Below are 144179 nucleotides of genomic sequence, written 5' to 3'. Positions count from 1 at the left end.
TATACTGTACTTGTGGTACAGGCAGCTCAACCGCACGCTCCCAAAGCGCTGCTGGCAGCACGAACTGCTGTAAATACTAGTGCTTTTATGCGCGAGGCGCTGAAGACATGGGAGACACGCGCGAACGTTGAAACCGTCCATCTAGCGCAAGTTTACATAGAAAAATGGTGGGAAAGTAGCACCGCGGGATGGAAATTCACGTTGTCTATGAATGGCCAGCCCAGTCACTGCAGCTCACAGAACGGCCACACATTCTTTGTGAATTTATTAGCGTGTTCTGTACAGTAATGAAAACAGGTCACGCCACAACAAAATGTGCACTCACACAAATGCTCCCAAATATATATTTTGAGGTCACGCAGGTTAAATTTAGGGAGCATATGAGACTAAAATGGTAGCAATTTTGAGCCCAGCTCTCCATCACGCCAATTGCGTAAGGAAATTGTGTTCTCGCGAAACACATGACATCTCGTCACACCCCTACTGCACTGCAATATATTCGATGCAATATGCTTAGATTGACTATTGCTGTTAAATGACAGTCCTGTTTCAGAATGATGCGTACCTTGCCGTCCCAGCCGAGTGGCAGATTTTTAGGGTTGTATATAATTTCATTATCTTCATCTTCACTCTCACTCTCGCTGGGCTGTTCTTCATCTTCCTCGTCGCGCTCCTCTCCTGTACGCGCTTGCTTCCTCTGAACGTTCTCATGGGTCAACTGTCTCTGCTCCTGCAACACCAACACGAGAGCGGTCAGATCTGACACATGACATCACCGACAAACACAACGATCATACTGTACACAAGCATGAGACCATGAATTCTAATGCAATAGTCTGAAATCTGCAGAAGAAGTAACTTTAGCTGGCAATTATGCAGTTTTTCTTGTGAAAAGGTCTATTGGGCGATTCTCACGAAACCACTGAAACATCATGGCAGTAAAGATTTGAATTATATAACATACAGTCCGGTAACACAAAAAAGTTCATAATAAAGATAATTGTGTTCTCTACCATGGACAAAACATCATTTTGACATACAGTAGGAATTAATTATTTATGTATTTTATTGCTTTTTCTGCCAAAATTCTCATAACGGTCCCGATTTGTCAGAGTAAAATTAAAATATTGTGAAAAAACACTTGCATGTTCTACTTGATGTTCTAAAATTACAAAAAAAGACCAAAAAAATGACAGAATATTCATGTATAATAAAAATGAAGAAATAGTGGAAGAAAAAAGTGTCCAGGACTGAAATTCTCCTCCTCAAATATATTTACATGAAGTTTGATTTTATGTGACGAAACACATCTACTAGTGCCTTTTAAATGGATAAAAAGTTAACAAATTACTTTATATGTCTCTAGTGAAAATCGTAATATTCTCTCGTCACGCTGTGTACACGACATTTTCCCATCTCATTAGCGATACAGGTAGTTTTCCACATTAAAATTAATTTTACATGTATACTATTGTATTAAAATATACTTCATTAATGTCTTATTATTTATGATTAATAAAAACTTGCTTAGGCATCACGGCTTCGCTTGTTTTTATCAAAACATGCTATAAGATTTTAATGTAATGAGAATTTGATGGCCTTTATTTGTAAAAAAAAAAAAGTTTTAAAATTGTGTTAAGTTGTCAGTAAAAGTTTTGAAATGAATGCCTTTAAACATGTAATTTCTTGTTTTAGATGAATATAAAGGGAAAGCGTTTTTAAGAAAATCCTGTTTGACATCTTAAAACCTAGATTTGATGAGAATCACCCTATTAAAGTAGAAGACACTGAACATTATAATCCTGCTCACCCCCAAGATTTCCACATATTCATATATCTGAGCTTCCAGAAAAGCTGTTTCCTTGTTTCGCTCCGAGTCTCTGTAGATAAAAGCCATACAGACACCACAGTTACATTTTAGAAGTACATGTGACTGAAGCTGCACATAAGTCACACATGTTCTGTCAGCAAAACACTTGAGGAACTGTTCTGTCACACATTTAACCCTTTATCGGGCAAAAAAATATTATATATAATATATATATTCTGTAACTTCATCTTCCATGCCTCTCCGTGAGCTCGAGTAAGCACATGGATTTCTCCCAGCCAATCAATGGATATCAATCTACGTCACAATAAGTGACACCATGGCATCTGACCAATCAGGGGTTGCCGGGGGTGTTTCAAACCGGAATTTGTGAAACACGGATCTGCGCTCCTACCTACTCCCACAAATACGCAAATAGCATTGAAACAAAGTTAATGAAACTCACACATAATATGGTTGAATAGTTGTGTTTTATGTTGTGATAGATGTTGTTCGCGTAGGATTTCTAGAAATAAGTGAACACTGTTGCATGAAAAATGAAAATCATATTTGATCATTGATCAGGTAAGTGACAAAATGGCCACTTTTAGACCTACGCCCGATGCGTCCAGTAAGCCATCCTTAAGGTTTTTAATGCATTATAACGTATTTTATATTGCATTGAATGTTGCCACAGGTTTGTATAACATTATACAGTGATCCAGTGGGAAACTTAAACTTATAACAGTTTTAATTATACTTAAATGGCATATATTTGTGTTTATTTTTACTGTAAGCCTTATTACTGCTAAAATAAGTGGCACCAGCAGCACTTGGTGATATTTTTCTCTTCTTGTATTTACAATTTATATGTCGTCAATATTCTTTGTTTTCAATAGATCTGCTATGGAAGTATTTCAATGCCATTAGTCTTTGAAGCAAAAAGCATGTTGAATTACCACTAATCAAAAATAAAGCTGTTGCATTACCAGTGCTTGCATTTTTAGAGTCTGCAATTCAATATGGTTGTATATTTAAGCTGTGAATATTTCAAATTGAAACATTTCACGCACAATTTCACCGTTAAAAAGTTCAATAATCAAAATTCGCCTTTTAAATTTCACTTAAAAAATTCAACTTGTTATAAAATACAACCTTTAATTTTCGACAGACAATTTTCAGTCCATATTATTTCGGTTTAAAAATTCGCTTCCACAAATTCAGTGGTTCAAATTCGACTTGAAATTCAAAGTTTCACATCCGGGAATCCCAGGAGAAGCAATAGAGCGCCGATTCCGCCAATGCATGATCTCTACCTGCTGCCTGACCGCTTCACCAGCAGGTGGTGCAAGTCGCTTCTGACGAAGACCAAAGCAAGAAATGCAGATACTTTTTATATGTTTGCAGCACAGTCCACTCATCTGCTCGATTAAGTGAATTTATTTGATCTCATAGATCTCTTCTTATGCATCATCAACATCAGAAATTTTAGGTTTCCTGCTCTGGCTCGAAGGAATTAAGTTATTTTTTACTTCAGCACATCGTGTTCACATAAATACTATGCATCATCAGCATTTACAGGACATGTATTGTGTTTGAAGCGGTCAAATAACTGAGATCTCAACTAGGAGCTTATTGACCCGTACTCTCCCATGTGCTTCTGTTTATATGAAGTAGCTGCAATCTCAATAAACATTCTTTTTATTTTCCTTGCGTGATCTTGTTTTAATTTGAGACTCTCAGAACATGCTGGATGTTGTGGAATTGTGGAAACGTTCGTTTGTTAATACGAGACAGAAAAACTGATATTTTAGCCAAGCGAACTTCTTGAGCAGGCCAGATAAAATAGACCAGATAAAAATAGTCAGCACTTTCTTTAGAACCCGACTAGACCCGAAACGTCTTGTGCAGCCTGCAGCCAAGCAAGATACCTCACGGCGTTATGGATCTATACGCGCAAAGATAAAAACTTTTGTTGCATGCTGTGTGCGTTTCCCAATAATGTGCCACACACGAACATGCGAGTATGACTACACGCTAATTGCTTGAGTTGCTGTCTGTTCATTAAATGCTAAAATGTCAATCACTCACGGTATATTAACCTAATTATGTCTTGTAAAGTTTGGCGTAACACATATTTGTTGTTTACCTAACCATAAAATGTAATTAATTTGTGTCTTTCGGGGCGATTGGTAAAAGCACATTCATTATAAATTACCAGAGACCCGATGCCATATCGGACACGACCTGTGCCCAAGGCATATTTTGTCAATGTTTTAGACCCGAAGCCGCTGGGACACACGAGGACCTCTCTAACATACACCTCAACGCAAGTCAGTTTGCATGGCCGAGCAGTGAAAAATATATTTAATTACTGGTCAGAAAACAATATGAGTGCTCCATGGCAATATACACAACTATCTGTAGATGTTGCTGTTTGGCAACATCTACAGATGTTATAATAATTTTTAATCTATATGCTCACATAATAAGTCAACATATTGTTAAATTTATGCATTTTAAATCACAGAAATACACTGAAACCACGTTGGAGAAACACGTAATGTACGTGTCTAAAATGTATGTGTACAGTTCAGTTAAATGATCAAATTTACCCTCTTTAAACTTACGCTAAACATTTAGCTGAATATCCACAACATGTATGGTGGCATGGTGGAACAAAAACGTTATAAGCTTGCAAGATTTGCTAAGGGCCTACTATGCCCCTTTAGCGTCCACGGACCACGCCATCACGGCCGGTGTACCATGCTAAAACGCTTAATGTTGCTTAATCTTCAGACCAGATGATTAGTATAGCCTACACCTTTTTAATAACCGTAGGCTACAGAAATGCGGAAGAGCCCTAAATATGAATGCAAAAAGCACAAAATGACACAATGAGAATTTTAGCATGTCCCGCCGTATTTCTCACATAATACCAGAACTAGGTATAGGTGTCTTTATTGTTGCAGTATTTCAGTTTGTTTTTTTATTCATTCGTTCATACAATAGGTTACAATTGGCTTTATTTTGTTTGCGTTCTCAGATTTCAGATGAAAAGTATAGGCATAATTATTTCCATTGATATTTCTCTTTTAAGTGGTGTAGTTATTCCTTTGTTTAAGTTACATTTATATCCTACATTTACTAAATATTTTACAATTACGTTTTTAAGAAAAGACTGTTATTTATATTGTAGATTATTTTACGTTCTGATGAAAAATTGTTCATGGCTTGTTCTTACATCTGTTTTCATTACTATTTCAGTTAGCCTACTACTATTGTCTGTTTAAAATGTATAATTATTGCTATTTTTCCTATTTAGTTTTAAACCGAAATAAAATGTTTTATTTGAATTTAAATGTTAAGTTTATTGTGATGGTGTTATGTAACTAATGTAATGATTTAAAAACTTGTTGTCTTGTTTTCTGGCACATTTAATCAGATACCATTGCATGTGTCATTCAAATAGCTTCATGCAATTAGCTTATTTTATTCAAACACAGTATGATTCAGTAATTCACTGTAACATACAATTTTCTCATCCTCGAAACTCAAACCATTATTTGATGACTTAAGATCGTGCTTATCAAAAGCACGATTTTATGTTTGCATTTGGCGAGCTACAGAAATTATATTTTGCGTGCATATGATACGCATGTGTTTTGCGTGCACTTTTTATGTACATACCGACTTAACCCACACCATACCAAGGGGTAATCATATGCACGTAAAAAGTAATGAATGCGTATAAATAGCAAGCCAAATACAAACATAAACTCTTACTATAGATAGGCAGTACTAGTAGATCGGGTAGGATATTTAAATAATTAAATTAATATTATAAATGTATGAATAGTCCACTGATTCCAGGCCACCTGGAATTGTCCCCGTGCTCCATGTCCGTTCCAGGGCTGATAGTGGTGAGCTAAGCTGCCAGTACAAGAAACAATTATTTTTTTCTTGATGATGCATAAGAGATCTATGAGATCAAATAAATTCACTTAATCGAGCAGATGAGTGGACTGTGCTGCAAACATATAAAAAGTATCTGCATTTCTTGCTTTGGTCTTCGTCAGAAGCGACTTGCACCACCTGCTGGTGAAGCGGTCAGGCAGCAGGTAGAGATCATGCATTGGCGGAATCGGCGCTCTATTGCTTCTCCTGGGATTCCCGGATGTGAAACTTTGAATTTCAAGTCGAATTTGAACCACTGAATTTGTGGAAGCGAATTTTTAAACCGAAATAATATGGACTGAAAATTGTCTGTCGAAAATTAAAGGTTGTATTTTATAACAAGTTGAATTTTTTAAGTGAAATTTAAAAGGCGAATTTTGATTATTGAACTTTTTAACGGTGAAATTGTGCGTGAAATGTTTCAATTTGAAATATTCACAGCTTAAATATACAACCATATTGAATTGCAGACTCTAAAAATGCAAGCACTGGTAATGCAACAGCTTTATTTTTGATTAGTGGTAATTCAACATGCTTTTTTGCTTCAAAGACTAATGGCATTGAAATACTTCCATAATCTGCACTTCACTGTTACTGTTTTGAGTGTATGTGTTCGTAAATGTTCCTAAAAAAAAGATAGATCTTCCTAAATAAATATTCTATGAAGTTTATATCTGTTTTATGCATTTATTTATATTGTATATATTTGTCTTATATTTTAAATAAATATACTTTTTGGGAAAAAATTACCATAGACTAGCGAGGAACCATATACGGTAACGTCATTGACCTTGATTGGCAACATAAAAATGATCACAGAAGTTCACCTCCAATAACACTCCAGGGTTGAAACGTTGAATTTCCAAGTATTTCAATACGTGCCCTATAAAGGGTTCAATCTGTTCCCACAGGAGAATACACTTACTTCTTCGGTCCCTTGGCTTTGGGGTTTTTGGCAAAGAGCGAGGGGTCGAGAGACTCCAGAGATTTGCCTTTAGTGCTGAACAAACGCTGTGCCCTCTCCTCTAGTGTTCTACAAACACAATTCACACGAAATGACACGCACAGCAAATACATAACACACGCACAGTAAAGAACGACAGCCTGTTGCTTTTAAAACCAGATGGAAAGAGTCTGCAAACTGGTTAACTAGAGCGAAGCCAACCGTGAGCAGGACGGACGGCGTGTTCATACTCACCCTCCACATTTCAGGCCCAAAGCCATCAGAGCAGACTTCAATCTGTCCAAACCCAAAGACGCCAACTCCTACAAACACAAAAACATATCAAGACACCCACTCTGACATCACTCGAACATCTCGGCCATAACAGCATTAGTACAAAGAACCATGTCTGACCTCCCATGAAGAGAAGGCAGACAGATCCAGATGGGCTCCAGCGTGGGTCAGCGCACTGCTCGCCTCTTTCTACACCACACACACAGGAAGAGATTTACTCAAGTCATACGACACAGGGACATGCAGCATGAACGTCGACATCATTATTATTTCAGCTGCGACATTACAGAGATACACCTGGTCAACAAAAACAGTAAACTGCCCAAGCCCGTATTAAATGCATCCTCGAATAAGCCAAAATCTGTGAGTGACTGGCTATTTCTCAGGTGCATTTCAGAAGAACCGTGCTGTTAAAGCGGAACCCACCGGCCAGCCAGGGAACGCTCCGCCCTCCCACTTCTTCTCAAACTCGAGCAGGATCTTCCCGTACAGCTCATTCTGGTCCAGCAGGGGCTTTACCCGGTCTGTGTATTCCTGCAGGTACTCCAGCAACATCTCCAGATACCTGCAGCAGCACACATCACACGTCTTTGAACATTTGAACAACATCACGGTGGAATTTTCGATCACCTGCTTCACTTACTTCTTATACTCTGCATTCTTCTTGTCTTTAGAAATGTCAAAAAGCTGATCAAACGTCGACAGATATGTGACGTATTCCAGTTTCTAGAAGGTAAATACAGATCAGGTCGTAAGGATCTCTTATCTAAATATGCCAAAAATGAATCAAAAGAAAGTCAAACCGTACCTCTACGCCTTTAAGATTAGTGTACTTGAGATAACAGTCGTGGAGATCAAGGTAGCGTCCATAACCCTCTTCATCAGTGAACTCCACCATGTCTGCCAGGTGCACAGATGATGAAAGTTAGACCATGTCAACAACAACAACAACAACAAAAAACATTCACAACCACCTGACTGTACATCACAGAAACAGTGTGTTCAAAGCACTATAGTTTTTAATAAACACTACATACTTTGTGCCTCTTCGCTAGGATTGTCTTTGGCTTTCATGAGCTCTTCAAACTCCACTGACATGGGCACACAGATCTGAAACGCAAAACAAGCGTGAATTCAGCGCCGAGAGATCGAGCACGTGAGTCAGGACAACGTGACCAATCGCGCGTTACCTCATTCGGGTGTTTTCTGTGGAACTCCTTGATATGTTTGAGGCGGTTGTAAAATTCGGCGAACTCGTTTGGTCCTGATATTGCGTTCAGCTCATCCTTTCTCATTCTGACGGTGAAAAACGCAGTCATGTGATCAAACAATTCACCGCACGTGTATTTATGTCAAGGAGGGTCCTTGAGAAGGGTCTTACCCGTCTTTGTCTTCATATAAATCTCTGAGGTTTGCGCTCACTTCCATGTATCTCTGGTTATATTAAAGAACACAATACACATCAATTAAATGAACGCACAATCGGAACTGTGACCGTGGAGGTAAATGAGTGCGTGTCAGATGAATGAAGGTCTCTTACGTCGAGCATCGCTCTGACTCGATGATCCGAGTTAATCTGGTCCCTCAGCTGTTGAAGCACAACAACACAGAATCCAAGAATACGTGGTCAGAAATGCAATACTTTGTACATATTGTCATTTCGAAGGCTTTAACATACAGTAGTTTGGCTAAAGGTTTGTTGGCTCTTAATCTAAAAATGTTCACATTGACATGCAAAAGTAAAGCACTTCTTTAAGATGGACAATAGCGTCTGACATTTAAACAAACAACGCCACTTCATTTCATAACGTTAAGCATGAGGAAAAGATACCGTGAAAACACAACTGGGTCTATTATTGACTAACGTTAGAACTAAACTGCAAGTATTACTGGTTCAGAGATCAATGTGCGTGGGTGGCGTCAGAAGAAAATCTCAACGATACGAACCCTTAAATGTTGTTTAAATAAACAACGTTCAGCGATTTTATGCTCTCTCAGTTCAGATAGCGCTAAGGTTCATGTCGCGTCCAGTGTTTGTGTTTAACTGCTAGCGTGTTAGCAGCGCATTAAATTCATTACCGTGCTTTTCTTTGTCAGCATCTCCTTCACCTCTGCATCCAAAAGTCTCTCTTTCTCCTCATGGTATCGACGTTGCTGCTCTAAAATCGTTTCCATGGTGATTTATTAATTTTCAGACAATTTCACTATATATTCAGCCTCTGTTTAGATTACACTGGATACGCGCGTGTAACGTACAGGAAACAAATCCTTCGTTCACGTCACTCGACCAGAAACAGACGAAAGAACTCGAGTTCCGCCGATATGGTTCCTACCTCACAGCTCCATATCCGACGTTCTCCATTAGGGCTCGCTAACGTTACATGTTAGGGGCCATGTAGGGATTAAAGGGGTCATATGGCGCGAATACGTGTTTTTCTGTGTCTTTTGTGTGTTATAAATTGCCCGTGCATGTATTAGACATGTAAAATTGCAAAAATTAAAGTGTCGGAACAAAAGATGCATTTCTATATGAAAGCGAATGCTCACACAGACCTGCCTGAAACGCCTCGTGTAACCATACCCCCATACCCCCATCACTTGCTGTGCATGTGTTCACTACTCTCTGGATGGGTTAAATGCAGAGGTCACATTTCGGGTATGGGTCACCATATCTGACTAATAGGTCACTTTCACTTCACTTCACTTCACTTTATAAATCTACGTCAGTTTGTGGTATGATTTGACTAAGACCGCCCAAATATATACGCAAGTAAGGTGGGCGTACCTGTCAGTACAATTGAAGAGGAACCTGATGTTCCCAATATGGTAAGAGGCGTTACATTTCCGTCACACGCTTTGCCGTATTCGACCAATCACTACGCACTGGTGAACTGGCCAATCATAGCACACCTCGCTTTTCAGAGCAATGAGCTTTGTCAAAAATCTGCGTGTTTCAGAGAGGCGGAGCAAAGAGGAGATACAAACATTCACGGTATGTGGAAAATACAGCGTTTTTGAACCTTAAATCGTGTATACACATTACATTACATCTAAAACATACGATAATATTCGTTTTAGCCGTTTCATATGACCACTTTAAATCATCGGAAATTTAAATTCCCAAGGTAAAAATGGAAGTATTAATTTGCAAAAACAAAACACTTCGTTTGTATTTTTTTCCAAAAAGCATGTTTTTTATTGGGCATTGCAAGTAATATAAATCCAACTGAAGTTGGGTTGTATTAAGTAATAATAACCAAAAGATACAGCTAACTAAAACAATAAAACACAATTATAACATAATAACAAACAGAGTTATCTGTTTTGCAAATACGATTTCAATTGCAATTTTTTTACCCAAGAAACTCGTATTTTCGATAATTACGAATTTTAGACCGAATTTTGACATCTGCTAGTAAGCAACGAGAACTGATGAAAAAATAATGACAGATTTTACAAATTGAAACAGTTGTGGCTAGAAGGCATACAGGTACGGCCGGAAGTGATGCAAAATCTTGCCATAACATTACAACAAATTACATTAGCTAATGCATACACCTACCCCAACCCTAAACCTAACCTTACAATAATAATAATAATATCAAAAAAGTAATTAAGAGGTTTAACGTTAGTCCTTTGGTTTACATTATCTTTTTCATTCACTCAGTATAAATGATATAACACAAAAAAATAAAGAACAGTTAATTAATCACGATCATGTCAGCCAACTCACACTACTGTGAAAAGTAGGCTACGTTACAAGTTACAACACATTTAATTGATGTAGCAACGACTTGCACTAAGGACTTCCTGTTTACAAATGTGAAGCCCTCTGATTGGCTCAATATATATTGAGACGTCATATTACGCGAGTTGGCTTCTCTTTTTTTCGACTTTTAGGTCTGACGTTTACGAAAGGTTCGTTTAGCTACATTAGCTACTGATTTAGTTACAAATAGTTACTAGCCCTTATGTTTTACTTTAACCCTACCGAATTATCTGACCAATTACAGTTTACGTTTTATTCCATTTTCTTAAAGTGGTTATTCTTATTAAGATGGCAATCAATTATATTCGCTGCTTGAACTCTTGGTACCATAGACTGTAAAATGTTGGTACGTTGCTGTAGTAAACGAGCCAATCAAAAATGGCTTTTGTGTGACGTCAAGTGGCAATCGGATTTCTCATTGGCCAGAGAGCTTCAGTCGCTGCTCGACAGCATTGTTTGAATTCGTGCGTGATAGAGGATTTTACAGCTACGGGATTCAGCGCTGGTAAATCTGCATGCTGCTTCTTTATGTGGTGTACAAATGTTTATATGCAGAAATGTGCGGAATATAGAGCATAAAGATTGTGTTTGTGTAGAGTGAGAGTTTTTAAGCTTTGTGGAGCTATGAAGAGTTTGTGGTTTTGCTTTTAAACTAAATCGTATGTTTCGTCGTATGTTTCGTCATTCAACGTGATGCATTAACTTATTTGCGTTTTTCGAGTCATGTTTTCAGATATTTAAACGCGTTTCTTGTTGTTACAATCATGTTATGTGTATAAACACTTAAGAAAAATAACAATGGTTTAGCTATAGTAAACATTTTTTTGTGGTTAACCCGTAGTGACCAAAAATCGACCACTGTCTCACTATAGTAACCATAGTTTAACCATAATTTGTGTTAGACTATGGTAATACAGAGTGTTCTATAATAAAACCATGGTTAATTTTTCCAAGAAAACTACATCAGTTGCATTATACTTGACTTTGGATGTGTTGCAGACTAATGCTGATATAACCTGATATTGTCTGGACATGCGGCACAATAAATCAGCTCGCAAGCGAAAGCCATCGACCCCCAGGCGTAGATCTCCACCTGCCCCTCCTCCTCCTCCAGCGTCACCATCCACGTCCAGAACCCGCCGCACCAGCGGACCCTCCGGTGAGATCTCTCTCTGTCAGATTTCATTGGTGCACCTGCAATGAAATGGTTTTGGCCATGTAACTAATTATACCAGACATGATATAAAGATGGTGTGCACATTTACAGCTCCTCATACTACATCAACTTTGCATGACCCTATGTTTTCAAAACTGAATTTTAATCACAAATGGCATAAATGGGTTGACCGAAATGGCAATGTCATCAACCTCTATGTGCTGTCTTATCTAGAGGCATCCCCACACAAGAAGCGCAGGTTTCGACCTGGCACGCGCGCTCTCATGGAGATACGCAAATATCAGAAATCCACAGATCTGTTGCTGCGCAAGGGCCCGTTTTCACGACTGGTATGGTTCACTTTCTCATTCTGAGTATTCACTGTAATCTCTCTGACAGGCCTTCAAGAAAAATAACTGAGCAAACACCATCCAGCACGTTACGTTTGAAAGTCTGTTATTATCCTTATTTATTATTTACCGATTAGATGTAAAGCTGGATTGCACTTTGGATAAAGGTCTGCTAGATGCATTTATGTAATATGCAATATGTAAATGAAATAGATGTCAGAGTGATGCAGACATTGTTTATCTGTTCTTTTACTTTACAGGTACGAGAAGTGTGTCAGACATTTAGTCGAGAGAGCTTAATGTGGCAGGGGTATGCTCTAATGGCTTTACAGGAGGTAGGTGACGGTTTTTGTTTGACATTTTGTGACCATTATTTTGGACGAAGCGCTAACTTATTTCCGAATACATCTTTGCACATTGTATCGTGATCCAATACATTCCTAAAAGATGGAATCGTTCGATTCTATATTCATACTATATTCAGAAGTGTTGCCGAAGTAACGTGGGTTTCAATGGCAATTCATGTTGATGTATTTTTTTACCTTTTACTTACTAATGTTATGCATCTGGACGTTTTTAATGAAGCCTGTGCAAAAACAAACACTAACATTATGTAAAAATGCATGAATTTTCTGCTTTAGGCTGCAGAAGCATTTATGGTTCGTCTGTTTGCCGATGCCAATCTCTGTGCGATTCATGCCAAGAGGGTGACATTGTTTCCACGTGATATACAGCTTGCTCGGCGAATCAGAGGCATTGAAAACCTTTAATTTTTCCCGTTTTTCATTTGAAGAACATGGAAGGACACTTTGTATATTTCATGAACTTTCCATATTTCAGTTTTTTTTCAGACCTCAATGTTATAAAAATTGAATAGCCTACATGTGACCAAGAATACAAGATGTTTGTCTTGAATTGAAGCATGTTCATGATGACACGTGAACTAATTTTAAACCGTTTTTATTGTAAAATATTTAAAATGTTGTTAAGTTACAAAGAAGAGGATGCATGTTAAACAGTTGTTTTGTAGTACTGCTGATTATGTTATTGTTGACAGTTGTTTGTACAGGAAACTTCACATTGTTTTTAGTTTGATTGTTTTAACTTCATTTCAATAATAAAATATATGCTAAACCACCACTGTAGACTTGCATTTCATACATGGTAAATTACTCTTTTACTATATTAAAAGTTACTAACATAGACAGCCTGCTATAAAAATTGTAGCATTTAAGAGATTAAAAAACTCAATCATACCCCACTATCAATGATTAAAAAATAACTTTAATTTAACTTCACAGGGCATTTTTATAATACGTTTTCTTATGTCCAAAGAAGAGTTCCTCTATTTCAGTGAATTGTTTGGAATTCATGCCTTTGTTCATGCTATCTATCACTATCTCTTTATGAGCGTTACAGTATCAGATTCCTGTTACTGATGAGCTTTAATATAACATGGGAATGGGGATTAAAATACAATGAAATGATCACAAACCCACTAATTTCCAGTAAATGTAAGGCAGTTCATTTACAAATAAATCTGAGATGGTGTCTTTGTGTGTGTATTAACCTATAATGTATACGCCTTGGTGTTTTTGTAAGATCTGCATATATTGCTATTATGACTATGTAAAGGAGAAAATTGTGTTCTGTCCTCTAGATGGCAGCAAAGCTCCATAATGATGATTTTTTAATGATCTTTACTATCCTAACTGACGCTCATAAATAAGACAATAGCTTTTGTGTTCGTGACCTTTTGACACACCGATGCAGTTAAACTAAGGCCTGAAACTGAAGTAAAAGTCTACTTGGGTCAATGGCATACAAAGTGCAGACAGAGGAATGCAAACATAATGGCATTTTCTTATGGTTTGATAATCTAGGCTTGGGAAACACGCACTAACAATAGGTGGTGTAGTAAAGAAGATTGAATAGGTTGTGTACAGCAAGTGCTGCTGACCAAATCAAAACGTTATTTGCCAAATTGTGTGCATTTTATGCATTGCTATATGCAAATTTTATGCTTTCTGTTTTCCATTATTAATATGTGGTGGTTTTGGTCTATGAGTCTCAGCTGCCTCTGAAAAGCTCCTGTCCGTCAATGCAAAAAATAAAAACTTGAATATGTGTGTTAATAATGTGCTGCAGGGGTGGGGCACTAAAGATGTATACTTAAATGTATACCAAAATAGTAAAACCTGAAATCATCTCCTTAACAAAAATGCGTATAGACAGTGTTTAAAATTACAGTCAAAAATGGTGCTATATAGCACTAAAAGTGGTTCTTGGCTCGTAATCACAAGGGAACCACTTTTAGTGCTATATAGCACCATAGCTTGGTGCTTCAGTGGTTCTTCAGAGGTTCTTTGGGGTGACCGAGGTGCTATATAGCACCATTTCCGATTCCTGAGCCAATCAAGACTTTCCAAACAAACACCTAAGAAATGAACTCTTGAATATTTGTTTGTGCTCAAAGAAAAAAATGGTTCTATTTGAGTGGTAGTACCGGTTTAGATACAACCTATAAAGCCTTAATCACTTGACAGTCACTGGATCCTCCTCAAGCATTGTTCACATTACCAAAAACAGAAAATAAAAGCAAAGATAGAATTCTAGAACAATAGTCAAGTTTAAGACAAACTTTAATATTCAGCCTTGTGCCTGAAAGTAATAATACATAATAATAATAATAAAATGGTAAAACTTGAAAATTGGTCATTAGTAAGTTGTAGGTTGTGATGTCATACAGTATGATGTAAGCAGTGTCAGTGTCAGATACCAGAGAAGTACAAATTGAAACAACATACAATTGAAAATGACTATACTACACTGCTCCAAAACAACAGTCACAACGCTGACATTCAGCATACAGCAACTGTCACAAAGCCTAATGTACTTTCATTTATACACAAAAAGTCTGTGCAGTGATTGCTAATGTTTTCCTATTCAATTTATTATTATTTTATTCTAAATTGTTTTTTTCATTTGTAGTGTATAGACCTGACACTTCCAACAAGTTTAATGTAATCGTATGCAGAGTAATGACATTACATTAATGTTGCAGACAAAAGCATTAAAAGTTGCTTAATTGGTCAATATTAAGAACCCTACATATTTAACATAACATTGCAAAAGCATAAAAAATAAATAAAGGTAGAAATACTGTATTTTGTTGTATTATTTAAATACTATTGCTTGGTTTCTGAATTAATGAATGAATTTCACCTTCAGTTACTCATGAAAGGACACACAGGCCCGGTTTCACAGACAAAGGCTTATTTTAAGACAGGACTATGCCTTAGTAAAATTAAGATATTTAAGTCGCCTTTATTAAAATGCCTTGAATAAAAAAATATTACTGGTGCATCTTGAGACAAAACAATGACATATTTTAAGATATGTCAGGGCAATTCATTTTCAGTTAAGACAGCTCAAACTTTCATTTTAGTCTGGGACTAGTCTCAAGCCTCGTCTGTGAAACCTGGCAACAGAGTTTCTACGCGCCGCTTGGCAACAGCAGGTTTATGAAAGATAAAATGGAGACACAACACACGATCACTGCCTGAAGGAAAAGGGAGGTTTAATAAAACATGGGAGGCGTTTTCAACACTATAGTCAGTGAGTCTCGTATATAGCAGTGTCCACAAAAACATTTTCATCCAGTTGTGAATACGCCATGCTCCTTTAAAAACATCGAGCTTTGGTGCTTGACAGTGCTATTTTTTTAGCCAAGAAATGAAACAAATCTATGCTTGACAAGCCCGATGGGTTTCACAATTCCTTATGACAATTTGTCACGGTATCTTCAGACGAGGATTGACGACGTACACACAACTTGCCAATAACACAAGCTTTAATCTTCTTTCGGGTAGATAATCCATAGGTACAATATAAATCCATCCTGAATTCAGAAAACACGAGAAACTCATAACTTCCAGCTAACAAAAGTGTAACATGAGAAACCATCAAATAAACAGTAGAACCGACCATGAACTAAAACGAAGGCGAAACTTAAATAGTGTCCAAATAATGAGTCCAATAGAAAACAGGTGCAGATGAAATCAACAATGACAGGTGTGGTGCAAAGGATCGTGGGAATTGGAGTCCGATAGTGAACGTGCAGGCGGAGAGTGTTGCACAATTAATCATGTTTCAAGATATCAAGAACATTTTCTTCTCCATGCAGACTGTAGACTAATCGTTTGGGAATTTTTTAAATCCAGAAAACCTTTCTATGCTCCAGCTATGTTGCTTTGATGCTCTATTCCATGTACAGGTCAGGTGAAAATCCAATATTTCAGATTTCTGGGGTAAATAGATTATTTTAATTTCCAAGCAAAAACATTACAGTATACGATAAAAACTATACAGTGAATCAAAACAAATGAACAAATGAACACATTAAACACAAATAAATAAAGAAAAAACATTGTTTTGTTAAAAAACACATTTTCCCCTCACAGTATTAAAATTTACAGCCAGTAAAAAGTGATAGCCCATATTTACCAAAATAATTTACAGGAATTTAAAACGGGATAGATCTAAATTTTATATTAAAAATAACTGTTTAAATATTAAACAATATTTGATGTTTCATTTTAGGGGTAAAATGAATTTCCCGGAAGGGAAATTTGTCTTGGGCAAAGTGCTACAATGTCGCTCTGTACAAAAAATAAAGTAAAAAAACACAGTAAGAACATACATTAAAATACAACAATATATAAATATAAAATGCAAGATATACAGTTAAGTGCTATTGTGCTGTGAGTGCATTGTTCTCAGTCAAATTCAACAGGTTTATGGAGGCAGGAACAAATGAAAACTTCAGTCTATTTGTTTTACACATTATAATGATAATATGTTGTATTTATATAGCGCCTTTCAAGAACGCTTCACAAATAGGAACATTCACACAGTCAAAAAATAAAATAAAAAGTCATCATATCTACAGATAGTTGACAACAACAGATCACAAAAACAGGTAACATTCATACAAACAGAGTCAAGACAAATATCAACAAAAACAAAATCTAAAAGACAATAGATAACACAAATAGATAAGGACATACAATTACATCAAAAAATGGTCAGTTAGCCTATAGGTGAGAAGTTCAGAAAAAATGGAAAGTGTTAGTTTGAGAGAGTATTGAATAGATGAGTTTTAAGTTGAGACTTGAAGGTCTGGAGAGTAGGGACAGCACGAAGATAATGGGGCAGCCTGTTCCATAATTTCGGAGCTAAAATACAGAATGCCATACCGCCCACTGTAGAGAGCCTGTACCTAGGCACAACAAGCAAGTTGTCATTACTAGATCTGAGAGTCCTGGCAGCATTTGGTGGCAATAACTCAGCAAGGTACTGAGGTGCAAGGCCATGACAGGCCTTGTACACTAAAATGAATACTTTAAACTGAATGCGATTTGCCAAAGGAAGCCAGTGCAGTTGATGAAGGATGGGAGTAGCAGCAGAGTTTTGTACCATTTGAAGACGATCAATAACTTTGGCAGGTAAGCCACATACTGTAATAAGGAGGCATATAGCATTGGCATTCTCAGTCTCTTTCCTGATAGCAGCAGCTGGTATTCGCTAAAGAGGGAATCGGTACTGATATTTGTTGCTTTTCTCATCACTGCCCGTTCATATGAAGTCTGAATGATTTTCATGGCTGTTTTGTAGATTTGAAGCAATTCGCTCTTCAGTTGAACAGACAAGTTTCCAAACCAGGCTGTGATTTGACTCTTCAAATAGTTACTATTTTGTTTCATACAGAAAACGTCATTTCTTTTTCTCAGATTTTCATTTATTTAGCTTCTGTTTTATTTGACACTGAAAGTGCACCTTAAAATGTGGGATTTTTATAGCTTTTATCTTCTCACGTCTGCCAATTCCTCTTTTTCAAAGAATCCTCTGTGATTGTTTTAATAAACAGCGAATGTGTCACATCTTCATGGTAAACATGTCCTCTACATTCACCTGTAGTGTCTTGCCTTAATGACTTACATGTGAAAACTGGAGACTATGTTACTGCTAAAACAGCCTAATGGGGCTAATAAAACACATCCCGAGCAAATTCTTGCTGATGTTTGTCACACGTCCTGGTGAGGTGCATACTCGAGACAAACCAGAGGCTCTGTGTGGGAGTTTGGTCGCATGTGTGACCGTTTTTCAGTAATCGTCCACTTGATGTCTGCCTGTTAAGACAACTGTGTATCCCAGGTTAAGGAATTTTGATGACATTGTGAAGATCGTGTGTGCGTCACAAGGACGTTGCAACCAATTAAACAAAGACCCATGTAGTCACTGACAAAGGGCAAATCTGATATGGGAAGAGTATATATAGAGAAAGCCGAGAGTGTATGAGTGAGAGATTCACACAAGTCTTCAAGGTAAGTGGTAGTCTGCACTGAGAAAAGACCAAATGAACTTCCAAGAGTAGGAAAATTGTGTAAGATATAAAGAGATTTTCATATTTTTTCTTCTACATTTCAGATGAAATTCCAGGTTTTCCATCTTTCCTCTCTTAAAACCACAGTCGTCGTCTTGTTGATGTTACTTGTGCAGCCTCCCGAAGGACTGATGCTTCCACACCATCCCATGGTTTACCTCCCTATGCTGGACAACCCCGAGTGGGAAGCTGAGATGCTCCAGCTCCAGGCGTCACTGGGAGCTCCAGCAGCTGAGCTCCATCCCTGGGATCTGGTTCAGGAGCCTGAGGAGCTTTTGGGAAGGATGAGGCCAGAACTGGCCTGGGGACAGATGGGGAAGAGCCAGAAGCGAGAGGAGCTCGGACGGAGACCCATGGGCATGTTCCCAGACAACCATATAGAGGCCGTGCCTTATCCTGAGGGGGGAGAGGTGGAAGAAGAGGGCGGAGAAAAACTGAATGAGGCCCTCACGTCCATCGCGGGAGGTTTGCAGGCTTTTAATAGACAGAAAGGAGGTTTTGGCTTTCGATTTGGCAGAAAATGATGAGAAAGTTGTGTGTTATGTAGGTTGGGGACAAATTTTGTTTACAGAGGTTAGCTCTACAAAACCTCTCTTTATGGACAGTTTGTTAATAAATGATTGGAGATTTTTGTTGTTTATTGTAAATACAGAAAAGGTTTGGTTTAATGAGATGGTAATGGGTTAATGTTCATTCATACACATCAAAATAAGAACCATGGCATCTCTGTGAAAAACCTTTGGTAGCACCTTTATTTTTAAGAGCGTAATTATGAAATTATTATTTTTTTTATTACAGGATGTTTATGGTACGTTCTTAAGCTAAGCAAAGGTTTGTGTGTTTGTGGAGATTATGGGGGAACTACACAACAATTGCAACACAATTTTAATAGAAATAGAAACGCAAGAAACTGTTTGAGGAAAAATGATATTGTGCTGACCAAATGATATTTTGCACTTTTGTTTCTTCAAATAGGAAACCGCTATGTAAATTTAATCAACAGCAAAGTTCAGTACAATCACAGATTGTTATTTATGATCTATTGCTGTAATGATATCATCTGTTTGCCATTCATTAAAAGTTGTTAATGAATAGTTGTCTGTCTTCATTTAATTATCATCAGAATATAATGAACAGAATGTGTCAGCTCATATTGTAAGAAATACAGAACCGAGAAAACTCATTTCCTCTTGATTTTAAAGCAAAGTTCAAACAAGGTGCACGTGCAATCTGGTTAGATGTTTTGTAAATATAATGCCATATGTGTTACTATATTTGTATATAATTCATGTATAATGGTGAATATACCCGAATAACCATGTTAGTTCTGAGTGGTTGTTTGGGGGGGTTAACAGACCTTGGAATGTCACACCTAGCCAATACAGTATTCCAGCATGCCCTGTAATAACAATGTTGTAATAATATCTCCACAACACTGTGAAAATTCGTATTCAAAATGATAAACACATTTGTTGTAATAAGAGGTTTTTGTGTCGTATTAAAAAATATTATCACAACCTTTTCCCAATAATTTTACCATGTTTTCTGTTCGCTGAGAAGTGTAAATTTATGAGATAACGAGCATTTTGATTTCAGTCATTAATTTATAATATAGACCTATATAAGAGCGAAACTAAAGATGTACGTGCTGGACCAACAAATGGCAATAACAAGGAGTTCGTGCAAAAGCTAAAAGTGAAACCTAAACACATGCTAGTTTAAGCAGTTGAAACGTCTGCCTGCGGAGTTCTCCTGTTAACCGTTGACGCGGCGTTAACTCTTCCAGTATTGGTTTATTATCTGAAGGGTGTGGATGAGAACTGGTCTGTGTTGACCTGTCAGACAGGTGTCTCAGTTTACCAGTTGTACGCGGGCGGAGATAACGCGCTCAATGCTCCCTGACTAGAGCTGCCGAACGTTAGCGAAATGGATTTTAATATTGTTTTATGTTCGCTTGTTCTGCTTGGTGCTGTTGTACACATCCAGGGCGGTAAGTCTGATATTATCCTCACAAATTCTGCCAGAAACTGAAAGAAAAAAAGCGTAATCGTTCAATAGTTTGTCTAATGTTACCCAGAAAACATATTATAATATTAAAACGTGTCAGCACGGAATCTTTAGTAATGTTGATGTTTATAAGATCCGTCGAACTCCTCAGATTTCTAAGTAAAATGGCGCTGCTTAACAGGTAAAGATATACTTTCGGTTTTGAAAAAAAACTTTCTGAACATGGCGGACGGTTTATGAGTTTGATCATTCGGTGCCATTGTTTTTATGTATTGTTTAATACTGCAGTTTCGCTATCCTGAGGGACATTCTAAAACGCTTAACGTGAAAAACGCTTAACGTACCTAAACAGCGATCAAGGAAAACCACATTTCTGTCAAACCTTCCTTGTACTAAACACTTGCTGCTGTCAAAAGAACGAGGTCTTGGTCCGCGGATAAAGTGAATAATATCACGTTAAGCGTTTTCTCCCTCATAGAAGTCCATTATAAGTGTGGCGAAGCGGTGGGAGATGGAATAAAGCAAATTTCTGATGAAAAGGATCGACTACGCCACCCTGGGATTCACCCCCAGGGAACAATACACACCCTCACTATTGCTTGAAGGGCACAGGTTCGGTTCTACTAAGATAAAAGAGCAAGAGACGTGGGTACAAAAATATAAAGTTTATTCACACAATAATTTAATAAAAACACGAGCAGTAAAGAGCTTAAAAATTGGAACTCCAATTACTGCTGACCTTCTTACAAAAGCAAAAAACAAGGAAAACAAAAAGACAACCAAACAAAAGTTACAGGGCTGCGGCCGACTGGTCCTGGGTAGGCTGAAACGACACAGGTTTTAGTAGATCACACACCAGTGCACACACTCAATCAATACTCAGTGAGATTGCTATAGGTGAGCAACATGGCACAACACAGCACACAGTGATGAGAAAACACCTCCACCATTAGAGTGGGGAGAATCAGCCTCCCGATATTTAAGACCTACAGCACCTGTAATCAAAACAAAATGCAAAAAAGCTAACTGAAAGAAAGGAACAAAACAACAATTCTAAATAAACAGAACCATGGGGAATCTCAACATATTTTCATACCACCCAGGCCCAGAATAGCCAGCAGAAAAGACTGCTACATGTGGTGGTCAGGGTTTTTCCTGGCTCAAAATGAGGCTGAGGTGGTACCATCCTGATCTTGTACACACACACGTAGGCCTACCGTACCTTTAAGTGGCTTAACCAAAGTGACTTTGAGTTCTAACAAAATTACATAAAAATGACAATTATTAAGTTACAGTATATAAAACATGACTTTTATTCAACCAAACAGAAATGTTTTTTTAATCAAATAAAGCTTTTTTATCATTTCAACTAACTTTTCAGCCCACAATAGCCAACTGAATTAACCTAAATTCTTTCTAAATGAGCAAAGTTCATTCACATCTTGCATTCTCTGTGGTTCACTTTAAATGATTCAAGGATCTCTTATATTCGCGAGTGACTGAAAAGTTCAATAGTTTAAATGAATCGGTTCAAATGAGTCATTCGTGTGCGAGTCGTTCTGAACGCAATGTGCGTTCATACTGGCGAACGCGCTGTGTACAGAATACTCTGATTCAACGATCCAACTGCACAGCTAAATACATTACAATGATGTACGTCATGTTATTTTAATAAATTTCAAGAAATTAAATGTACTTGGATACAAAACAAACAGCCGTGAAACACAGGCTGGCTCTTGTTTTGCAACTCTTTTTAGCGCCTCAGTGTGCTGATAACGAAACAGCGCCTCCACTGTGGCGTAATGTCGCAACTGCAGTTACAAATGACAGTCTGTTAAATGCATGCAGCATTTCTTGTGAAGACTCGCAACATAATTTTGGCGAGAGCCTGAGGCGGCACGATATTTGACGGAGGCGGCTGCCTCCAATTTCTCTATGCAGGAAAAACCCTGGTGGTATGTTAATCCCTCTTTGCCCCAAATAGGACCATTATAAATAGTCCAAAAAGACTCAGGGCAAGAAAGAAAATACAAACAAAAAAGAAACAAAAACAACAGCGTAATTCAGGATAGCAATGTCAACAAGCGCCACAGGAAAACTCCAAAGCCTTATTAAAAAACAGTTGCGATGTTATTAGAGAAACAATTTAAATGTACGAAACCCCAACACCCACAAACATATCTCAGAGGTACATACCAGATACGTAGCCGTCAGCCACCGTAACCCAACAAGGCCGGCGTGGATACCGCATAGACAGCCAAGAGATGATGCTAATGGGAAAATACTGGACAATGCTGCCTTCCGCCACACCAAAGCAGAAGCGATAATCAAGCTGAGAGTAGGACGCACACAAATTTGGAAACAAGAGAATATTGCATCAAAAAGTAAGATAAGCTAACCCATGCTAAATCCTCTTGCTAAACACACAAAAAAACATTAACATACCTGAGAGTAGGCAGCCCTACGGACACAGATCGCACTTGTTAGGACTTGACTCCGCACCTAGCTTACAGGTAGATGCAACAAAACTATCAATGGGAAAACAGGGCAAAATTAACCACCCTGCCAACAGCCATACGCCTCGGTTAACTACCGGCACCAGAAAGTGGGCGGAGACCTGGAAGTGACACACACCTGAATGACACAAGCAAGCCCCTTATAGAGAGAAGTATGTATGGTCGCTAACAGAGGTGGACGAAGTACACAACTTCCTTACTTGAGGATAAGTACAGATACTACTGGTCAAATATTACTCCACTACAAGTAAAAGTTGTAAAGACAGATTCTTACTTGAGTAAAAGTACAGAAGTACGTGCTTTTAAAAGTACTCAAGTATTAAAAGTACATTTCCTTTATGTCAGTTGTGCATTGTTTTATTGTCGTATACCTTATGCCTCTGAAGCAACCTACTGAATACACTGAGTAGCTCACAGTATCAGTTGTATTAAAGGAGTAGTTCACTTCAAAATTTGAATGTCAATGGGGGCAAATTTTGCAGTGAGCAACTCCTTTAAGAGCTTTATATGTTTAGCACATATATGTTTCGTTTAGATATAATCCTGTATGATCATTTAGCCTCATCCTAATTATCCTCATTAGCCCCCTAGTCCTATATGTATTTATGAGCAGTGTTCTTTTATTTTGTATATTCCCTTTACCAGTTTTAGCAGCAATTTACCAGTAAGTAGTAAGGTTCTTGTAAATAGTAAAGTGTAGAAGCCATGTGTTTGTTGGATTTATTACCATTTGTATTACCATAATTTAACTACAAACATAAACTATAGCTAGTATAATTAAACTATGGTATGTTTAGTTGCTGTGGTTTTACTAAAGATTATTAATTGGAGTATGGTTCCTATATATAGAAAATGGTAAATTTGTGGATACTGTGGTTTTACTGCAAATACCATCCCTGCTGAAAAAAAACAATGAATTTTTGAATTAGAATGAGATTTTTTAATTAAATTCCTCTTTGTAGTGTGTTTGGGTTTTATTCCAATAGGATTTACCATCCCACAAATAGAATCCATCACATGCAAGTAGACAACAAGTATCCATAGTACAATTCCCATTATAATCATTAAATCCATTACATTTTCTTTTGTATTTTGGGCAGGGTTCTATTGTTTTTATTTCAACAGGAATACTTCAACTATAGTTACTTCAGTAAAAACATCATTCATTTTCCAAATCGCTTTAAATGATACAGCAGCAGATCAGAAGTTAACACGCACGTGTAGCTCAAGGTGTATGTGATGCTTATTTACCGTTTAGCTGTTATGCCGATCATTTTCATGACAATGTTTCTACGATCTTTGACTGATCGTAACTCACAGATGATTACGCCACACTTTAACATGTGCCTTTTTCCTCTTTTATTGTTCTATTTGCCTTTTTAGAGTGCTATCAATGGTGTAGCAGCGCCTATACGTTTACATTAGTTTAGCGGGGAAGATCCCAGAGTTGCCAGATTTGCGTTAAAAAAAAGCTTGTCGGAAAACCGCGAGCTTAGAAAAACTGAAATACTTGGCAACAGTAAAAGGTCCTGGCAGATCGCAAGCCAGAGAAATTGCGCACACAGGAAACCTCGCTGCATAGAAACCATTTTCTACTTTTGGACCTTTTTATAAATGTAGTGGAGTAAAAAGTATGATATTTGTCTTTCAAATGTAGTGAAGTTAAAGTACAAGTACTCAGAAAAAATAATACTCAAGTAAAGTACAGATACTCAGAAAGTGTACTTAAGTACAGTACTCAGGTAAATTTACTTCGTTACTGTCCACCTCTGGTCGCTAATAGGCTACCTACATGGTGACATCACCACAGGAAAGATCCAACCACCCTGCCACATAAGGAAACAGCTTAACGTGGCGTAACGTACCTAAACAACGATCAAGGAAAACCAAATTTATGTCAAACCTTCCTTGTACTAAACACTTGCTGCTGTCAAAAGAACGACCTCTTGGTCGGCAACCAACGGCAACGCCAATTAGCCTACTGACGCAATAGCCACGCGAGCATTCGTGCCACAAGAACGCGCTGTATCATCTCATTTATATTTCTGTCCCTTTTTATCAGAGCTTTTAGAAACATTTGTGCTGTTTTGTTCTAGTTTGCTCCACTGGCTATTCAGCTCGGTGTAACAACACTGAAGCCAGGAGTTAGCAACTTTATTGCCTTTCAGCCTCATTTCTTAATATTGGTTTCAGACAGGGCATAAAGAGTAGGCTACGCCACTTTTCAACACAATGCACGGTGGCTTTTGAAGTATTAATTACAACTAAAATGACAGAATTTTGTTTAAGCCACGTTAAGCGTTTTTCTCTTATAATGGACTTCTATGGTGAGAACGCTTAATGTGATATTATTCGCTTTATCCGCGGACCAAGAGGTCGTTCTTTTGACAGCAGCAAGTGTTGGTTTGACAGAAACTTGGTTTTCCTTGACCGCTGTTTAGGTACGTTAAGCGTTTTTAAGCGTTTTAGAATGTCCCTATCCTGACAGCACGGCTGCTATCGGTGATTTATTTGAGAAGTATTAATTTATTTCATTCATAAAAAATACTATTTTTTTGTATTTTAGGTTGATAGATGATAGAAATCCCAGTTCAAATCCTGTATTTTTTCCCTTAGTCACCATGCAATCAAACAGGAAAAGTGTTTTACACAGTGTTGCAGTGATTATTATAAATGATTTATCTGTGCACACCATTATTTTTTTTAAATTCGTTTGCACTTGTAATCTTTAATCAAAAACTTAAGCTCCCCTTCACCTCTCAACAACAATTCTTCACCACGTGACGTCGGCAAGAAAAAAGAGGTTGGACTATTAGTGACTGTCCATTTTAGCTCTCCCCTCCAGGCCCAACTTACAACAAACAAATCAAAAAGGGAAGGGCAAAATAAAGCCCCGCCCTACATTTTTTATTATAATTTCAGAAGCCTTTTCACTCAGACTTTGAAGGTTGTACTTTGACTAGGAGTGGTGATCCGTTTTACTTTTATATCAAACATTTGTCTGACAGTTTACTTGTTGGATAATGGTTTGACAATCAAATGTGTGAAACAAGGAACAGAAAGCCAACGCTTGCAACTGGGTTTTAATAGATACAAAGGTTTAAATGTTGTTTTAAAAAAAGTGAAAAAACGTTTTTACATTTTTCATCAGTTCCTAAAATCGTTAAATTGAATAACAGTCCTGATGTGAAAACCTGTAAAATAAAAACAAAAGTTGAATGTTTTCTTTTTGCACTTAGTGACAATTATCACAAATTGATTTTGATGTTAAAATCAAGTTAAAAAGAAATAGAATTCAGTTGTGCATGCCAAAGACATTGACCAGAAACGTATGGCAGATTCTGGCCAGATTGGATCTGATCTGTCAGTCTCCTTTATATGTGGAAATGTTTTTATTAGGGATGCACCGATCAGATTTTTTTATACTGATTTTAACAAACATCTATTGTCTGATTCCGATATTGGTCAATTGCGTAGCACTTTACAATACTAAGCTATTTTTCTGCATTAAATTAATTTTACTGAACATAAATTGGATCCATTTAACATTTTAAGAGAGGCACAAGTTAAGATAAAAATACAATAAGACAACATGACAATCTTCAAAGGAGATTTTTGCTAGTATCCAATATTTCTTAACAACATTAACTCATATTTGGCTCAACGTTGAACATTTCTTTAATAAACTTAAAGTCTGTGCTGTTGCTATTTAATTATTTTGCTTGGAGAAAAACATTTGATTAATCAGACATGCAACTCATTGCCTCCATGCAGTTAATTAATAAACCAGTCTGCCTTTTTCATGCTATTGCCGATATGCCGATGGGGTTCGATTAATCCAATATCGGACAATTAATATCGGTGGGCGATACATCAGTGCATCCCTAGTTTTTATATTCATTAAAAGACTATATGTAAATATAATCTGTAATAACTGCAACCTTTTAAGTTTTACTTTATTTTATTCAGACCAGATGATTTTGCTAGTATTAACATTGTCATATTTTATTTCTGTACATATTCCCCACAGAGACACATTCCCTGTACTACATGTACACAGTTTTGTCCAAACCTGTGAATCTGCCGGGCATCTATGAATTCACTGCTATGGGTTTACTGGATGACAGACAGATTGATTACTACAATAACAAGGAACAGAAAAAGATTCCTAAACAGCAGTGGATGAGAGAGAAAATGCCAGCGGATTACTGGGAAAAAGGCACCCAATCCAGAAAGAGCAAAGAGCAGTGGTTTAATGTGAATGTCAACATTCTGATGGAGCGAATGAAACACAATAATTCCGGTAAGAAAGTTTAATGCTTAAAACTTTAGTTTAAAGTTCAGCATACATGTTATTTATCCTCATTTATGATGCCTGTTATTATTAGCTTAGCAACTTTGTCTGTTTGACTTGGTTTCAGAAGTTCATGTTCTTCAGTGGAGACATGGTTGTGAAATTAAAGATGAAGGAACTGTAGTGACATTTTCCAGAGGCATCGATCAGTACAGCTATGATGGCGACGACTTTCTTTCTTTCGACGATAAGGTTTCACAGTGGGTTGCTCCAGTTGATGCCGCTGTCGCCACCAAAGTGAAATGGGATAATGTGCCCATCCTAAACCAGTACACCAAGGGCTACCTGGAGAAAGAGTGTGTGGACTGGCTCAATAAATTCAGAGAATATGGACAAGAGCAACTTAAAAAAGTTTGTAAGTAAATGGATTTAAAAAAACATGATTTTCAGCTTTCATAGTGCTGGAACTGATTCATAAACTGATTCTTGTGTTCTCAGCTCCACCAGAGGTTCATGTGTTCGCAAGAAGGTGTACCAGTGACAAAAACAAGCTGAAGCTCACCTGTCTGGCCACTGGCTTCTACCCTAAAGATGTGACATTTATGATTAGGAAGTATCGCACATCACTTGCTGATAATGAAACTGAATCCTCAGGAGTCAGACCAAACCATGATGGAACGTACCAGCTGCGGAGGAGTGTAAACATCATGGAGAATGAAAAAGCAGATTATGATTGCTTTGTAACTCACAGTACCCTTAAACAACCAGAAATCAAAATATGGGGTAAGCTAACGGAAAGAATTGATTTTTCATTAAAGAATATGTATTTGTAGGATGATACACAATTGAATCATCATAAAATGCAATGCATTCCAGCAGTGACATGCTTTACAGATAGAAACTTTTTTTTGTAGATGGAAAATGTTTTGACTGCAATGAAGGGGGTGCTCTGGCTACTGGTGTGGGGATTGGAGTTGTGATCACAGCAGCTGCTGCAGCAGTCATAGGCGTCTATCTTTTTAAGAAAAGAAGATTGGGTCAGTATTACATCACATTACTTGGTACTTCCTTTCTTAATAGTTCTCTTTAGAAGAGAAAGTTGTTTCTACTGTAAGAATGCAAAGTAACTAAAGAACCTGCCCTAATGTACAGATATGTGTCAGCACTATTGATGTGCATGGGATGTGTGGTTTGTCTTCACAGCAAACAACACACCGGACAGCACAGCTCAAGTTAATGTTCAACTCTCGACTGCAGCCCCAAACAACAATGCAGCTAATAATAGAGAAGCAGCAGCTTTATTGCCTGACAAATCTGGTAACCTTGTTTTAGACATATCATTGATTAGGTTCGATGTTTAATTGGATGTCCATGAAATGTCAGTTGTACATATTGTCGAAAGAAGAACTAGAAGTGTAATATGTGTCCTGGGTAAAAGAGTTCACTGCATTTTGCCTAGTCTGAGACGAGTCTTCATTGCAATATTATTTCAGTTTCCATAACCCTCCATTTCATACTGTCTGAATTCAGTTAAATCTGTTTTCTTAATGGACAGTGAGCGCCTTTACATGCACAGTCTTACTCCAATTATGCTTAATAAGATGATAACATGTAAGTCATGTAAACGCGTAAAACGTTTTTATTTTATCGGGGAAAGCTCATAAACGGCGTAAGCAAAACCCGCTCGGCAGAGGTAGTTTTTGCCCATTACTCTGATTTCGCGCTGCATGTAAACGCCTTTACCGGTTTTCTCTCAGTTTTGTTTATGTGCACATGTCTGACAGTGTAACGGTTTTGTGGAGGGAACACTCGAGAAACGCAGATAATCCAAAAGGGTTTCATATCATCCAAGGGAAAACAGGCAGAAGCACATCACCACATCATACATAAACATGTATCTACATTCACAATACCGGACAAGGAACCAAACTAAGACGAGAACTTAAATATTCCTAAATATAATAAAATTCCTAAATATAATAAAACCTTGTTATATTAACAGATAAGGAGGGGTAGACAGATGATGGGGATTAACTAATAATGTCCAAATGATGGGGATCAGGTGAGACGGGTGCAAAGGATTATGGGGAGTGTAGTCCGGTGGTGAAAGAGGGCAGACAGTGGATTGTGACAGACAGCGCAATAGCAAGTCACAAGCGGAATTAATAGTAAAATAACGCATAAAAGTCCGCTCTCGAATCACGCAGTTGATGTGGAAACGTCAAAATGAAGAACTATTGTTGCATATGCAGGTACTGCGGACACGAGAAGAGATATAAAAATACAGCTTCTGACATTTTTAATTACCAAACAGACTATCGACGATGGTTTCTTTTTAAGATGATTTTTGATAGATATCGGTTTATTTTGTGCATGTAAACGCACTCGTGATTACAGGTGTGGAAAAAACGTAAACTGAAATGAATAGTTCACCCATAAAAAGAAGACTATTAGAATTAATACAAAACCAATATACAGTATGTACTGTGCTGTTTCTGCACTGATACGGGACATTATTTTTTGTTTTCACAGCAAACAACGACGTAGCTATCACACTGCCTATTGAAGCCCCAGACAACAATGCAGCTAAACCTGGAGAGAATGCAGCTTTGCTGTCGGACAAATCTGGTAAGCATGTTTTAGACGTGTCGTCGATTAGCTCAGATTTCACTTAGATGTACAGGTATCTTATTCACCAATAGTCAGTTGTAGAGAGGCCTACTGATGACAGTGTTACAACTGAAAGGAGAACTAGAAGTGAAATACTGTACGTGTAAGAGAGTTCATCGTCACTTGGCACTGTGGTAAAGAACGAGAGACATGTGACCACTAATGCTACTTATATTCTTCATTCCTAGGTGAAAGAGCCAGTGCGGATGGTGACTCTGGTGAATCTATTTCCTCTTTACACAAAAATGCTAATGAAGATTTTTGGCATTTCATTGATTGAACATTTTAAGGGGCAAAATTTCACTGTATCTCTTTTCGAGTATGGTATTTCACACACAGGGAAGGATCAGGGCACCATAGGCACTACTTGACATTCCTCTGTTTCACCAACAGGAAAAGGGACCTCGAGCGAATCAGGTAACAGTTCGAACAGCTCTCAGGAGAATATGAATAAACCTGGTAAGTATGCTTTAAATGGCTTCCAATAACTTATCACATCCACCATAAAACGATGCACAGGATGAATATCAGGCAGAAATGCTTTTACTTTTAGTACGATAATGATTTACTTGTTGTGCGCCCATGATCCACAGTTCTTTATGATCACCCATTAAGAGCAGAGGAGCACTACAAAGAACGCAAGTTACAGATTTCAGAGTGTCGTTTCAATTAGTCTGCCCAAATATGAAAGGAGGAAAATCTTCAGTCTAGATTGGGGTGTAATAAAATACTGGTATTAACAATATCAGTTAAAATTTAAAGCACGATTATTGGTATCGTAATATCGTATATAATTTATCATCTATATATAGACGGTTTCATCTTAACATAAACAAATGTGCATGTGCACTTTTGTGACCCCACCTTAACTTCCGGTAGACATTCACAAACAATAGAGTGCCTGTAGATTATTTTTGATAACAATCAAAAGAAACCGAGAAGAACCGTTACTTGACGAAACTTGTCTCCACAATCTTTTGAATTTAGACTGCGATACCAAGCTCAACCGCTAGATGTCAGTGTATCATATGGTTTCTTTAAATGCGACCAAAATACAGGACCCATTCAACAAATTGTTTACTTCATGAAATGAACACAACAAAATTCAACAAATCGGTTATTTAATACAATTATTATACAGTAAAATAATCATATTAATTAATGATTAAAAATATATTAAAAATATAAATATTTATATTATTAGTCACTAGCCAAAAACAAACAGGAAGTTAACTTGGGGTCAGGGGCACACGTCCGATGAAACGGTCTATAGTTTGGCTTTAGAAGTCACAATTGTTACAAACTTCCTACACTTGTGTTTTAAGTGTTATTAAATAAATTAAAATAAATAATTGATTGCGTGGATGATTATTAAAATAGATATCACAATAATATTGTTATTGTGAATTGTTTTGGCCACGATAACCGTGCAGTGAAAATATAATATTGTAGTCTGGATTTAGTTGAAACTGATTTCACTGTCTGTTTGGGTTTGAGGACTGCAGCACTGCTAGCCTTGTTATTTAGCAAGGGTTTCTTTAACTTAATCCTAGTAGGGATGAGAACCTTTGTTTGCATGTTTACAGGTGATACATGTGAATATTTGCAAAGGATTAAAAAAGGCTGGAATCAAGAGTAAGGCTGCAAGGACATGAATAGATTGTTAGGTCCATCCAGAGTAAAATAGTGAAGCTGCAGTAGTTATGAGCTGTACAGCATAATATAACAATCAATCTGGTAATTACATTTCAGTGCTATGTCCGACCGAAATACAACGTTTTTGTTTACATGTTTAAATATGGGCATCGTTTGGACCTTTATCATAATTAATGGGGAAAAATAATAGCAAACTCAACTGTAATAATCATTCAAATACAAGAATGACTTGTGTTTGTTTTTCAGTGTGAGACTCCAGTGCTAACAGACTGCTCATAGAAGACGAAGCAGAAGCCATAAAGATGCAGATTAAATCCAACAGATCAACATGTGAAACAAAGAAATAGCATTATGGACGATTCATAATAAACAATTTGGTATTTGTCGACACTACTGAAAATGATCATTTTTTAAAATGCAGTTAAATAAATGTAAATGTTTGACTTATAGTTAACCAACAGGAATGTAATACATAGTTTAATATAATTTTATTTCTATTAACTGAATCCTTTCTGTTCTTTTGCTCTGACGTTTTGAGTCGGTCAGAGCTTTCCTCTACAATATTAAGAAAATTAGACCTTTCCTATCCGAGCATGCTATGCAAGTCCAAGTCCAGGCTCTTGTTCTGTCCAGACTGGACTATTGCAATGCGCTACTGGCTGGACGCCCAGCTTGCACAACCAAACCTCTACAGATGATCCAGAATGCAGCAGCAAGAGTGGTCTTCAATGAACCGAAGAGAGCGCACGTCACTCTTCTCTTCATTAAGTTACATTGGCTCCCTACAGTCGTACAGTACAATCAAATTCAAGATTCTGCTCCTGGCCTACAAGACCATCACTGGTGCGGCACCCCCTTACCTTCACTCACTAATGCAGACTTATGTACCCGCCAGATCCCTACGCTGTGCAAACGAACGATGTCTTGTGGTGCCATCCCAAAAAGGTACAAAATCACTCTCACGCACCTTTTCTGGATCTCTTGCACATTTATGGAATGATCTGCCCGCTGCTACAAGATCAGCAGATTCTGTGGCCATCTTTAAGAATCGGCTGAAAACACATCTCTTCCGTCAACACCTGACCGATTAGCTCGGAGTTCGGGATCTCTTTTCTACTCTTTCTATTAAAAAAAAATCCTTAGCTTTGTATACTTTGGTGGGCTATATGAGACCAGTTCTATTACACTTATGCCTTTTGTTGTCCTTATGTTGTTCCAATGACTTCCATTGTTTACCTCATTTGTAAATCGCTTTTTAATAAAAGTAAATGACTAAATGTAAATGTTCTTTATTGCAACTGAATACTGTTTGGGAACTGCATTTTATTTGTAAGAATACTCTTTCATAGAAACCCAAACATGTTTTGTTTGCCACTGTATTTGGAGCGAACATTAGTGCTTTAAGGTTTGTTTCAAAGCTTGTATTTGAAATGTATTGTAAAAACTGCATACATGATTTCTACCTCTGCTGAAAAAAGTAACATTTTGGTTTTAATGGAAACTATAACACTATAATAGCTTAATGTGATGGTTAATATTTATTGGATGTTATCTGGCAGGCAGGAACTAAAAGAACACCTTTCAGCAATTTGTAGATTACTTGCTGAAAGCATCAAATGCTACTGGAAAGGATTGTAGGCTACTGTTTTGATTAGTGCTGTGAAAAGATGATTATTCACAATTGTATTCAAAATTGAAACCTTTAGATGATGTATTGTTTTTCTTTCAGCTGGGACGCATAACTGTATATTGCTAATGCTATAGAGGTTTGAAATAAAGATGAAATAAGAGTTTTAAACTGAGATTAATAGTTTCAAGTCACTCTTTTGCATACATTGGCATAGAAAATTTACTGACCACCTCTGCCCATATAGAGCAGCCAACCTCAACAGTTTCATACTTTTACAAAGATCTGACAACTGAATACTGCACGAATACAAATAGCCAAGTTATTTAATGTTGCTTTACCGTATTTAGTGTATAGGTTTTAGTATAAACCTCTTTCACATGAGTCGGAAACTACGTCAATTTCCCCTACAGATTAAATCCCATTGTAAAAGAATGCGATTTAATCTGGCGGGAACATTATTTATACGACATGTAATCCAGACACTCTTGTTAGACTTGGATAATGCTGTAACCGGAACATCGTTTACCCTGCGTCGAACGAACATCACTACCTCATGATTTCCCTTATGAATAGTCTCACTAAGCACTCTTTTGGGCGTTCATTTTGTAACATTGACCAGCTGTGCCTGGATACAGGTGATGATGATGAGGTCTCCATTTTCTATTGGTTAAAAAAACACTCATTTTCTCCAGTCAGTTAACGGTACTTGTTTTTGACGTCGAGCAAGACTTCGACGACGGAGCGATATAAACATTAGTAAAGTCACACAGTCTGAAGGCTCATGGACGCAGTTCTGTTCGGAGTGTTTCTTCATGTTGGGACTCTGCTGTCGGTTCAAGCGGGTAAATTGCGTTTAACGTTAGATGTTGCGTTGGTCAGAAAACGAAAGTAAAAGGTTAACGTTACGCGCTTCCTCTAAAACGTGTTTGGACTTGCATTGTGCGAAACGTTGAGTTTTACTATATTATGGCATGTATTGTTACATGTTATCTGAATGAAATGTACATAAATTGTCTACTTTAAAGAATATGTGTTAATAACTGATCAACATGGCAAATTCGGGCCGTAAACTGTAATGTGCGTCATACGGACCGCCTACTAAATTATATTTAACAGGATTATTTTGACAGTAACGTTATCTTATTTAAAAAGTCAAACCTATGAAAAAAGAACAAGTTATTAAAGAAGGGGAAGGTTCTGGATACTGGCTAAACAGACATTGTAAAAATAAGTTTGGCCAGTAGGCTATGACCTTATTTTTGTCCACACCAGTTGTAATTAAAATCCTGTCAGCATTTTTGACTTTTTTAACATTAGTTAAACTTTTTTTAGATGGCGTTTGAACTGATTCTGTTATTAAATGTTGTCTGTCACTCATAGCCTATCTGTATTACATTTTCATTTACCTTTTATTCTGTTTTTACAGAGACACATTCCCTGTACTACATGTACACAGTTTTGTCCAAACCTGTGAATCTGCCGGGCATCTATGAATTCACTGCTATGGGTTTACTGGATGACAGACAGATTGATTACTACAATAACAAGGAACAGAAAAAGATTCCTAAACAGCAGTGGATGAGAGAGAAAATGCCACCGGATTACTGGGAAAAAGGCACCCAATCCAGAAAGAGCAAAGAGCAGTGGTTTAATGTGAATGTCAACATTCTGATGGAGCGAATGAAACACAATAATTCCAGTGAGAAAGTTTAATGCTTAAAACTTTAGTTTAAAGTTTAGCATACATGTTATTTAAACTCATTTATGATGCCTGTTATTATTAGCTTAGCAACTTTGTCTCTTTGACTTGGTTTCAGATGTTCATGTTCTTCAGTGGAGACATGGTTGTGAAATTAAAGATGATGGAACTGTAGTGACATTTTCCAGAGGCATCGATCAGTACAGCTATGATGGCGACGACTTTCTTTCTTTTGACGATAAGGTTTCACAGTGGGTTGCTCCAGTTGATGCCGCTGTCGCCACCAAAGTGAAATGGGATAATGTGGCCATCCTAAACCAGTACACCAAGGGCTACCTGGAGAAAGAGTGTGTGGACTGGCTCAATAAATTCAGAGAATATGGACAAGAGCAACTTAAAAAAGTTTGTAAGTAAATGGATTTAAAAAACATGATTTTCAGCTTTCATAGTGCTGGAACTGATTCATAAACTGATTCTTGTGTTCTCAGCTCCACCAGAGGTTCATGTGTTTGCAAGAAAATCTCCCAGTGACAAAAACAAGCTGAAGCTCACCTGTCTGGCCACTGGCTTCTACCCTAAAGATGTGGAAGTGTTTATTAGGAAGTATCGCATGCGTGAAAAAGAGACGGAATCCTCAGGAGTCAGACCAAACCATGATGGAACATACCAGCTGCGAGAGAGTGTTGAGATCATGGAGAATGAAAAAGCAGATTATGATTGTTGTGTTTCCCACAGCACTCTAAAAGAAGTAATAGTCAAAGAATGGGGTGAGCTTACAGAAAGAAATGATTTAATGATTAAAGAATATGTGTAGAATGTCTCTTGATTCAAACCTAATAATCAAAGGAAAGTGTAATACATTTCAGCAGTTGCATGCTTCACAGACAGAAACTTTCGTTTGGATTTTTTACAGATGGAAAATGTCAAGACTGCAATGAAGGTGCTGCTCTGGCTATTGGTGTTGTGATCGGTATTGTGCTGACAGGAGCTGTTTGTGCGGCAGTAGGCATTGTTCTTTATAAGAAAAGAAAGTCAGGTCAGTAATACAACAGATATTACTTTTCCTGTTAAGAAACGGCTTAAGAATAAAGTGGCAGAGAAACATTATTATGAAAAAAATACTACTTTATTTTTTCGGTTAGGGGTGGGTGGTGGACCAGAATCTCATATGCAGTCATGGTAAAAACAAAGACAGACCATATTGCAAGATGTAAACACTGGTCCAGAAGCACGGTTTCAGTTTAGTTTACATTGATTAAGTCTTAAACTTCTGTTCACTTAAAATTTTAATTCAGTTGGAGATGTTCGGTTGGTTATATTTTAAATAATACTTGTTGTAGTGCATCTGGACCAGCGTTGTTTACATCTTGCAAAATGCCTTTTACAGAAGTAACTTTATTTCGAGTCATTCCTTTGTAGAATTGTTAGTATGCTTTGGAGTATTGTCCCATTGAAAGCATGTTTTGACACGATGCAGAATTCATAATCTGTGCAGTCCCTAAAATTAAGCAACCCCAAACAGGGTTACAGGTCAAATTTGGTCAGTCTCTTTGACCATTCTGAGCCATGATTAAAGGGATTTTTCAGAGACTAAACAAAATGACACCATGTTTTACTCGCCCTCAAGGCATCCTAGGTGTAATGATTTTCTGCTTTCAGATTAATACAGTCGGAGTTATAATACCGTTTATCCTTTTGCTTCCAAGCTTTAGAATGGGAGTGAATTGTGAATGAGATTTTAAAGCTTCACAAAGTGCATCCATCGATCAAAGAACTGCTCGACACCGCTCCATGGGGTTAATAAAGGCCTTTCGAAGTGAATTCATGCGTTTGTTTAAACGAAATACCCATATTTACAACTTTATAAACTGTAATGTTAAACTTTTGTTATCCCACGGCCGCACGTGCACGAGAGGGTGGCGTTCCGGCAAATGATGCAGGCGTGTCGTAAGTTCCGGTGACGAAAGCGGCAGCGTAGAGGAGACTGAAGGCTGGTTTGAGTTGACCCATACTAGCCTGCCACCGACTGGCGAGATCAGCCAATTGCAGGCGGGGGAGGAGTAAAAAGACGGCCGTCAGGTCGGACACTTCGTGCTTCCCGTAGGGAGCTGAACCTACAGCAGACCACGGGATATATTAATTTCTTTATCACTGGTTAAGTGAATGTGATAGGAATACCTATTTTTTCCATTAAAATCAGTACATAAAATGTGATACAAAAATCTAATTTGTGAGTAATCGTAACCGAGTGTGTCAGAATAGACACGCAACACATGTCACATATACACGTGAAGATTCCGGCCAATGAGAATAAAGTGTGTCGTCATCAAGGCTTTCGCAGCCGATTTTGAGCAACACGCCCTTTTCACGTGACGTCACGCATCTTCCGTTCTGCCGCGAAGCAGTGTATCGTTACTTCCGCTAGCACTCCAGTTCATAAGGTGGCCATAATGCACCTATAAGCTGGTTTGCCAACCGCCAGTAAAACTCAAGAAGTTACTTCCGCTAGCGCCTCAGAATGGACTTTACATATGGAAGGCCGTTTTATCAAAAATGTCTTTAGACGTAACTTGTACAGACGTTATACGCGTGGACGCGTTATTGCGCCTAAAGACGTAATTTCGTCTACAGACGTATTGGTTTTAGCCAATGGAAAGTCACAAAACGGAAAGATTTGCATAAAATTGATTAAGCATATAGTCGTGACTTCATTATTAGCGTAACCACGTGTCATTCATGAATTATACATATAAAGGTGATGCTCCCTCATGCGTGGCACTGCATATGGTCCTAGTAATGAATACGTCAGCGTATACGTGATTTTACGACAGGGGAGAAGAGGGCATTTCAAAATACAAGCGGTATAGACAGACCATCGAAAGCATGGCTTTGCGAAATTTTCTTAACAACTGCCGATGCGTTTTTCAAGAATGTGTGCATTTGTAAAATTATATGTATTATGCCGTCAACCCAATGGGCAACATGGGCTGCTGCCGAGAGTCCCGAACACTAAGGGATCCCGAGAGAGTTCTCATTTGCATTTTAACATTACACATATTTACATTAAACATAACACATATTTGTCCAGTATTATGCATATCCGAATCACTACGGACAGTACATGAAGATTAAAATCATGTTAAAAACACGAAAAATGTCAGAAAACCATTAAACGAGGAAGCTGCGTTTTTATTTTTTGTATGAAGCATAAATGATGTTTCATTAACAAAGTTCGGGAGAAGCCGAGCACATAATCATCTCGGCTGGTTCCCTATCAGCAATCCTATCAGCTCAAGCGAGAGTCCTTATAAATAAGACCAGAAATCTCACCTGCGCCATCTCTACAAGTAATTCAACACCCCTCCACCTCCCCGTCTCATCTCCCTGTTTCTGTAATTAAAATACAGCTTTCCTGTAGCTCAGTGGTAAGACCATTGCGTTAACAACGCAAGGTTGTGGGTTCGATCCCAGGGATTGCACATATGTATAGGATAAAGCAATGTAAGTCGCGTTGGATAAAAGCGTCTGCCAAATGCATAAATGTAATAACGTTGATTATATTTTAATGCTTTAATAAACGCGGCCATAAACTATATGTGAACTATATAAGTAATTGTAAGTTACTGGAATAAACTTTTTTAATGCATGGCAACAGCAAGTGGCTTTGTGTGACCCTCCGACCCAAAGTTTGAGATCCTTTGATATGACCATACTGCCAGTTAGTGTAGCTGGTTGATACATTTGGGCATGAGATTGCGGGTTCTCACACTCATTTCAAAATTAAATAATATCGATGGTTGGATTTAGTTTGCAATTTGGTTTATTTTTATCCTATGAGTCCTAATAAATGCAACTTCAACTATTTCTAAAGTGCTTATTTTATAAAGAAAGCCGCTACCTCACATAACGCAGTAAAGCAGTACTTGTATAGAGTGAATAATTGATTGTCGAACATCAATATTTATATATTTAATAGTTAGTTTTACATTATTTGATATAATTAATATTTATGTTTATCATATAAAATAACATGACAGGGATTTTATCATATAAGAGAGATTTATCTTCGTTCTTGGGTTTTTTCCTACATTTTTGCTGTCACACCATAGGACAAATTTGCATATTAATCATTTAATGATTATCGATTTAATCATTAAATTAAGCCTATCATTGCCATGTTTTAATAAAATAAGTATAACAGCCAACAGAAAAGAGTAGCAAAGATAAAATATCAGTAGGGTCTGCATTGCTGGATGTGACTCTTATTTTGACAACGGAGCCGCTAAGGTTTACGCGTCTACGTGCAATTACGCGTCCACGCGTCTAACGTCTGTAACGTGCAGAATTGCACGTAATTGCACGTAGGCTCCGTTGTCAAAATAAGAGTCACATCCAGCAATGCAGACCCTACTGATATTTTATTTTAGCTACACTTTCCTGTTGGCTGTTATAGTTATTAATGATACACTTAATTTAATGATTAAATCAATTATCATTAAACAAAGTATTTTAAGGGGGAAAAATAAAACAGTTGATTAATATGCAAATTTGTCCTATGGTGTGACGGCATAAATTTAGGAAAAAACCTAAGAACGAAGATAAATCTCTCTTATGCTATTTTATATGATAAAATCCCTGTTATGTTATTTTATATGATAAACATAAATATTAATAATATAAAAGAATGTAAATTTAACCAATTTATTCGTCAACTACCCGTATAACCAATATCCTGTGCTGTGATCAAAAAATAAAATGTTAAATATAACAGGGCTGCATTTCCCGACAATGTTGTCTTTTAGCGTGCTACGAAGACTCTAAAGCAGGCCCGGATTAACACAGTGTAGTGCCCTAGGGTGACCATATTTGAAGTGCCCCTCCCCAACTCGCATATTAGTGTAACTAGTGTTGTCACGATACTGGAATTTCTAACTTCGATACAATACCTAAAAAAATATCAATATTCGATACCATTTTCGATACCACGGGAAAAAACTTCCATAACAATAAGGCCCTAAATTTTTTACATTTTATTTAAAGTTAAATTGAACAAGATTAGACAATGAGGTATATTTTTACATTATTTATTAATTGTTAATCTAATGTTCATTTTACTAATACATTTATTATTTAAAATCAAAGTTGTATTTGTCAGTATTAATGGACCAGAGCTTATATAAATAGTTGTATTTTTTAACTAACATTTAAAAGAGATAAAAAAAATTGAACAAATGTCTTGCTCATTCTTTGTTCGTTAATGTTAGTTAATAGCCTACATTTATATGATTACACATTTTTAATTTGGCTTTTATTCACACTTAATCATTGATCAGCGCACATATAGACAGAAACGCAAACTTTAAACGCGAGAACTGTTGCGGAGACTTTACCCGCACCAGCATCATTTAAAACATCAACTTAACCAGAGCGAACGAGACGAGTGGATGAAATCATTGATGAGCGCACATAAAGACAGAAACGCGTGCATTAAACATGAGAACTGTTGCGGACTGTGTACTAACATAAACAACATATAACCAGGGCGAACGAGACGAGTGGATGAAATCATTGATGAGCGCACATAAAGACAGAAACGCGTGCATTAAACATGAGAACTGTTGCGGAGACTCTGTAAAAACATAAACAACATATAACCAGGGCGAATAAAACGAGTGGATGTAATGATTGATCAGCGCACATACATAGAGCGCGATGGTAAACATGGGAAGAGTAAACGAGCGTTCACCAAGCGCCAGATGTGTTACTGAGACTCTGCACTGGCCATCTTTTCTAACATTAACACTTTTTAACTGCCTCAAACAAGTCAAGTCTGTGAGAGGATGCGCTCTGTTGTCACTGTGTTCACGTGCAGTGTGTGTCAACTCACTGTCGGAAAAAAGAGAGTGAGCGGGAACGCGCAGCTGATATCGATACGTGGGACATGCGTATTAGAACCGTTTCAGATTTTTCAGTATCGATACATATCGAAATATCGATATTTTTGACAACACTAAGTGTAACATGAACATATCATACTAAATATGTTTATTTCCATCATAAATGGCATGTATGAGGACTACATGCAAAACCATACGTCTAAAAAACATTGCAAACATACCAACAGCTGAATTCAGCACCACAGAGAGCACATAAACGTAAAGCACACACACACAATGAACTTTACAAGCATCTCTAACTAACTAATTAACAGACAATAACCAATGTACACAAACGGTGATGTACAGAATCCTATCCAGAACAAAATCCACGCTGGAGATTTATATTTGTTGTACAGGACCTTAAATTTAGATTAACTTTCAACAAATTCATTCGGTACAGAGATTTAACTTTAACATATTTTTCTTGTAAACCAGCATCACATATTTGTCCAGAAATAATGGAAATCTTTAGCAGACTTTGTTCATGCAAAATCGTTAATTAAGTCCTCAACGTCTATTCCCTTGAATAATTCGGATTCAATAGCAAGCAGGGAGAGTGCAGACAGCCGCTTCTCTCTCATGGTTGTCCTGAGTTCATTCTTTACTCTTTTAAATTGAGAGAAAGATCTCTCGCCCTCGCAGTTGGTAACGGGAAGGGTTAAGAACAGTCTGAGTGCAACATGTAGTAATTTAGCAGACGCTTAGGGTCACGCAAAGCCACTTGCTGTTGCGATGCATTAAAAAAGTTTATTCCAGTAACTTACAATTACTTGTATAGTTCACACGTTTATTGCTTGGACACTGGATGCGCAAGCGGCGCATTTACAGCGCAAAGCATGTAGCTTATGGCCGTGTTTATTAAAACATTAAAATATAATCAACATTATTAATCACACTTCTTTGCATGAAAACACGTCAACATAATGGTATTTTTAAGTTTAGAAAATTTGTAAAGACTGCGATGTAAAGAAGCTTTTTTCCACATGGCCACTAGCGGGGTGAACTCTTAACAGTGATAAGGTGCTCCTGACCAACCTTTCAAACTATAACTTACGGTTAGGTATACTTAACTAAGGTTTCGGGGAAACACATATTAACGATAAGGTACAACTTAAGGTATAACTTAAGAACGACATAGCGTTAAGAAGGTTTCGGGAAACGCGGCTCAGATAATTCACACTGTAAAACTAATCAGGACACCACACAACACAATTTGTTCATTGTCGATTTATTTCTTGTCGAATATTTTTTGCCCCCCCATCTCTCTCTCTCTCTCTCTCTCTTTCTATCAGTCTCTATTAATTTTGTGCATATTATGTTTTAATGTACTTGAATGCTGTATGTTTCAGGATAAGTTAAGAAGGTTAAGTTAACCACAGGTTAAGTGGGTCAAGGACCAGGCAGACACGCACAGAGAACATCAGACTCAGAATATAAGATGTGCAGAAAATAAAACACAAGTAAAGGCCAAGACTCACAGACCAGAGACTAGGCAATGTATCATTGGAATGGAAACATTGCTTGATTTAGTGTCAATTTTAATGTCAGTTAATGACATTTATTAATGTAGTAAAGTTAGTAAACTATGCAAGTTATTTTACGGACTTATCTTTAAATGGGTTGATGTCAAATGGAGTTTAAGTGACATTTCCAGCAAAATTGTACAGGTCAATTTATACATTGTCATTATATGTTTGACGTAAATTTTACTTGGCCGATAATTGTTTACCTTTAACCAAAATTAAGTAAGGAATAATTGACGATGGGCCGTTCAATTATTGAAAGTTAATGCACACCCCGAGGTGGTAATGCGGCTACGACGCGAAGCGGAGTACACCTCGGGTGTGCATTAACTTTCGATAATTGAACGGACCGGAGTCAATTATTCCGCTTATACCACGGTCACAACACCACAATACGTTGTTCCGATACCACAAGACGTTGTTACGATGTTTTATCAAGACATTTGTATGGTATTTGTCCCGGAATGCACTTGCTGGTAGGACTAATTTCTTACGCATCTCATAAGGCGTTGCTTGAGTCTGCATATGCAGTTTTCCGAGAGCGAGAGGAAGACAGACAGTGCACATGCACACGCGTTTGATTCACTGAGAGTGAAAAGACAAGTATCTATATTAGGGCTGTCACGATTATTAAATAATCGTCTCATCGCGATTGTTTGACCTCATCGCGATGATTTCAGATCATTGCAATTATCGCACATCTCTATAGAAGACACTAGGGGGAGCTGTAGTGCATCTGCATATTGCATATTTTAGTGTATATATTGTTTCTAAAGCATGGTAATACTTGTAAAATGTACCACCACAACACAATCACTTAAAAAAAAACTAAAACATATACAAATTACCTGCAGTACAATTTAATATTATTTAAGCAAATCTCAGTGTGAAAACCAGTCTATCAAAATTTCATTAACACACAAGTAAAATTTTACTGTAGTCTTGCAAGTGAGAAAAAATTTGAAATCAAATTTTAATGGTGGCTTCAATTCACACCTGATCAATTTACTTCATTTACAAGTGTTTGGTGGTTGTATTATTGACAGGTAAAAGCCTAAACCTTAAATATATGATGACCCAATTTTTTCCGATGTATTTCCAAGAAAAAAACATAGTCTTGTATTCAGAACAATATGGTCGTTTCAATCGCTGAATCAAAAATGAATGAGAATTAAATGTCAAAGCTCAAAAATAGACAATTAATTGTCATAATCGCCAAAGCCCTAAAACAGACAATTAATCGCCATAATCGCAATGATTTATTAGACAATTAATCGTCAATCAAATTTCATAATCGTGACAGCCCTAATCTATATTTGATTTGTTTTCGTCGTATTTAACACCCCTGTCATATAAGAAAAGTATTAAGAGAAAAAAGTGACACGGAGGTTTCTGCGCCAGCTGCGGTTCTCGCACGCAGTGGCATAGAAAGCTTCCTGCTGTGTGTTTTAAGTCCCGTTTACCCATTCCACAGACGAATTTAAGATGTTGTTTTTGTTATTTTTGTGCTTCGTGTTTTATCTTTAACCCGCTGATTGTGTCATGTAGTTTGCCGTTACCTTTGATATATGCTTTAGTTTTTCGTCTGAACAGTCCTGTACAGTGCTCTCGCCTTTGTTGTTCAAATGTTCATGCTGTCCATAAATATTAATAGTTATTTCTTCTCAGACAATGGAATTTGCCTGTCACTTTGTCTGTTGTTAGATACGTATTCACTGGTGGACAGTAGGCTACATTTAAGTTAAACTGGGCGCAGTGATATGGAACTGTAATTCGGTCGACAAATCTGGAACTACTTCATAGGTGTGCGTTTAACTACAAAATAATGCACACCCGTCGAACGTTCGTCAGCCAATCAGAATGAAGCATTCAACAGCCCTGTGGTATAATGTAAAATAATTTACAATCACTTCTTTACTTCTTGAAAAGGTCTCCTACAAGTCATACTTTTACAAAGATTTTTTTGGCACTTAAGTCACTATCCTTAAGAACATTTCAGAGACTTTTTATGGGCCCTCACCTGTGTTTATGTTTGGGGAAATACCAGTAGATTCGCGCCATGCAAGTGGGAGCTAGTGTCACTTGGCCATTGCGGTGACTAAAAAATCTAGTTCATTACTTGCAGTAAGTTTCGATATCTTGTGTAGGCCTATTTTGGTAATGGAATTAATCTTACGTTTCATTCATATAATGAAAAATCAAGTTTTAGGCCTAAACTTTACTAGAAAGAATGAATGTGTATTTTCCCCATATTCCATTTAAAAGTATTTTGGTGGCTCTAGAAATAAACCTGTTTAGGTGGTTTCTGGAATGGAATTGTTTGAAATATACTGCATGTAGCCTAATACAATAAACATTTTTTATTAATAATTTTTTATATTTTTAAACATTTTTTAATAAAGTCTAGAGTTTTTTAACTGATTGACATAAGGACTATATTTCAGTAAACCGTGCAATTTAAACATAACTTCTGATGTGCATTCATGTTCATGGCATTTATAATAAATAAAGAGACGACCGTGAGCTTGATCTGCGCTGCATGACACTGGATGCAGCCGTCACGGGTGGGGTTAGGGCCTACTACATCCCTGAAATTAGTTTGCAGGGAGGGATGTCTGGGTTATAACCAGTCCCGCGTTTGGCTTTTGCAGACCTGGGATAACGCATTCTTAGATTGCTAGTGTGCCCGTTATATTTAATTAACTTGTAAATTAAATGCTTAATCAACCACTGTAAAACGAGCCCATTCTCATGAATGAAATGCGTATAAATAACACACGCTGTTGCAATATCGTTTAACTCTCCAAAACAACAGGTGTCAAATTTCCTGTTTATCAAATTAAAAATAACGAGAAATACACAATGCATCCCCTAAATGGCCTAAGATTAATCCTCAATTATAATGATATAATGATTAATCTTACAAATCAGAAACAGTTCAGCATTAAATCCGAACAATAGGTAGCCTATTCAATATTCATGAATAATTATTATTTTCTGTTCTGTTCTTTTTTCCAGAGCGCATCATAAATAAATAACATTTTCTGCGCTACAGGTTTTGCTTCTTGTTCTGGTGGTGTTAAAGTCTAAAGAGTTTTCGGTTTATTTGTTCAACACAACGCGCTTTTCTGCTTTAGTTTTTATTTATATAATAGGCTACAGATCAAAACCAAATAGACATGGAGATGACATAGAAACATCAATGGATTTATATGTGGTGTAGCCTATGGTGGTTAGAAATCATGCTTGAGGTCCCATAGTAAAACAAAAACTTTTTTTGTAATTTTTCATGTTAATAACGTTCCAAATCCGTTATCTTGTTTACACTAAATCCAGAAATGCATCCCCGGCTACTTTGCTGCCCAGGAAAAGCAAAAGCGAGCGAGATAAAACCATAATATTTCAAATTGTGTGTCCTCATACTACATTTACATAAACGAATATTGGAATAGTTTCATGAGCTTAAATCTTCGAAAATAATATGAAAAAATCTGCCAATCCCTATAGCCTAGTAATTATGTTCAAGATTGCAGAAGCCCGCGCATCAGTGTGCCCTTTCTTAAGTTACACTTATTTTCCTCCTGTGTTTTTTTCCTGTAAAGCGGCATTGAAACACTTGGAACATTACAAAAAAGCAATATATAGACCTTAATTGAACAAGTTAAAAAGCAGTAGCAGCAGTTTTTCCTTTACATATTTTAATGTGGGTCTACAATACTATAACCCAATGAAATTGGTTGAGAAATGTAAACGTTATTATGCTTCATACAAAAAATAAAAAACGCAGCTTCCTTGTTTACTGGTTTTCTGACATTTTTCGTGTTTAAACTTTAAACTGTTCGTCGTGATTCGGATATGCATAATACTGGACAAAAATGTGTTATGTGTAATGTTAAAATGCAAATGAGAACTCTCTCGGGATCCCTTAGTGTTCGGGACTCTCGGCAGCAGCCCATGTTGCCCATTGGGTTGACGGCATAATACATATAATTTTACAAATGCACACATTCTTGAAAAACGCGTCGGCAGTTGTTAAGAAAATATCGCAAAGCCATGCATTCGATGGTCTGTCTATACCGCTTGTATTTTGAAATGCCCTCTTCTCCCCTGTCGTAAAATCACGTATACGCTGACGTATTCGGAACTAGGACCATATGCAGTGCCACGCATGAGGGAGCATCACGTTTATATGTATAATTCATGAATGACACGTGGTTACGCTAATGATGACGTCACGACTATGTTTAATCAATTTTATGCAAATCTTTCCGTTTTGTGACTTTCCATTGGCTAAAACCAATACTTCTGTAGATGAAATTACGTCTTTAGGCGCAAAAACGCGTCCACGCGTTATGTCGTCTGTACACGTAACGTCTAAAGACATTTTTGATCAAACGGCCTTCCATAACTTGAGAGCGCGTGCACGCAACAGGAAGTAAGATCGCAAGTCTGTCCCATGTCTTAAAAACGCCAAAGTGCAGTGCCCTTAACGCACACTAATCCCACACTATCTTGAATACCGCTTTGGAGGGGTATTCAGAGCTAAATGTATCCCATCATGCACCACGTTCTGGATATAAATCATGAGACTTTTTGCCCGGGTCTCGCGGAAAGCTTTCTAGTGCAAGTTATACTACTAAGTAGGCTAAGGTTATATCTTTATTTATTCTTTGTTTGGCTAACATGTGTTTTTCTTTTGTTTTTGGGGGGGTACAGCTGCTTTGAAACAATACAAATAAAGCACTATAAAAATAAATCTGACTTGATTTAACTTAACTTGTAGGAAAATGTAAAGTGTTGCACATTTTATTGGTAAAAACTCCGGAGATAGGTTATGTATTTTGTAAAACTGCTTTTTATCACATAATTAGAAACACCACATTAATTACATGTTTGTATTTGCTAAGTGTGTCCCATCGGGTAAGAAATACTACAGTACATGCTGACTTGGGATCTTCACGCCCACTAGAACACTTGGACCAAAAACAGGAAATACATCATGAAAGTAGTCAAGTGGTCAAGTGCAAAGACTGCAAGTGGGAGTATTTGGACGCAGCCAGCAAAGGAAAATGAAAAATGCAGCGTTGTCACTGGGACTTACGCACGGCCGAGGGATAACAAATGTTAGACATTACAGTTTATAACGCACTAAATATGGGTATTTCGTTTAAACAAACGCATCGATTCACTTCTGAAGGCCTTTTTTAACCCCATGGAGCGGTGTCGAGCAGTTCTTTGATCGATGGATGCACTTTGTGAAGCTTCAATATGTCATACCACAATTCACTCCCATTCTAAAGCTTGTAAGAAAAAGCATACTGTAAATGGTATTATAACTCTGACTGTATTCGTTTGAAAGAAGACAGTCAGATACACCTAGGATGCCTTGAGGGTGAGTAAAACCTGGTTTCATTTTGTTTTGCCTGTGAAATATCCCTTAAAATTTTAATTAATGTAACAGTTTTTTTACTGCCTCCAAGTCATCTGTGTGTTTTTGTTGTAAAAGTTACTACATTATGTCAATTGTATGTATTAGGTACATTACCTTTATTATAAGACCATAACGTGTTATTATTTTTCACATGACTGTAATTTGCCTCACATCAAGTAACACAAAATACATGTTAAAAATGGAAGACCCAAAACAGTAAGTCTGTCAGGTCCACTACCAAAAATGATTGACAATTAGCTTAAAGTTTAGATTGGCGGTATGGTTCTGTTCTGGTCAAAAACTCCCTGCCAATCCATGCAGCCAGCATGAATAAGAGCAGGGAGCGTAACGATAACTTCCCTTAGGGTAAACAGAACAGAACAACAGATGTCATTAGTTCTTAGAGACATTCAAGTGTAACACATCACAGTATGTAAAGTAATTGAGACTTATGCAAAGGAAAAACAGAAATCAAGTCCCGATTGTAAATGTGAAGTGGAGCTGGGGATGGAGGAGGGTAATTTGCTCCTGAGCAATGCGATAAGCTGCTGTTAGCTGTGATACGGAAAGCTGTGATAGCGTCATATTTCTATAGGTAGATGAGGATCAGCTGATGCGAGCTTGACTCACTTGACCTACCAGAACTAACGCTATACGCTTGATAAATTAAAATAAATATAGCAAGCAGCAATCATTCAGGTGGGAATTATAAATCCAAAACGAAGGGTACACTAACACAGATGCAGAAATGACATACTTAAAGCCACAATATGGAAGAATTTTGTTATGAAATATCCAAAAATCACTTGCACAGTGTGATATATTGCATGCAGTTGTGTACTTACATTATCCCAAATGTTCCCAAGAATGTGCAAATCCAGAGAAATTCCTATTTAAAATAATGGCCCGTCCCTTGTATTTGTCGCATTTTAGTGACTTAATATCCGCTGCTCCGCACTACCCTCAGTTTCCGGTTGTAGAAACTACGGCAACACGCAAATGCGGAAGTGCTTATACAGCATCTGGGACGCAGCGTCTGTTGTTCTGTTATTATGGATTACGATTACTCTTTGGCGAGTAAAGGAAACCCAAAAAAGTGTAAACGTAGGCCAAACGAGGCAAGCAGGCTTATGGACAAACAAAGAAATAAAACAAGGATTAATATCGGCGTAGCGTTTTCTAAATGGAGAGAGCTTCGTGACCAACTTGGACTCGACAGTTATGAATGCAGTTACCCTATGAAATACAGCATATGTCGCACAAAAATATGTAACCAATAAAGTTACTTGTAAATGGAATCGCTCTTGCGGTACTTCGATGTCATCCGCGTGTCGATTCTAGCGGTGCCACATGTAGTCAAACACACCTATCTACTCAGAAATTGCTATCATCGTAACATTCAAAATTAGAAACATTAGAAATTGCTATCATCGTACACAAGAAATTGCAGTCATCGTAATGAATTAGCTTGCAAGAAACGTGGACTGTAATGCTACGTTAGCCCGCGACTGATATTGGACTTTGTCAATTGATTTGGTAGCGTAATGCTACACAGTTTTACCCGTTTAAAACAGTCATACAGTCGTCGTTTAAAAAGTAAATTGGAACGAACCCACAGCATTTACAAGTAACGTTATTGGCTACATATTTTTGTGCGACATATGCTGTATTTCATAGGGTAACTGCATTCATAACTATTCAAATAATCTGTGCATGAGTATTTCGTGTACAATAAAAAAAACGTGCTTACCTGCCTATTAAAACACACGCGAGAGCGGAGTCTCTGTTGAGTCCAAGTTGGTCGCGAAGCTCTCTCCATTTAGAAAATGCCACGCCGATATTAATCCTTGTTTTATTCCTTGTTTGTCCATAAGCCTGCTTGCCTCGTTTGGCCTACTTCACACTTTTGCTGATGTCCCAGATGCTGTATAAGCACTTCCGCATTTGCGTGTTGCCATAGTTTCTACAAGGGTAGTGCGGAGCAGCGGATATTAAGTCATTGATATGCGACAAATACAAGGGAGACAAGGGACGGGCCATTATTTTAAATAGGAATTTCTCTGGATTTGCACATTCTTGGGAACATTTGGGATAATGTAAGTACACAAATGCATGAAATATATCACACTGTGCAAGTGATTTTTGGATATTTCATAACAAAATTCGTCCATATTGTGACTTTAAAACTAAACCACAACAACGTATCAATTTTTTATATTCTCTAGGTTCACAGGGAAAGGAGAACAATGGAGTACAAGTACCACTCCAGAACACAGGTAATGTGACTTTTTTAATATGAGTTTTCTACTGATGCCTCCAGAAATGATTTTGGTTGGCTGCATTTGACTGATTTTGCATTTTGATTACAATGGCATGTATTAAAAATAACATTTCAATCAAGAAATCACTCGAATGGATCCTGCTGCAGGAGAAAGTGTTGTATACTGGCTCCAAAATAATCTTTTTGCAACACAAATTTAATAAAATTACTTGCTAGAATATGTCTTAACAGCCATATAACTACAACTATACATTTTAATTCACATATACCAAAAAGATTATTTTGCATTTCATCACTCTCCTTCCAAAACCTTGTATCTCCATATTTCCTCATTTTTAAAATTTGTTTATTGTGTCACACATACATGTAAAACGAGCGAGTCTCCCAGAAAAACTTTACCTAAAACTCTGTAAAACTTCACCTGTGACAAAAAGGTAAAGATGTAAATGTTAACGGCTTCTGTCACCACTGAGGCATGGAGTAATGCATACAATGAATGTTTGATTTTACTTCTAGAAACTTGCTGTTTTATTTCAGTATTATGTGCACATTCCATTTATGTTTGTGATTTGCTGAAATGTTATTTCTATTCTTTTTCCTCAGTATGTGCCTAGTGCCGCTTGTGAATGGTAAGATTTCACAAATATTAAGTGTCGGTTTTGGTATTTCAGTGTTTGATCAGTATGATGCCATAGTGACATTTCAATGTGATATTAATCATAGATTCAATATGTCCCACAGGAAGGAAGGAAAAAAGGCACGTTGTGCTCTCTCCTGCTGTTTTGCCATTTCAGAAGACTCACAAAAACATCCTTTGTTGGATCTGTTGCACTTTTTGTTTGAGCTTTTTTTCCCTGAATTAACCCTACAGGCCTGAATGTAATGTCAGTGTTTAAAGCCGTTAAGAGCATTTACCATAGAAGAGCTTCAGCTGGCTATCTTTAACTGTAAAGTAAAAATGAAGTGTTGGAATTACTGAGTGAATTGAAAAACAATCTTACTACATGAGTTGTAAATTAGTGCATCGGAATATACAACCCAGTCTCAAGGCAGTTCGTGGCTTAGGCAGGAAATTTGGAATCTATTGATTGTGTTCATGGACATGAATTCTAATTCACAAACCGTGTGTGTATGTACATTTATATATTTATAACCTGATATCAAAAGAAGTCGTAAATATTTTAGGAGGTTGCTAACCAACATCTTACCTCACCCCAAACCCTAAAATCACATCCGCAAAGGCTAATTTGTTTAAAAACGCAAGTTTCACGAGGTGGCAAATCAATGATAAATGGCTACTCTAAACCCGCCCCTAAATCTAACGTCACAGTGGCAAAGTCAAATCATTACAAAACATCCAAATGAAATCGTAGGAAACAGGAATTCACACGAATGAGCCACCTTGTAAAATAGATATGAATTCCCATCAGATTGCATTGATATATATTTATACATATGAAAGATATGGCGTATTAAAATATGTTAGGCTGAAAGTCGTGCTGACTGACATGAAAAAAGGGGGAAATTCGTGTCACGAACACAAATGAATATATTACAGTTTGTGACACTGTCACGAATTCCCTTGAGACTGTGTTGAAATATAAATTAAACAACTTAATGTATCATTTCAAAATCTGAAGCCCTTTTATCTATCTATACCTCATTCTGATAAGTCTACATCGTTGCAGGACCTGCTAAACCTGCTTGTTAAATTCTTTTAATTTCGCCTGTCAAGAGATCTTGGATAAAGTTGTGCCTGTTAAAGAGTACATATTATGAGATCATGTAAATTACATTTCATGTAGTGTGTAATGTTGCCGTGTGTGAATGTAAGCAGTCTGGCAAGTTGTAAAGCCGAAGGTGAATGAATAACAAAGTTATTGGCTTGTAAAAAATGGAGTCGACTCTGAATCACGCAAACGAGTCGTCCCTAGTCCGATTCGCGATCCGCCGCGGATTTACGTCCCTACATATAGTCCCCGCCTACATTTTGCTAGGACTGCCCGCGAAAACTTCACTCTTCTCAATCGCGGTAGACCAATCATAGCAGACTAGACCAAACTCACCAATCAGATCAGAGTAGGCTAGCGGAAAGGAGGGGATTAGATGGATAATTCGCTGAACGAATCATTTGAGAGTCAGTCAAGAAGTAAGGTAAGAAAAACGGCCTATTATAACAAAATAATAGTGTTTTGCCATATCTGTAAAATCCTCATCAAGCATGGACATTTTTAAAAAGGACTTAGAAATGTACTTGTTTTATCAGGCTTTCGGCATTTGATTGGTCAGGACACATGGCTTTTATTTTATGTTTTGTTCCTATGTTTTATGTTTCTTTTATCTTTATTATACAGTATACTGCTTGTGTACAGCACTTTTTATGGTTTTGAAAGTGCTTTATAAATAAAGGTTGAGTAATGCTCTACAACAGGCAAAATACAAAACTACACTGACACAGAAAAATAGCTTTTCTATGAATTAGAGCACAGTTGAGTCAACTCGGTGTAGTTACTGAATTTTGGGCCATACAAAATGTATTCAGTCAAACCACTATATACAGTAAGAGTGTTTATTTAATTTAGGTCACAGCATTTCATTTGTTATCAAGCAAGTTGTGTTACAGCGTGTTATACTTTTTACCTTTGTGGATGCTTTTAAGCTTTGAAATTATATTTGAAAATGGTTATTTATATATCACCATTAGTGCATAGTTTGTTCTTAATTTGACTTTGAAATAACAAAATACAGTCTCATCGCAATGTATAATGAAACTCTTGTGTGGACAGCAAATTTAACCACAACATTGGACAGTGTTTGACAGTGTCCTATACACAAAAAAAAGGATTTTTGCTACTTGCTAAGAAATTTAAATAATGTGAAATCGCAAAAATGTTCATGTTCAGTCATGTAACTTAATCCATTCATGTTAAAAGTACATGAATGATTTGTGTTGTGTTAAAATATAATTGTTTAAACTGGGCAGAGGATAAATATTTCCAATCATGCTTTGCATAAGGCCGCATTTGGAGAGTATGTTTTGTGTTTTTCAGTAAAGAGAAAGCGTTGAGATTTAGAAGAGTTTATTATATTTTAAAAATTTGTGGTTACCATTGTTTATAAGAGTGTAGGGCCTTTGGTAAGGTAGTGGGCGGATACATTTTCAATTAGAATTTCAATTAAGCTCTGTTAAAAATATTCCAGTTTAGAACTTTAAATCAAAATTTGAAACTTGAATGTAAAAATCATGTTTGTTTAACAAACATAAATTGGGCGACTTGAACATAAATTATGCTAAGCAATCATTATGTGCAAACGATGTGCATATTTTTTTTTGTTAATCCAACAGATTTTGTTTCCGTCTGCCCTGCTCAAATAAATTTCAAGCTGTCATGCTTATGTTGTTGCTGTATTGTTTCTTTTAAATTATGTACTGAATTGTGTTGTTTGGAGTAATGTTTTAACTTCGGATAGAAAACAAGTGGCAGATCACTAATGAACTTCAGATAAAGAAAATCACTAAACATCAAAAATATTTGTTAGGCCTATTTGTTAACACATATAATAGCAAATGTATTTCCTAACGTATTTGAGCAATATGTTTTTACAAAAATGTATTAGTAAATGCTGTAGAAGTATTAAACATTGTTATTAAATGGTAACGTTGACATTAAGTAATGTTAACATATACCATGACTTCAATCGATCATAGGTTTTTACTGTTATTTTATGGCATTTTATTGTATTTCATGACTCTGGTATATAACCATTTTGCTGTTGTAGCACTTTGAGTATAAATGAAATGCATTATAAAAAGTAGTAATATTATTATTATTTAGTAGTTGTCATTCCATCTCTGGGTGAGTTATAAGGTTGGACATTTTTTACATTGGTTAAAATAGCTTCTGCCTCTTCCTCCACCAGTTTCCTGTTATTGACATTTTAGCAGCAAGGCTTTAGAAAAAAAGGACACACCAACATTGCAGTTAAGTCAAACAGTCTGAAGGTTGAAAATTATGCACGAAGCTGTCATCATGAAGCATTTTATCTGGCTCTGTATTTTTCCTCATTTTTTTCCTCAAAATCAAGACTCATAAACGAATTGGATATGTCCAACTCTAAATTCTTAATCACATAAGATAAGCTTTACAAGATAACCACACCAGTGACCTCACATCAATTAAAATCTATATTGAAGTGTGAAGTTGCAACTAACTATATACATACTTTAGTTAGTATATCATACATCGACAGCCAACCCCACCCACATCCAAGTGTGACATCAGATCATTTTGTCATCATTTGCTCATCCTCCAGTTTTTACAAACCTGTATATTTCTTTGTTGTGCTAAACAAAAATGAAGATATTTTAATGAAAGTATGTAAATAAGCAGTTTTGGGTCACCATTGACTCCCATTGTAGGACAAAAGACTACTATGGGAGTCAATGGTGACCCAAAATGGCTTTGTTTAATTCTAAATTAGAAGCTGCAGACGAATTCACAAAAATAAATCAACAGACATAAACACTGTGCAAATTTACACAAACCTACAAATTCAGATTTGCAGTACAAGCTCTCAAATCTGTCACTACAGTCAATGTGCCTTGAGTTGTGTTTCTTCTTTTGCAATATACCTGTTGTAAAACTTGTGCACTTGTCAACATAGGCAAGAGAGAGAGAGTACTGTATGTGTGTTCGACCTCATGTGGCGCATGCACAGACCATTTGCCGAGACTTGCCGCTTGCAGTTGTGTGAGGAGTTAAAAAAAGGAGCAGTCAAATCGGACACCTGCAGCTTTCTGTAGTGAGGTCTGTGGTGTGCTTATTTTTTCAATTTCGAATGAAGTTGATTGGATAATACATTTGTCTAATAAAAAGTAATTATAATAATAATTAAAAAGTAGTAACACTTTATACTTAATGGGTCTCAGTCATGAAACATGCGGAAGTCATTTTCGGATACATGAAATTTGCACCTGCTCCCAATCACGTGTATGGTGCGTATAAAACATTCAAACGTTCTGTATTCTTTTAGACAGACTGGTGAGACTGCATTTTGATGCACTATGTATCATAATGATATTTCACTAGTTTCTTTAACCTTTCTTGTTTAATTTTTTCTTTAACTTGGGGTAAAATGCAGAACTCGTCACTGTCCCTTTTTACACGGCCGTCCAGTCACAGTAGAGGAGAGGCGGGACAAACACTACATTGACCAACCATCATACGTGTACAACACAACAATGGAAAAGTCAATATTATTGGTTACTGCATTTTTATATGCAGTAATATTCTTCAAAGCGAGATACTAGTAACATGTAACTGCCGTGGAAATTCCAAATCACAGCAACCAACGCGTCTATGGAAAAACGAGCAGTGCCTCCAAAGCGTTCTCAAGCGCCACCAGCTGGTCATTTTCAGAAGAGCACCAGGTATTATCTCAGCTTGCTAAAAATGCTTTGGTAGACACAGTTTAATGTATTAATTTGTTGTTAGGCATATAGCCTATATCTCTTGTGCATTTATGCAATGTAATAGCCAAACCTGAGACTGGAGTCCAGAGGATTCTACAGCATTCATAGATACGTAATTTGCGTAGCAGTAATTCATAGGCGGGGATTATGCTAATTGTGAATAAGCGTGCATGTTTACGTCACCCTGTTTACGAGTGATTGGAATTAATTAACATACACACATTTTACTATCAAATCTGACGATTACGAAGTATTTGTGAACCCGGAGGAAAGTTTTCGGGAAGGTCCGTTTTACGCGCAAATTACTCTGATTTTACGAATGTTTCATGAATGAGGCCCAATATGCGTATGTGCTGCTTAATATTGTGTTCCCCCCAAAAAGGTAAATAAGCCTTTACATGCCAAAACCAATAGTTGGGTCTGTATTCTTTTCATTTTTATTTTATTAAATGACACAATATAACATTTTACTATCATATGAACACAGTTTTAGCTCTTTAACAGCATGTGCCATTCTCCATAAAATCTGCATTAAGGATGGTGACATAATGGCCTAGAGGAGAAGCATGAGGAGGAGTTGATGGGATGATGGGCCACGGTGGAGACAAGGGATCCTGGAGCCAAGGTGGAGACGATAGGTCAAAGGGCCGATGTGGAGGCTGAAGGTGGAGACGGAGTATCCTCCAACCATGAGGTAGCTGGCAAGTGGAGATCCCTGAGCTGAGGTGTCTTCATCGGCCAGCCAACCCTGTGCCGATGGACTGGCTGGCGCAGACAGAGGAGGAGGGAGGCTGGGCGGGACCCTCCTTGAGGCTGTTGATGAGGAGCTGGCTGATGAAGGAGGGCTAGGCGGCACCAGCTGGGACGAAGGGGGTTGGGTTTCAGCGGAGAAGGGAGAAGCCAGAATTAACTGTCTTATATCAGACAGTAGCTCACCCTCAGCGGTGGAAGTGTAGTATAGGCTGAGCCTTCCTCCATGCAAGTACTCTCATGGCTATATGGTGTTGTCACCTCACGCACCTGGTCAGACGCATCTTGAGGCTCTGGTGATGATCTGCTCGTGTATGCGATGGCTTGTTGATCGCGGCGGGCCCGGGCTCTCCATCTGTGGTGGGCTCAGACAGACGCTTCCTACTCCGTGATAGTGGCGGCTGGCCAGGCTCTGGATTGGGAATGGGGCTGGAGATGTCTTCTGCAGGGCAGACGGAAAAACAGTCCATTTTTCTCCCGCACCCACTCCACAAATTGAAACAGGACATCTGTATCGATACCAGTGGTGGACAGTAACGAAGTAAATTTACCTGAGTACTGTACTTAAGTACACTTTTTGAGTATCTGTACTTTACTTGAGTATTATTTTTTCTGAGTACTTGTACTTTAACTTCACTACATTTGAAAGACAAATATCATACTTTTTACTCCACTACATTTATAAAAAGGTCCAAAAGTAGAAAATGGTTTCTATGCAGCGGGTTTTCCTGTGTGCGCAATTTATCTGGCTTGCGATCTGCCAGGACCTTTTACTGTTGCCAAGTATTTCAGTATTTCTAAGCTCGCGTTTTTCCGGCAAGCTTTGAATGGCCATTTGGCAGATTTTTTTAACGCAAATCTGGCAACTCTGGGATCTTACCCGCTAAACTAATGTAAACGTACGCGCTGCTACACCATTGATAGCGCTCTAAAAAGGCAAATAGAACAATAAAAGACGAAAAAGGCACATGTTAAAGTGTGGTGTAATCATCTGTGGGTTACGATCAGTCAAAGATCGTAGAAACATTGTCATGAAAATGATCGGCATAACGGCTAAACGATAAATAAGCATCACATACACCTTGTGCTACGCGTGCGTGTTAACTTCTGATCTGCTGCTGTATCATTTAAAGCGATTTGGAAAATGAATGATGTTTTTACTGAAGTAACTATAGTTGAAGTATTCCTGTTGAAATAAAAACAATAGAACCCTGCCCAAAATACAACATAAAATGTAATGGATTTAATGGTTATAATGGGACTTGTACTATGGATACTTGTTGTCTACTTGTATGTGATGGATTCTATTGATGGGATGGTAAATCCTATTGGAATAAAACCCAAAACACACTACAAAGAGGAATTTAATTTAAAAATCTCATTCTAATTAAAAAAATCATTGTTTTTTTCAGCAGGGATGGTATTTGCAGTAAAACCACAGTATCCACAAATTTACCATTTTCTAAATATAGGAACCATACTCCAATTAATAATCTTTAGTAAAACCACAGCAACTAAACATACCATAGTTTCATTATACTAGCTATAGTTTATGTTTGTAGTTAAATTATGGTAATACAAATGGTAATAAATCCAACAAACACATGGCTTCTACACTTTACTATTTACAAGAACCTTACTACATACTGGCAAATTGCTGCTAAAACTGGTAAAGGGAATATACAAAATAAAAGAACACTGCTCATAAATACATATAGGCCTAGGGGGCTAATGAGGATAATTAGGCTAAATGATCATACAGGATTATATCTAAACTAAACATATATGCGCTAAACATATAAAACTCTTAAAGGAGTTGCTCACTGCAAAATTTGCCTCCATTGACTTTCCATAGTAGGAATAAAAACTACTATGGAAAGTCAATGGGGGCAAATGTTGAAGTGAACTACTCCTTTATACCACTGATACTGTGAGCTACTCTGTGTATTCAGTAGGTTGCTTCAGAGGCATAAGGTATACGACAATAAAACAATGCACAACTGACATAAAGGAAATTTACTTTTAATACTTGAGTACTTTTAAAAGCACGTACTTCTGTACTTTTACTTAAGTAAGAATCTGTCTTTACAACTTTTACTTGTAGTGGAGTAATATTTGACCAGTAGTATCTGTACTTTCACTCAAGTAAGGAAGTTGTGTACTTCGTCCACCTCTGATCGATACCCAGCCCTATTATGTATTGTCTACATTGCATTGATATTTGGGATTTAGCCTTTGCCAATGTGTGTGTGTGTGTGTGTGTGTGCTGAAGTCACCGAACATTATATAAGCACAGGTTTAACCGTTTTGTTTCTATTCTTCTGTCTTTAACGTAAGACCTACCGACACACTTCCAGAGCAGCTGTGAATAGTAAATATTTTCTCACAAATATATGAACTTCCAGTTTTCAACAATATGATCCTATAGTGACATCTCAGTGTGGTGTTAATTATAGTTTATTTATTGCACAGTGAGCGGTAAAGAGAAGTATCCTGCACCAAAGAACAAAGCTTCACAAAAGCACTCCCCACAGGATCTGTTATGGACATACAGGCATTTGGTCATTATGCATGCGTTTCAGGCAAAAAAATTGGTTAAAATGACTGGGATTACTCAACAGCACAAAAAAGGTTCATTACATGTGACAAACAACAAATGTGCGACTTTTCACACAATAGTTTGATAGTTTTGTTTTTGAATATTTTGATATTCACCTTATCAGAAGCTTTGCCCACCCTGCCTCCACCCGGAGCCGTTGAGAGAGAGGGATCCGTGAACCGCCATTGCTGTGATAAAACTGTTCCATCGCAGTGAACGGACTTGGGCGTCTCTGCGTCAGAGTTCTGCACGGTACTGTTTGATAAACCGGCACCCGCAGTAATTCAAAGAACACCCGACATCGGACAGTAGCACTAATTCAATTCCGTATCCGACCCTACCCGTTTGACAAAAATGCCGCGACCCGAACCGCACCCACATTACATCTAGGGGAGACCGGGGATGGTTGTAAGATTTTTTGCATTTCTGTCTGCATCTTGGAGTTTTTTTAGCCAGTGCATTCAAAATTCAAATCAAACTAGTTTCAAGTGTCTGCTATTAAATGACATAGCTGTTATCTTTGCAGCACAAACATAAAAAGCATGGTTTAGTTTCAAACACAAGGAGTGAAATGTTACAATTTACCACATAGTCTGGGTTAGTTGTAACATATCCTGGGGTAAGATGTAACATTAGAATATCCACCGGGGTGATATGTAACAAAATGCAATAAGGATTATGACAAAAAATGGATATTAAAGCTTTTTAATCAACACTGACTTTTCAGTATAACGTGTGTGTGTGTGTGTGTGCGTGCGTGCGTGCGTGTTACAAAGCTAAATAAAACGTGCAAATGTGCATTAGCTTCAACAATTGAACACTATTTGTGTCGGTGAGTGCACATGTTACATTAGCATCATCCTCATAAAATTGCTCCCCGGGCGCTGCAGTGATAGCTGCCCACTGCTCCGGGGGTACGTGTGTTCACTACTCTCTGGATGGGTTAAATGCAGAGGTCACATTTCGTTGCCTTGTACCTTCGTACATGTGCAATGACAATAAATTGAATCTAAATCTAAAAAAATCTAAAATCTAAATAAAATGGAATAGCTAACATTCATGTGGGTGTGTCTGTAAGTTTGTTACTCTGTCATAGTAATGACCATATTAAAATTAAACATGCACACTTGAACATTTTTTGTGTTTGTGTGTTGAGTCTTGTTGTTACAACTGACCCAGAGTCTAGTAGCCATGCATTAGTTCACCTTACAGCTAAATGCTAACACATTAGCATCAACAACTTATAAATTTACACAGACACACAAATAACATAATTTAACTTTGATTAGTTTAACTACAAATCAGTAGTGATGGGCACTTTCGAAACAGGCTTCATGAAGCTTCGAAACCCGTATTGAATCTTTTGTATCGAATCAATGCTTCGAAGCGCGTATCAAACTGAAAGTGAAAGTGACCTATTAGTCAGATATGGTGACCCATACTCGAAATGTGACCTCTGCTTTTAACCCATCCAGAGAGTAGTGAACACACGCACAGCAAGTCGTGAACACACGTACACCCGGAGCAGTGGGCAGCCATCACTGCAGCGCTCAGGGAGCAAGTGGGGGAAAGGTGCCTTGCTCAAGGGCACCTCAGTCGTTACCCGCCGGCCCTGGGAATCGAACCGGCAACCTTCTGGTCACGAGTCCGACTCTCTAACCATTAGGCCACGACCGCGAAATTGTAACCTACCACTGGATAGGTAGGGGTCCCAGAGCTTTTCTTGAAAGGTGGGAAGGCCCCTGCCTTCGGCCCTCACAGGCGGCGGCTTTGTTTCTCTAACAGCGAGAAGCCACCCGGTACCGTAAGGCCACTGGGTAAGCGCTACTTCCTCAATGGGGGACGCGCTACAGAGACCACTTCCTACCGTAGGGAGGAGTTTAGTGGAGATATCAACATGGTCTCGCCGTTTAGGGGAGAAGTCATGAGAGAAATGTGCGGACTGAAGGAGTTAACCGCAAGGTGGAGGTCCACCTAGGGAAGCCAAGGTGGGAACCAATCATGAGGATGCATCAGACGGAACCGCCCTGCTGGGGGGTTACAACGTCCGGTAGCACTAGGTCCGGTTAGAGCTATGTTGTGGATAACTCAGTTAGTACCCGGCCTAAGGGGCAGGGCTACTCTGCCCAGCCCGCCCGCAGGAGGCGCTTGCTTAGTGATGGATGGAGTGCCTGTTCTTCACCCAGTGGGGGAAGAAGGGAGGCTAAATTAGCACGCTGACCCACGTATCGAAAAAGGAGGGAAGGTACTGTCACAGGCGTACGCCTATGTTGCCATGCAGGACGCGGGCTAATACCGATTCTACGCGGAGGTTGTAGAACCTCGCGAAGGTGTTGGGCATAGGTCAACCCGCAGCTCTGCAGATGTCTGCCAGAGAGGCGCCCCACGCCAGTGCGGTGTCCACAATCCAGTGCGCCAATCTTTGTTTGGAGACAGCCCTCCCCTTTTGCTGACCTCGGCATCAGGAGATGAGATGTGAAAGACCGGCATCTCCGAGGGGCTCAAAGGGGGGCCTGTTGAGGCCCGCCAGGACCACATCAAGGTCCCAAGAGGTTATGGAGCGCGGACGAGGCGGATTCCGCCTTCTCTCGCCCCTTAGGAACCTGATGACCAGGTCGTGCTGTCCTAGAGACTTTCCAGCAACTGAGTTGTGATGAGCGGCAATGGCGGCTACATACACTTTCAGTGTGGATGGGGAGAGGTTAGTCTCGAGTCTCTCTTGTAGAAAGGACAGCACGTTCCCGATCGAGCAACTCAACTCAACTCAACTTTATTTATATAGCGCTTTTACAATTTTCATTGTTACAAAGCAGCTGCTCATGAGACACATTGACTACAAGGAAAACAATCAAAGTTGTACCTGCAAAAACAAGAAAAGGTTGAAACACAGAAGACAGACACACCCACACACAAAACACTCCACACACACAACACGCACCAACACACACAGACACAGAGACACACACACACACGGATGCGCACGCACACACACACAACACACAACACACACACACACACACACGTACGTACACAGACAAGTACGCACACACACACACGCTCAGTGAGAGCACACATTTAGGATAAAGGAGAGAGAAGCACAGGTCAAATATAACAGATAATAAATTCCTATATGCAATATTAATTAAGTAAAACTTTAAAATTCTAAAGCAGCCCCCCCGGTCAGGCAGATAGTGCAAAAACAGTATGCAAACGGTGGCGAGGAACCCAAAACTCTAATCGAGAAAAAAAACCTCAGGAGAACCCAGGCCCAACCAGGGGATTCCAGTTCCCCTCTGGCAAAAGCTGCTGCCTCTGCACAAGCTCCAGAGAGCTTGCACAACAAGGCTAAATAAAATAAATAAACTTAATAATAAAATAAATTATAGTTTAAGATTATCATTAATAATCTAATAGCATTTGAAATTTTGTGGTGAAGACATGTCAAGAGACCGCGTCCTTCTTTATCCAGCTCTATCATCTCAGCTCTTGTCAGGTCCCCACTTCCCATTCTCCGCTCTACCATCAGGTCAGGCCATGAACTGCATCCTGCTCGCTGTGGTAACCTTGGAACAATGAGACAAGACTGGCTGAGAGTAGAGTACTGTTCTGTACTCTTTGATGCAACAAGTACATCAGTTGTGTTTTTGGTTCCGGTTGATCTAACTAATGCAGCCTAAACCCTCTGAAGATTTATATTATGGAAGAGTAGTGTATGCAAGATTAAAAAGATGCGTCTTTAGTCTAGATTTAAACTGACAGAGTGTGTCTGCCTCCCGGACAGTGCAGGGAAGACTATTCCAAAGTTTAGGCGCTAGATAGGAAAAGGATCTACCACCTGCACTTGATTTTGAAATTCTAGGTATTACCAACTGACAGGACGCCTGAGAGCGTAATGCACGTGAAGGACTGTAATACAAAAGGAGTTCATTCAAGTACTGAGGAGCTAAACCATGTAAGGCTTTATAGGTAATAAGCAAGATTTTAAAGTTAACGCGATGCTTTATAGGTAACCAGTGCAAGGTTGACAGAACCGGGCTAATATGTTCATACTTTTTTGTACGTGTAAGAACTCGAGCTGCCGCGTTTTGGACCAATTGGAGTTTTTGTAATAAGCCTGCAGGGCAACCACCTAACAGTGCATTACAGTAGTCTAGTCTTGATGTCATGAATGCATGAATTAACTTCTCTGCATCTGACATTGACAGCATATGACGTAGTTTAGATATATTCTTAAGATGGAAAAACGCAATTTTACAGGTGTTGGCGACGTGGCTCTCAAATGACAGATTACTATCGAATAGAACGCCAAGATTCTTTGCTGACGACGAGGGTTTTATGGAACATCCGTCAATAGTTAAACAGTATTCTTGGTTGTTACTTATAGCAGTTTTCGGTCCAATAAGTAACACTTCCGTTTTGTCCGAGTTCAGTAATAAAAAGTTGTTACTCATCCAGTTTTTTATATCGACTATGCATTCCATTATTCGATGGAACTGCTGTGTTTCATGAGGCTTCGAGGAAATATAAAGTTGAGTATCATCAGCATAACAGTGAAAGCTAACTCCGTGTCGCTTTATTATATCTCCTAGAGGTAGCATGTATAATGCGAAGAGCAGAGGCCCTAAGACTGAGCCCTGTGGTACACCGTACTGGACTTGCGATTTGCGTGACACCTCATTGTTTATTGCTACAAATTGAAAACGGTCGGATAAATAAGATTTAAACCATTTCAAAGCTATTCCCTTAATGCCGACATAATTTTCGAGTCTATGTATCGAGCAACTCCGCGGGTCTTCTCTTCGAGAAGAACACCAGGATGAGAAGAGGCGCCACTTATAGGCGTATAGCCGCCTAGTGGCCGGGGCCCTAGCCTGACTGATGGGGAAACCAACATTTGGCATTAACAACATCAGCAAGTCAATTTACAGCACCATGTTAAACAGTCCTCATATGTGCACGCAGATTATTTTTCAGGCTTTAAGTTTAGGATATTTTTATTTATCGAAATGAAACATTGGTTAATATCGACCAAAGACGATGCAGGGAGGCCAGCTGAGGAGGGCGGAGAAGCGCCGCAGTCAGAAAGGCCATCGACCTCAGGTACAAAAAGAAACATCCATTTGCATAAAAAGGACATATATCAGCACTCAAATCAGTTTGATGAAATGTGACCTGTAGTAATAGTTCATAGTTTATGTATAGCAACAAGTAAAGTAATGAGCAAATTACTATAAAATAATATTATGTTCGAATGTGTTCTTTTGTGTTGTCATTATACGTGTGTTTGAATAGACCTAATAAGTGCATGTGAGCAGTTACGCGCAAAGTTTGTATACTTTAACCACCTCCGAGGATAGTGAGGGTCTTGAGTCACTGGCACTGTTATTTTGGGGGTCGTGGGCTGAAACGTTTGGGAACCCCTGTCTTAAAGTGGAGGTATCCTGCTATGTCATGCATTCTGAATTCTTTACACCAGCCCTTCTCAAAGTCGTTCCGGACCCATATCCATCCACTTCATATTTCAAGTGCACTCTCATCAGACCTCAGTGTCACACAAACACGTGTGAGGCGCGCGCAAACCAGTGTTGCAGTGTTTACAGACTTATTCCGTCAGACAGCGCGTAGCAACTAGCGACATTTTGGAGAAACCTTATCTTTCATTCAGTAGAAAAATGTCGCTGGGTTCACCCCGCGAGTGTGAGGCTTTGCCTTCCCGACGCAGCTAGTCTTTCTCTACGTCAACTCTGTGCAGCCAACGGTCCTGCAGAGTTAGCAGCGCATTCAACTGATTGAACCGCAGCAGACTGAATGAATGATTACAATATTTACACTGACTACTACTGACTGTTCATCTGTAAATATGCACAAAGTTTGTTGCACAGACAGACGTTTGTGCTGCATGTAGAAAATAATATAATTCACTGATGTATAACAGTGTATTGCAGTTATAAGTCAATTTTTTAGCAATTCAGTTGAAGTGACTACAGGTTACATTAAAGTACAATTTCAGAAACCAAAAATGTGTAAATGAGATCTGTTTTTTGGGCATTTAGTTTTATAAAAATGCAGTACTGTGTATGTAACAGTTCAGAGTGTAAACGCTACACTTGATGAGTCACTTAATGGATGATAATAAGCATATGTAAAGTTGAATTATTATATACAAAAAGTACAAACTTTATGTTGGCTTGACAAAGCCTGTCCTGAAGAGTTGGAAATAGTTTGAAGAGTTTGAAATAGTTTGAAAGGTTTTATCGTTAACCTTTTTCTAACATGATGGAAAAAATAATGTGTCCCCAGTGTGTAAAAACCGGGCTTAGTATGTTGTTAGCATTATTAGCATGTTACTAGCATGATTAGCATGTTTGCTAACATGATTATCATGTTTGATAACATGATGTTACCACGATTAGCATGTTTGCTAGCAAGATGCTAATGCGATAAACATGTTGTTAACATGATGCTAACGCAATTAGCATGTTGCTAGCATGATTCTTAAGCGAATAGCATGTTTGCTAGCACGATGCTAAGGTGATTAGCATGTGTCTAGCATGATGTTAACGAGATTAGCATGTTTACTAACATGATGCTAACGTGATTAGCATGTTGCTAGCATGATGTTAACACTGTAAGCATGTTAACTAGTATGATGCTAAAGAGATTAGCATGTTTGCTAGCATAATTAGTATGTTGCTAGTATGATACTCCAAGCCATGAGTGAAACAAACAAACTCCCGTATCTCTACGATGTTCTGATGCAGAGATATAGGTTTTGCTAAATGGTTGCTAGGCTAACCTGTTTGGTTGCTATGGGCATGGCTTGGTATATGCCATTGATGATGCTCTAAGCTAAGAGTGAAACGAACCAACTCCCATGTCTCTACGATGTTCATATGCAGAGATATAGGTTTTGCTAAACGGTTGTTATTTTCTCTAATACATAATTATTCATACCCTTTTACAACTTACTTTTTGCTGCCAAGATAACAGTTTTTTATAGAGCTCCAGATCCTTCAGATTTCCAGCTCCATGTTGGTGCTTCTCCTCTTCAGTTCTCTCCGCTCATTTTCTATAGGGTTCAGGTCTGGAAAGTGGGATGGCCATGGCAGAAGCTTTGTTTTTTGCTCAGTGACCCATTATTGTTTTGATTTTGATGTTTGTTTTTCATCATCAGTTTGGAATATCCAAACTTAGCCCATTATGTGACTCCTAGCAGGGACAGTCAGGTTTTTATTTTTTTATTCGTTGATATTTGCTAGAATCCACGATGCCATATATCTGAACAAGACAAGGATCTTCAGCAGAGATTTAGGCCCAAAACATTAAAGATACAGAAATTATGTACATAATTTTACACATGGGGTACTTTTTATCTTTAATCATGTGTTTGCTGCTATTTGTTCTTTTTTTTATTCTGGCTAGTGATTTGACATCGTTACCACATCTGCAAAGGATTTCATTCACCACAACCCCATCCAAAGACTCACAGACCCCTCTCACCCCCATTTTCAAAAACTCATTGAATCTAGACAAATCACAATAATTATCCATTTTGGATCCAAAACGCCGAATTTCGCTGAAAGGTGAGAAGTTTGCATCCCTGATGACTTTTCACAAGAATCATTTTTTTATCAACATTTATAAAATATTGCTTAGTTTTTGTGCAGATCTGTAATGGAAACCCGGCTAGGGGAAAGGAAACCAGTAAACACTTCAATGAACTAGATTTTTTTATTTTTTTAGATTTAGATTCAATTTATTGTCATTGCACATGTACAAAGGTACAAGGCAACGAAATGTGACCTCTGCATTTAACCCATCCAGAGAGTAGTGAACACACGTACCACCGGAGCAGTGGGCAGCTATCACTGCAGCGCCTGGGGAGCAAGTAGGGGTAAGGTGCCTTGCTCAAGGGCACCTCAGTTGTTACCCGCCGGCCCTGGGAATCAAACCGGCAACCTTCTGGTCACGAGTCCGACTCTTTAACCATTAGGCCACAACTGTCTGTCTGGTCTGGCTTTTATGTTTTTATTTAATTGATGTTAATATTAATTTGTATAAATAAACGATTTGTTGAATTTTGTTGTTAATTTTAATAATAAACAATGTGTTAAATGGGTCCTGTTACTTTTATTGTAACAGGACCATTTGAGCTTGGTTACGCAGTCTAAACATGATATAGTGTTGCCATAGGACTACAGTGGGCACGTTTGTCAGCAGAATGAATCATAGTGTGTGTCATCTATTTTCAAAACAACAGTCAACCTGAAGATCTAACATAACATATATTTTGTATGATTATTCAAATATCAGTTCCTGTCTGCAGTCATTACGTTCCCCGGGAATCAAACCCAATCTTTTATGCTACTAACCCAATGCTCCAACCACTGAGCCACAGGAACAGAGAAAGAATCAACTGACGAATAGCGGTTCAGTTCAACTTCATAATTGGCCTGAACTGTTTCAGATAATCTGAACATTTTTAAGGTAAAAAAACAAGTGAATGAGGATTCCATGAGGAATTTTATGCTTTAATAGTATTTTAATAATTGGTTGCATAGACATGAATGATAACATATACAACACATGATAAATGAGATTCACAGAGCTCACAAATGGTTAAAACATGTAAAGCAGTGGTTCTCAACCAGGGGGGCGCAGAGGTACTGCAGGTGGGGCGCAACGGTTCCACGAAACCCCAGCCTTTGGAACTCGATTGCGAATGCATGGAGGAACGCAATTGCAAATTGATGGAGGCCAATGTTCCCTCTGAATATCATCTTAAGAAACAGTTAGATCACATAAGTATGTTTGTCTTTCACACTGTAATTTTAGAATAAGCGCAAGTCTCTCTCTCTCCCGATGAGTTGTGAGTGCGCGTGAAGGGAGTGGCGTGTAAATAAAGTGCCTTTTCATATATTTCTGAACTTGGACGGCTGTTTAAAGCTGTTGACAGTTATAAAAGATGTAAAGCAGGCAAATGACACCACACCACGTCTGTATTATAAACTGCGAATAAACTCTCGCTCGTGTTAAAATCAATGAAACGCGCACCGTTCTCGTGATCTGGCAGATTAATCCTTTTGGAATAATGCCCAAAACACTACATTTTTAAAATGGTTTTAATGCAAAAAGCTAATGGTTTACAATGGTATTTTAATGGAAACCATTAATTTCTGTGATGGTTTCTTTTGTTTTTATCAGCAGGGCTGTTACACTTAAAATCTGATCTCTTGAGATCAATCTGTCATATACAGGTATTTTTTGCTTCTTTATAACTAGTTTACATATACTGTATATATATATATAAATATCTAACATATTAGACACGTTATCTTATCTATCTCAATGTAAAGTATGGGGGGGGCCGTTTTTAAATGGGTTTGCAGGGGGGCGCGGCCATGAAAATGTTGAGAACCACTGATCATCCAAGCCATCAAAAAATGAAGCAAAAGTGCTTTTACACTCATTTTTTTTAATAATTTGTGGCAGCCTCTAATACAGATTTATTATCGATTCATAAAATTTTAAATACTGTAACATTAGTCCAATTTACTTACTGTGAATGACGTGTCAACAACATAGCGGTGCTATAAGATCCCACCTTACCATCAGAGCTCTCTCTAAAGCCACGCCTCCTCCAAATCACATGATCGCAATGATGATGGAAGATCACCAGCGTGAACAACAGTATGCTTTCGAAAAAGTGCAAATTCTTGAAAACTAACTGCTACAGAAATGTGAAATCTTTGAAAACAGTGACATTGTTAACAACGAGTATATGTGATTGATCATCCTGTCAATCATTTAACAGGATGTACAGTATATAAGCAGCCTCATACCTTTTTCTCTTTTGGCATCCCTTCACCACCTGACTCACTGCTGACTTCCATTACCTTCTGTTTACGAAGGCATCATCTGTGGTCATCATGAGGTTGAGCATTCAGTCCAACCGGACCTAGCTCTGTCAGACTCAGATGTCCCAAGAATGAGACAAGAAAACAAGACAAACTTATTAGCGTTGTGGCTGCTCACGTTATGCAAAAATGACACAATATGACACATGTTCAGGCCGGCGACTAATGCCGCAATTGTGAATTGTGGGTTTTCAGTAGATTTTTTTTTCTGTGCATTTTATTTCTCTGTGAATTAGCTGTTTGTCGTTGCTTATGAGTCTATGGGCTAATATGGATAAACACCTCCCTGTGAGTAAAGGCCAATCCTATTTTTACCCATTACCCCTACACTTTCTTTCCTCCACCCCTCCGTTTAGGATTCTCTTTTGGTTGGAGGGGCAAACAGATTTTTTCAGGACCTCACTTCAAACGAAGGGGTGAAAATTTCCAGCATGGCTGCTCAAGCGAGTATAATGCAAATCTTTTATCGCATTAATAAAGATTTTAACAACAAATAATATTTTTTTAGTGCCTGTGCCTTTTCTTATTAAATTACTCTGTTAAGTCTGTGTTAAGTATCTAAATCTGCTTAAGATGTTTTTGCGGTTAATGATCTTATTGTGGATATAGTTCTGTCAAGTATTACTTTCACTCATCATTTAGAAGTGTTTTGAGTTTAGGAATATCACACGGGTAGTCTGTTCCTGCTCTGATATGTTGAAGTTATGATGAAGTTATGCAGAAATAACGTTTGATCACCTGAAACCTTCTCTGTCCCCTACGAAGTACACTATGACTGATTTTAAAGAGCATTTAATGTATTCATCTTTTTTTTTAAATGTATTTTCTGCTGCTTCTTTGTTTCAGCCAGTTTGTGTCTACTGGCTGCATCTGAGGCGCATCCCGGCTCTTTAGCTGCAAAAACAACAAATAAACATTTAGTACAATTATAATAAACAACACTTCTTAAATTGTGATTATTAAAGTTTATGGGTCTCATTGCACTGTACCTGTCAGATGAAAGTCTCGGACGTTTGCGGATCAGATGGAGCTTCTTGTCGTCCAGGACAGAGGGCTGAGGGTTAGGGTGGGGAGCTGGTAAATGCCTAGAAATAAAAATAGAAATACAGTTTTAGCAAAACCATCAAATAATAAGTCATTGCTGTCTGTATTTATTTTTACATGGGCAGTGTTAATATCACAATATTTAAAGCTGCAACTGAGAGAACTTACTCAGACGCAGGAGCTGGTGTGCAGGAGGCTTTTTCCATGTCTCTCGTCCAGCCGTATGATGTTGTGAAAAGCCTGTTGAGAACAAATCCAAGTAGATAAATGACACACTTGTTCATTTAAAGTTTAATATCAAAAACGAAGATTTTCAAAACAGTATTAAGAAATAAAAGAGCGTTGAAACTTACCCTGTATTCTGCTGAAGAAAGTAAGTCATCCAGGTTTGAAATGTTATGAGGGTGAGTAAATGATGACAAAATTTTCGTTTTAACTATCCCTTTAATAACATGGTAGTAGTCAGTCATCCATGGAACAGCAGAGAGGTCAGAGTGGTGTGTTCTGCAGGCCAACATCTGTCCAGGCCTCTTGATGTCTTCAGCTGGGTCTCACAGAAAAACAGAAGACCTGCAATAAAGACCATACAATTTATACCCATTACAAATCCATTATTTACAAAGCTGTAACAACGCAACAATTCTCTGTGACAACCACATGAAGAGAAAATCTATTCAGTGTGTACGGAACCAAACTGAACAACTAGCTGTTGTTGATGACATGACCATAATCACATGGAACAATAATTTAGGGGATTCATTCCTGTATTTTGAAGAAATAGTTAGCCCAAAAATGAAACTTTTGCCAGCATTTGCTCACCCTCCAGTTGTTACAAACCTGTATACATTTCTTTGTTGTGTGGAACACAAATAATATTTTAATGAAAGTCTGTAACTAAGCCGTTTTGGGTCACCACTGACTTCAATAGTAGTCTTTTATCCTATGGGAGTCAAGTGACCCAAAATGACTTGAAAACAACCTTTTATTATAGACAGGGTTTCTGCAAGTTTCACCAAGTCAAATTTACAGTTTTTTACGATTGTTTACACACTAAAATAAAAATTTCCACACAATTTGCAAAATTCTACTCCAATGAGCAAAACACCTCCACAGATTTGCACAACATTACACACAATGTCTGCTTCACCCTTTTTGCAAAACATTACACACAGTGATTTGTAAAACTCTACACACATTTTCACACCTTAGACACAGATAAGGATTGTGAGGTTACTTCCTTGTCATTACAAAGCCCCGGATTGCCAATGACCACACTAATGAACGAATTGGATAATCCCATCCACCAGGTGTGGAAGCACACATGTGCTAATTTGAAAACGCAGCACTCAGGTGTGCTATAAAAGGCAGCAGGTGAGTTCACCTGTCTTCAACAAAAATGGAAGGAGCTAGAAGAAGAAGAAGAAGAAGAAGAAGAAGAGGGAGAAATGTAATTGGACACAGGGCAATCACCAATGTGCCAGGGCAGCGAGGGGGTAACATCACCCTTTGCGCTGCTATTACACAAAATGGGGTCCTCCACCACCATGCAAATCTGGGACCCTATAATGCAAATCTAATACTTGCATTTCTTGACAGATTGCACGAGATTGTCACAGCATTAAACCAAGTGGACCAGATGCGGTACATTGTCGTTTGGGACATTGGGCTGCTCTGGTCCACAATTGGTTCCATGAGCACCCAGAATTTGAAGTCTTATACCTTCCCCCATACTCCCCCTTCCTGAATCCAATAGAAGAGTTTTTTTCAGCATGGCGGTGGAAGGTATACGACCTGCGGCCCTATGACCGTTTGCCCCTCATTCAGGCCATGGAGCAGGCCTGTGATCATATCGAAGCAGCTTCTGTGCAGGGGTGGATTCGTCACACGAGGCGATTCTTCCAACAGTGCCTTGCCAATCAAGACATAGCCTGTGATGTGGATGAAATCTTATGGCCTGATCCAGCCAGACGGAGATATGATGAATAGTTACAGTATTCTTGTTGCTTTTACAGTAGTTTTTCTTCAGAGTCAAAGTGTATGTACTTCATGCAGTAATTTTTATTTGTCTACAGATTTTATTTGTTTCATTGATTTCATTGTTGGTTGATTACTGTAACTGATTATGGTAAGAAATACTGTAAGTATTGAAATAAATACTTGAAATATTCAGTCTGCAGCATCAGTGTTGTGCAGTGCTTGGTAAGTTTATAGTAGGCCAATTTGTGTACATTCTCCCTATATCTCAAACTAATCATGAAGAATGTTGTGGGTTTGTCACTTTTTTTCATCTAAATTATCCCTTACATAACAACGTGTGGCCAAAAATCTAGCACATGCTATTTCCTAAAATTAGTTTTGTACAAATGTGTTTTTTATTTATCACAGCAGTGTGAAACTGGCTGCAATAGTGTCTGATCATTGAGGACTGTGTTGGTTAAATGAAAACTAATAGCATTTTCACAAATATGTGTATATGTTTTGACTGAAGGGTGTATGTTTTGACTGAAGGGTGTATGTTTTGACTGAAGTGTGTATGTTTTGACTGAAGCAAACAATCTAGGAATTATGCAAATTGTGTGTGGTGTTTGGATAATTGTGCTTATATTGTGAAAAAAAGAACCTGGTTTTCAAAATTGCGTGTAAACAATTGAAAAAAACTGTAAGACCTTTTTAAGACCATTATGAATTAAATTTAAGACCTGCATCACTACAAAAAACGCACACCCAACATTCCCAGGTTCATTTCTTTCTTACATACATAGCAGAAGGTTGGTTACAATTTATTTTACAATGCCCGTTACACATGTTACATGTATTTACTATAGTATTTACTATAAATTAGGCATAATTACATGTAACTAACCCTAATCTTAAAGTAAGTACATGTAGTTCATTTTTATTACTCAGTACTTGAATGCATAATTACACTGTAACAGTGGCACTAAAACAAAGTGTAACCAAAAATTCTTGATACAGAGAACCTTGTTTTTAAAACATTTATCTTCTAGGTAAATTCATCTATGCATTAATTTAAGACAGACAATATGTATAACTAATTGGTATGGCACAAATGTGCAGTGAGAGTAAATATATGTATCAGACGGACAGATCTTTAGGGATCAGATTGACAGCTATAGCCTAAGGTTTTAGTAGCTTCACCTTTTAGTACACATACGCACACGGATCTTTCTTTTCAAATGTTTAAATGTAAATGTATTATGATTGATAAGTGCATCAAAAGTACCGAAATAAAGTTTTGACGTGCGCGCGCTCATAGAATTATTATGGTTTACAGTGCAGACGTGATCATATTGCGCGTCGACCCGAGTCCAAGAAACGACGTCATCGCAGTCACCATCTTGTATGCTACGGAAGCTGTGACGGCCGCTGCTTAGTATATGAGTAGTTGCTAAAGTTTGTACTGTATTACTATTTGACGTACCTTGGCTTCATTAAGTTTTCCCACTACAAGAGATTTCCCTCGGACTCTCTGTCGCTGCGCACTACAGAAACGTCTCCTTTTGTGCGTAGCATACAAGATGGCGGCCTTTCTAGCGCGATGACGTCACGTTCAGAAACAGATTATATAAAATATGTGGCAATTCGCTTTTAAACTGAACTCACCGACATGGAGCGCACGCCCATAAACGTCTTTTGTCTATGGAAGGCCGAGAGGGCCAAAACGTGTGAAACTAACGTGTTAACACGTACTACGCGTTAACGCGCAATTTACGCGTTAACACGTTAGTTTCACACGTTTTGGCCTTTCTGGCCTTCCATATTTGTCGTTCATTTGTCTTTTATCATTAATCCGCGTCACATGATTTCCGAACCGCGATCTCTCAAGTCTAGGGCTAATATAGGGATACAGCTACATCCAAATCTCGCGAGATTTTAAATCTAGTATTAATGTAACCGAATGGTATTATTCTCTGGCTAGGTTTAGGTAACGACTACGCCACCCTGGGAATTGCACCCAAGGAATTCAATGAACAATGGAACACAGGTTCGGTGGTGCAAGGAGCAGACAGAGACATGTAATTGCATTCAACAAGGGGCACTTTTATTTAAAAAAAGAAAATAGAATGTAACTCTAAATTGTCAGAAGCAAAGGCGCGCAAAGTTTATTACAATCATTTAAAAAAAACTCACAAGATAAAAAAAATGGACATCTTCAAAACATGCATCAGGATCATTCAAATGACCATCAAATGTGGAAGGATAAATTGGACCATACACAAAAGATAAGTTAATTACCAGAAACTAGCAAAGCTAAAGCTTACCTCAGGGGTGGCAAACTAGCTGAAAAGAATTGTGTTCAACCACACACACACGTGCACAGCAAACATTAGTACGAGGTGCTCACAACCTGGTGCTCCAAACTCACAACTGTGTGCTCCACCCACGTGACTAGCCTCCCCTTCAGCACACTCAGCCTTGATTCAAAACTGAAAACAAACAAGTAATTAGTAGGTCCAATACAGATCTTAACCATTCATTCAAATATCAAACGCACCAAAAAGGGCAAAGGAAAACCATTCAATAAGTAGCAACGTTAACGTTAGTGGATAGCGTACTCAGCGTCCTACCTCAGTCTAGCCGTAAACCCAAACACTGTAAATGTCACGGGGATCAGAACACCAACTCTACCAACTCAGCCTGACGGCCCGGAGCCAACGGATTGCACAAGGAAACTCAGAGCAAAAAACAACGAAAATGAAATCATGATATAATTACAACAAAATATAATAAACCAAAACGGGAAAAACAAACAGCAGCACGACCCACGGTTCAGCACGTGAGTTGCGGGAGACTGCAAACAAAACATACCAATGAATAAGAAACTCAACTTAGTCAACAACAAAAAAATAACTAAATCATACATACTCAAATCCACAGGCGAACAAACATCTAGGTGTTAAGATGCCTTCATAACTGTTCCACTAAAAAACACAATAGACGACTTTGAGTCTACGAAACAAAATCTAACAACTACATAATGCGATAGCACTCCTACCTACAAGCGTTCATCTGGCACTCGACGCAACTCCCAAGAAACTTGCCAAGAATGGCTAAGCTAGTCCCTGAAGACCGGAAGAGGGGCGGGCATGACAACACCTACATCCAAATGCTTCCTGCTCACGCACTTAAATACACAAGCCTTTATTACCCTAATTACCCATTTCGACACAGGATCAACAAATAAAAGGGAAGCCCCACCCCATACCGCTACATTCAGATGAAAACAGCGCACATCTGGCGAGATTTGGGGCCGTAGATGTATCTCTTCTAGCCACAACAACACTAACCATCTCTCACGCCAAAAACACGAAGCTGATAGGCCCTTTTCACAATGACGTCACTTAACTTCCGCCTTTTCGCAAAGCAGTGTATCATAACATCCGTCTTGCAACAAACAAGAACTTCCGTTTTGCCTTCGCGCTGGAATTTAACAACAGTGAAAAAAATACGGACAGAACACGTGGTCAAGTACTTATCCTAGCACCTTCGCTAACACAAAAAGAAACCAAAACACGTACCTTCATAATCAAACAGGCACTGTTCAACGAAGAATTTGTATCCTTTCTCTAGCTTTGATCTTGTGGTTAGCGAAAATTTGTCTGCAAGACGTTTGTGACAAGCAGAGCGGGACGAGGGCCGTGAGGAAACTGCGCGAGGCCGGTGACGCGAGTGATAACACGCTAGCGGAAGTAACTTCTTGAGTTTTACTGGCAGTTGGCAAACCAGGTTATAGGAGCATTACCACCACCTTATGAACTGGAGTGCTAGCGGAAGTAACGATACACTGCTTCGCGGAAGAACGGAAGATGCGTGACGTCATGTGAAAAGGGCGTATTGGCTGCAACCTATGTTAGTTTCATTTATAGCTAATGCTCATTAAAAAGAAGGAACTACAACACCACAGATGCGCTTTTACACATGCGCAGTACAAATATATATTTTTATTATTATTTTATTACTATGCTTCAAAAACAATTACACTAAGGCATTTAAATTTTACAATAAATTTTCTAAGGAAAACTGAGTTTGTTAACACAAACAAAACAAAACAAAAAACTGCATTTAGAAATATACCCATCCAATTACAGAGTGGAAGATAAATAAATAAAATAAGATACAAAAAAATCGATTAACCTATAACATCAGGGTCTTCTAAAATAATTTTATAGAATTTTAAAGTTTTACTTAATATTGTATATAGGAATTTATAGTCTGTTATATTTGACCTGTGCTTCGCTCTCCTTTATCTTAAATGTGTGCTCTCACTGTGCGTGTGTGTGTCTTTGTGTGTGCGCGTACTTGTCTGTTTACGTGTGTGTGTGTGTGTGTGCGTGCGTGTCCGTGTGCATATTGTGTGTGTGGAGTGTTTTGTCACTGTTCTCAGGGTGAGACACAGAGACAAGGACAGAGGACCCAAATGCAGACAGCGGATAAGGGGTTAACACAAACTTTAATAATAACTAAAAATACAAAACAAGGACCCACGTGGGGGAACATAACAAAACATAGCAACACGGACAGGAACTAACTAGACTGAAAATAATAACATTTGACATGAACACTGTAAACTAAACTAACTACACAACAAGAACTCACCACAAAGACAAACACGACGCAACAGAACAATGATCCAGCACGAGACAGAAGACACAAGGGCATTATAAAGGGGACAAATCAAGAGGAAGCAGGTGCGGGGCATGAACTAATTAACAAACAATAACGAGGAGACGAAAGGGCGGGAACAGAGACGCCACACCGGAGAGTGGAAGACCAACAGGGACAAAACGTCACTCTCCACATAAAACAAGAGGTTCTATCATGGTTCTGCCACTAGGTCAAGAGAAGCAAGACAAGGTGGGGCAGAACCATGACAGAAGCCCTCCTTAAGGAGCAGCATCCTGATGCTCCTCAAGGAACAAACAAGACTAGACAGACTGTGACAAAAAAACATATACAAAACACGACCAAAAACGTGATAATAGGAAAAAAAAAATCCAAACAAAGACATGGCCGGCCGAAGGCCGGCTGACAGACATGGCACCGGCTGGAGCCGGCTGGATGGCCGGCTGGACGTACATGGCGCCGGCTGGAAGGCCGGCTGGAGGACATGGCCCGGCTGGAAGGCCGGCTGGACAGACATGGGCCGGCTGGATGCCGGCTGGACAGACATGGCCCGGCTGGAGGCCGGCTGGACAGGACATGGCGCCGGCTGGATGGCCGGCTGGACAGGACATGGGCCGGCTGGATGGCCGGCTGGACGGACATGGGCCGGTGGATGGCCGACTGGGAGGCCGGTATCACCGGCTGGGCAGGCCTGGATGTCGACATGACAGGACAGGATGTCGGCGGCTGGGCAGCGCTCTCCGGCAGCTGGGCAGCATCTCCGACGGCTGGGCAGCGCTCTCTGGCAGCTGGGCAGCAAACAAGGACAAACACACACAAACAGTCGACTCGACAGGCCTGGGCACCAGCTGGGAGACCGGCAGTGATCTTCAGCTGGAACAGGACACCGGCGGCCTCAACCCTGGAGGGGAATCCGACGACCTCAACCCTGGAAGGGAGCCCGGAGGTCTCGATCCTGGACGGAGTTCCGGCAGTCTCGACCCCGGAAGGGAGTCCTGCGGTCCCGACTCTGGAATGGAGCCCAGCGGCCTCTACCCTCCAAGGGAGTCCGGCGGATTCAACCCTGGAAGGGAGTCCGGCGGCATCGACCCCTCCCGCTGAGATCCCTTTGTCTGCTGGGTCCAGAATGGCTGGATCATTCTGTCATGAATGATGGGTGGTGAGAGACACGGAGACAAGGACAGAGGACCCAAATGCAGACAGCGGGTAAGGGGTTAACACAAACTTTAATAATAACTAAAAATACAAAACAAGGACCCACGTGGGGGAACATAACAAAACATAGCAACACGGACAGGAACTAACTAGACTGAAAATAATAACATTTGACATGAACACTGTAAACTAAACTAACTACACAACAAGAACTCACCACAAAGACAAACACGACGCAACAGAACAATGATCCAGCACGAGACAGAAGACACAAGGGCATTATAAAGGGGACAAATCAAGAGGAAGCAGGTGCGGGGCATGAACTAATTAACAAACAATAACGAGGAGACGAAAGGGCAGGAACAGAGACGCCACACCGGAGAGTGGAAGACCAACAGGGACAAAACGTCACTCTCCACATAAAACAAGAGGTTCTATCATGGTTCTGCCACTAGGTCAAGAGAAGCAAGACAAGGTGGGGCAGAACCATGACATGTTTTGTATGTGGGTATGTCTGTCTTCTTTGTTTTCACCTTTTTCTTGTTTTTTTGTCTTCAAAATTGGTTTGCTTATAGTCAATATGTCTCATGTACAGCTGCTTTGTAACAATGGAAATTGTAAAAAGCGCTATATAAATAAAGTTGAGTTGAGAGTTAAAAGCTCAAATTCTTCAACCAATTTAAATAGTTTTCTTCCAACTTTCGATTTAAGTTTACTTAAAGATTTACACTAAATCCAAAATTCTTTTTGAAAAATAAAAAACAATGTTTTTTGTTGTGTGTCTCTGATTAAGGCACAATAGTCGTAGACATAGTTACTATAAGTACTTTATTACTAGGTGCTCTAACACGACGTGTGCATTTATTTATAACATATTGACATGATCATTCCCACAATGATCTACATCCTCTTCCTTTAGCTAAATACTCCCTTAACAAAATGAAACTTAAATGATTCATAATAAACAATTCTGTGTAAACACTTTGAATGACCAAACAGTGTGACTGCATAGTTATAACAGTTACAATTATTAACTGAGCAAATAGCACAAATCTTCAGGCATTCTCTTGTTACATGAAAACACAATAACAAAGTGCTCAATACACAATAACAAAGTGCTCAATACAACATACACAGAAAACATAAACATAATGAACAGTATTAAACAGTCAAACCAATATCAATGTTTCTTTTAAATCTGCCAACATGAAAGTCATTTTCCATACCTTGGATTAGGTTTGCACATACGACCTGATCGTGTTATGTAAGGTGCATTACCGACTTTGGCAGCAGACTGTACTGAGTGCTTTGGCAAATCAACAGGTATCAATTGTGGTTGCGGAGGGTGTGTTTGCGGCATACGTGGTGTAGGATTAGAGGAGTCTTTTGCAGGTGTATTTGTACTCTGAGAGTCAATGTCTTCAGGGTTGTGCTGTGATGGAGGAGGCTCTGTAACAGGAAGAATATGGCGACGATTCCTCCTGTATGTTCTCCCTTTTCACTGAACCGTGTAAGAACGAGGCTTTCTCTTCACCTCTTTCACTACTCCAAGACGATCATAGCCTTTGGGAGTCTGCATTCTTACGACTTGACCCATTTTCAGTGGCTGTAATGGGTGACTTGAAGCATCGTAATACCGCTTTTGGGTATTTCTCTTGTTGAGAAGACGTGCAGTGATTTGCTGAGTGTGTTTGGGAGCTGGCTCGAGCAACTTGGAGTGTATAGGGATAGTTGATCGAGTCTGTCGTGACATCAGACGCTCTGCAGGAGAACCTAATGTTGGGTCACGAGGGATGTTTCTCAGGTTCAGAAGGTTGAGATATACATCTGTTCCATCTATGTGTGATTTCTCCATTAGTCCTTTTGCACTACGGACCGCTCTTTCTGCCAGACCGTTTGACTGTGCATATTCAGGACTACTAGTGACATGAGTGAAGTCCCATTGTTTGACAAATTCCTTAAAACGTTGACTTGTGTACTGCCTAGCATTGTCTGAAATGAGCATGTGAGGTGTGCCATGAACTGAGAAATGTTTCTTTAGTTTCTTGATCACAGTGCAAGATGTTGTGTCATGTAGTAAGTCGATTTCATACCAACCAGAGTAAGAGTCCACTAGCACTTGTTAGTGTTGACCGCGCCATTCTAACATATCCTTTGCTACTTTGGACCAGGGAAGATCTGGAACTGGGTACAGCTTGAGTGGCTCCCTCTGCTGGTGAGGCTTTGTGCTGTTGCAAACTGAACATGAAAGTACTTCTGCTGTGATGTCGGCTGTCATTGCTGGCCAGAAAATTATACCTCTAGCTCTTTGTTTAGTAGCTTCCAGACCAGGGTGGCCTCTGTGGACTATGCTGATGTACTCTTTCCGCAAAGAGCGAGGGATGACTGTTTTGTGGCCCTTCATCACTATTCCATTATCCAGAGTTACCTCATCTCTGTAGGGAAAGAATGGACGCACAACAGGCGTAACACTGTGTTCTTTGGCTGGCCATCCGCTTTGAATTACAGAACTGAGAGTCTGTAGTACTTCATCTTCCGCTGTGTGTTTTCTGAGTTCCTCCAGACGAGCAGTAGAAATATAGCTAACACTCATGACTTCGAATGAGTCGTTTTCCACGGCTGGAGGGGTTTCTGCGTTTGGAACTCAAGACAAGGTGTCGGCAATATACATCTGTTTGCCCTTTTTGTACACCAGAGTGATGTCGTAGCGCTGTAATTGAAGCAACATCCTCTGTAATCGCGCAGGTGCTGTATGGATGGGTTTCTTCAAAATTGTCACCAGAGGCTGGTGATCAGTTTCGACGATCGTTGGTTTCCCATACACATAGTCTCTGAACTTAGTACAAGCAAATACAACAGCCAGCAGCTCCTTTTCTATCTGCGTGTACCACATCTCTGTGTCTGTAAGCATGCGAGATGAGTATGCAACTGGTTTGCAATCTTGTAAGCATGCAGCACCGAGGCCATAGCCTGAGGCATCGCAGGTTAAGGTAACTGGCTTCTTCACATCGTAGTATGCCAATACAGGCGGGTTGGACAGGCATGACTTAAGGATGTTGAATGCATGTTGGTGCTGCTGATACCAGCACCATGCTGTCTCTCTGTGCATCAGTTTCCTGAGGGGTGCGGCAATATCACTCAAATTCGGGATAAACTTCCCCAGGTAGTTTGCCATTCCCAAAAACCTCTGTAGTCCAGGGACATCCTTGGGGGCTGGCATCGCTGAGATAGCTTTCGTTTTCGCAGGGTCTGCTTTTAGACCATCACTTGTGAAAATGTGCCCCACATAACTGACCTGGTTCAGACGAAACTTGCACTTTGTAGGGTTTAACTTGAGGTTGATTTCTCGTGCTCGGTTCAGCACCTTCTTTAGGTTGGCGTCGTGTTCAGCAGCATTGCTACCTCCTATAATGATATCATCGACGATGACTGCGCAGGGGTACCCTGAGAACAACTGTTCCATGGTGCGCTGAAACACTTCACTTGCAGCATTTATACCAAAGGGCATACGAAGGAATCTGTAGCGCCCAAATGGTGTTCTGAATGTGGAAAGATTTATGGTCAAGGCATATCTGCCAGAAAGAATTCTTTGCATCCAGGACAGAAAACACTGTCGCTCCTGACATGCCACCTCTTCTACACTACGCATCGGGTGATGAGGTCTTTTTAGAGCAGTGTTGAGATCTTTTGGATTGATGCATAGCCTGATTTCCCGTTTGTCCTTCTTGTGTGTGACCACCATGGACGAAACCCAGTCTGAAGGCTCTGATACTGCAGTTATACCACCAAGACTGTGCATACGATCTAGCTCTGCTTTTACACAATCCTGCATTGCCAGGGGGATACGATGAGCGGGACGAACTACAGGTTGCACGCCGGGGTCCACCGTCATGGAATATGTGACTGGAAGTTCTCCTAGCTCATCTGTGAACAAGTCTTTGTATTCAGCAAGAATTTCTTCAGTGCCGCTCTTCATGTTGACAAGATGTACTTGCGGACTAATTGTGACAATTCCCATGTCCAAACATGCACAAAATCCTAACAACGGCTGGACATCTTGATCCACCAAGTAGAATTGGAGTGAATGATTTTGTCCATTTAAACTACACATCAACGTTGCCAAGCCTTCGGTTTCGATTTTGCTTCCTCCATAAGCTACAAGGTTGGGTGTCTGCGATTGTCTGACTGGTCGCTCACCACTTGAAATTCATTTGAATATCTTTTTAGGCATTACGTTACATTTCGCCCCTGTGTCGACTTTCACCTCTACTGGAATAGCATTTATATGTAAGGTGACAAATCCTTCTTCCAGTGCGGACGCCGGAGGGTTAACAATGTTGACACACTTGTCAGGTTCAATACCATCGACGTAAAAAGTGTCGTCATGGCTGGAGGGTTCTTCCACTTCAAGTTCATGAACTGACTTTCTGTGGTTGTATTTCTTTTGATTGAACTGACAGCTTGCTTTGCAACTTTTGCTGAAATGATTCATTTTCTTACAGTTATGACACTGTTGTCCGAAAGCTGGGCATCTCTCTCTCTTTGCTGCATGCTTCCTTCCACAGTTTCTGCAATTGGTTATGACTTTTAAATCTTGTTGCTCTTTTTGAAGAGTTTGCCTTGTTTGTTGGCGCCTCTTACTGGAAATCGCTTGTACTGTATCTACATTAGTGACTGTCTGTGGTGTGGCCAACATTTTACTGTTTTCCTCCGTCATCTCGTGTATACGACAAATTGAAATGGCTTTAGCGAGCATTAGGTCGCTGTCACTTAACAATGATTTCCTTAAACTTTCTCTGTTAACGCCACATACTATCCTGTCACAGATCAGCTCATCTGTCAGCTCTCCAAAACGACAACTTTTAGCCTTAATCCTGAGATCACTAATAAATGTCTCGATACTCTCACCTTGTCTCTGGTTTCTTGAGTGGAACTTGTGCCTTTCCATTGTTTTATTTTGTTGAGGGTTGCAGATTTCACGAAACTTCTGTTTCAGACATTCGGGATCTTCTCTTGACTCGGCAGGGGACAAGATTCGTCCGTTCTCACCGGGTTCACGTATCTCCGCTGCATAGACGAACGAGCGCTCCAGCTCTATGGCTTCGGATCCTGCGAGATTTAGGAGTATATAAGCCTTTGCCCTTTCGGGTTTATCGTAATGCGCTGCGGCAATGAAAATGTCGTAATCCTGCTTTAAAATCCGCCAATTGTCGGCAATATTTCCATCGAAACTGAGCAGGTCGGGTCTTCGGAAACAATCCGCCATGGTGAAGTTAGCAGCAACACGTGCGTGTATCACCTTTTCGAACAGCCCAGTTCAATTTTCTATGCAAAATGGTTCACGCAGGCGTAAAGTCCATCTTCTGACACCATGTTGTGTGTCTCTGATTAAGGCACAATAGTCGTAGACATAGTTACTATAAGTACTTTATTACTAGGTGCTCTAACACGATGTGTGCATGTTCGTAACCACAAATGGATCCCCAGTACACTGACCCCGGAAGCAGACAACGGGCTCACTTTCTTAAAGGGCCCCGTACATTTATATATAACATATTGACATGATCATTCCCACAATGATCTACAGTTTTGTTTTAAGGCACTTACACTTATGAATATGGAATTTTCCTAAAATAAGGATATTATTTATCAAGAATCCAAAGTGTAACTCTTTCATAATAACTCCAACAAGTATATCACTTTTGGAAAAAACCAACAGATCAATTGAATTCTTTAGCCACTCATACAAATCACAGACCTAAAAGCTCTACTGTATTGACAATCAAAAAACAAATGTGCTGCTGTTTCAATTTCTGAATCACAAAACGTACAAATATTATGATCAATGTTAAACCTATATCTAAGAAATTCTAAGGAAGGATAAATATCATTAAATACATTATAAGGTACTTCCTTGGCTCTGGGAGGTACAGGAAAGGAAAGATACATGGTTCTTAATTTATTAAGAGAGCTCTTTGAAAAAAACTGAATCACATTATTTCGATTACACTGAGCTGAAAATTGATCATGAATTAGTAAAGTTCGTATTACTTTGTTTGGAAAACTATTCCTAATGAATTCCTTCCCATTTATTTGTAAAGATGGTAAATTAATAGCTAAGGATATACGGGGCAACATATTTTTAACCAACATAACAAAAGCATTGGGAATACTATTTAACACCTTATGATATTTCTTATAATCATATTGCAAATCATATTTTTCACAAAATATCTTATGATTCAAAAAGTGACCATTTTCAACTAGAAGATGAACAACAGACCATATACCTCTTTCCCACCAATCTTTAAAGAAGAGTGACTTGTTTCAGAATAAAATATACTGATTATTCCAAATTGGAGTATTATGAGGGGTAAAATTGTGTTTATAAATCAGTTTCCAATATAAAATAAATTGCCTGTGAAAATTTGACAATTTAAGGGGGAGTTTTTGTATTGAAAAATCACAACATAACAAGAATTCAATTCCACCAACATTTTTGAAAAGATTTCTAGGGGCACAAAACCAAAAATCATTATTATTTAATATAAAAGATTTAAGCCAATTAATTTGAAATGTTCCATTCATGCAATCAAAGTCAATGGCCTTTAAGCCTCCCTCTATATAATCTTTCACCAAAATTCCTTTTTTGATATAATGAGCTTTTCTTTTCCAAATGTAGTTAAAATTCAACTGATTAATGTCATGATCCTGCCTCTCCTTGTCTTGGTTTTCAGGTCTTGTGGCAGGATCATGTCAGACCCATGTGTTTTATGTGGAGAGAAGGGCATGGCATTGTTTTGATTTTGTAATGCCATGCTCTCTCTCCGGTGTCGCGTCTTCTAGCCCCGCCCCCTTGTATCTCCGTCAGCTCCCATTAGTGTTATCCCGTTCACCTGTCCCGTCATTTTCCCGCTTGTTTTCCCATTAGTTTTAAGTCTTATCACCTGTCCTTCACCGTCCCTGTGCAATCTCCCCTCGTTAACGTTTCCCTTCTTAAATCCTATTCGCACAGGATTAGTATTATCTGGGGACCTCTGGTCATTTGTAATAATCGCAGAGATTGTCTGTGATCTTAATCCCGTGCGAAACGGCCATGTCTGTAATTTGTCAAGTAAAAATTCCCCCACAAATTACCTACCATATTTTGACAAACACCGAGGTCCTGTGATATATTAGTCCAGTGCGAATGGGCATCTCTGCGATTTGAAATTTTGAACAAGATTTGGCGGGATCGTATCTCATTTTTTTAAGGTTTCTGTGCACCTTTTCAGTCATCTGTTTTCTGACATGCATGGCAGCATGTGGTAAGGAACATTCTTCTGTTTACATACAACTACACCTACAACGACAAGACTTTCAAGTAGGGTTGTCAACGGTAACGCGTTAACGCATGCGATTAATTATTTCAAATTAACGCGTGAAAAATATTTAACGCAATTAACGCAGCATCCGTTTGTTTTGACATCCTTTGTCTAGCGTTACATTATGTAATCACACTTTTATTCGTGTACAGACTTTTAAACCACTTAAGCGCGATTTGAAACAGTTGCTTTGACATGTTCAATGAAGATAGACCGCTTCTAAACTGTGGGACGCGGCAAAACGCAACGCGAGGTCCAGCCTGGTGTTTACAGTAACGGGCTAAAGGCTGCGTCAATGAATGAATCTCTGTCAGACAGCGCATCCGTGTTAAGCTCTCTTTGTGCCATGTTTAGAAAGAGGGAAGCGCCTTCACGTCATTTCTGGGAGATAAGTCAGTAAATTCGAGTAAAATCACAGAGTTCACTTATCCAGTGCGAATGCGCAACATGATCACAGACAATCTCTGCAATTATTACAAATGACCAGAGGTCCCCAGATAATACTAATCCCGTGCGAATAGGGCTTTAGTGTCTCTGTTTCCCTCACACCTTGTCGGTTCATTCCTTCCTGTCTCCCGTATCCTGTGTGTTTTCCTGCCTGTGAGTCAACCGTGGATTTACTGTTTGATTACCCTTGTTTCCCTTTGGATTACCCTGCTCCCCTTCGTGTTTTGGATTACCCTGTTCCCTTCGTGTTTTGGATTACCCTGTTCCCTTCGTGTTTTGGATTACCCTGTTCCCTTCGTGTTTGGACTATTATTTACTATTATAGTTTCCTTGGACCTTGTTTTGTTATTCCCCTCGAGGAAGTTTTTAGTTTTGATTCTTGTTTGGTTTGTAGTGTTTTCCCCCATTGTGGGTTTTTTGTTTGTCTCTTTTAATAAAGAGTTTTCTGTTAACCCTTTGTCTGCCTGCGCCTGGGTTCTGTCAGCACCGTGACAGATTAATCATCTTGGTTTTTCTATCAGAAATAAACATGGAACCTGCAGGGTAAACACATATAGATAAAGACTCAGTTTTTGTCAATAAAATTCTCCCAAATATAGAAACATCTCTTTGCATCCATCTGTCCAATCTGGATTTACATTCTGTAATCCTGTTAGATATATTAGTTGTGTCATTTAATTCTTTGTCTTTGTAATTACAATCTGCAAATTGTTGTGAGAGGAGAATGCTTCAGGGTCATTATTTCAGATTTACTTAAATTAAGAAATAAGCCTGAGGTGTTAGAAAATGTATTAATAATTTGGAGAGTTTTTGGAACTTGTACATAATTTTTTAAAAATAAAACTGTATCATCAGCCAGCTGACTGATTACTACAGAGTTATCAAAAACTTTCAACTGCTCTATATCTGAATTTTTAATTGCAAGAGCAAGCGTTTCAGCAGCTAAAATAAAAAGTAATGGCGAGATGGGGCAGCCCTGTTTAATTCCTCTGCTTATATTAAAGTGTTGAGTAGTCCATTCTGGCAGTGAAACAGAACAATTTGTGTCCCGGTATAAAATACTAATTGAATTTCAAAAATTTTCCCCAAAACCAAAAAGTTCCAAAACCTTAAAAATAAAAGGATGCTCAACTGTATCAAACGCTTTGTAAAAATCAAGAAAAATCAATTCCATTCCATCCAATTCCATTATGTCTCTGTAGTCAATTAAGTCTTGGATCAAGCGTAGATTATTATGAATCGATCTACCCTTCATAAACCCTGACTGTGTATTACTTATAATTTGGGACAGTTCGTATTTCAGACGACTGAAAATTTTCGGGTCGCCACCCCACCTCGGCCCAGGAGCATGGCAGCAAGCTCTCCGTCCCAGCTGACGCATACTTGCTCCAGCACCACCGCCTCGAACTCCTCAGCACCGCGATGCCCCTCGGCGGCGAGGGCTCTTCGACAGCATGTCCCTCCTTCCTCCCGGGTTTCGGCATCAATGTAATACAGTTCAAAGTAGGGAAGGAGGCGGGAACTGGCGAACATTCAATATCTTTTAATAAAATAAACAAACAATACACAACGAAAGTAAAAGGGCCGACAGCCACCTTACGGTAGACTGCCGGCCACACAAACATAAATAAAACTTAACACATGTCCGGGCCCGGTCCTCTCTCATCGTACACTCCTGTCGCTCCTCCTATTATGCTTCCGGAGCTCCTCCGTGAGGGATGCGTGACCGGTGTAACGCACAGCTGACACTCATTATCACTCGCGCCTCCGGCCTCGCGTCACGCCTCCCTCGCCACACACACATTTAATATAAAGGAGAGAGAAACACAGTGTCACGATTCACAGGGGATACACAAGGGAAGAACCCAATCGCAGGCAGCAGTGGGGATGAAGGGGTTAACAAAGACGTTTATTTCAAACAAAAAACAAAACAAGAACCCACGAGGGGGTAGAACAGTACAACAGAATAACCAGGGACAAGACTAACTAACCACTAAAATAACCAACACTAGACAAGAACTAACTAACACTTACTACAGTGAGACTGGGGAATCCATAACAGGAACATAAGCATGAAGACACTGTAAGCACATCATGAGAACACGAAGCAGGCAAGCACAATGACAGACGCACACTTAGTACAAAGCATACCATCGAGTACAATGACCGACACAGGACAATGAAACATGAGGGCATTAAATAGGAAAGACAAACAAAGGATAATTGACGAGGGCAGGTGGGGAACATTAGACACGGCAGGGAAGCAATACAGGAAACGAGAGGGGTGGGGCCAATGACAAGACACGAGAAAGCACATGCGATGTAAAAACGTAAACAACCCATGGCTTTCTCACATATAACCTAAGGGCTCTGTCCCGATCCTGCCACACGACTAGAAATTCAGAAACAAGAAGGCAGGACTGTGACACACAGGTCAAATATTAAACAGACTACAAATTCCTATATGCAATATTAATTAAGTAAAACTTTAAAATTCTAAAGCAGCCCCCCGGCCAGGCAAATAGTGCAAAACAGTATGCAACTGACCCATGTTACAACCATAATGTGTCTCCCCTACTACACGATGTAGACAAAACCATTTATTTTCAAGTAACAAAATATTAGGAATTCCTGGGTAATGCATTTTTAAACATGTAGTAACTCAACAAGGCAGAATTTCAGGAGAGACAACCAGAGTGAATCCACAATTTTTTTTTATTGTTAGCTAACAGTAGCTATTCTATGGACTATTTGATTAGTGATTTATGAAATGTGTTTTGATTCGTGCAAAATTTGTTAAAAATATTGTTCATGTGATATTAACAAGTTTCCCTTACCTTTTTCATGTAAAATTATACCAAAGCCGCTAGCTGCCATCAAGGCTAAATAAAGCTTAATGCAGAAAAGCAGGAGCATGATGAGCTAAAACGTTTATTTAAATTGTGATAAGAATGAGTCATAGCTTTCCATCAGTTGCATGTGATTGGCTACAATGCTCAACGCTGCAATTAGAAATCAGCTCTTCAGTGCTTGAACACAAATAAGCACAGGACCGTGTAAAAGCAGCTTCGCATCAGCTGAGGTGAGTCGAAATAGTCTTGGCTGCTGGATCCACGTTCCGCCCGCGCGTATTATTTCCCGGGCCCCACCCGAATCGCAAATGACACACGAATAGCCTAATTATTCGACCCGTTACATCAAATACTAGCTGTTCACCCGACGGGTGATGGTTCTGACACCATTCCGCCGAATTAACGCTTCATGAAAGGAAAAAAAACATTTATTTGTACTTTTTGCTCATGAAAAAGCAATAACATGGACTGGACATTGATGAGTTTGTGACAGAATTCTCAAAAAGGAGCAGAAAGTCATTGCAGCCACAAATGGCCATGTTCAACATATTGTAATGAAAGATATGTGGTGTATTTTGAGCTGAAACTTTACAGAGACATTCTGGGGATACCACTGACTATTTTTACATTGCAGAAACCACCTGGATTAGCGGCCCTTTAAAGGGTTTACTCACCCTTGAGATGTTCCAAATCTGTATTTCTATTTCATTGTTCCAGACCGCCAGAGACGGTCAAGTACATGGTGGAAGAATCGCGTCTCGCGCATACATAGAGAATCCCGTATTAATTCAGTCACACGTGATCTTGACCGATGACGCGTCAAAGCTATATCAACCCCCCGACTACGTAACCCCCATTACCTCGCAGAGGAGCGTGCATAGCTTTATTGGTTGGCGTTTGCCCCCGTAATAGCTGTGTTTCGAGCATTTAAACTGCATATTAACGGCATTGAGTTGCGTTTGCTATTTATATTGGATATATTGGATTATTCGAATTGGTGAGTATTTCATTGGAATTCATTGGTTAACCAGGGTTTTTTACCTAAATTGGATGTTTTCTTTCATGCCCATTGGTAACAAGGCATTGCTTATTGTGTGCAGTTGCAGTGTTAACTACGTAACAGCACTCTCTTGCTGGGATTCAGTTCATTTGACCCATTGGTTGACCAGGGTTTATTTTTTCTGAAGTTCTGAACATCATGGCTGCTTAATGTCCCACATGTTCAGGCTCTATGGACCTCTGGGATACACATATGGAATGTCCCGCCTGCTTAGGCGTTGAACATCTGAGGAAGGCCTTAACTGATCCTTGCCCTGATTGTAATCTGTTGTGCTTGGATGTTAGGCAATAGAGATTAATGAAGTTTGATCCTGAAGCTATACATTTTTCTGCACCAGCCAGACCCAAGGTTCATGCTGGTAGCAAGCGTCCAGCTAGCAAGACTATAGGACCCCAGAGGAAGAGACGTATTCCTGCTACATCTCTATCCCATCAGGTGGTGGAGTTATCTAATGCTGTACAGCAGTGGTCACCAACTCTGCTCCTGGAGATCGACCGTCCTGAAGATTTTAGCTCTAACCCCAATCAAACACACCTGAAATATCTAATCAAGGTGTTCAGGTTTGCTTGATAATTACAGACAGGTGTGCCGAAGCAGGGTTGGAGCTACAGTCTGCAGGACGGTCGATCTCCAGGAGCAGGGTTGGTGACCACTGCTGTACAGGGTATTCAGGCTTTGCTGACCAAATCATTTCCTTCTGCTAGTAGCAATGTGCATGGGGGAATGGCGACATGTGGCCCCGTTCCCTCGTCGCCTGGGTCTAGGCCAGCAGCTGAGGGTTCTAGGAAGGAACTAGATGTGCGCTCTATAGCGGCATCAGACTCATTACTTGCAGAGGAGCAGGATGATTTTACGCCTACAGAGGCGGCTTCATCATGGCAGTCTCAATATTCTTATAGCGATGAGGGCTCAGGCCTTCACGCCGCTGGCTCTTCAGCTGTATCTTCACTGCAGGAGATGATCAAGATGGCTCTTGCTAAATTGAATTTGGACCTACCCTACCCTGCTCAGAAAGCCCTCGAGAGAAGGGCTCGTGCGGCAGAGTCCAGCTCACAGCATATAGGACGTACTGTGAGTTACCCTGCCCTGGCTGCGCATCGGATGACTGTTCGCCAGGCTGCGCCACAACAGCGTAGACAGGAGCAGGTCTACAGGCCTCCGCAGCGAGATGCTAGACCTGGGCCCCTGGGGTTGAGATGATGCTCTCTCAATGTTCAGCTGGGGTAAGTAACACTGTCTTGGGTGCTAGGGCCCCTTCAACGCATCGCACCTATGTTAGCAAGTGGAACCTATTTGTTTCTTGGTGTGAGAAGCAGGCTATTAGTCCGGTGGATTGTCTTGTTAGCATTATACTGGATTTTATGCAGCATTTATTGGATTCCGGTCGCTCTCCAGCTACTCTTAGAGTGTTTGTGTCAGCCCTGTCAGCCCATCGGGATCCTATGGGGCAGGTGTCAGTGGGCGCAGATAGGTTAGTGGTCGCCTTTCTTAAAGAGGCTATGCATCTTAAACCTCCAGCAAGGGTAACGTGTACCCAGTGGGACTTACGAGTGGTGTTGGATAGTCTCTGTTCAGTCCCCTATGAACCATTGGGGCAAGCGGACATTAGGAGGCTTTCTATGAAGACTGCCTTTCTTTTGGCAATAGTCCATAATGAATGGTTGATATAGCTTTCCAACGCCTCATCGGTCAAGGTCACGTGTAACTGAATTAATATGGGATTCTCAATGTATGCGCGAGACGCGATTCTTCCACCATGTACTACCGTCTCTGCCGGTCTTTCACCAGTCATAGAACCACGGTTACGGGAGTAACCAGCGATATTTCTTTGTTGTGATAACACAGAGAAAGATATTTGGAAGAATGCTTTTAACCAAACAGTTCTTGGCCACCGTTGACTACCATAGTAGGAAAATTGCTTTATAAATTGCTTTGTTCTGTTGAGCACAAAAGAAGATATTTTGAAGAATGTAGGAAAGCAAACAGTGCTGGGGCACTTTGACTACCCTTGTTATTTTTCCTACGAAATTTATACAGATTTGGAACAACTTGAGTTGAGTAAATGAAGACAGAATTTTCATTTTTGGGTAAATTGTTTTTCTAGGAAGATTTCACATTTTAAACGAATTTGATAAGCAATCTTTATAAAAATTAAACTTCAATGGTTTTATTATAGTGAAAGTGCATAACATTGTATTTGTAGGAAAGCCATGGTTATTTTTTGTATGAGCAGTATTGCTTGTGTATTGTTATTCAAGTCTTTAAAATAGCTGAATGCATGGTCACTGCCTAAAACAAATGTAATGATATTAAACACTCAATTAATTGGATTAAAACGTCAAATTCAGATGAGTTTGTACAAATCTGTTCACAGTAATCATCAGAATATCTCTTTGCTTCTTTGCCGAAGGAGATAATGTATTTACATAAACACGCTCTGTAGAGCAGTTTGTCTGTTTAGGGCAACTGTAGAAACAACAAGGTGAATTCTATGGGGACTTGCGGTGGATGTAGACAGAAATAGCTCATTCTAAGACAATAAAAAGGTCTTTATACACCTCTGAAGACAGTTATGTATATTATATTGCATTTCAATACATCCTCAATCTCACACAGTGCACCTTTAAACCCACATACATCTACTCAAGTAAAAGTACAATCTTGCAAAGATAAAATTTATTTTTCTTAGACATCACAAACGAGGGATTTATGCACTTCAGATGTCAACCAAGTTCTTATTCATGGAGACTACAAGAAAATTGAAAAATCACATCAGTTGGTAGTTATACAAAGTTATCACATTGTAATGTTTCTGCATTTGATTAATTAAAAATAAGACGCGCACCTTTCCATCAAAACAGGCTTCTACACAAGGTGATCCAGAGGGCATGCACACTTCAGTAGAGCACATGAAGTAAATCTGTTGGCGAGACAGACCGTAATCTACAAACACGATCTGGAAAGACACTTAAATCAGTTTGTTTTTGTTCTTTTTGTTACCTCCTCATTTAGATACTTATTAGTGGGCAGGTCCATGAACTGGAAAGCTTTAATCTCAAAGCGACGCTGGTGCCGATTCTGAAGCAAATCTTTCATATAGAGGATGGCGGTATTGCCACTATCCAGGGGGTAAGGGCATCTGAAAAATAAGGTTTAATGACAAATATGAATATTTAAAAGCATGAATATATACTTTTATGTTAATAATAATTAAATGTTAATAATATTACATGGTGACATATTGGAAGTAAATTGCAGGAAAATGTAGGATTATTAAAAACAGACACTGGCATGAAAGCAGAATGTACTAAAACATATGACTGACTAAAAGTGGCTGTATTACTTCCAATTGAATTATCAATTACTTCCATAAGAAAAAAAAAACTTTAAAGAAATTAAAAACTACTCCACTTCGTTTTCATCAGGTTAAACTGATGTATATACACTGACCAAAATTATAAACGCAACACTTTTGTTTTTGCCCCCATTTTTCATGAGCTGAACTTAAAGATCTAAGACTTTTTCTACGTACACAAAAGGCCTATTTCTCTCAAATATTGTTCACAAATCTGTCTAAATCTGTGTTAGTGAGCACTTCTCCTTTGCCGAGATAATCCATCCACCTCACAGGTGTGGCATGGCCACTCTAAAATGTGCAGTTTTATCACCCCCCCCCCCCGGACCCCCAATACAGTAAAACTGCACATTTTAGAGTGGCCTTTTATTGTGGCCAGCCTAAGGCACACCTGTGCAATAATCATGCTGTCTAATCAGCATCTTGATATGCCACACCTGTGAGGTGGATGGATTATCTCAGCAAAGGAGAAGTGCTCACTAACACAGATTTAGACAGATTTGTGAACAATATTTGAGAGAAATAGGCCTTTTGTGTACATAGAAAGTCTTAGATCTTTGAGTTCAGCTCATGAAAAATGGGGGCAAAAACAAAAGTGTTGCATTTATAATTTTGGTCAGTGTATTATATTTATATGAATATAATATTGTGCATTTTCAATATTTGATTATATTGGTTCTTACCCCTCAAAAACCAGAACCAAAGCGCTTTTATCAGAGCGCGGATAAGCCACACAGTAGTGAACCACTAAAGTAGCTTGAGGTTTGGGAGAATTCAGACGCAGCTCCAGATAGACAGGTTTTCCCAACAGAACACTGAGAGGCTGATGATGCTGTGAATAAAACTTGGTGAAGGTTTCATCTGCAGGAGAAAGATGGAGTCAGTAAAGTAGCTCCATGATTGGTTAATGAAGGTCTGTACCTCCTACTACATATGGTGGCAGTAAAGGCTCGCGACGATCTGATCAAAAGAGCTAAACTTGACCTAGCTTTAGAGATTTACCCTCAGAAATTAAAAGCTGAACTCCAAACAGTCCTTTAGACAGCAGATGCAGAGGAAGACTTGGACTCATAACCATGTATCCTGCACTGGCAAGCACAGGAGTGGCGGAAACCTTCGGGTAGCGGCATTCAACAATCAGTCTAAAGAGCGCAACAATATTGGCTTTTACAAAGTTATTATTCTTTGAGAAACTAGTGGCTTTTGACTTTGTTGACTTTCAACAACAGGAAAATATAAGAAAACTATTTTCAATTCACAGCACCTGATAGGATTATCCCTGGAGATCATGCCATACTTCAGGTTGCGGGCTCTTACGATGGTGTGTACCTCAACCAGGTAAATCGTTGTGTCACCTATGACCTGATGAAGAATTACAGCATGTGCTCTCAAAAGAGTACACTCGTCGAGTGAATGCACACCCTGCCAGTGTACTTACAAAAGAGTGTGCTCCACACTCTGTGACAGAAAATTTGAAGATGGCAAAGTCCTCGTTGGAAATAACAGGTTTACAACCAGTCTTCCCAGCCACCATCAAGCTCATGGGGTTCACAGGGATGTTTGCGAAATCAGCGTGGACGGCAAACACAAAATTCTTATCGGCTGTGCATTCTTGAAAAACAAGAAAGTAAAACAGACCTTAAATTTAATATTTCACGTCAGAAGAACGAGTCTTGTTTTCTAGCAAATCAAAGCAATAGTCAGTGCGTCCATGTAACAGACAGACCAGCAAGGCAAGTTCACATTGGTGGCATTAACGTCACGTCTCATTGGTCTTGCATCTCACGACATGCATGACAACTAATCATATGACGCATAAGAATGAGATTCAATGTTGACAACACCCCATTTAGACTTACCGCACAGATCTGTATATTGCCATAGATACGGGATGAAGGTTTGGCAAAATAGGCTACTAATATTAATAATTTCTGTCACAAACGTATTTTTAAACTTCAGAAGACATTTATTAATAAACTCAAGTCATTTGAACTATTTTAGTGCATGTGTGTGCTTCCTGCAGCTTTGCTATGTTGACTCCCATAAGAAAATAACAACATTTACAACAACAGCATTTTAATATAGAATTATTTGTTCAGGTTCAGCTGAAGGAGGCAACTGGGGTAAACTGAGAAAAAATATTTATTTCTGAGGTGACACTATAGGTTTCTTAGAGAAAGTGAAATATCGAATATACATGAATATGTTGACCTGTTTAAATGTGTTAAACATACTGTTAAATGCGTTTAAAGGTCCAGTGTATGAAATGTAGCGGCATCTAGTGGTGAGGTTGTGACTTGCAACCCACGGCTCACACCACCCCTCCACCATCCCTTTCGAAGCACTACGCCGGCGGACGCAGAACTAAGATGTCATCATATTTCCGTTTCTTTGCCGAAGGAGATAAAGCACTTATGAAATGCGCTCTGTACAGCAGTTTGTCCGATTGGGAGTAGAAACAACATGGCAAATTTCATGCAAGGGGACCCGCGGTGTATGTAGATAGAAATAGCTCATTCTAATAAAAACATAACGCTTCATTAAGGTGGTAATGGCACTGTGCTCCAAGTACATACCATCCATTGGATAGTAGCAGACAGAGGTCATGGCATCAAAGCAGCATCCTTTAGCCAGGCACTCATCTGAAGTTATTTGGTGGTAGGTGCTACATGTCACCCTCTGATCAGCACAAATACTGCACCCTTAACAGAATCACAATGACAGGCCATTAAAACATACTGTAAACACTAGAGGAATGTGATCATGGGCCGTTACCTCCTGGCTTGATGTTCAGTGGCAGTAGGATTTGTTGGGGTGGTGCTGACTGGGCAGGTGCCGGTTGGGCTGGGGCATGCTGGGGGCTACGAGGAGCAGGACCGGGGGGTAATTTTGCACACTTTGACATCTGATCTGACTGCAAACTGCTTTTTGGAGATGCTTCACAGGACAAAGTAGCAACATCCAGCAGTCCATCTTCATTAGGATAGAGTATTGTGAGAGAATACCAGCCATCCTAAGGACAAACCCAACCCCTTTCATTTCAGATATGTCACAACGAAACGGAAATGAAAACAAATAAAAAATTCATTTGATGTTAAAAGTGGTCTCTATATTACAAGAAATTCAGGGGGATGCTTTCATGTGTAAAAGTGCTTGAAGACATCACTTAAAACAGAAAGGAATTTCAGATGCAGATTAAGTTGTTGTATTGCAATGACCAATTTTGTTTGGAATAACTTCACAAGAGCATGTTTTAAAGGAAAAAAATCCTATTTGAGTTATTGTTCGTAACAACTCCTGCACTAAAATACCTTCAAGGTGACATGACAGCCAGTGTAGTCGACAAGCAGTATATTGTGATCCGAGCCTTGTGTCAGACAGTATCCACAGGACTCTGGAGCTTCAACCACAGATTCAATGACTGAGAAACCTAAAAAACGATTTCTTTTAAATAGGGTTTATACTAAATGAATCATCATCATCGTGAAATGAAATAACTTACCCAAAATTGTCACTTTACTTAATAAACCAGAGGGTAAAATCACTTTAATAGTTTCATTATTACAGTAAATCGGCAGCTTAGACGTCAGAACTTCTGAGGTTTCTTGCGGCGCCTCATCGACCTGCACTTCAGCTTCAACTGAATAATCATCATCTATTCCTGAATAATAATTTAAACTCTGTGAAAACCCCAATTCAACGCAGCATAAAGCCAGAATGACAAGTGCGTTTTCTCGCTGTGCAGCCATATGTGCGTCTATACCTGAACGTAGGACAGAAAGCTTGAGATGAGACTTTATTCATATCACCTGGCGCGCTGTGGGTTTAAAGTAACTGAACTTTAATATTCAATTAGCTCACGATGACTATTAATTACGTTATTTGACGTAAAGCGTTTGCTTTATGCGGCGCCGCGCAAGACCCATCGACTAATGACATCAGAGTATCACGAAAGCGAATCAAGAGATGTGCCTACGCAACCCTCAGTGCTAAACACGCCCATTTATGTTAATTCGCGGTAGTTATGTGGAGTGGGCGGGGTTGTGGGCTGCACGTGCTCGCCTGTACAGTGGGGGCGCTGTTGTGTTTGTTTCTCGCTGTTTCTCTGCAAATGAAGAAAACAATCGCAATGGCGCCTTAGATTTCTAGTTTGGTCATTTCTGTCGGATTATTTACTTGCAAATCCAGAGAACAGGTAAATGCATTGTGTCGTGAAAAAAAATAACTTTCAGTAGGATTGTACAGATTAAAGACAATCAACTCTGAATGAACTGCAGTTTTTTTCGGGAAAAAATATGATTACTGTAAATGCTGTCATCAATTCATTAAATGCTGACTGTGGCAATATGGTTGAGTTACTTTATTGCTTATGTATTCACCAGTATTGTATCAATTTGATTAGATGCTGACCACATCGAGAATGTTATTGTCTCTGATTCTGCACAGTGTATATTGTGCAACTGTCTGCTGTATTAAGAAAAAACAGCCCACATATAATCTTATAGTATACTATTTACCATAATTAACTAGTGAATTGCGATAGACTTTGATAATGTATACTACACTACAGTGAATTGTTGGCAATCAAGAAAGTACTAAGTAGTAGTAGGTAGGACAGGTAATAATAAGTAGTACAAGCAACGTTAGCTTTATATGAAGATTGATGCGTTCTGGAGATACTCTTACAATGCATTTGTTATTCAGGTGTAGGGCTGTGCGATTTGGGGAAAATATCTAATTGCGATTTTTTTGACAGACATTGCGATTGCGATTTGATTTGCGATTTTAACTTTTCTAATTCAAGCTTCAGCTCAATATTGTTGTGTGGAGGAGCACAATATGGGTATAGTTACCCTGCTGAAAGAAAACAACAACAAAAAACATTACAGAAATTTTAATTGTTTCCATTAAAACCATTACAAATTTCATTTTTGTAGTGTGTTTTTGGGCATTATTCAAATATTGGTTCCCAACTTCCAGATTACATCACACCAATAGAATCCAACCAGTGTTCACTATTATAGTTTCCATTAAAACAAATACAACTACCATTGTAACCCTTAAATCCATAACATTTTCTATTGTGTTAGTGAATTATTAAAATAGTTCATAGGTTACATAGGCTGATTTATACTTTTTTAAGTATGTGGGATTTTTTAAAACAAGTTTAAAATGTGCTGAATGTTTTATTTCATCCAAGTGAAATTAGCAAAACAGTTAGATAGAATTTACATTTGTTTGAAACGCGGAGATAGGCGTGAGTTGACACAGGGTGCGCGCGTGCTTCAAGCCTCGTCCATATTGCCAGATGCCCGTGTGGAGCCAGACTCAAGTAGCCTACTATAAACGTCATTACGAAACAGACTGTGTGTGCGCATCAAGTTTAAACGGCTCGTCCGCGAGACGCGCGAGTATGACACAGGCTGTGTGTGCGCATCAAGTTTAAACGGCTCGTCCGCGAGACGCGCGAGTATGACACAGGCTGTGTGTGCGCATCAGGTTTAAACGGCTCGTCCGCGAGACGCGGCGAAGTGTCGAGTGTGTGCAGGCTGTGTGTGCGGTCTTCTGAATTGGACTGTTCTTTAGTATTTATTTGCCTAATATGATCGATCTGACTCTGCAGATGCCATAATAACACACTCTCTCTCTCTCCTGCCTTATGTTTTTTTTTTTTTTAATGTCGGACGTTTACGCAGTTGGCTAGGGCAGTGCTGATAGGCATAACAGAGGTGCGCTCACTCAGTTGGTTAGCAAGAATGCCACTCAAAGCGGGCTTGGAACAGACGCGTTTCTTATTTTTCACATCGCTTCCACATCGCAGCCTCTTGCGATTAGCAAATCGCAACGTCTCACATAGCGATTGCGATTCGATTTCGATTAATCGTTCAGCCCTATTCAGGTGAGCACTGTGTTCTTTGGGACACTTTTTGTGCTACATGCATTGAACATGTCCATGCATGTTTCATGTTTTTGGACAGGTGAGAATGAGTGCTGAGGCTGCAGACCGCGTGGCAGTGACCGGCAGTCGGCCCTCCACGCCACCACAGACGTCCTGGTTTGAGTTTCTGCTGGATCCATCATTACTGGAGCAGCACTTACAGCAGTCCCATCCAGGTATCTGCCGATAGTACAATAATATTCACAGTCACTGTAGACATGCATGTGATGTGGTGCTGTACAGTACAGAGGTTAAAGATGAAAATGTTGCACCATTTCCTTGAAGGGTTGATTTTTGCACTTGATTTGAAGGAATTATTTAATTTGAGCACGCTGTCCATCATCACAAAAAACAATTGTAACTCATATCTTAAGGTTTTCTCGCTTTTGAAGTAATTGGGATTTACGCAGTGTCTATTTTACACGTTCCATTTTCGCTTGCTATCGTGAGAAGACTTTCCGTTAGACGTCAAAAGTGAAAATTCTGTCATCATTTACTTACCCTCAGGTTGTTCCGAACCTGTATACATTTCTTTGTTCTGCTAAACACAAAGGAAGCCATGTGGAAGAGGGGTCAGTAACCAAACTTGACTCCCATAGTATTCATTTTCCCTACTATGGCAGTCAAGGGGGCATGAGATCTGTTTGGGTACTAACATTCTTCCCAATATCTTTCACTTGTGTTCATCAGAGCAAATCAATTCAGGTTTGGAATAATCTGAGCTTGAGTAAATGATGACCGAATTTTCATTTTGGGGCGAACTGTCCCTTTAATTTTCACACACCCGCTTTAGAATGAAACTGACTGGTTTATTCTTTCTAATGGTGTTTTCTCAGACCCGTCTCCTGTCCTGCTGATCATTCAGTTTCTTGAGCAAGCCTCCAAACCGTCTGTAAATGAGCAGAACCAGGTCCAGCCGCCGGTGGATAACCGCAGGAACCGCACACTCAAACTGTTGGCCCTAAAGGTGGCTGCCCACCTCAGATGGGACCTGAACGCTCTAGAGAAAGGGTGTGTGTGATGATAGAATGGGGTTTGATTTGAGTTTTTTCCTTTTGCGAAACTTCCTCAGTCCTAGTTAGACTACTTGATTCAAACGGACCGGCTGAATTGGCAAACAATGAACATTTCGTTTGCTATATATTGGCATGACATTGTGTTACTTCAGAATTCTAACAGTTGTTTTTGTTTTTCTGGTTGAATATGTCTGCAGTCTGAACATCCCTGTGCTGAACATGTTATTAAATGAGTTACTGTGTGTCAGTCGTGTTCCTCCTGGAGTCAAGCATGTAGATCTGGATCTGTCCAGCCTGCCGCCCACCACAGCCATGGCTGTGCTCATCTACAACAGATGGTCAGTGTGACGCTTCATTACATGTGACAGCTCTTATTTGTAATGGCACAATGTAAAGGTTTATGCCATCGATAAAGTAGTCAAATCTTGCATAAGGAGAATGCTCACCGCTGATTGGTCCATTGTTGGTGAACATTTTGAGATATCCAATTAACAGCATCTTGTCTCAACAGGGCTATCCGTACCATTGTGTTGAGCAGCTTTCCTGAAAAACAGACCAAACCTGGACCACATCAGCTAAACATGTAAGTCACGTTTCTCGCTGTCTTAAGACACGTGCGTGCGAAGTGTGTTACGGTGATGATGTGTTTTGTGTGCCGCAGGATGAGTCTGGTCCAGCAGGAGAAGGAACTGACGGAGAACATACTGAGCGTGGTACACTTGCTTTAATGTTTTGTTGCTATTTATACTTGCTATTGTTTAAGTGTGACTCATAGAATATCCAAATATTTTTCAGCTCAGAGAACAGGCTGCAGACTCCGTCACGGTGTTAGAACGAGCTCTGAACATCAAAAAAGATTTCTACATCCACACGCTTCGTACCCTGGACCTGCTTGCAGCTGATCCCAGTTCAGCCAACGGAGAGACGGAGTCCTCGACTGCAGGGCTGCGGATCAGCACTGATGACCTGCACTGTCAGGTGGGTCACGTGACCTAGTGAGAGAAGAGGCGTGTTCGGCCTGATGCGGCGCGGCGCAGACCGATCGCCGTCACTTTTCGAAACATTTTTCTCTGTAATCTATGTAACTAATGTCTGTGTTACAGGTGCATTTTGATTTAGGAGGCATTTGCTTTCAGCAAGGCTGTTCTGATCGTTCATCGTATGAGAAAGCCAGAGAACATTTCAGACTCACACGAGAATTACTGTCGAAGGTGAGACGTTTTCCATTTACAAGACTCGTTATTCCGACTCTCCTGTTCACCTGCACCTGGACGAACCATGGTCCATATATAAACAGCAGCTGTTTCGCATTATATCAATCCTCATTTTCTTGTGTTTGGCAGTTGGGGAGCTCGTCTTTTTGTCATCTGGACCGGCAGCGATTGGCTGGTTACTGGAGCGCCTGCAGGACTCTGATCGGGACCTCTGACTCCAGCGAGGCTCAGCTCAGCCCATATGAACAGATCAGCTGTTTCATGAAGGATCAGAACTACGAGGTATGAGAAACCATGCGCATTCGCATTCGATCATTTCTATATTATTGTGTAACTCTTAAAGACCTACTAGACTTCAATATCACATGAGAATCTCTTCCATTTGACATCTAATAGAATTGCTCTCCGAGTTCTCTGTAGACATTGAGAATGAAATGTGAGAAGATTTAGGGCCGTTCACAACAAGAAGGAAAACTGTGACGATACCTACAGTACAGTATATTAGTGTTCACACCCACAGACAATAATATTATGTTGATTTTAAGCTCGCACAGACAGATGTGTTCAAATAGATTTGAATTGTCTGTCAATGTTGGAAAAAAGTGATCCGAATAATGTCATCCTTCTATATGTTTGTCATTTTAGTTGTGGTGTGGACTCCATTCTTCTCTCACATTAAAACAGTTGTTTGTCTTAAAGGGATAGTTCACCCTAAAATGAAACTTTTGTCATGAATCGCCCGCTCTCTACTTGTTCTATACCTGTATAAGTGTTCTGTTGAACACAAAGGAAGATATTTGGAAGAATGTTGGCAATTTTCACCATTGACTAACAGTAAATGACAATGGTAGTCAAATTTGTCCCAGAACTCTATATTTTTCCAAATCTCTTCTTTTGTGTTCAAGAGAACAAGAACCACACAATCATTTTTCCTACTATGTTAGTCAACGGTGCCTCAGAACTGTGCTAACCTTCTTCCAAATACCTTCCTTTGTGTTCAACCCAACAAAGACATTTATACAGATTAGAGGATTAAATCATGACTGCATTTTGTGTGTGAACTATCCCTTTAAAAAGATTTCTCTTATAAACCGTATTGGTGTGAGCGAGTCTTTATTTTTTTAGTCTTGTATTTCTGTCATGCAGGCTTTAATCGAGGCTTTTATTAGAGACAATGTCACACAGAATCTACCCGACAGCTTCAGACATTCAATTCATCTGGAGCTGCTGCACAAACTGCAACAAGGGTGAGATGCCGCTTTATCATATTCTACCTTTTATTATGGGCTTTTCGTTTTTTTAAAACGTTCTAGAGATTTGTTTTGGATCAAATGTTAAAGAAACTGACCTTTGCAGGGTTGTGAGAGATGATGTTGAAGGTGTTTGTGTTGTGTGTCAGGGACAGAGCTGTGGAGGCGGTGTGTCATAAACTGTGTGTGTGTAACGCCGTGAGAGACGCTCTGGAGGGTCGAGTTCTCAGTGTTTCCTTTCATCAGCTGCTTCTGAAACCCTCTGAAAACACCATCAGATTTCTGATGGAGGTACGCTCATTTTACCATAGTAAAACCTCATTGGATATCGCTGCAGGTGCTTTATTGCTTCTATTAAATCGGTGGCAATGGCAGTTTGATAAGACGAAAATGTTCAATTAAAGAAATATAGTACGATTACGATACAAGAAATGGGCTGTGTCGTAGCGCTATGGTGTTTTATGTCTGTTTACATCTGTTTGTCATCCCATTGGTTGAGCTGCCAACACATGACCTGCTTCAGCATATGTAACGTTTTGGTTTCACTGCTTTAAGAAGTTCTTTGAATCCGATTTTCATCCATTTTATTATAAACATGATCTAGTTTGCAGTGTTTTTCAGTCTTTCTGTCGTCTTGCATGCGCAGGTGTGCGTGCGGTCGTTGCGTAAGGAAAACACGTCGGAAAGGATCAAGAGGAGATTGGCCGTTTTTATCAAGTGAGCACAATCTCAAGGTCTAGTCGGTTTGATATTGTGGTCGATTTTCTGATCTTGGTTTGGATCGCAGGTATGTTTGTGAAAGTCTGGAGGACGTTTCTCTGGCCCTCATGGTGTCGTCTCATGAACTCCTCAAGGAGCTTCTGGAGGACGAGGAGAAGCAGGTCCTGACGGAGCAGATGAGGAAGTGCTCGACCACAGTCAACCTCAATTCCAAACCACTGCCTTCCTTCTACGACATTCCCAGTATGCCCTCTCTGATACAGTCAACACGATCTTCTGGAAGCGATGTCTCTTAACCGTTGTTGTTTATTGTTTGTGTTTTGTTCTTGACAGCAACTGCCAGCGTCAGGATCGGTCAGTTTGAACAACAGCTCATTCTCTCGCTGGACGCTCGACAGATCAGACAGATTGTCATCGAGCTGCACGGGATGGCCGAGCGACCATACTGGAGGGTCAACAGCAAGGTCAGAGTTCACGCGGGTGGTCTTCTGCCTCATTTTAACACTGAGATAGTCTGTTAGGGCTGTCGCCGTTCATTCGTTCGGCGGCCTGTAAATGGCTTATTTAGTGTTGACTAAGCGCATTACACCCGGATAGAAGATATTCCTGCATATGTGATCATGTAATGGCAATGTGTGATGAACAGTACATACTAGGGCTGGGGCGATACGCTTATCTCCCGATTCAATACTGTCCCCATACTTGTGTGCCGATTCAATATATATTGCGATAATTGAGAATTGCGATTGTGTAACTATTGCGATTCGATATCACAGTTTATTGTGACTTTTGTTTTCCACGCTTGGGATTTAAACAGGGCTCTAGACTAACATATGAGAGGGATGGCACTGGTGGCACCAGCCCTTAACTTTATAGCACATTTTTAAGAAATACAATTATGGTGTGCTACTTTTTCTGTATCTGTTGTAAACAACAGGAGAGCCCAATTCCTCTGAGCTGTAAAGATGTTTTGCGGTCAGGACTAATTTGGACTTATTCTGATGAGATCGTATAACATGTTTAGTTTGAGACGAGTCCTTATATCTCACACAGGGCTCAACAATAAGGATTATTTCTACTGGCTTAGTAAAAAGAGAACTCAGTACAGTATTTTGCGTTGTCTGAGATTCGCAATACATTGCCTGCGCAATACAACATTTCTGCGCATTAAAGTTTAAATACTATATTTATTCTTCCGTTTTGCAGTCGCACCGGTGCAAGCATTAAGAAAAATGGCCGCCCAGGGAGGAAAAATGGTTGCAGTCTAGATTTGGGTTTAAAACATAAAGGTATAGGAAGAATTCTGAAAGAGGGTTAATCCCCTGCTTCAACCAATGTTTTGCTTTTTTTATTTTTTTATTGACAGTAATATAGTATCAAAACATAGACATAAACAAACACTAGAGGGGGTTTACAAAATGATATGAAAGAAATTAGTTAAGTTTTAAAGTTTTCAATGCCTTTTGTTTCAAAGAAAAGCAAATAGAATCAACATAAAGTTCCATTTCTTTTTTAAAGGAAATAAAACCGGGTTTTCTTCCAGAAAATATACATCTGTGTATATGACATTTTGCTAACAAAAGGAGCAAATTAATCATATAAATACAATTAATAGTGTGGTAAATTCTTTGATGATTCTCCAAAACACCAAAAAGTATATGTTTCCAAAATTAAACAAAATCTCTATCAACATAAAATCATAAACATGTTCCCAAAAAGGTTTCACAAATGGGCAGTACCAGTATAAATGAACCACAGTTTCTAAGCAATTATTACAAAAAGTGCAATTCGTATCTATATCTTTTTAAAATTTCATAAGGAAATGTTTTGTGGGCCAATGTTTTGCTTTCTCGTACCAGCTTGACACGGATCCAACGTCATCTAATACATTTCGCCCTCTGCTGCAATAATGAGTAACTTCGCTCCAGCACCTCTTAGGTAAAGTACAATCATTAAATATAAATAGATTCTCGGATAAAACAATCGATTCCAAAATCATTTGAAAAGAATCGCGATAGCTAGGTGAATCGACCCCCCCACCCCTTGTACATACAGTCCGGTACATTTCAAACATGCTTTAATAATGCATTTTAGAATTGGTGTAAACTGGTCATTTATCAGATCAGCTTTGTGGAGTTTTTCATGTATGTGCTGTGATGTTGTAGTGGGAGGTTCCAGGTGATTATGTGAAAGTCATACTAGCAATAAAAGACAACCTGACACGAGACCTGCTGTACATTCTGATGGCGAAAGGTCTGCACTGCATCAATATAAAGGTGTGTGTATGAAAACAAGACCAGCATAAGCATCAATAACATACAAACTACAGGTAAAGGCGGGGTAACCGATTTCCGAATTACGCTTTAGACAACTGAGTCGGGCCGAGTACCAAAACAACCTTGTAGCCAATCAGCAGTAAGGTGTACAGTGCACAGGACGGACATTAGCCGAGCGCTGACAAAAGCGAAAGATGGGGGTAGGGGTGTGTCTGTTTTGGTGATCTGAACTTCAACAACGGCTAAGAGAAATCGGACACCCCGCCTTTAATACCGGAAAGTTTTAAAAGGCAAATGTTTTGCCCTGGTGTAGACTTTTCTTTCGAACAAAACTCAATTATTTTATACTAAAAATGTAAATTCAGTAAATAAACTGATCCAGTAATTTATTACCGTCATTTTCATAAATGTGATTATTTCAGTGCATTGTTATAACTGCTGTTTGCATAGCTGTTAATCCATTTGTATTGCTAGACTGTATTGTTCCATCCGACGTAAATAAATATGAAAAACCTTAAATCTTAAATCATGAAAGTTTTGCTGTGATGTCGTTTGATCGAGTCTCTGTTTCTCGCAATATTGCAGGATTTTGTCCACGCTCGGCAGCTGTTCTCAGCGTGTCTGGAGGTGGCGACAGAGTTTTCTCCTAAGCTGCGTCAGGTGATGCTCAATGAGATGCTCTTACTGGACATCAGAGCGCACGAGGCGGGAGCTGCCGATGGCAACATGGAGAGACCGCCACCCGATCTGGTGAGCAGAGTACGAGGATACCTGGAGATGAGAATACACGGTATGTGTTGCTAAAGAAATGTTCTCATGATACTCGTATATAAAGACACTACACGCTGCATCCGTGCATAGAAGTAGAGCTTTAACTTATTTTCTGTTTATTAAAACTCATTTTTTGTTTCTCAGTGCTCTTTGCCATGGGCTAATCATGGGTTACTAGTGACATGAAGTATACTGCGTTTGATTTATTTGAGGAAATGTCTTTTACGTGTTGAATCTCTATACTGCAGATATCCCGCTGCGTCAGATTGTGGGTGAGGAGTGTGTGGTTTTTATGCTCAACTGGCGAGAGAACGACTATCTGACACTACAGGTCCCTCAGTCGCTGGTCAACAACAACCCTTACATAAAGGTGAGCGCCTAAATCAAACGCCCATTATAACCTATATGATCTCAGATCAGATGTCATATGTGCCGTTTTTGGGGTGCAGCTAGGTCAGCTGATAGCCTCCACTTGTAAGGAGCTGCCGGGACCTAAAGAGAGCAGACGCACGGCTAAAGAGCTCTGGGAGGTGGTGGTGCAGATCTGTAGCGTCTCCAGTCAGCACAAACGCAGCAGTGATGGAAGAGTCAGTCTTCTGAAACAGAGAGACTCGTCTCTCGGCATACTGCCCCGGTGAGAGAGAACAATCCGATCATCTATTCATCGTTTGGCTATTCACAGGAGATTCTGAGTGTCAAGACTTGTGCATGTGGCTGAAACACTGGTAGTATACAAGACCTTGTGAGTGAAGATCAAACTGAGTATTGAATATCGACAATAAAATGTTCTTTTTTCTTTTAGAAGCAAATTCATGACCTTTATGAAGAAACTACGGGTAAGTGGGACAGCTCTGCACATTTACAGCAGGCTCCAAAAGTCTGTGAACATGTGACATTTCAATATCATTTTAACCTGAAAAGGGAGAGATGTGATGTAGAGACGTGTCAAACAAATGAGCAATAAACAACCCATGCACGCTTAACCCACGACGGGTGCTTTGGTTCTTTTGTTGCTGTTTTAGGAGCCGCTGGTTCTGACAACACTCATTTCTTTGTTTGTGAGGCTACACAGTATCGTACGGGTATGAGCTTAGACCCCTTTATACGTCACATTATTAGTTATGCTGTTTCATATCACCTTTTAGGTCACTGTGTGCATATAATGTATTTTTCCAGGACGATATAGTGAATGAAGTGACCGCTGAACATCTCTCCATATGGCCTTCTTCTCTGGCTAAGTATGTCACAACTTGTAAGACACAAATAGGAAGAAATGTGTTTTACTGTACTTTGCGTGTATGCTCTAATGAGGAGGATTTTGTTGGATGTGAAGTTTACAATCTGTGGACGTTGAAGCTGTGGTGGTCACATTGAAGGAGTTGGTGAACTACGCTCTCAGTCTCAACCCCAATAATCAGTCGTGGCTCTGCACACAGGCCGACATCTACTTTGGTGAGCAATAGCCACACGTAACTGTAAGAAAAAACACAACCAGCCCCATAGCACTGATCACGTGGATGCATGCAAATGCTTATTCGACAAACAATGAGGGATTTTGTTGTTGTGTGCAAAAAGGTTTGAATGCCTAAATGGGAAACAAACGTTTGGTGTCCGAGAGGTTTTAACAAAATAAATGCAGCGAAGCACCAAAATATTATGATTGAAAGCATTTCCATGTGTGAATGAACAGGTTTATTTTTGTTTTATAGTCACCAACCAGTATTCTGCAGCAATGCATTATTACCTGCAGGCCGGGACTGTGTGCTCAGATTACTTCACTAAACCTGTTCCACCTGATGTCTACACTGACCAGGTACACAAGAACCACTTCAGACTTCGGTTGACATAGTGTATGTGACTGTGATCTAATGTGAGGTGTGAAACATCTGTATAGGTTCTGAAGAGAATGATCAAGTGTTGCTCGCTGTTGAACTGTCACACTCAGGTATTCTACTGTTTTCACGGTCACAAATCCCGTCTGAAATGATTGGTGATAAACTCATGCGCTGTTGTCTGCTCTATACAGGTGGCCGTTCTCTGCCAGTTTCTGAGAGAAGTCGATTACATGACAGCGTTCAAAGCCCTTCAGGAGCAGAGCAGGTAACCTGTAGACCATTGGTAGAGCATTGAGGTTGTAGCGGAAATGTCGCTGGTTCAATTCCCAGGAAACGTACTGATAAAGAATGTATAACTTAAAGGGATAGTTCGCCCAAAAATGAATTCGATCATTATTTACCCTCAAGACCTTCAAGTGTTTGCTGAATGTATAAATGTAAGTTCAAACCCTGTTGAAAAAAACAGCATATGGTATGTTTTGATGCTGGTTTGTGCTGGTCAAACCAGCATTAAAACATACCTAACCCAGCATCAGTGTTGGGTGTAACTAGTTACTGTAATTTAATTACTTTTTTCTTGAAAAAGTAAAGTAAGGGATTACTCTGTATTTTTCTGTAATTTAATTACAGTTACATCTGATGTAATTAAACTAAATACTTTGTGTAATATATGTGCAATAGTGGAATTGACATCAAAATTCAGTCTAACCTTAAAATCTGTGCTTTAATGTATAATTCTCACATTTATAATGCTTTGGTCAGTTAATAAGAGCAAATGTAGTTTTATATTAGTTATTTGAATGAAATAAAAGAGCCGTTTCATGTCTATCCTTGAATCACTTAACTAATCAAGGTTGATATAGGATATAGAAAGTAATTAGTAATAAGTAATTAAATACTTTTTGGAGAGAGTCATTTGTACAGTAATCTAATTACACTATTGAATATGTAATAGTAACTAGTAATTAATGACTTTTTCAGAGTAACTTGCCCAGCATGTGCTGTTTTTTCAACAGGGAAGCAAGCTCTGTTGATACTCTTCGGAGAGAAGAGTTGTAAATATAAATTTTGTTTTTCAATTTAACAGTCATGATTCCATGGACTCACTCTACGACTACATCTGGGATGTGACGATTCTGGAATATCTCACATGTATCTTTTTGAAAAACAGACCCGTCAGGTTGATTTTATTCATGCCTGTTGTCATGATGTTACTGTATGTATTAAGAGATTATGTCACTTTTTCAGCCAGTTATAAATTCAATGATTTGATTGCGATTTGGCTCTAACACAGGTTTAAAATAACATACTTAGTCTGTCCTGTGGTTAGGTAACCTTAATCTTTGCCCTCAGACATTCACTACAAACGCGGAGAGAGCGACAAAAGACAAGTTGCGGTAAGATGTGGTTGAGCTTCACGCTTAAAAAAAAAAAAAATCACACCGTTTAAAAACACATTTATTACACATGTAGAATCACTGCAAAACTCTGTCCAGCAGTCATTGCCACTAAAACACGTGGACAAAAGCTAATATCTCATTTGTTTTCAAATACAAAACAAACTAAAACAGCTAGGTGTTCACTTCATTTGACCTGTACTAATGATATTAAATGCTATTTGAACAGATAAAGGCTATTGGACAGGCAGAGCTCAACTCCAGTAATCCAGAAGAAGTCCTGCAGCTCGCAGCTCAAAAGAGGAAGAAAAGATTCCTGCAGGCTATGGCTAAACTCTTCTTCTAGAGCCACTTCAAGAGTGTGCTTTAAAAAAATAAATGTTTTTTTTTTTACTGAAAATTCAAATAAATATGCTTGTTCTCTAATTTGTTTTTATACAAATTTATACATGCACAATTTTCAGTGGTCAAACAACATTTGTCTTATTTCACAATTGTTTGTGGAATGATCATTAATATACAATTTGATGGCTTTGGCAAATGTGAGAGTTGTAAATATAGTGTACATTTATATACAGTTGAAACATTGACTGTATAAGGAAAACAATATTTGACAGGGCATTCAAACGTTTCAGGAATCACAAAGGGTGAAACAAACAGATGCGACAAACTATACAGACTACAGCAGGCTGCTAGTCCTTTTGTACAATTTATTAATACTAACTAAGAACCTTACATCTTACTAACATAAATTATGAAGCTATTCAAAAATCAAAACAGAATTCATTTTTTTTTTAACTCCATTTTGAAGTCTATATACGCAGTCTCTGCTGTACTACAATTGTACAACTTGAGATGAAGTCTAGCACTGGCCCTGTCGTATGGATCCACAGATGTTAACTAGGTTTCTCAGAGCTGCTGGGTGGTGTTGGTGGAAAGCTGTGGTTCAAACTTTCAGACTGCTTCTGTTGAGTTTCCTTCTGTAAACAAGAGACAGAGAAATGTTCATGATCAACCCTGACCTGCCCACCGCAGAACCAAAGCAGACAAACTGCAGGCATCACGTGAGACTCACCAGCATGGACAGATAGTCCACATGTGTCTGAATGTTGTGTCTGTCCTCACACGACACTTTCACAAAGTCTTTCAGCTGTGCCTTCTCGTAACCCATCACGGTCTCCACAAATGGGGCCATCCAGTTCACGCACGTCTCCATGGCCTCCCACCTTAATCCTGTGTGAACGTTCAATAGATATTTTAATTCAAATAATCACTTTTTTCATGTGAAACTGAATGATCGTAAAGCTCACAATAACACCACAACGAAATAAGTGTTATGGTCCGAACACAGAACACAAGCACAAACCAGTCGAATAAGGAAAGACAGCTGTCCACCACTGCAGGTGGGAGCAACGTTTGGGAAAACCTCTACATTTGACCTGCCTGGCTTAAGTTCTTTAAAAATAGTTTTGGTCTCCCGCAATATTTATGAGTTAAATATACGTATATATAAAGAGCTTGGTGGTTTTGAACTATTTCATCTGAATTTGCCATGTGTACTCGTGTAAAAATGTCTCACCTGATACTTTCTTTACATCATCAACCGAAGTGAAGTGACAAAAGGCAGCCGCCGCTAATACTCCGTATTTAAAGTCCAAAGAATTGACATCAAGGATGCACAAATCCAACAGCTGAGTCCAAAAGAAAAGATAGTGTTAAAATATACATGTCAACTTGCGATGAAAATTTGACATTTAGACGTTTGTTTGTAGCTGATATAGTTTGTGTGGAGAACACTAACCTGTGTAATCTGAATGTAAGTTCCCTGAGCGAACTGCGGCACTAACGGATCAGTGAAGTCGTATACGGATGCCATCTGAATGTAGAGCTTCATCCAGGATACAACCGTCTCTGGATACAGATCCCAGTTTAATGCCTATTTACACAACACACACACAGATAAATATATACATTATTAAGATGAATTTGTTTTTAAGTATACTCATTTGACACGTTCAGCCGTCATGATATCAGAATACAAATTTGTCAGATTAACCCTTTTTTACTATCATAAAAACACGGTTCATTTTCATAAGGGATCGGTTTGGTAAAGACACTCAGGCTCAATCCGTCTAATCTTCTTTTTCAGTGGGTTTGTCAACTAGAACTCTTTTGTTTTTACAAGTCTATTTCGATTTTAGTCATTTTTGCTTGAATTCAGTAACCGCACCATTTGATGTAAAGAACAGAGTAGTCAGATTGCCCCCTCTAGTGGCTGCAGGGCTCTAGACTAACTTTTTGTACTGGTTGCACTGGTGCGCCTAACTTTTTTCTTAGGTGCACCCAATTTTTGACCGCATCACATTAACACCGCCGTTTTACCAGTTCACTTTTTTTTTTAAATCACTGTCCATATAGGCAAAATTGACTTGTAAATGATTAACTAACAATCTGGTCAACATAAAGTTCTTTATTTGAAGCACAATTCTACAAGAAAGGTAACTTACTGAAAAAGTGTTGGTGCTTAAAGTGCTTCACTGAACTGAAACTTAAAACATGTCGAGATAAATGGACCAGGGCTTGACATAACCTGTGAGGTTGATGGCTCCGTGTCAGGGCATTGCTTATGATTTTCGGACGGATCAGGCCATAACTTAACATTATTCACGAAAAAGTTGTCAATCGTTCTTTTCATCTTCTCTCATCATCTGCGCTACATCCACTCTGTTTAACTGACGGGTCTATAGGCTCCTCCCCTCTCTGTTTAACTGACGGGCCTATAGGCTCCTCACCTCTCTGTTTAACTGACGGGCCTATAGGCTCCTCCCCTCTCTGTCTGACTGCAGCACACGCATTTTCACACGTACACACCAGAGGTTGCGCTAGACTTTTTTATTGTCCGTCATTTTGACTGACAGGCTCTCAAAAAATCCGTCATAATCTATTATTACCCGTCACTGTGGTGCAAGGTGGCTTTACGTGGTAATTAGTATGTTCGTGACGTCATCACGCTGTACTTGCTGTGCTTGAGTCTATAAAATTTTTTTTTAAATTCTTTTTAATATTTTTTTATTATTTTTAATGTTTTGTTTATTTTTATTGTATTTTTTTTTTTCTTTTTTTTTTTCTTTATTATTATACTTTTTTTTTATCAATTTTTATGTATTTTATCTATTTTTTTGTTTTTTATTTTTTTCTTTGTTTTTTTTTTTTTTAGTTTCTTTTTTTTTTTTTTTTTTTTTTTTTTTTTTTTTTTGCTGCTTTTTTTTGTTTTTTCTGTTTTCTCACGAAAACATTGTATGAAAAAACTTTGCATGCCGTTGTTTACACAGGACTGGCCGGGAAATGTGCATTGATACTCCTTCAGTCTTCATGTTATGTGGTTTACTTTGATAGGTGTCCCTGCGCGACATCCGACAGGTTTCCCAGATCGCATCAGCGGGTTTCCATCACTCTGGTTTTATTCGCATTTTGAAGTTTCGCATCAGACACGAGTGATGGAAACGCCAAATTTCGAATTAAAAACCCTTAATTCGCAAAAAGTTTTTACGCTCGCTTGAGGTTGTTTTTCAGTTTTGCGAAAAAGGGTTAATGCGAATAATAGGAGATGGAAACGCATTTGCCGAATAAATTCCTCCAAAAAGCCACGTAACTGCACTATGAGACGGTGTAACCTGACTAACCAGAGAACTGATCTTGTTACACAGCATCAGGAATGTTGTTATCATTCTTAAACGCCTGAGCAAAGTCGTCAAGTATTTTTGTAATTGCCTCTTAGAACTGTCACGACTGTGTTTCCCAAACAGCAGACATCCACAAAAGCACCGCATTTATTGTGTTTCGTAATCGTCTGCTTGCGCAAGTATTATTCTATATGGAAATCATTATATTCAGTGGCTTCTCTTACTTTTCTTACTGATATTTAGTGTCAGTTTATTAGGAAGTGACGGTTGACTATTTGGATGGTAACGGTGCTTATTCGAAAATGTTTTATGCGATATTCCAATTTTGCGCATAAGCTAAATTCGCGACTTTGGATGGAAACAGAGAATTTTCGCGACCTCTCTTACACACACGTACAGGAATATCTGGACCACGGCCAATCAGAGGGGGTCCGCCCTTCACTATCTCTGATTGGTTTAGACCACGATATGGGCCTAAAGTGTGTCTGTTGTTGAATCACAGGGAGACTTTTAAACTACGTTCATACAGCACCAGAATACGGTTGTCAATCCTGAAAAGTGACTGAATGTACCTTTAGAGTCGCAGAGACTTTTTTATCCCTCGAACGGCTGGTCGCACCGGTGCGACCTCATATTTTTTTAGTCGCACCATTGTGAAATACGGTCGCACTCTTGAGCCCTGGGATGACTAAAGTTTTTCTGCTTTCACTTGACTGTATGCTTCCTGGCTAATATAAACACTATATGTGTACAAAACCAGCCTTAAGTAGCACAGGAACATTTTTAGTACAAGCCAAAAATACATCGCATGGGTCAAAATGATGGAAAAATCATTAGGATAATAAGTAAACATCGTGTTCCATGAAGATATTTTGTAAATTTCCTACCGTAAATATATGAAAACTATTTTTGTGAGTGGATGGCCTGCTACAGTGCCTCTGATTTACGACTTCAAAGATGATTTTCTCAATCTTTTTTCAGATTCCAGAGTTTTAAACTGTTGTATCTCCGCCAGATATTGTTCTACCCTAACAACCCATCAATAGAAAGCTTAATTATTCAGCTTTCAGATGACGTAATTGACCAGGGTCCCTTATTATCTGAAAGACATACTGTGATCAAACAAATGCCACTTTTCACACCTTCAACATTATCAACTCCATCTGCAGTATGTCCTCCTCCAGACAGGCTCCGTCGGTCACAAACGCCAGCTCTGCGATCTTCGGTGGATAGATTTCCTGCAACAAGAGTCAATGTTGCAAAGTGATCTATTTACCACTTCTACAAAACTCAAATTTGATCAATATTTTCTAAAACAGCATTGGTAGAAAATGATTAAATCAAGACAAAGGAAGAATTTCATATGATGTTAGCTGTCCTTGTTTTGTTACATGTGTTTACCTCCATTTTGGAGGCAACGAAAAGAGCCGTGATTCCTACGAGCTGCAGGCGGTCCTTCTGCACGTCATTCTGAGTCGACATGAACCTGTCAAAGTAATCCTGCGCCAGATAGAACGTCTGTCTGTGAAGCGTGTACGACTCGCACACCTGCCAAACAGTCCGACACGGTCACTGAAGTCTCCACATTTCACACGTTAGTTACTTGATCCGACACGACAACATTGAGAGTGGGTCTGTACCTCCATGAGCCAGTCCAGCACAACGGCTCTCATCTTGGGCTGCACCGACGGATGTCTGCATAAGCTGTTCTTGTTGTGTTTGTACTTCATCTCTTTACTCAGCATTTTCACCCAGACGTCTTCTGAGCTGCCCCAACTTCCCCCAAAACACAAGAACACAGAAACACTCTCATCAGATAAAACCAAGACAACAGCGAAAGGAGACGTCGACCTGAAGTTCAGAGGTACTGTATGTTACTGAATAGAAAGATCCAGAATGTCCACACGAACACACCTGAGCGTTGGCAGCGGAGAAGGACGTACATCTAAAGTTTGATCAGAAGAATCAGAAATCTCCACAATTCCGTCCGTTCTGCGCACATCATTCTGCCTCCACACATCCTAGAAGGTGTTCACATTGAGATGAATGTCAAGACTGGTCAAATATACACCATGAAAATGTGTCACATAAATACAAATTCTGTTTTCATTAACTCACCATCAGATTGTTCCAAACCTGTAGAATTTTTTTTGTTCTGCTAAACACTAAGGAAGATATTTGGAAGAACGACAGTAACCAAACAGATCGCATCCCCCATTTACTGCCGTAATATTTATTTTCCCAGTAAACGGGGGATGAGATCTGTTTGGTTACTGACATTTTTACAAATATTTTCTTTAGTGTGAGTAAATGATGACAGAATTTTCATTTTTGGGTGAACTATCCCTTTAAGGTATTTATGTACAAAATGAAGGCAAACTAAAAGAAGGTCATTCTTATTTTGTTGGTCCTCTGATACCTGAGTGTTGCCGTTACACTTTGTTATCAAGGTTTTTCTTCTGTTGCTCTGTAAAAAAAGAACAGCATGTTTTTTAAAAGGCAGTGATATAAGTGTACAGAAAACATGCTTGCTGACTGAAAACACAGTATACCTGTTTCTTTATGGTTGCTATCCGGCGTGTGTTTCCGTTCTCATATCTGGCTTGCTGGCGTCCACTAGAACAACATTCATATGGGTTAGATTATGCCATCTGTGATGTAAATATCAGAATGCAGAGATGTTCGTGTGTGGATTGGGAAATGTCAACATTACACTATAACACAATTGATCAATAGGTTAGCATAAAAACAACAACAGTCATGACTAAAGTGTGTTTAGCAAAAAGAGCAGTGTGTGTAATAACAGTGCAATATCACTGTTGTTACCTTCTTCTGGTCATGTTTGGTTTTTTAGTCTTCTGCACCAGAGGTCTGTCAAACAATTTCAACTGTTGTTACTTCACGTTCCACAATAAACACACCGCCAAACAGCTCCTTATGCGTGTCAATGACATACATTAATCTACATTACTCTCATTCTTGAGGAATATAGCTTCACTACTAATACATGCGAGTATTATACAGGCTCAGATGCATGTATTGAATTGTATTTGACCAGTATTTTTTTCATGCAAGCGCGCGCCAAATTCCTTTCTGGCGGGTAAGATCGATGTCCTTTTAGTAAACAAACTATAATGCTGTAAGTACAAATTGAATCGATAATGCACGCGCTTGACGAACTTCATGCAATCCATGTGAATGTATTAGACACACGTTTGACATTACAAAAGATAAAGGCACGGTCATTTCTAACGTTATTTCTTTTTAAACCGTCCCTCCAAAACTTTAGCCTGTTAGCATTGTAACTTATTATACCCACAACAAACGTGGTTTAAACGATATGGAAGTGTAACGCGAGTAATTTAGTCGGATCTTGATGAGCCAGGGACAGTTAAGAAAGTTTATAAAAAAAATATGCAAGAATTAACGTTACAGTAGAACAAAGCTGAAAATGTGCGTATGCAATTATTATAAATACAGTGAATAAAAACGGCGAACGCGGGGGCATTAGACAGCCTTTGCTAAATTAAAAGTGAAATACATTATTTATTAAATTAACAAAACTGAACTATAATGTACAACGTTGCACTTCTTACCAGATCTACCGGCGCCAAGTGTTTCAGTTCTCGCGCAGCTGTCAGTGGGAAGTTTGCGCATGCGCTTTCGTCTGTTGCGCGCCAGCTGATATGATACTGTTTTCCTGGCTTACCGTATATCTATTTCAGACATAAACTATATTTGAAAGAACCTTTTACATCATCTTTTGCCATTTATTGGTATTTTTGCAAAGACCATAGGCTAGCTTTCTGTTATGTATATGTATACAGTATATTATAAAATTAATAAAATGTAAAAAGGCATACATGTATTTTTAGTTTTCATATCATGTAAGCGGCTTTAACCCACATCTGCATGTATGCGTTTGTTTTGTAAGGGATAATGTACAGGCAGCCGGTTGTTATCGCAGAAATGTTTTTTTTTCTTATCTTATTTCACGATAACAGCCGGCTGCTTGTACATTATCCCATTTATTACACGGCTACTTGCCACATGAGAAAAAAACTGGACATAAAATGTGAATTTGAAATATTTTATGAGCTCATTTTTACCGAATGCAGATCTTCCGCTAGGAAAAGCCGTTTACTTTCGGTTTTAAGGTAAGAAACGACGTTCAAACATCACGAACAGGCAAATTGGTTTAATAATGTGTAAATATAATGTCATATATGTTATTAACATATTTATAATTATTTTTTGTGTAATATTAAACTAAATAACAACCCTTGGAATGTCGCGACTGGCCAATCAGAATCAAGCATTCAAATAAGCCGTGTAATAAATATGAAGAAGGCTTTCATTGAAATTGCAACGTCTGTGTATTTCCTGAATGGGCGGAGCTCAAGAACTCTTGCTGCCACGTGCGTTCAGTGCAAATGTAAACATACTGTACATGCAAGGACAGATCAAATGCAGAAACCACCCAGAATAAACAAGAATAAACATCTACCAATTAAATTCGGAGCCGTAGAGGGGACCGGATACAAAATTTTGACTGTGTTAAAAAAACCCTACAATAAAAATCATATTTGGGCGTAGAGGTGTAGTCGACTAACAGCTTGTAAAATATTAGGCAAAATTGTAAGACAGACTACACCCCTTGTGGAAATTAACCATATTTTTTTTGTGGTAGAAGTGTAGTAGCATGATTTTTTTGTGTATTGATTACTATTAGCAAATCATTTTGGTTTTAATAGTAGTACCATGGTTCATTTTCGTACGTGACAAACATGCAGATTTCATAATTCTGTCTGAGAATGTCATATTGCTGTGAATAGGCTAGTTCTATTTTGCTACAAAGCAAAAGCGGTCCGTGTACGTTTTATTCATTTGATATCCTATTCGAAATCAAATAACGAGAAATTGAAAAATGACTAGTCTCTCGTTTTTTCGTTTAGTTCACCAAACGGAAATTTCGTTTTTGGCCCGATATTTTATTTTTCGTTTGCCGTTAAAAAAACGGATTTTGGCCTCAATATGGCATTCGTACATGTGGGCGGAGCTTTCACCCGATTGGTCAAATCGCTCACCATTCTGTACGGCCTTAATTCTGCCTGGCAGAATAAGAGTCACCGCCAGTCCTTCAGTTTAATACAAGTTATTGTCGCAACGCGAACCACCGCTTGCTGTGAACTGTGCGTGATATTTAAGCAGAAATATGTGTTGCAATGTACGCCATGCAGTGTGCTGTATACAGTATAACTTCCACATTTAATACCCCTTTCACAGACGTTGATCCCAGAAAATTGCTGCAAAATTGTTAGAGAGTGCTTTCGGATTGATCTAGAAAGGTACCTATTATTATTATTATTAGTAGTAGTAGTATTAATAACGTTGCCTTCACCAGAAAGCGCCTTGTGTGAACAAAAGGCAGGAACATTGCCGTAAGGGGTCCGTATTGTGATGACAAATAAAGTGGCTATAAAAACAAGGGAGTCATTTATGTTCGTCAATTATTCTAAAAAAATAAGAGAATAACGTTGTCTGCGGCTAAAAGCAGTTTTAAAATTTGAAATTACTTTAAAATTAATTAATGCAAAGCGCTTCAAAGCTTGATCGCTTCAACCTTTAAAACATGGCTTTATCACTGCTGTCAAGCCAGCCGCCACTTCGAAAACGACAGTCAAACTAGCCCTCACTCGGTTTTGTTATGTGTTATGTTCCGTCCAGAGTTGCATTAATTTTTCGCCAAGATCTAGTATTGATGATGGGAGAGTCGGACCGCTGCGCAAAGTCATCTCCAGCACATCCCAAAGATTCTCAATGGGGTTACGCGTACGCACTCTTCATTTTTAATTAAGTAAAAAAAGGATTTTATACTAGGCTATAGTATTGCTTTGGTGCTAATAAATAAATGTTTGTTTAAGGATTGGCTGTTTCTTATTTCCGAGGCAATTTTTATAATTATTGTCATATGACATACTGTCTTTTGCACTAGCTGTCTTTTATTTCAACAATTTATACTTAATCCGTTGTTTCAACCAATAAGAAAACATAAAAAATATTATCAACAAAAGCCATCCTAAAACTGCAGCAGCATGACATGGTTTATTCCTGTTTAATGCTGCTCAAATATGCCATAGCTATTTACACCAATACTATATAATGTGATAGATTAATGTAATTTAAATCGTATACAATAAATTAGGGCTGTCAAAAGATTAATCGCGATTAATCGCCTCCAGAATAAAAGTTTGTGTTTACATAATATTTATCTGTTTACTGTGCATAATAATTTTGTATTTATAAATACAAACACATACACAAGTATACATATTTAGGAAATATTTACATGCATTTATTTATATTTACTAGGGCTGTCAACGTTAACGCGTTAAGGCATGCGATTAATTTTTTCAAATTAACGCGTGAAAAATATTTAACGCAATTAACGCAGCATCCGTTTGTTTTGACATTCTTTGTCTACCGTTACATTATGTAATCACGCTCTTATTCGTGTACAGGCTTTTAAACCACTTAAGCCCGATTTTAAACAGTTGTTTTGATGCGATCAATGAAGATAGACAGCTTCTAAACTGTGGGACGCGGCAAAACGCAACGCGAGGTCCAGTCTGGTGTAAACAGTCACGGGCTGAAGCCTGCGTCAGTGAATCTGTCAGACAGCGCATCCGTGTTAAGTTCTCTTTCGTGCTTGAATGGATAAAACCATACAAGATTATGTCAGAAAGCCCGTTTTGTCTAGAATTTTCTTAAGCAAGACTTCAAAGTGTAAAATAAAATCTTAAATGAATGCAAAGAGTTGTGAAAATGATCTGCGTACTGAGACAGCTCTTAAAGGGGCCACGTTCTCAAACGTGCTGCTGTGACTCCTGTCAATAACGTTAATCAAAGAACAAAATAAAAGAAGAAATCAATGTGATTTTGTAGCTTTAATGAGAATTCTTCTGCATTTAATTGATAATTTAGCATTAAAGACTGTAAAGTGTTTGAGAACTTCCTTCAATTTCTGTATATTTCATGATAGCTCTCAATTATATTGTTGAATGGCTATAATTAATGTTAAAATAATCAATTTAATAGAGACATCAGTTACAGTACTAATATCAAAATGTTTTCTTTCATTCATAAAATGACGCTGTTAAAGAAATATTGTCATGGTTCTGTCCCACCTTGTCTTGCTTTTCTTGACCTAGTGGCAGAACCATGATAGAACCTCTTGTTTTATGTGGAGAGAGTCAGTTTTGTCATTCCATATACTCCCTCTCTCTGGTGTGGCGTCTCTGTTCCTGCCCTTTCGTCTCCTCGTTATTGTTTGTTAATTAGTTCATGTCCTGCACCTGTCCCCTCTTGATTTATCCCCTTTATAATGCCCTTGTGTCTTCTGTCTCGTGCTGGTTCATTGTACTGTGTCGTGTTTGTGTAATGTGGTGAGTTCCTGTCTTTGAGTTAGTTTAGTTTATTTTGTAGTTGTGATGTGTTTTAGTCTAGTCCTGTTAGTCTTGTTCCTGTTTCCATGTTTGTTACTTTACCCCCACGTGGGTCTTTGTTTTGTTGCTTATTATTTATTAAAGTTTGTGTTAACCCCTTACCCGCTGTCTGCACTTGGGTCCTCTGTCCTTGTCTCCGTGTCTCTCACCACCCACCATTCATGACAAATATGTTGTTTCTACATCAATTTGAAGATTAAATGTGAAATTATTAAAATGTAAAAGTATATTTTAAAATATTATTGTTGTGTGATTAATCGTGATTAATCACAGAAAATGACAGCACTAGTTTGTACACGTATTAGAATAAGAAAAAAAATTCAATGTCACTCTTGAGCATTGTTTTTGTTAGAATTCAAATTATGACTGCAATACATGCAGGATTTAAATGATTTATGATGTTATAAATATAATAAACAGGCATTCATTACAGAAGACTGTGAGTTTAAAACAAAAAATTATTATTGTTGAATATTGCCTTTTATATGTGTGCATTTAATTTGATTGATGTTTTACACCTTAAATAAAGCGGTTATGTAAACTGGACATTAATAGAAGCCTACAAAAGAAAGCGGGCTAAGAACATTCCCCATCACTGAACGCTGATTTCTGTTTAATTTCATTTAATGAATTAATCTGATTACACTGCACAATGAACTTTACGTCGTGTCTGCTGTTTTTTATAGGGTATCCTGAGCGCGCATCGCGCCAAAACTGAACTCTTTGGCACAGTGTTTCGCTACCACCTGCAGCGTGAATTGGGGTGTTTGAGATGTAGAGACACAGATTTATTTCTGAAGCGGGAGCTTCGGAAGATGGAGATTTCAGTCATTACTGAAAGTCGATAGGTTAAAATCTAGCCTATATATTGCAAGCAAATAATACAACCGTCAGTTACTAATAAACTGGCACTAAATATCAGTAAGAAAAGTAAGAGATGGCACTGAATATAATGACTTTCATATATAATAATACTTGCGCAAGCAGATGATTACGAAACACAATAAATGCGGTGCTTTTGTGGAGGCCTGCTGTTTGGGAAACACTATGGCGCGAAAATTGTGCCAAAACTTAACAAACAAATCCAGCGTTTTGCAAAGAAACGCAACCTTTTTTGCAAAAGAAACTCACCTCTGAAACAAACAGCGTTTTACAAATACATAATGCAATTCGAGAGAAAATGCAAAGGTGTAACATATAAATGTAGCCTACTGTGTTTAAGTCTCGCCTTTTTATGAGATTTTCTCAGCTTGATTTTCTCACAAATGAGATCATGCAAATTTTCTCACAAATGCATGTGCAACTTCCTCTTACAAAACAGCAGGTGGTGCTATTGGGAATTTGACACTAGTTTCTATAGGAAGAAGCCTTGAACATTACCTTGCAACCCACCCTTGCCAGTGCCAGAAACTGAATTAAGACAAATTTCATTTCTCAAGTTTCATTCATTTAGTCTCATTAAATTTATTGAAACTGTTAATAATAATCAGTTGCTGTTCTTAATAATAAACAATAAATTTTGCATTGGTTTTAATATACAAATAACGTACAAGAAACCTGGATGCATTTGCAATGTTGTCACCCCTTCCACCCCATCTCATTCTCTTGTTCTTGTTTCACGTTCACAAAACAGACTACTTTTACAAGGATAGTTTCTTATGTGGGAATTTTGACATAATTTTGTGTTTATATCAGGGCTGGCTCTAGGCATGGGCAAGGCTGGGCTGAACCCACCTAAACGTTGGTCTTGCCCACCCCATGAGAAAAAACTAACACTAAAAATTGCTGTATTTTCTATTGGCTGAAAACAACGTCATTGTTCAATTCACTGCTCTGGCTTTATTTCGTAACAGAGAAGCATGCTACAGGTGAAAGCAAAATACTGTACAAAGGAATTTTAGGTGCACTGCACATATGTAAAATTAATTGTGCAGTAAAATCAGAAACCTTTATTCATTTTTGCGGTCTTATTTTGTGCTGTTAACAAGTTGGATGGAAACGGTGCTTATTTGCAAATGTTTTAAGTGATATTCCATTTTTGCGCATAAGCTAAATTCGCAACTTTGGATGGAAACTAATGTCTGCACAGAAACACACGGGCTTCTCCGCAGCTGAGCACGAGCACAGCAGGTGCACACATGTTTTAAAGGTTGGTAAACGATCAAGTTTATTGAAGCGCTGTGTTTTTCGTGTTAATAGTTTTGATAAAAGTAATTTCAAGTTTAAACTGCGTTTAGAAGCAGACAATGCTATTCTCACATCTGACCTTAAGTTTGGTGATTAGGACTCTTGCATTCATCCACGATTTAGGTAATGACAAATAGTGTCATGGTTCTGCCTCTTCTTGTCATGTCTTTCTTGGTCTTGTGGCAGAACCATGGCAGAGCCTCTTGTTCTGTGTGGAGAGAAATATATTATTGTTGGCCTCGACATAATGTGTGTTCTCTCCGGTCTCGTCTCTGGCCCCGCCCCTCTCATTCCCCGTTTAGCTTCCCGCTTGTTGTCTCATTACCCACACCTGCCTATTGTTACCTCCCTTGTTAGTTCCCCCATATAATGCCCTTGTGTTTGCTGTCCTGTGCTCGTTCGTTTTGCGTCAATTGTACCTTGTACCATTTACTGTTTACTGCATACGAGTCGTGTTTTTGAAGACGTTGCGTCTGTTCCTGTCTGTAATCCAATCAAGTCTAGCCTAGTGTAAGTTTGTCTAGTGTTTGTTTAGCCCAGTGTTAGTTAGTTTACGTTCCTAAGTTCTGTGTATTATTCCCTTGTTACAGTTGTCCCCCCCATTCCGCATCCCCCCCCGTGGGTCCTTGTTTTGTGTTTATTAAATAAATTCCTTTTGTTAACCCCTTACTCGCCGCCTGCATCTGGGTTCTTCCCGGGAGATTCCTGACATAACGAACGAGCCAGTACAGAACCTAGCAGGCGGCATCATGGACAATGCCGATTCCCAGCAGTCTCGCCAGGCTCGTCTCCTTTGTGGCCTGTGCCAGGGGGACTTAGAATTGGTTAAATACCTTGACCAGTTCCTGGAGGCTGCAGAGGAGATGGTCTTTGGGGAGGCGGAGCTTGCGGTGCTGTTCAATGGCAGCCTCAACGACCCTCTGTCGTGGGCAGAGATGAGAATGCTGAGACCGCTGGGCTTTGATGGCACAGTAAAGTATGCCTTAAACCGGCCGGAGCCCAGGGTCTCAGCTCATTCCAACTCCTCATCTCCATTGGCTGCAATCCCAGAGGATCGCACCTTGCAGGTCGGGGCCGTGGGCAGTGCCGCACCATCCGCCTTACCCCCTGGAGCCTCTCCGCCTCCTACCAGTCTTCGTGGCAGGCGAGGTCGAAGGGAGTCGTGGGACGCCCCGTCCGACTCGTCCGGCACGGAGCTAATCGGGCTCCCCTCTGCTTCTCCGCAGCCGGCCACACATTCAGTTGGCTGGTCTAAGAAGAAGAAACCGAGGAGGGGATTGCGGAGTCCTGACCAGTTGCTAGCATCCAGTCCTACCCAGCCGTAGGTGTCCAGTCCTGCCCAGCAGTCGGTAGTTCAGCCGACATCCAGTCCTGCCCAGCCGCAGGAGTCCAGTCCTGCCCAGCAGTCGGCAGTCCATCTGACGTCCAGTCCTGTCCCGTCCCGCAGTCGGCAGTCCAGCCGACGTCCAGTCCTGCCCAGCCACAGATGTCCAGTCCTGCCCAGCAGCCGGAGTCCCAGCCGGCATTCCAGCCGGTGTTCCGGCCGGTCACTCAGCTGGCTCTCAGCCCTGCCTTCTGTCCGGTCCTGCCGACACTCCAGCCGGCAGCTAAGCCAGACCCTGTCAGGTCCCCAAGGACTCGGTGCTCCCGAGCGCCCCCACAAACTAAGACTCCCCCACCTTGCCCGAATCCCTCTGGACTCCCCCCAAGGACTTTGTTGTTCCCCCACCGCCCCTCCCATTTTTATTATTTTTATTGTGTCACCCCAACCCCTTTATTGTTATTTAATGTTTGCCCTTGTTAGTCATTACAATGTTTTCCTGGATGTTATCTGTTACCCAGTCGGTCTTGTCTCGTTAGTCTGCCCCTTGGTGAACGCCTGGGGGCGTACATTAAGGGGGGGCTTCGTCATGTCTTTCTTGGTCTTGTGGCAGAACCATGGCAGAGCCTCTTGTTCTGTGTGGAGAGAAACATATTATTGTCGGCCTCGACATAATGTGCATTCTCTCCGGTCTCGTCTCTGGACCCGCCCCTCTCGTTCCCCGTTTTTTCATTACCCACACCTGCCTATTGTTATCTCCCTTGTTAGTTCCCCCATATATGCTGTTGTGTTTGCTGTCCTGTGCTCGTTCGTTTTGCACCAATTTGACCTTGTACCATTTACTGTTTACTGCATATGAGTCATGTCTTTGAAGACGTTGCGTCTGTTCCTGTCTGTAATCCATTCAAGTCTAGCCTAGTGTAAGTTTTGTCTAGTGTTTGTTTAGCCCAGTGTTAGTTAGTTTACGTTCCTAAATTCTGTGTATTATTCCCTTGTTACAGTTGTAATCCACCCAACCCCCCTCCACGTTTTGCTGTGTTTGCTAAGTGCAAAAGACTAGCTATACAAAATAAATAACAAAACTAATCTGCCACATGATCTGGAAAAAACATCATACTTACATTTGTTTTTTGAAAAAACGAGGTGATTGTTTTTTGTTTCTTCATTGCCTTATGTGGAAGTTATGCAGTCAATTTATTTCAGTGCACTAACTCACCAAAATCAACAGCTCAGTAGACGATGGCATATGATCACTACATCTACTACAGGCACAATTGAGGCAGCTAACAGCTCGTCATAGGACCTCGGGGGCGGGGTCAGGAGTTGTAGCAGGCTAGCAGCACACAGACAGTGTTGCCAAGTCCACTTATTATAAGCGATTGTAACGTCTGTCAGCCGCAGTGCCCTCGTGCTCCACAAGGGGGCACTCACCTCATCACTTGGACTGTCATATCACACTACTTTTCCCATAACCCTTTGCCCGGACTCGTCAGCCATCATTGCATTCACCTGTGTGTTTGTGTGTGTATATATAGTGCCTGTGTTTCTTGTGTCAGTTGTCCGGTATTGTTTATATTGTAATGTGTTTGTTGTGCCTTGTTCTCTGCCTTTGTTTTCCGCGGATATTACTTTTATATTAAATACTGTTTGCATTTAGATCCTACCTGACCAGCTCATCATTACAGCGACTTTGGGCTTGTTTTCCTGTAAAGTTGCTTACAAATATTGGTAGTCACGGGTCACGGTTTTTTTGGGCTTGTTTCTAAAATGTAGTTGCTTATTTGTTCCCAGCTCTATACTAAGTTGTCAAGCAGATATTTTCTATATGTTATAAACGTAGGAGTTTGTCTTGCCTGTTTCCTATGTCCCTCCACTTTCCCCATACACATAGGAGAAAGCAGAGTTTTTTCCCACCCACATCTTGCTTCTAATTGGCTCTGCTCCAGATGGCAACGAGTATTAGCCAATCAGAGGCAGAGCAGGGCAATCTGTTTTATTCTGGTAACCGGCAGAACCCAAAAATGAAAATACGTGCGATTTACGGTGGACTGTAGGAGAGTTTTTGAAGAACAAATGCCCGGGACAAAGTGGGTGAAATATGGGAAGAAATATAACAAAGATTGGGAGAAAGAGAATGGAGTAAAAGAATGGATTCAACCCATCATGGGGGATGACACAAAAGCACTGTGCAGAGTATGTAAGTGTGAAATACGTGCGCACCATGCGGACCTCGTACAACATGCTAGCACAGAAAAACATTTTAAAAAATGCAGCACCGTTCTCCACAATGAGGCTTACGGACATTGGGTTCACGGTCTCCAAGCAGAACGAATCAAGACAGAGAGCTGAGCTGAAGGTAGCCATCTATGTAGCTTGTCACACATCCATTAAATCAGTCGATCACCTCGGGGAGTTAATTTGCTCAACTTGTGACAAAGACATCAAAATGCACCGGACAAAATGCACAGCATTAATTAACCATGCCATTGCTCTGTGTATGTTCACAGAACTTCAGAGGGATATTGGAGGTGCTGAATACTCCCTTGTTATTGATGAAAGCACAGACGTATCATCTGTCAAGCAACTGTGTGTGGTAATCCGCTACTTCAGGATGACACTGAACAAAGTTGTGTCCACCTTTTTGGGTTTGATAAACTTGGAGGGTGAAACAGCAGAGGCTATTGCCTCCACTCTGACCCGTTTTCTACACTGCGTTCCAAATTATTATGCAAATTGGATTTAAGTGTCGTAAACATTTAATTTTATATTGTTCAATTAAACTTATGGATGGTATTGTGTCTCAGTGCTCTTTGGATCACTGAAATCAATCTCAGACACCTGTGATAAGTAGTTTGCCAGGTGAGCCCAATTAAAGGAAAACTACTTAAGAAGGACGTTCCACATTATTAAGCAGGCCACAGGTTTCAAGCAATATGGGAAAGAAAAAGGATCTGTCTGCTGCCGAAAAGCGTCAAATAGTGCAATGTCTTGGACAAGGTATGAAAACATTAGATATTTCACGAAAACTTAAGCGAGATCATCGTACTGTGAAGAGATTTGTGGCTGATTCAGAGCACAGAAGGGTTCGTGCAGATAAAGGCAGAATGAGGAAGGTTTCTTCCAGACAAATTCATCGGATTAAGAGAGCAGCTGCAAAAATGCCATTGCAAAGCAGCAAACAGGTATTTGAAGCTGCTGGTGCCTCGGGAGTCCCGAAAACCTCAAGGTGTAGGATCCTCCAGATGCTTGCAGTTGTGCATAAACCTACTATTCGGCCACCCCTAACCAATGCTCACAAGCAGAAACGGTTGCAGTGGGCCCACACATACATGAAGACTAATTTTCAAACAGTCTTGTTTACTGATGAGTGCCGTGCAACCCTGGATGGTCCAGATGGATGGAGTAGTGGATGGTTGGTGGATGGCCACCATGTCCCAACAACGCTGCGACGTCAGCAAGGAGGTGGCGGAGTCATGTTTTGGGCTGGAATCATGGGGAGACAGCTGGTGGGCCCCTTTAGGGTCCCTGAAGGTGTGAAAATGAACTCTGCAAGGTATGTAGAGTTTCTGACTGAGCACTTTCTTCCATGGTACAAAAAGAAGAACCATGCCTTCCGTAGCAAAATCATCTTCATGCATGACAATGCACCATCTCATGCTGCAAAGAATACCTCTGTGTCATTGGCTGCTATGGGCATAAAAGGAGAGAAACTCATGGTGTGGCCACCATCCTCCCCTGACCTCAACCCTATTGAGAACCTTTGGAGCATCCTCAAGCGAAAGATCTATGATGGTGGGAGGCAGTTAGCATCAAAACAGCAGCTCTGGGAGGCTATTCTGACATCCTGCAAAGAAATTCAATCAGAAACTATCCAAAAACTCACAAGTTCAATGGATGCAAGAATTGTGAAGGTGATATCAAAGAAGGGGTCCTATGTTAACATGTAACTTGCCCTGTTAGGATGTTTTTGATTGAAATAGCTTTTGATTTCAGTAAATATGACCTCCTAATGCTGCAAATTCAACAAATGACCATTTTCAGTTTTTTACAACCTATGAAATGTTTTCAAACTCTGTTGTGCATAATAATTTGGAACAGTGCATTTTGAGTTTTTCATTTTTTAAATAAATACTGTTGTCAGTGGGAGGTTTGTTCAATAAAATTCCAAATGTACCCTAACTGTTGATTACTTGAAAATTATACTGACTGTCATTTGCATCGACAAATTAGGAAAACCAGAGAAAGATATCATTTGCATAATAATTTGGAACCCAGTGTACTGAGTATTGGACTGGACATCAAAAAGTGCATTGGATTAGGTACAGATGGCTGCAGTGTCATGGTAGGGAAGAGGAATTCAGTGTACACTCACCTTCTCCAGAAAAACCTAAATCTCCAGCTGCTCAAGTACGTGTGCCATTCCATACAGCTGTGTGTATGCAAGGAAGTGGAGACCCTCCCACACAACCTTGAATACTTGGTCTCTTACTACTGGTTTTCCCACAGTGCTTTTCGCCACCGTAAGTATGCAAAGATCTACAGTCTCATCAATACTGGTAAAATCCCTTTGATGCTTGTACACATGTCAGGTACACGGTGGCTTTCCATCCATGATTGCTGTTTGCGCATACTTAATCAGTGGGATGAACTGAAGCTTCACTTTCAGCTAACCAAAGATCACCAGAGATGGCATGATGCTGAAATCCTGCACCAGATGTACAGTGATCCTGTTAACAAACTGCTGTTTTTAATGCCTTTTCTACAAGAATTCAACAGGATCAACAAGCTGTTCCAGCAGGACAGGGGCAATCCATTCAAAATGTTGGAGTGTCTGCTTCTTTTCTTTCACTCCTTCATCTCCAGAGTGGTGAGACCTGGAATGATCCCCACATCAGATGAACAACTGCTTGCAATCGACATAACAGACCCCAGTGTTTTGTTACCTGTGGGTGCAGTCAATTATGGGGTCACCTTCATGATGGCATTGGATGAGGCAAGAATGGAGAGCACGGCTGAGAGAAATATGAAGAGCAGGTGCCATGACTTCTTGGTGGAAGCGGGCAGACAAGTGCAACAGAGACTCCCAGCTAACATCCAGATATGGAAATATATGACTATGTTCAGTCCGACTGTCATCCTGTCACAAACAAAACCACAGCTCAGCTCAGTCTCAATGCTGAAGCTCTACACTGGTGATCTTGCAGCTCTTGAAACACAGTATCAGGCTGTTGCATATCTCCCATGGTCAAACAAGGAGGACAGCCAGGCAGAGGCCTTTTGGGTTGAAGTGCTCAATTACAAAGACAGCAGTGGAGACCACACTTTCAAAAAACTTGCCCTCTTTTCTCTGTCATTGCTTGCGATGCCTTTGAGCAATGCTGACGTAGAACGAGTGTTCTCACAGATGAGCCTGGTCAAGTCCAAACTGAGGAACAGAATGGGACAAGAAACTCTTAGCAGCATACTCCACATAAAATACGGACTGAGAAGACAAGGCATATGCTGCAAGGACTTTGCCCCAAGCCAAGAGATGTTCCAGTGCTTCAATAGTCGCATGTACTCTGTGAGTGGAGCATCAGAGAGCAGGGACACGGATGCAGATGAAGACAGTGAAGATGGATTTTAATTAAGGTAAGCACTGTTACTGTATCTTTTTTATTAGAGCCAGGATATGTTGCTAAGAAGGAAAGTTGTTTTTGATGAATCATGATAATCCTCAAAGTACTGTAATATTTAATGGGATTTAGGGAATCCGTGGTATCCATCTTCTACTGTTATAGCTGAAGTATAATTTGACCGTATCCCTCATTAGAAAATCTTACCTTTTCTTTCTGCAGCACAAGCTCTGTGGAGCCAGCAGTGGAGGTATGAAGATACACCTGAAGAATTCCCCAAAGACATCAGTACAAGGCCATGTTCTACAGAGAGTGAAACTGCCTACTCTGTACCTGTTCTGTGGCGTCTTAAGCTCATATACCACTTTAACATTTGACTTTGATTGGCCCTCTTTGGGTCACCACACTCTCCTCAACTAAACAAGAGGATAGTTACATTCTCATTCCACACAAGTTTTTTTAATGTTTTTTTATTTTATTTATATGGTTTTGTTATGTTCTTGTTTGAATGCGGGCCATCAAGAACGTCTGGATGTAGAACTAAAACATGTTGAATGTTTCAGGATATTTAAAATTTTTCAGATATTTCATTGGTTCAGTTCAGACAAATTGTAATGTTGTTAAATATGTTTAATTTGCACCTTGGTACCTGAAGCAACTTGAAAGATAATGGTGTTATTCTTTATATATATGAGGCCAAAGGGTTATGAGCAGTGTTGCCAGATCTCGTGAGACAAATAAGCTTATGAGTCTTAAGAAAAATGTTTTAGACCAAGCCTCATCCTCAAGAATTTATGAATTCAGGATGATATTTATTTGTGTGTGCAAATTTTAATAATCAGAGGTTTACTGTGTAGCCTATATAATGCGATTGGTACATCAGTAGGATATTTGATATCCCATCAGTTTTCTAATGTTAAATAATGTTAAAAGGTGGTTTAACTCCCTCTTGTGGTCATTGTCCTGAAGCTCAGGGGGGAGAAAAATAAATAAACTTTACAGTGTCTACAGTTTTGCAAAACTGCGCACAGTCCACATGGATGTAAATTGACAATCTGTACCCACAGTTTAAAATCCGTCCCCACGGATTGTAAAACCGTGCACACAGTTTATTTATTTTTCTCTTCCCGGAACCTAGATGGGCTCCGTAGAAAAAGTCGCTTGTTTTGGGCTTGTTTTCACAGGCCTGTGGCCTCATTTATAACCGTTGCGTACGCACAAAACATGCCCTGAAAGAGGCGTATGCAACTTCCCACGCAAAAGATGGGACTTATAAAAACAAATTTGACGGAAAAATGTGCGCACCTGCACGCAAACTCTGACCCATGCGTACGCACATTCTGGAGACAAATGGTGAGTTAGTGAACTTAGATTGCAGAAACTAAGATTGATATAAACGCTTATAAGCATTATGCCTCACACACACTTTATTTGACCTCATATCCGTTAAAGATCCATATTATCACGAAGATTAAATCTGCAGAGTTATTTGCGCTTGAGTGATAATTGTTTCATGCACCTTCTTGTAAAATCCAACTCAAATCTTAAATAAAAATTCAATGTAAATATTTAATCAGCGCTGTCTCACCATCACACTATGAGCGCATGAGGAGGAGATGATCCGATTGAACAGGGACAGCATCAAATATGATAACTGCAGAACACAGGGTAAATAAATACTAAATATATTTTCCTTAAATACTGTGCATAATCATAGAATGTCAAAGTCTGAAATACAGCCATTAAGCTCTCGCACAATCGTTTCTCTTTATGTTCTCGTTATCAGTCCTAACTATCATAACAAAATTGGAATGAAGAAACATTCGTCTTTTACAATGATGTCTTCAAATGTTATCTCAGGTGAAGGACACCACTAATGGGGTGTTAATGATCAGTCTAAATGCTGTAAACATTTAATTGCTGCAGAGACCTTCTTTGGCTTTAATATAATTATAATTATTATTAATAATTATAACAATTATTAAGTTGGAAATCTCAGTGAATCTCATGTGTGGCCATTTGTGATTTCGTTACGGAGATAAAGGATGGGATCGGGGTTTTACATCATTTTTTGTTATATTTCTATGGCATCTGATAGCGGTTTGACCAGGAAACGGTGTACGCCCATTATGGTGCGTGACGTCAGGCTTAACAAGCGGATTGGATGGCAGGTTTATTAATATACGAATCAGTATTCATGAGGTGCTTTACATTGACTATTTATGGGTAAAAACGGGCGTGTACAGGTCGGGATATGAGGCTGATTCACGTATGCACACTTGCAGGTGATCTGTGATTTATAAAGCGAATATTGCTTACAGGTGTGCGTACGCACGGTTTTATAAATCGGATTTTTTTGGGCATACGCTATTTTTGGGCGCACGTGCACTTTTTGTTTTCGGGCGCACGTACACTTTTAGTAAGGATCCTACGCACAGTTTTATAAAACTGTGCGTAGGATCCTTACTAAAAGTGTCCTTATTAAAAGTGTACGTGCGCCCGAAAACCAAAAATAGCGTATGCCAAAAAATATTCAGATTTATAAAACCGTGCGTATACGCACACCTGTAATCAATATTCGTGTTATAAATCACAGATCACCTGCAAGTGTGCGTACATGAATGAGCCTCATATCCCGCCCTGTACACGCCCATTTTTACCCATAAATGTGACCCTGGACAACAAAACGTCTCGGTTACGTTTGTAACCTCGGTTCCCTGATGGAGGAAATGAGACGTTGTGTCGAACCGACAGATGGGGTTCGTCCCTGAGAACCAATCGTTTCCGACTGCTTAGAAAAGGCCAATGAAAATTGGCAAATGAAATTTGCATGCCGGACTCCGCCCCGGACATCCGGGTATAAAAGGGAGACGGCGTGCATCATTCATTCACATTAGTTCTGAGGAGCCTGAGACCTCTCACGACTGCTGCAGAGGACAGCACGTGTTGTGGCAAGAGGACACAACGTTTCGTTCCCTCCATCAGGGAACCGAGGTTACAAATGTAACCGAGACGTTCCCTTTCTGTCGGTCTCTCGACGTTGTGTCGAACCGACAGATGGGGTTCCAATGGAAAACGCCATAACACTGCGCCCTGTCACAACCTCAACGAAGCGACGGTGACTGGCCTGGGCTTGTCAGCCGACGCTACCGCGAATTGCAACCTACCAGTGGGAAGGTAGGGGGTCCCAGAGCTTTCTTGAAAGGTGGGAAGGCCCCTACCTTCGGCCTCACAGGCGGCGGCCTTGTTTCTCTAACAGCGAGAAGCCGCCCGGAACCGTAAGGCACTGGGTAAGCGCTACATCCTCAAGTGGGGGATGCGCTACAGAGACCACTTCCTACCGCAGGGAGGAAGCATGGTCTCACCGATGGGGAAGAACTCATGGGAAGAAAGTGCGGCTAAAGAGAAAACCGCGATGTGAAGGTTCACCCGGGGAGGTCATGGGTTACCAAGGTGGGAACCAGCATGAGGATACATCAGACGGAACCGCCCTACTGGGGAGTTGCAACATCTGGTAGCACTAGGTCCGGTTAGAGCTATGCAGCGAATAACTCAGATGAAACCCGGCCTAAGGGGCAGGGCTGCTCTGCCCAGCCCGCCCCAGGGGGTGCTTGCTTAGTGATGGATAGAGTGCCTGTTCTTCTCCCAGTGGGGAAAGAATGGAGGCTAAATCGGTATACTGACCCACTCGAGAGAGGGGGAAAAGAACCGAACAGGCGTACACCCTACCAGTTGCCGGTCCTACATGTGGCCATGCAGGACGCGGGCTGACACCGGCTCTACGCGGAGGTTGTAAAACCTCGCGAAGGTGTTGGGTGTAGCCCAACCCGCAGCTCTGCAAATGTCTGCGAGAGAGGCCCCCCGTGCCAAGGCCCAAGAGGAGGCAACACCCCGGGTGGAGTGGGCCCTCACTCCTAGGGGGCACGGGAGATTTAGGGATTGGTAAGCTGCCTTGACAGCGTCCACAATCCAGTGGGCCAACCTCTGCTTGGAGACAGCTCTCCCCTGTTGCTGACCTCCGAAACAGACAAAGAGCTGATCCGAGCTCCTGAAACTCTGTGTGCGGTCTAAGTAGAGGCGCAGCGCGCGTACTGGACACAACACGGACGGGGTTGGGTCTTCCTCCCCAGTGGGGAGCGCCTGTAAGTTCACCACCTGGTCCCGAAAGGGAGCGGTGGGAACCTTGGGCACGTAGCCGGGCCGAGGTCTCAGGATAACGTGAGAATCCCTGGGTCCGAATTCTAGGCAGTCAGGGGACACAGAGAAAGCCTGTAGATCCCCTACCCTCTTGATGGAGGCGAGCGCCAAAAGGAGAACCGTCTTCATCGTAAGATGAGGAAGAGAGGCATCCCCTAGGGGCTCGAAGGGGGGCCTGGTGAGACCTGACAGGGCTACATCCAGGTCCCAAGAGGGTATGGAGTGCGGACGAGGCGGGTTACGCCTCCTCGCACCCCTTAGGAATCTAATGACCAGGTCGTGCTGCCCTAGAGACTTTCCAGCAACTGAGTTGTGATGAGCAGCAATGGCGGCTACATACACTTTCAGTGTGGAGGGGGAGAGGTTAGTCTCGAGTCTCTCTTGTAGGAAGGACAGCACGGACCCGATCGCACAACTCCGTGGGTCTTCTCCTCGAGAAGCACACCAGGTCGAGAAGAGGCGCCACTTGTAGGCGTACAGTCGCCTAGTGGCAGGTGCCCTAGCCTGAGAAATGGTAGCTACCACCGCCGGGGGCAGACCACTCAGGATCTCCTCGTCCCGTCCAGGGGCCAGACATGGAGGTTCCAGAGGTCTGGCCTGGGATGCCATAACGTGCCCTTCCCCTGGGAAAGCAGGTCCTTCGTCAGGGGAATCGGCCAGGGGGGAGCTGTCGTCAAGAGCATTAGCTCCGAGAACCAAGTCCGGTTGGGCCAGTGTGGCGCAACGAGTAACACTTGATGCTCCTCTTCCCTGACCTTGCACAGGGTCTGTGCAATGAGGCTCACTGGGGGGAAGGCGTACTTCCGCTTGTCCCGCGGCCAGCTGTGCGCTAGGGCATCCGTGCCGAGGGGTCCCTCGGTCAGAGAGTACCAAAGCGGGCAATGGGTGGTTTCGAGGGAGGCAAACAGGTCCACCTGGGCCTGCCCGAACTGCACCCAAATGAGCTGGACTGCGCGGGGGTGGAGTCGCCACTCTCCGCGAGGCGTAGACTGACGAGAGAGCGCGTCGGCTGTCTGGTTCAGGTCGCCTGGGATATACGTGGCACGCAGGGAGCGGGTCACCTGCTGACTCCACCGGAGGAGGCGTCGGGCAAGTCGTGTTAACTGCAGTGAGCGAACGCCACCCTGACGATTGATATACGCTACTGCAGTAGTGCTGTCCGACCGGACCAGCACGTGCTTGCCCTGCACGAGAGGCTGCAGCCTCTTCAGTGCAAGTAGCACAGCCCACAACTCTAGGCAATTGATATGCCAGCGCAGGCGGGGGCCCGTCCAAAGCCCCGACACTGCGTGCCCGTTGCACACTGCACCCCAACCCTGCAGGGAGGCGTCTGTTGTCACCACGACATGCCTCGTAACCTGCCCTAGGGGTACCCCTGCCCGAAGGAAGGCCATGGAAGACCACGGGGTTAGGGTGCGTCGGCAGCGAGGCGTAATCACCATCTGCCTGCTGCCGGTGTGCCACGCTCTCCAAGGAACTCGACTCAGGAGCCAGTGTTGAAGCGGCCTCATGTGCATCAACCCGAGGGGTATCACCGCCGCCGAGGATGCCATGTGTCCCAGGAGCCTCTGAAATAGTTTCAGGGGAACCGCCGACTGCGTGAAATGATCCAGGCAGTTCAACACCGACTGGGCGCGTACTGCGGACAGTCGCGCTGTCATGGTGACAGAGTTGAGTTCCATACCAAGATAGAGGATGCTCTGCACAGGGGAGAGCATGCTCTTCTCTCGGTTGACCTGTAGTCCCAATCGATCTAGGTGCCGGAGCACCAGGTCCCTGTGTGCACACAACAGATCTCGCGAGTGAGCCAAGATAAGCCAGTCGTCGAGATAGTTGAGTACCCGCACACCTCTCCCCCTGAGGGGAGAGAGGGCGGCCTCCACGATCTTCGTAAAGACTCGTGGAGACAGAGACAGACCGAAGGGGAGGACTCTGTACTGATATGCCCGACCCTCGAAAGCGAACCGTAGGAACGGGCGATGACGAGGGAGAATCGAGACATGAAAGTAAGCGTCCTTCAGGTCGATTGCCATGAACCAATCCTGACATCTGACGGATGCCAGGATGCGCTTCTGCGTGAGCATCCTGAACGGCAGCTTGTGCAGGTGTCTGTTCAGGGTACGCAGATCTAGGATGGGGCGCACCCCCCCGCCTTTTTTGGGGACGATGAAGTAAGGGCTGTAAAACCCCTTGGACATCTCGGCTAAGGGGACGGACTCGATCGCACCCTTCGCCAGAAGGGTGGCGACCTCGCTCCGTAGTACGGGAGCATCCCGGCCTCTGACCGAGGTGACGAGGATGCCCCGAAACTTGGGCGGGTTTCTGGCGAACTGGATCGCGTAGCCGAGACGGATCGTCCTTCTTAGCCACCGTGACGGTGTGGGAAGCTCGAGCCAAGCTCCCAGGGACCGTGACAGGGGGACTAAGGGAACGATCTGCTTCATCGACCCCCCGGGGGGTGGTTCGATGGCTGGCAGTGCGGGTCTCTCGCCGGGGGCCGGCCCCCGGGAAGAAGACTGGCTCTGCTGGTTTGCCTGCCTGGCGATGCAGGTCCCCGCACCGTCGATTTGAGAGTGCTGAGGGCTGCAAAATACATTCGATGTTGCGCCTCGCCAAGACGCAACGTCGAGTGGCCGAACACCGTCTGACAGAGGGTGAGAGCGGCTGTGAAGAACACCCAGGGAGATAGGAAACTCTTTTTGTGAAAAAGTGGGCGCTAGGCCCCCGTGGGAACGGGGCAGGAACCGTCCCGGATCGACCGTCCAGCGATGTCATGGCTGGATACGGGCCCGATGGTGTTAACCTCCCTGGGGTCTTCCCGTCAGGAACGCTTCTTCCTCGAAGGTTGTTGACGGGGTGGTGGTCTCCCCTTCGACGCCCTTTTCCGGGATGCCGCCTGGGTAGGGAGCGCTGGAACCGGAGCTGGCTTCGAAGGGGGCCGGGGCTGCTGGGAAGCAGAGGCCGCACGGGAACTCGAAGGCCTACGGGCGGCCGAGTCTCGGCGGGGAAGAATATGGCTAATCGCCTCCGTCTGCTTCTTCACCGTCGAGAACTGCTGGGCGAAGTCCTCGACAGTGTCACCAAACAGCCCACCCTGCGCAATGGGCGCGTCGAGAAAGCGGACTTTCTCGGCGTCGCTCATCTGCGCAAGGTTGAGCCAGAGATGCCTCTCCTGGACCACCATGGTGGACATCGCCCGACCCAGGGCCCGCGCGGTCACCTTGGTCGCCCTTAGAGCGAGGTCGGTGGCGGTGCGGAGTTCCTGCATTAACCCCGGGTCGGTCTTACCCTCGTGGATCTCTTTCAACGCCTTGGCCTGATGGACCTGCAGGATGGCCATGGCGTGGAGAGAGGAGGCAGCTTGGCCCGCGGCAGTGTAGGCCTTCGACACCAGCGATGCCGAAGTCCTACATGCTTTGGACGGGAGTTTCGGTCGACCTCTCCAGGTGGACGCTGCCTGCGGGCACAGGTGCACCGCGACTGCACGTTCCACCTGGGGCACGTCGACGTAACCCCTAGCCGCCCCACCATCGAGGGAAGAGAGAGCGACGGAACCGGTTTGACGTGTACGCGCCGAAAAGGGGGCTTTCCACGTCTTCGCCAGTTCCTCATGCACTTCCGGGAAAAATGGAACCGGGGTTGAGCGCGGCTTGGAGTCGCGCTCAGAGCCCAAGAACCACGTATCCAACCGTGAGCGCTGGGGGAGAGGCACCGGAGTACACTCTAACCCAATGCACACGGCGGCCCGGGAAAGCATGGCCGACATCTCGACATCCATTTTTACATAATCTGAAAGCTGAATAAATAAACTTTCTATAGATATATGAGTTGTTAGAATAGGACAATATCTGTCTGAGATACAACCGTTTAAAACTCTGGAATCTGAGAGTGCAAAAAAATCAAAATATTGAGAAAATTGCCTTTGAAGTTGTTAATCAGGGGGCACTGTGGCAGACCATCCACTCACAAAAATAAAGTTTTTATATATTTAAGGCAGGAAATTTACAAAATATCTTCATGGAACATGATCTTTACTTAATATCCTAATGATTTTTGGCATAAAAGAAAAATCGATCATTTTGACCCACACAATGTATTTTTGTCTTTTACTAAAAATGTTCCCGTGTTACTTAAGACTGGTTTTGTGATCCAGGGTCATAAATAGTCAATGCAAAGCACCTCATGAATGCTGATTCGTATATTAATAAGCCTGGCATCCAATCCGCTTCTTAAGCCTGATGTCACGCACCATAATGGACGTATCCGTTTCCGGGTCCAACCGCTATCAGATGCCATAGAAAAATAACAAAAAATGATGTAAAACTGCAGAAAACACCCGATCACATCCTTCATCTCCGTAACGAAATCACAACTGGCCACACATGAGATTCACTGAGATTTCCAAATTAATAATTGTTATAATTAATAATAATAATAATTATTATATTAAAGCCAAAGAAGGTCTCTGCAGCATTTAAATGTTTACAGCATTTCGACTGACCATTAACATCTCATTAAAATCACCTCATTAATTAGTGGTGTGCTTCACCTGAGATAAAATTTGAAGACATAATTGTAAAAGACAAATGTTTCTTCATTCCGGTTTTGTTATGAACATAGTTAGGACTGATAACGAGAACATAAAGAGAAACTGGTGAATATTCAGACTTTGACATTTGATTATTATGCACAAATTATGCACAGTATTTAAGGAAATATATTTAGTATTTATTTACCCTGTGTTCTGCAGTTATCATATTTGATGCTGTCTCTATATTCAGTCGGATCATCTCCTCATCATGCGCTCATAGTGTGATGGTGAGACAGCGCTGATTAAATATTTAGATTGAATTTTTATTTAAGATTTGAGTTGGATTTTAGAAGAAGGTGCATTAAACAATCACTCAATACAAGCGCAAATAACTCTGCAGATTTAATCTTTGTGATTATGTGGATCTTTAACGGATATGAGGTCAAATTAAATGTGTGTGATCGATGCATTAATGCTTATCGTTTTTATCAATCTTAGTTTCTGCAATCTAAGTTCACTAACTCACCATTTTGTCTCCAGAATGTGCGTACGCATGGGTAAGAGTTTGCGTGCACTGTGCAGGTGCGCACATTTTTCCGTCAAGTTTGTTTTTATAAATCCCATTTTTTGCATGGGAAGTGGCGTATGCCTCTTTCAGGGCATGTTTTGTGCGTACGCAACGGTTATAAATGAGGCCCGTGGTTGCTTATTTGTCTCGCGAGATCTGGCAACACTGCACACAGAGAGCACAGAGAACGTCGGTGGCAGCACTATCGTGTGTGTTTATTTACAGCAGAACAGGGTGTAGTGAGAACGTGGGTACAAAGTAATGGTGACCGGTAGATTTTTATTGTGCGTCAGTCCCGAGCCAATTCTGAAGCAGTGATGGCAAAATAATTAAGGAGCGGCGCTACTTGGGCTAATCTAAATAGCGGAAACCAGGATTAATCCTCAGATTTACCGATGTTTGTCGTAGGGAGAGTGAGGGGGACGGATCGGAATCTGGGGGGTTCATGTCCCCAGTGTCATCTGCGCCCGTGACAAATAGTAGGACTATTTTTTCGTTTTTGATTTACTAACCAACAAAAATTAATCGCTTAACTATATTTATTTTCATAGCCAAACTATTTATGATTTATTATAGATGTGTGTCATCACTACACGGCCTTTCGTTCACACAGGGCACTTTCCGGGACTGATCCCCTTTCCGGAATCACTTTTCGGATCAATCCGGGATGCGTTTGCGTTCACACAGAAGGCACTCTGGTAATTTTTTGGCAATTTTCTGAGATCAGTGGCTGTGTGAATGGGGTATAGGTGTCTACACCATTTCGTGGCTTGAACCATAATGACATTTTTTTATAATGGATAATTCACCCAAAAATAAAAATTCTGTCATCATTTACTCAAGCTTTTGTCATTTCCAACTTTCTTTCTTCCTTCCGCAGAACACAAAACAAGATCGTGTTAAATTGTAAATCCGGACAAAAATATTAGGACCAAAATCCTAACTCAAATGCACTAATAAAAAAACGTTGGATGAAAGTGCTTTTTATACGTTTTATTCATTTGATATCCTATTCGAAATCAAATAATAAGAAATTGAAAAATGACTAGTTTCTCGTTTTTCGTTTAGTTCAGCAAACGGAAATTTCGTTTTTGGCCCGATATTTTATTTTTCGTTTGCCGTTTAAAAAATGGATTTTGGCCTCAATATGGCATTCGTACATGTGGGCGGTGCTGTAACGCCTCTTTCACCAGATTGGTCAAATCGTTCACCGTTCTGTACGGCCTTAATCCTGAAGAGGATGAGAACAAGACGTTGTGTCCTTCTTGCCACAACACGTGCTGCCCACTGCAGCAGTCGTGAGAGGTCTCAGGCTCCTCAGAACTAAGGTGAATGAATGAGGCACGCCGTCTCCCTTTTATACCCGTATATCCGAGGGCGGAGTCCGGCATGCAAATTTCATTCGCCAATTTCATTGGCCTTTTCTAAGTAGTCGAAAGCGATTGGTTCTCAAGGACGAACCCCATCTGTCGGCTCGACACAACGTCGAGAGACCGACAGAAAGGGAACCATATTTGGTGAGCTTATATCATCATTATTTTAACTATCTAAACCGCTACATAATTGGTGGAGAATGCGGGTACAGTTTTAAACCTTGTTTTGTGAGCAGAACTCAGTGACATCGGCTGATGAAGGGGAGGGTGACGCCGGCTGGACCCCGGCTGGGACGCCGGCTGCACCGGCTGGATCACCGGCTGGATCACCGGCTGGGACGCCGGCTGGACCGCCAGCTGGACCACCGGCTGGGATGCCGGCTGCACCACCGGCTGGGACCCCGGCTGCACCACCGGCTGGGACCCTGGCTGGATCACCGATCCAGTCAATCGGGCCCGTGGCCGACTTAGCCGGGCCCGTGGAGGACAGAGGGAGTTCTGGGTTGGAGGAGTCCACAGACGTCGTCCCCAAGTCTCTCCTCCCCCACTTGCCACGGGCGCCGACGGTGTGAGGCGCTGAGTGAGGCAGAGTTGAAAACGATTTTCAACTGCTGCCAAACTCAGTCACCTCCGCCACCGTCGAGAATGCCCTGGCGAACTCCTGGTTCCCGTAATTCCCCTGACGCAATCCTAGCAGCAAGTGGGCTTGGCGAGATTGTGAGGATGATGCTGTACCGTCCATAGTAGCTGCCTGCTGGGTTCTGTTAGGTTCGGTCATTCTGTCGTGATACACGGGGAAGAACCCAATTGCAGGCAGCAGTTTCTGGGTAACAAAAAGGGTTTATTAACAAAAAACACAAAACAAGGACCCACAATAGGGCTGGGCGATATATATCGCGATGCAGGCTAATAATACATGTCTAAACCGATACTGAAATCAATTTGATGTTTTATGCACAGCTCTTCTGTGAACTACAGCTGTTTGATGAGTAGGAAGTACTGCTCGTCTGCTCGATCTAAAATCACCACGAGATTGAGTCGTTTATAACATGTATTTGAAAAAGCAACACTCGTCTGTCATCATTACTATAAATCAACTTTATTATCATGAAAATACCTGAAAAGGTTTGAAGAACAGCGATAGAATATGACCACAGGCATTTCCTGGAACTGATTGCTTCGGTTTCACATATTCGGAGCTTTCAGATGAGGCGGCATTTAACCGTAAGTCATTGAGAAACTGAGAGCATAAGAATCGTACAATATATCGCCCACACCTAACCCACAATGGGGTTGAAAACAAAGGAACAAGATAATAGGACAGCAACAGGACGTAGACTAACTAATACTAAACTAAAACAACACTTGACAAGAACTAAACTAAACACTTACTAGACTTGACTCGACTCGACTTTGAAGAATCCACGGCAACAGTAAACAAGCACAGAGGTTTCACTACATAAGCACAGTGAAAACAATGACCGAACACAGGACAATGAAACACAAGGGCATTTTATAGGGAGAGTACAAACGAGGGATGATAACACAGGGAGGGTGACGGGCAGGTGACAAGGATCAAACACTAAGGAGAAGCTAACGAGGAATGAGAGGGAGGGAACAGAAACGCGACACCGGCGAGAGAGAGGATGTGGAAGGCCGAAAGGGTCAAAATCTCTCTCTCCACATATAACAAGGGATCCTGCCGTGATGCTGCCACAAGATCAAGAAAAACATGGCAAGATGAAGCAGAATCACGACACACTAAACTCCCTCAATATAAAAAAATGTCCCAAAAATAATAAAAACTCTTTTGAGGAAAAACGTTGACATGAACACTGTCAGTTATTTTTGTAGACCAATTCTTTTTACATGAAATGCCTAGATTTACAGGTAACTGTAAAAGTTTAAAACAAATACTTTTTTTGCTATTCAAAACAGCAGTAGGCCTATAATTTGCTCCTTAAATGCATTTGTTCCACAAGACACTAGGAGCAACAGCCCAACTGTTTGGTTTAAATTATCTAATGTGTTGCATAAAAGAGTTAACAAACCCCTGGAACTTCTCTATTTTTCAGAATTATAAGAATATAGTGTGGTAAGATTAGACCGAATCTAAATAATAAAAGAAAACATAAGAAACACATTAAGCACATTAACATAAAAAAACCTTTGTTGTCAGTTTAAGTACACCATGGTTTATGTGGACCATTCCACAATTACTGAGGCAATGACTTGGTACGCATTCCAGTTACTGCACAACAAATCACCTGAAAAATCAATAAACAATAAAAAATGACTATGCAAAATTTACCCAAATTTTGTGTTTACTTATTTAATATGCATTGATATTGATATTTACTTTGTCAATTCTTCATTTAATTAAAATTTTAATTAAGATTTATTAAAATACTTACCAGCACAGCAGTGCTTATACAATATCCATCACCCAAACAGAATGGTTAAGAACAGCGTTGAAGTCGCGAAGGTCTGGATAGTTCTGGTAGTTTAAAGGCAACATAAGATAGCAACCACATGTGTGAGCTTGTGGACGACACTGAAAATCACTTGTTTCGATGAAATTCACTGTGATGCGGTTACCAATAAGCAAATCCCCTGTGCAAATGCAAAATGCCCCTGTGCAAAAGCACAAGACGTTTTTTAAGGCGGTGTCATCCAAATCCATAATGTATTTCTTCAAGAATCTAGATACACAACTCTGCTGGGCTGTCATCACTTCAGGAAAAACAAGAATTTATGTCACGGTCCTGCCTTCTTGTTCAAGATTTTCTAGTCGTGTGGCAGGATCGGGACAGAGCCCTTATGTTTAGTGTGAGAAGCCATGGGGTGTTTACCTTTTTGACATTCCATGTGCTTTCTCGTGTCTTGTCATTGGCCCCGCCCCTCTCGTTTCCTGTATTGCTTCCCTGCCGTGTTTTATGTTTCTCACCTGCCCCTCGTTATCTTCCTTTGTTTGTTCCCATATAAATGCCCTCATGTTTCATTGTCCTGTGCTCGTTCGTTGTGGTTGTTGTGCCTCTGTTGTGGTCGTGTGTGTCCCAGAGTGAGTACGTTTGCGTTGTTCCCTAGTCTTGTTCTGTTTTGCTTCAAGTATACCATGTTTTTAGATACCCTTTGTCTTACCTTGTCTACCCTTACCTTGCCTGTTTATTTTGACGTTGTGTCGCAAGTTTGTTTTGTTATTTTCTAGTTTTGCCCCATCAAGGGAAGTCTTTTGTTTGAATTCTTGTTTTGTTATCGTGTCCGTTTTTTTCCCCATTGTGGGTTTTTTGGTTTCCTGTTATCATGTTTATTATTAATAAAAGTCTTTGTTAACCCCTGCATTCCCGCTGCCTGCACTTGAGTTCATCCGTCATTGAGCCGTGTCAATTTCCCTCACACACTTGTGTGTTGGTTTTTCCTCTTGCAAAATGCTTGCTAGTTTCTGTGGTGGCAAAGTATTAGCAAGATCCTTAAGTATTGGTCTCCAGGACTCAATCACAAACATAGGGGTTTGGATGAGAGCTTTGTGGCCTAACTGATCCAAAAGTTCTGGAAGATTTTCTTCTGTAGGCCTGTGATGACAATCATTCGAATCTAGAACATCAAGTAGTGACTCTGAGCTGAAGTTTCTCATTGCCTCTTCAAAAACATCATGCTCATGTTTTGCCACATAGTGCATAAAGGAATCTTTGACACTGCTATATGTAGTACCATATAAAGCTTCTTCAAGAAATGGCAGGGAAAGACGTATAGG

General features: G+C 40.1%; 8 protein-coding genes across 12 annotated transcripts in view; 5 read left to right on the top strand and 3 right to left on the bottom strand.

Annotated features, from left to right (window-relative positions):
- Positions 1 to 9281, bottom strand: part of sf3a3 (splicing factor 3a, subunit 3) — a 12171-nt gene extending 2890 nt beyond the window's left edge. The window contains exons 1-13 of the mRNA XM_057355446.1: positions 9081 to 9281; positions 8542 to 8589; positions 8383 to 8435; positions 8192 to 8297; positions 8039 to 8111; positions 7810 to 7901; positions 7645 to 7727; positions 7428 to 7566; positions 7122 to 7190; positions 6963 to 7030; positions 6690 to 6797; positions 1811 to 1880; positions 566 to 730 (exon numbers count right to left, since the gene is read on the bottom strand). Of these exons, the coding sequence (XP_057211429.1) occupies positions 566 to 730; positions 1811 to 1880; positions 6690 to 6797; positions 6963 to 7030; positions 7122 to 7190; positions 7428 to 7566; positions 7645 to 7727; positions 7810 to 7901; positions 8039 to 8111; positions 8192 to 8297; positions 8383 to 8435; positions 8542 to 8589; positions 9081 to 9176 (1170 nt within the window). The 5' untranslated portion in view covers positions 9177 to 9281. The remainder of the gene's footprint in view (positions 1 to 565; positions 731 to 1810; positions 1881 to 6689; positions 6798 to 6962; positions 7031 to 7121; positions 7191 to 7427; positions 7567 to 7644; positions 7728 to 7809; positions 7902 to 8038; positions 8112 to 8191; positions 8298 to 8382; positions 8436 to 8541; positions 8590 to 9080) is intronic.
- A 680-nt stretch (positions 9282 to 9961) lies between these two features.
- On the top strand, positions 9962 to 13416 carry LOC130567115 (histone H3-like centromeric protein A). 2 transcript variants are annotated; one of them, XM_057355030.1, is made up of 5 exons: positions 9962 to 9993; positions 11770 to 11929; positions 12161 to 12276; positions 12537 to 12611; positions 12918 to 13416. In XM_057355030.1, the coding sequence occupies exons 2-5, from the start codon at positions 11803 to 11805 to the stop codon at positions 13044 to 13046; spliced, it is 447 nt and encodes a 148-aa protein (XP_057211013.1). In that variant the 5' UTR covers positions 9962 to 9993; positions 11770 to 11802; the 3' UTR covers positions 13047 to 13416. The 2 variants fall into 2 exon arrangements, with proteins under 2 accessions (XP_057211013.1, XP_057211012.1); XM_057355029.1 differs by lacking the exon at positions 9962 to 9993 and adding an exon at positions 10910 to 11275.
- A 5216-nt stretch (positions 13417 to 18632) lies between these two features.
- Positions 18633 to 20423, top strand: qrfp (pyroglutamylated RFamide peptide). Its single transcript, XM_057355697.1, has 2 exons — positions 18633 to 18662; positions 18766 to 20423. Exons 1-2 carry the CDS (start codon positions 18633 to 18635, stop codon positions 19243 to 19245), a joined length of 510 nt encoding a protein of 169 aa, XP_057211680.1. The 3' UTR covers positions 19246 to 20423.
- Positions 20424 to 20525: 102 nt separating this feature from the next.
- Positions 20526 to 33666, top strand: LOC130566728 (zinc-alpha-2-glycoprotein-like). 2 transcript variants are annotated; one of them, XM_057354424.1, is made up of 10 exons: positions 20526 to 20711; positions 27275 to 27547; positions 27669 to 27953; positions 28037 to 28321; positions 28453 to 28575; positions 28742 to 28855; positions 30071 to 30166; positions 30397 to 30426; positions 30602 to 30667; positions 32111 to 33666. In XM_057354424.1, exons 1-10 carry the CDS (start codon positions 20648 to 20650, stop codon positions 32113 to 32115), a joined length of 1341 nt encoding a protein of 446 aa, XP_057210407.1. In that variant the 5' UTR covers positions 20526 to 20647; the 3' UTR covers positions 32116 to 33666. The 2 variants fall into 2 exon arrangements, with proteins under 2 accessions (XP_057210407.1, XP_057210406.1); XM_057354423.1 differs by having other exon boundaries at positions 20529 to 20711; positions 27666 to 27953.
- A 506-nt stretch (positions 33667 to 34172) lies between these two features.
- On the top strand, positions 34173 to 53763 carry LOC130566730 (patr class I histocompatibility antigen, alpha chain E-like). The gene is made up of 8 exons (XM_057354426.1): positions 34173 to 34336; positions 34921 to 35193; positions 35312 to 35599; positions 35682 to 35960; positions 36107 to 36229; positions 50312 to 50362; positions 50971 to 50996; positions 51109 to 53763. The coding sequence occupies exons 1-7, from the start codon at positions 34276 to 34278 to the stop codon at positions 50979 to 50981; spliced, it is 1086 nt and encodes a 361-aa protein (XP_057210409.1). The 5' UTR covers positions 34173 to 34275; the 3' UTR covers positions 50982 to 50996; positions 51109 to 53763.
- A 38649-nt stretch (positions 53764 to 92412) lies between these two features.
- Positions 92413 to 96920, bottom strand: LOC130567515 (zona pellucida sperm-binding protein 1-like). Its single transcript, XM_057355696.1, has 11 exons — positions 96531 to 96920; positions 96340 to 96458; positions 95804 to 96041; positions 95605 to 95730; positions 94467 to 94639; positions 94293 to 94390; positions 94031 to 94170; positions 93712 to 93889; positions 92674 to 92812; positions 92519 to 92593; positions 92413 to 92421 (listed from the first exon to the last, which is right to left on the bottom strand). Exons 1-11 carry the CDS (start codon positions 96775 to 96777, stop codon positions 92413 to 92415), a joined length of 1542 nt encoding a protein of 513 aa, XP_057211679.1. The 5' UTR covers positions 96778 to 96920.
- A 205-nt stretch (positions 96921 to 97125) lies between these two features.
- Positions 97126 to 109802, top strand: ints8 (integrator complex subunit 8). The gene is made up of 28 exons (XM_057354184.1): positions 97126 to 97223; positions 99007 to 99142; positions 99803 to 99977; positions 100180 to 100320; positions 100494 to 100565; positions 100644 to 100695; positions 100778 to 100960; positions 101086 to 101193; positions 101326 to 101478; positions 102343 to 102443; positions 102596 to 102737; positions 103093 to 103163; positions 103234 to 103409; positions 103500 to 103630; positions 105332 to 105442; positions 106028 to 106232; positions 106462 to 106583; positions 106663 to 106847; positions 107016 to 107049; positions 107236 to 107295; positions 107390 to 107451; positions 107547 to 107665; positions 107923 to 108026; positions 108108 to 108158; positions 108240 to 108313; positions 109136 to 109200; positions 109402 to 109445; positions 109675 to 109802. The coding sequence occupies exons 2-28, from the start codon at positions 99013 to 99015 to the stop codon at positions 109789 to 109791; spliced, it is 2988 nt and encodes a 995-aa protein (XP_057210167.1). The 5' UTR covers positions 97126 to 97223; positions 99007 to 99012; the 3' UTR covers positions 109792 to 109802.
- Positions 109803 to 110310: 508 nt separating this feature from the next.
- On the bottom strand, positions 110311 to 141510 carry LOC130566600 (G1/S-specific cyclin-E2-like). Of its 3 annotated transcripts, XM_057354188.1 has the most exons (13): positions 124659 to 124899; positions 122900 to 123028; positions 115955 to 115999; positions 115681 to 115744; positions 115548 to 115595; positions 115043 to 115149; positions 114769 to 114904; positions 114530 to 114676; positions 114271 to 114366; positions 111247 to 111381; positions 111025 to 111136; positions 110521 to 110678; positions 110311 to 110425 (listed from the first exon to the last, which is right to left on the bottom strand). In XM_057354188.1, the coding sequence occupies exons 3-13, from the start codon at positions 115966 to 115968 to the stop codon at positions 110342 to 110344; spliced, it is 1101 nt and encodes a 366-aa protein (XP_057210171.1). In that variant the 5' UTR covers positions 115969 to 115999; positions 122900 to 123028; positions 124659 to 124899; the 3' UTR covers positions 110311 to 110341. The 3 variants fall into 3 exon arrangements, with proteins under 3 accessions (XP_057210171.1, XP_057210168.1, XP_057210169.1); XM_057354185.1 differs by lacking the exons at positions 122900 to 123028; positions 124659 to 124899 and adding an exon at positions 140646 to 141510; XM_057354186.1 differs by lacking the exons at positions 122900 to 123028; positions 124659 to 124899 and adding an exon at positions 116725 to 116974.
- Positions 141511 to 144179: the final 2669 nt, after the last annotated feature.

This window comes from Triplophysa rosa, linkage group LG16, assembly GCF_024868665.1.
Source record: "Triplophysa rosa linkage group LG16, Trosa_1v2, whole genome shotgun sequence".
Classification (NCBI taxonomy): domain Eukaryota; kingdom Metazoa; phylum Chordata; class Actinopteri; order Cypriniformes; family Nemacheilidae; genus Triplophysa; species Triplophysa rosa.
The sequence above is the reverse complement of the archived record's forward strand: the minus strand, read 5'-3'. Positions and strand labels throughout refer to the sequence as shown.

Bases quoted from the DNA above. Each gene is read 5' to 3' on its own strand.
- LOC130567115 (XM_057355030.1), top strand. From the start codon at position 11,803: ATGCGGCACAATAAATCAGCTCGCAAGCGAAAGCCATCGACCCCCAGG. The intron at 12,277-12,536 runs GTATGGTTCACT...TTTACTTTACAG, and splicing joins AGGGCCCGTTTTCACGACTG to GTACGAGAAGTGTGTCAGAC. The intron at 12,612-12,917 runs GTAGGTGACGGT...TTTCTGCTTTAG, and splicing joins CTCTAATGGCTTTACAGGAG to GCTGCAGAAGCATTTATGGT.
- qrfp (XM_057355697.1), top strand. From the start codon at position 18,633: ATGAGTGAGAGATTCACACAAGTCTTCAAG. The intron at 18,663-18,765 runs GTAAGTGGTAGT...TCTACATTTCAG, and splicing joins GATTCACACAAGTCTTCAAG to ATGAAATTCCAGGTTTTCCA.
- LOC130566728 (XM_057354423.1), top strand. From the start codon at position 20,648: ATGGATTTTAATATTGTTTTATGTTCGCTTGTTCTGCTTGGTGCTGTT. The intron at 20,712-27,274 runs GTAAGTCTGATA...TATTCCCCACAG, and splicing joins TGTTGTACACATCCAGGGCG to AGACACATTCCCTGTACTAC. The intron at 28,576-28,741 runs GTCAGTATTACA...TTGTCTTCACAG, and splicing joins TTTTAAGAAAAGAAGATTGG to CAAACAACACACCGGACAGC.
- LOC130566730 (XM_057354426.1), top strand. From the start codon at position 34,276: ATGGACGCAGTTCTGTTCGGAGTGTTTCTTCATGTTGGGACTCTGCTG. The intron at 34,337-34,920 runs GTAAATTGCGTT...CTGTTTTTACAG, and splicing joins TCTGCTGTCGGTTCAAGCGG to AGACACATTCCCTGTACTAC. The intron at 36,230-50,311 runs GTCAGTAATACA...TATATTCTCTAG, and splicing joins TTATAAGAAAAGAAAGTCAG to GTTCACAGGGAAAGGAGAAC.
- LOC130567515 (XM_057355696.1), bottom strand. From the start codon at position 96,777: ATGGCTGCACAGCGAGAAAACGCACTTGTCATTCTGGCTTTATGCTGC. The intron at 94,171-94,292 runs GTGCTGTGAATT...TGCGCTCTTTAG, and splicing joins TCCAGGGATAATCCTATCAG to ACTGATTGTTGAATGCCGCT. The intron at 92,594-92,673 runs GTAACAAAAAGA...TCTCGCCAACAG, and splicing joins ATAAGTATCTAAATGAGGAG to ATTTACTTCATGTGCTCTAC.
- ints8 (XM_057354184.1), top strand. From the start codon at position 99,013: ATGAGTGCTGAGGCTGCAGACCGCGTGGCAGTGACCGGCAGTCGGCCC. The intron at 100,566-100,643 runs GTAAGTCACGTT...TGTGTGCCGCAG, and splicing joins GGACCACATCAGCTAAACAT to GATGAGTCTGGTCCAGCAGG. The intron at 101,194-101,325 runs GTGAGACGTTTT...TGTGTTTGGCAG, and splicing joins CACGAGAATTACTGTCGAAG to TTGGGGAGCTCGTCTTTTTG.
- LOC130566600 (XM_057354185.1), bottom strand. From the start codon at position 140,674: ATGTCACTGAGTTCTGCTCACAAAACAAG. The intron at 115,150-115,547 runs GTATCAGAGGAC...AACACCTTCTAG, and splicing joins AGTGTAACGGCAACACTCAG to GATGTGTGGAGGCAGAATGA. The intron at 114,677-114,768 runs GTACAGACCCAC...ACTGTTTGGCAG, and splicing joins TGCTGGACTGGCTCATGGAG to GTGTGCGAGTCGTACACGCT.